The sequence below is a fragment of the Macaca mulatta genome, chromosome 18, assembly GCF_049350105.2.
Source record: "Macaca mulatta isolate MMU2019108-1 chromosome 18, T2T-MMU8v2.0, whole genome shotgun sequence".
Taxonomy (NCBI): Eukaryota; Metazoa; Chordata; class Mammalia; order Primates; family Cercopithecidae; genus Macaca; species Macaca mulatta.
Genome location: NC_133423.1, coordinates 22,225,920 through 22,354,595, shown reverse-complemented (window position 1 = coordinate 22,354,595; position 128,676 = coordinate 22,225,920). Strand labels below are relative to the sequence as shown.

General features: G+C 41.6%; 1 protein-coding gene, 1 long non-coding RNA gene and 1 pseudogene across 3 annotated transcripts; 2 read left to right on the top strand and 1 right to left on the bottom strand.

Moving 5' to 3' along the window:
* Positions 1 to 21,659: 21,659 nt before the first annotated feature.
* On the top strand, positions 21,660 to 104,386 carry MALT1 (MALT1 paracaspase). 2 transcript variants are annotated; one of them, XM_001086151.5, is made up of 17 exons: positions 21,660 to 22,075; positions 31,266 to 31,432; positions 47,444 to 47,565; positions 51,526 to 51,676; positions 59,952 to 60,130; positions 60,549 to 60,645; positions 61,479 to 61,511; positions 64,642 to 64,668; positions 66,779 to 66,811; positions 75,048 to 75,251; positions 85,682 to 85,859; positions 86,581 to 86,655; positions 87,481 to 87,608; positions 95,048 to 95,197; positions 97,555 to 97,712; positions 98,887 to 99,012; positions 100,929 to 104,386. In XM_001086151.5, the coding sequence occupies exons 1-17, from the start codon at positions 21,867 to 21,869 to the stop codon at positions 101,364 to 101,366; spliced, it is 2,475 nt and encodes an 824-aa protein (XP_001086151.2). In that variant the 5' UTR covers positions 21,660 to 21,866; the 3' UTR covers positions 101,367 to 104,386. The 2 variants fall into 2 exon arrangements, with proteins under 2 accessions (XP_001086151.2, XP_002800997.2); XM_002800951.4 differs by lacking the exon at positions 61,479 to 61,511.
* On the bottom strand, positions 40,129 to 43,206 carry LOC144336376 (uncharacterized). Its single transcript, XR_013408106.1, has 2 exons — positions 40,535 to 43,206; positions 40,129 to 40,215 (listed from the first exon to the last, which is right to left on the bottom strand). It is a non-coding gene; the product is annotated as an uncharacterized LOC144336376 (long non-coding RNA).
* Positions 41,497 to 43,429, top strand: LOC106994531 (large ribosomal subunit protein mL37-like; annotated as a pseudogene).
* Positions 104,387 to 128,676: the final 24,290 nt, after the last annotated feature.

The following is a 128,676-nucleotide window of genomic DNA, read 5'->3' as shown; positions in this document are numbered from 1 at the left end:
AAAAAAAGGACAAATATTATTTGTCTTCACTTCTATGAGCACCTAGAGTGGTCAAATTTATAGAGACAGAAAGTAGAATGGTGGCTACCAGGGACTAGATGGAGGGGGAAGAAGGAGTTATTGTTTAATGGGAATGGATAGCAGTGATGGTTGCACAACCTTGTGAACTTAATGCCATTGAATTATACACTTGAAAAATTGTTAAAATGGGCTGGGCACAATGGCTCACACTTGTAATCCCAGCACTTTGGGAAGCTAAAGAGAGTGAATCACTTGAGGTCACAGACCAGCCTGGCCAACATGGTGAAACCTCATCTCTACTAAAAATGCAAAAATTAGCCAGGCATGGTGGCGGATGCCTGTAATCCCAGCTACTTGGGAGACTGAGGCAGGAGAATCGCTTGAACCTGGGAGTCAGAGGTTGTAGTGAGCCAAGATTGTGCCACAGCACCCCAGCCTAGGCGACAGAGCGAGACTCCGTCTCAGAAAGAAAGAAAGAAAGAGAGAGAGAGAGAGAGAGAGAAAGAAAGAAAGAAAGAAAGAAAGAAAGAAAGAAAGAAAGAAAGAAAGAAAGAAAGAAAGAAAGAAGAAATGAAAATGGTTAAAATGGTAAATTTTATTTTATTTATATTTTACTACAATTAAAAAAAATTAAGTTTTTTCTTTCCTAGGAAAGAACTGGTCTTGGGAGAAGCACCTCCTCTCATCACTGGGACAAATTATGATAATGTGACCATGTTTATAAATCATATCTCTGCAGCCTAGGTATCACAGAGTAGGCAATGCACTTTCACACAAAATCATACAAAATATTTTGGGAAACAAACTGTAAAGCCTGCATCTCCGGAAATCCCCTCCCAAAGTGGCTAACCACAAAGGGAGGAAACATAACAGGGTGAAACCAAAAGTTTACAGTCAAAACTTAGAGTCCATGTTACTTCATTCTGTACTAGATAGATGTAGTGCAAATGTGCATTCAGGAATGATGGGATTGGAACATTTAAGCTCTCTTTGCTTTAGTCTTTGCTCCACATTCTAGAGATAGTCTTATCCCCAAATGTCTTTTGAAGCAAGTAAGTTTGAAGCATTTGGCTAAACAAAAGCTGTTTAACTCAATTTTCAAACAACCTGAATATGAAGTTACCAGAATTAGTATCCATTGAAAATACCAGAAGACAGCTAGGGACAAAACTGAGTTACTATCAGTCAATGTGGTATTACAAATGAACACTGAGCTAGGAGGCTGTCAAGCTGCCCATACTACTTCCATGACCCCCCCAAAAAATATTCCAGAGTGATATTCCTTAGTGATCTGTCACAAAATATGGGAACATATACATGCATACATGCATGAACAATCTATAGAATGAATACTAACATGGTATCCAAAAAAAGGAAAGCATAATTGATTAATACCATGCTCATTGGTGGCTATCAATTGCTTATAGTGATGAATATCTTTGGCCAAGTTCCGCACAAAAAACAAATTTTTCTGAACACATAGTCGACATAGGATTGAAAAATGTGCATCCGCTCAGCTGTTGGCTTTATGATAGGACATGAAGGGTAGGAATAAAGGCAAATGCGTCTCAAGGGAGGAAGGCAACAGTCCTCTCAAGAGTCACTGTTGGCCAGGCGCAGTGGCTCATACCTGGTATCCCAGCACTTTGGGAGGCTGAGATGGGCAGATCACCTGAGGTCAGGAGTTTGAGACCAACCTAGCCAACATGACGAAACCACGTCTCTACAAAAATACAAAAATTAGCCAGGTGTGGTGGCACATGCCTGTAATCCCAGCTATGTAGAAGGCTGAGGCAGGAGAATCAAGCCTCTCAGGAAGCTTGAACCCGGGAGGCAGAGGTTGCAGTGAGCGGAGATCGTGCCACTGCACTCGAGTTTCTAAATTTCTAAGGATTATTTTGTCTAATTCAGTGAAAAATGGCATTGGTAATTTAATAGGGATTGTGTTGAATCTATAAATTTCCCTGGAAAGTATGGTCATTTTAACAATATTGATCCTTCAATTCATGAGCATGAGATGTTGTTCCATTTGTTTGTGTCATCTATGATTTCTTTCATCAATGTTTTGTAGTTCTCCTTATAGAGATCTTTCACCTTCCTGGTTAAATATACTCCCAGGTAGCTGAGATCACGCCACTGCACTCCTGCCTGGGTGACAGAGCAAGACTCCATCTCAAAAAAAAAAAAAAAAAAAAAATTGTAGCTATTGTAAATGGGATTGCCTTCTTGATTTGGTCCTCAGCTAGATCATTATTGATGTATACAAATGCTACCAATTTCTGTACATTAATTTTGTATCCTGAAACTTTCCTGAATTCATTTATCAAATCTAATAGTTTTTTGGTGGAATCTTTGGGATTTCTAGATATAAGATCATATCATAGCAAATAGTCTAATTTGACTTCTTTTCCAATTTTGATGTGTTTCATTTTTTTTCTCTTGCCTGATTGCTCTGGTGAAAACTTTCAGTACCATGTTGAATAAGAGTGGTAAAAGTTTTCTTGTTCTAGTTCTTAGAGGGGATGCTTTTAACTTTTCCCCATGAAGTATAGTGTTGGCTGTGGGTTTGTTGTATATGGCCTTTATTCTGTTGAGGCACTTTCCTTCTATGCCTAGTTTGTTGAAGATTTTTACCATGCATGAAGGATGTCAAATGTTACTAAGCGTTTTTTCTGTGTCTATTGAGATGATCTGTTTTTGTTCTTAATTCTGTTTATGTGATGTATCATGTTTATTGATTTGCATACGTTGAACATTCCTTGCATCCCTGGGATAAATCCCATCTGATTACGTGTATTATGTTTTTGGTTTTTTTTTTTTTGAGATGGAGCCTCACCCTGTCACCTGGACTGGAGTGCAGTGGCATGATCTTGGCTCACTGTAACCTCCGCCTCCCAGGTTCAAGCAATTCTCCTGCCTCAGCCTCCTAAGTATTCGGGAGTACAGGCGTGCACCACCATGCCCGGCAAATTTTTTTTTTTTTTTTTTTTGGACTTTTAGTAGCGACCGGGTTTCACCATGTTGGGCAGGCTGGTCTGGAACTCCTGACATCGTTCACCATGTTGGTCAGGCTGGTCTCAAACTCCTGACCTCGTGATCCGCCTGCCTCGGCCTCCCAAGGTGCTGGGATTACAGGCGTGAGCCACTGTGCCCGGCCATGTATTATGTTTTTGATGTGCTACTGGATTCAATTTGCTCATATTTTGTTGAGGATTTTTGTGTCTATGTTCATCAGAGATACTGATTTGTGGTTTTGTTGTTGTTGTGTCCTTGTCTGGTTTGGGTATCAGGGTGATACACTGCCTTGATTTTTCAGAATAGTTTCCAGAGAATCAGTATTAGCTCTTCTTTGTATATATTTTTTGGCCATGAATCTGTCTGATCCTAGGCTTTTTTTTTCCCTTGGGGGATTTTTTTTATTACTAATTCAATTTTGCTGCCCATTATTGGTTCATCCATGTATTAGTCCATTTTCACGCTGCTGATAAAGACATACCTGATACTAGGCAATTTACAAAAGAAAGAGATGTAATAAAGTCACAGTTCCACGTAGCTGGGGAGGCCTCACAATTATGGTGGAAGGTGAAAGGCACTTCTCACATGCCAGCAGACAAGAGAAGAGAACTTGTGCAGGGAAACTCCCCTTTATAAAACCATCAGATCTCGTGAGACTTATTCAATATCATGAGAACAGCTTGGGAAAGGCCTGCCCTCGTGATTCAATTATCTCCCACTGGGTCCTTCCCACAACACATGGGAACTGTGGAAGCTACAGTTCAAGATGAGTTTTGGGTGAGGACACTGCCAAACTATATCAATCCAGGTGTTCTATTTCTTCCTGGTTCAATCTTGGCATGTTATGTGTTTCCAGGAATCTATCCATTTCCTCCAGATTTTCTAGTTGGTGAGTGTACAGCTACCCATAATAGTCTGTAATGATATTTTGTATTTCTGTGGTTTCAGTTGTAATGTCTCCTTTTTCATTTCTGGTTGTGTTTGGATCTTCTCTTTTCTTTGTTAGTCTACCTAGTGGTTTATCATTTTTGTTTATCTTTTCAAAGAACCACTTTTCATTTCAACAATCCTTTGTATTTTTAAATCTCTATTTCATTTAGTTCTGCTCTAATCTTTGCTATTTCTTTTCTACTGCTAACTTTGGGGTTTGGTTTGTTCTGGTTTTTCTAGCTCCTTGAGGTGTAACATTAGATTGTTAATTTGTGATCTTTCTACTTTTTTGATGTAACTTCTCACCTAGCACTGCTTTTGCTGTATCTCACGTGTTTTGTTATGATGTGTTTTCATTTTCATTCTTTTCAAAGAAAAATTTTAACTTCTGTCTTCATTTATTCATTGACCCAGCGATTGTTCAGGATCATGTTGTTTAATTTGTATAGATTCCAAAGTTCCTCTTGATATTGATTTCTAGCTTTATTCCATTGTGGTCTGAGAAAATACTTGATATAATTTTGATTTTTTAAACTGTGTTAAGACTTGTTTTGTGGCCTAACATGTGGTTTATCTTGGAGAACATCCCATGCACTGATGAAAAGAATGTACGTTGTAGTTGTTTGTGGTTTTGGGGCAGAATGTTCTGTAAATGTCTGTTAAGTCTATTTGGTCTAAAGTCCAATTTAATTCCAATGTTTCTTTGTTAATGTTCTGTCTCTATGATTTCTCTAGTGCTGTGAGTGGGGTATTAAAGCCCCCTGCTATTATTGTATTGCTGTCTATCTTTCTTTAGGTCAAGTAATATTTGTTTTGTGAATTTGGGCGCTCTGATGTTGGGTGCATATATGTTTAGAATTGTTATATCCTCTTGCTGAATTGATCCCTTGATTATTATATAATGGCCTTCATTTTTTAAATTATATTACTGTTTTTGGTTTAAAGTTTGTGTTATCTTATATAAGCATAGCTATTCCTGCTCACTTTTGATTTCCATTTACTTGGAATCTCATTTTCCACCTCTTTATTTTTAGTCTATGTGTTTTTATGGGTAAGGTGAGCTTCTTGTAGGCAACATATAGTTGGATCATGTTTTTTAAATCCTTTTTGTCAAACTCTACCTTTTAAGTGGCACATTTAATCCATTTATATTAAAGGTTAATATCAACACAGGAGGCTTTGTTCCTATCATATTGCTGATTGTTTTCAAGTTGTTTTTATAAAATCTTTGTTTCTTTTTTTTCCCTTGTCTGTCTTTGTGGTTCAATGAAATTCTGTTGTGTTGCCATTTGATTATTTTCTTTTCCTCCTTTGTGTGGCTGTTTTATATGAACTGTGAATTTTCTAGATTTTCTAGTTGGTGAGTGTACAGCTACTCATAATAGTCTCTAATGATCTTTTGTATTTCTGTGGTTTCAGTTGTAATGCCTCCTTTTTCATTTCTGATTGTGTTTATTTGGATCTTCTCTGTTCTTTGTTAGTCTAGCTAGTGGTTTATCATTTTTATTTACCTTTTCAAAGAACCACTTTTCATTTCAACAATCCTTTGTATTTTTAAATCTCTATTTCATTTAGTTCTGTGTGTCTTTTATATTTCTGTGTGTTTTCATAATGGTGAAAATTCACATTTCATTTCCATGTTTAAGACCCCTTTGAGCATTTCCTGTTCAGCTGATCTGGTGGTGACAAATTCCCTCAGTGTTTGCTTGTTTGGGAAGGAGTTTATTTCTCCTTGATTTATGAAGTAAGCTTCTGGCAGGACACAAAACTCTTGGCTGACAGGTTCTGCTTAAGTTTAATGTTTTTCTGTGGCTGCTAATTGTTCAGATGCTTTCATTACAGAGTAATTTTAATGCCACTTTGGTGGGCTGTTAATCCCTTTGGGGGCCTCATACAAGTGACAGCCAGCACAAAGGATCAATTTTGGTCTTGTCCTGGGGGTTACCTAGAGGGGCAGCAAAACCTCAGTAGAGTAAGCCATAAATAATCCGAAGTTTCTAAGGGCTGAAGAAGAAGGAAATGGCCATCCAAAATAGAGCTGTACTTGCCCCAACTAGGGAAATTAGTAATGAGAGATACCCAGTCATGAGGGTTGGGTCTTTGAAGAACAGTCTATTAACATGGCCACCAGAGAGCTCTAAACATCTGCCAAGTTTCTAGAGCCCCCTGTTAGCTCAACATAACAGTACCAGCCAAGTAAGCATTCCTTGTACCCCATACCTCTTCTCCCATCCTCAGTTTATGCTTGCAGAGTCAGAAAACACACTTGACAAACTGCAGAAGAAAAGGTAAAAGCTGTTCGTGCATGATGGCTCATGCCTGTGATCCCAGTACTTTGGGAGGCCAAGGTGGGCGGATCACGAGGTCAAGAGATCAAGACCATCCTGGCCAACATGGTGAAACCCTGTCTCCACTAAAAATACAAAATATTAGCTGGGCGTGGTGGTAGGCGCCTGTAATCCCAGCTACTTGGGAGGCTAAGGCAGGAGAATCACTTGAACCTGGGAGGTGGGGGTTGCAGTGAGCCGAGATTGTGCCTTTGCACTCCAGCCTGGGCAAAAAGAGTGAAACTCTGTCTCAAAAAGGAAAAAGGAAAAAAAAAAAAAAAAAAGTAAAAGCATTAGATGGAATCATATGGAAACAGCTTACCTCATTCCTTCCTCACTACAGGCTTCTCATCTGAGCTTGGGAGAGGAGGAGCCTCCTGAATTTGATTGTGTTATGATTACCCAAGATTGGACATTTTAATTACTAATTGCAAGACTTTTTTATTACACATGAATAAATGGCATAGTCATATTGCTCTAAATTTAATCGAGGGTGGGACAAAGACTAATTCCACAGACTACATTTAAAGCAGTAGTGGGAGTTAAAAGTAAAATTGTATTATAATTAGACCCTCCAAGTCCTGCCCGTTCAACTTAAGGTTACTCACACTACTGAGGTGAGATAGAAAAGTAGTTGGTGAATTTCAATTGGAAAAGTGTAGCCATGTGAAGGAACCTAGGAGTCTCATCTCTGTCCTGAAGTTAACCTGCCCAATGTCTCAAAGGCCTCAAGAATTGTTCTCAGGGAAGTATTAGAATGCAAATAAAACCACCATTCTACTTTTGACTAGAAATCCTCTGGTGGTTGCCTGAGATGGGGAGGTATTATTTAATGGGTATAAGAGTTTCAGTTGGGGAAGATGAAGAAGTTCTGGAGATGAATGGTGATGTCACAACAATGTGAATGTTCTTAATGCCACTAAATTGCACACTAAAAAATGTTAAAATGGCAAATCTTATGTATTGTATATTTCACCACAATAAAAAATATAGCATAAGGATGATTTTTTTATCCACTGGGAAAATAAAATAAAATAATCATTATTACTTCTAAAACCAAAATAAAACCCTGATGGCTGCTTTGCCAGTTAAAGCAGCTTCAGAAAGATGACAAGAAGTTAGACACTATATCCAGAGGAACAATTTGGCTTAGGCAGAAAAGGGAGATTTGTAGGCTCACCCAACTGAACTGCAGGAAGGGTGGGTATGAGCTGGACCTCAGGAATGACCACAGCTGGGACTGGAACACCTCCCACCCTTTCTCTGTCTCTTGTTTCTACTTCTTTCAGTGTACCAGCCACTTTCTCCCACCACAGACTGGCTTCTTCTGCACAGCCTGTGGGACATGGCCACCAAACAGCTCAGACTCATACCTCACAGTTTTGCCACCTGAGCAAACCCAAGATCTTCCATCTGGCTGAAGGTCAGAAGTATCAAGACTGAACTTGGGGAACATGCCTACCTGTAGCCAATCACTGAGTTAGGGAAGCACATCAGTCAGAAACTGAGAGATCCCATTAAATCACACTGTGGAAAGCAATATTTCTGAGAACAGAGTGCTACCGCACTCTAGTCAGACAAAACAGTAGCCACCATCCATCTGCACAGTCCTTCCCTCCTCTGGAACAGATCCCAAACAGCGCTAGGAAGACCTCAGCAGCACAGTTGAACCACCTATGTGCTCCTTCCGCCCTCATTACTTGGGCATCCTGGATCACTGGATTTCTCAGCTAATGCTGGGTTGGCAGAAATGATGGGGAGGGGAGCAGTAGAATCCTGCCCTAAGTTGCAGCCAGTCATCTGAGGCTATTTTTTCCTTGTCAGTGCTATATCCCCAGAGGGTTGGACTTTTCTCTATTCTGTCATACTTTATTCAGACAATTTCTAGAACAATGTTGGCCAGTAGAGATGATTCCCATCATCTTATCTCTATATCTAGCTCCAAAGATTCCCTGCCCCTAAACTTGTGAATCTCTGACTCAGTGTTATCAGTCTTAAAAACCCAGGTCCTGAACCAGACTATGCTGTGCTCCTCTTTGGAGCGAATCTTGGATTATCAAATAATCAAATAATGGCTAAAATCAGCCCTTGTTTCCCCATGTCCCTGCTAAGCGTCAGCTCTGTCTTCATCCCCTCCCAGACTTGGCCCCCCTTCTGCTGAGATGCACCCTAGCCTGTTGCCCATAAAGGAATGTGAGAAAAGTATCTACACTTCTGAAGATAGTGTGCTCCACCCTTCAAAGCTTTAGGAAGATAAATTTAGACATAAAACAGGAAGTATTTCTCTGTGTGACTGACAGTGATCTAAGAGAAGTTATTGCCTCAAGATATTTTGAAGCTGTAGTGTGGGGAAGCAGTTCTCAAAGCCCAGGATGGATCAGGATCACCTGGAGGGCTTATTAAGCTACATATTGTTGGGTCCACCCCAGAGTTTCGATTCAGTCGATCAGGGGATCAGAGGTGGGGCCTAAGAATTTGCATTTTTTTAACTCTTTTTTTTTTTGAGATGAAGTCTCGCTCTGTCGCCCAGGCCGGAGTGCAGTGGCAAGATCTCGGCTCACTGCAACCTCTGCCTCCCAGGTTCAAGCAATTCTCCTGGCTCAGCCTCCCGAGTAGCTGGGATTACAGGTGCGTGCCGCCATATCTGGCTAATTTTTATAGTTTTGGTAGAGACGGGGTTTTGTCATGTTGGCCAGGCTGCTCTCAAACTCCTGACCTCAAGTGATCCGCCCGCCTCGGCCTCCCAAAGTGCTGGGATTACAGTCGTTGAGCCACCACGCCCAGCCAGAATTTGCATTTTTAAAAAGGTCCCTGATGATGCTGATGCAGGACCACACTTTGAGAACCACTATGGTAGAGGTTTAGGAAGAGACAGAGAAAAATCTCTCTAGGCTACAAGACTGTCTGATGCCGAAGGTCTTGGCCTAAGTCAGCTAAGGTGCTCTTTAGGGCTGACATTCTGTGATTGTTAAACAGGTGACTAAATATGTATCTGTGTCAAGCTACTCTTATTATCATTAAACAATTCTTGACTGCTTACTTTATTAAAATATAAGAATTCCCAGCAGCTTCAGACCTCTGATCTATATATAACAGAACTTCATTAAATATCACTCACTAAGTAACTTAGTGAAAACTTGAACTATAGAATAGTCTAACTAATTGCCCTTTCAAATAGGCATTTAACAATAATTTCAACTAGCCTCCTACAAAAATGCTTCACAGCAAAGCTTTCACTGATGTTTTTGCAAAATGAATTTAATTACTAATTGTAAGGATTAGCATATAGCTGATATGTAAATGTCTTAGATAGGATTTAAACTGTTGAGTCAACTGAACATGTACCTTCCTCTCCCACTTCCTCCAACAAATAAATCTTATTGTATTTTAATTTAATACTGTGTCCATTCTTCTGAAATAGCTGTTTATTCTCAACATCTAATTTTAGACATATAACTAATATGTTATAATTTTCAACTGCCAGTTATTTAAATGCGGCCCCCTCCCTGACACAAATAAATCTTATTTACATATTATTTGCTTCATAAGTATTCCACCATCCTGCAGTCACTGTGATCATTGTCCCCAGCTAGTCTTTGATCTGTGATAATTGTCCACAGTTAGTCTTTGATCATATGTTCTCCCGTCTGGAGGAACTAATGTCCTTCCAACTCTGCCCAGCCTTCAGGGTACAATTTCGGTCCCTACTTTTCTCTTAGGCTTTCTTCAGCCACTGTAACTTTTTTAAGTTTCTCCCTTATCCAAAATCCCTTGCCACTTAGAACCTCAGGAGTAAAGGAACCTCAGAGAACATGTAGGCCACACTGCCCTCTGATTAAATGTGTCTACAGTGTACCACACCCAAGAACTCCCACACTCCGAATGAACAGCCTAGTGATCAGGAGCTTTCAAGAAATTCTTGGCACCTAACATTTTGTGAAGAGTCTGCTAAACTCCCTCTATCACAAATCCCAGAAGACTGAGAACAGGTTATCCTTGGAGGCATGTAATACAGTATTTAACCACCTTTCTACCCGAGTGTGCATACCTGCAAAGGGTAATGTCGATATTAACCAGGAATGATCATGGCTGTCATATTTAAGCTAATAATAATAAAGTACACAATGTATTATGTAGAAAGAATCATGCCTTCATAATCAGTCTTCACAAAGATTCCTTTAACTCTCTGTTATTCCTAATCCTAGAAAATTATTTCTCTTTGCTTTTTGCTCATCCATAGGTCCTTTGACAAACGTCTCTGGAAAACTACTGAACTACATACATCAACAATACAGAAGTCCTAATGTCCAAAACCTTGCTTGTCACTTTTTTGCGTGTATAATTTATCTCCTCAACTAGATCATATTAGGTTTCTAGAAAACATGAGTTCTGTTTACATTTTGTGCCCCTTGACAGCTGTATCTGAATGGAGTTAGGATCTGGAAGCCCAAGTCTCCTTGTCAATGTCCGCTTGGTTCCCAAGGACATATGCAAATGAAAGAGGGGCATGGTACACAGAAGACATTGCTGGAAAGTGTGCTCTTTTTACTATTGGATGAGTCATCCGCTGAAATCTTTATAATAGACTTCTACCTTGATGGAATGGGTTGGACTAACAAGGAACCACCGTTACTCCAAGGCCCAGAGCAGAGCTGGCTTCATCAACTGTCTCCACACTTCCTGTCTTCTAGGTGTCACCCTGATCCCTCATTGCCTTTCAGCTGCATGTCTAAATCCCCACCCCACCCTTCATCTAGTTGGCTTTGATTCCAAGGACCTAGGGCTGGAGTAGGACTTTCACAAATAAGACGGCAGGAATGTAATGCAACCTAATAAGCAGACTAAGAAAGCATCTATACAGAAGAACAGACGTACAAATACCAAGGCAGATAAGAGTGACAAACGACAAAAAAAAAAAAAAAAAAAAAGAGAGAGAAAGCTGAAGCGGGTCAGAATTCATCAGGGGATGGTATATGTCTACCACCTCAGTGGTCCTTTAAAGGTAAACGGGCTTATTTTTCATGCACCAGCCTATGGTCCCTTCACTGGGACACTCTCAACAGCCCCGGCTTTTTATAACTCTGGCTGGAAAGGTCAGCTCTGAACTGTTTCTGGGCAGGGAGAGGGGTTCAAATGGGGTTTGGGGATGGAGTAGGGGAGCAGGGGAGCAGTGCTTATGTTAGAAATCGGTAGGAAGGCCAGGCGCAGTGGCTCGCGCCTGTAATCCCAGCACTTTGAGAGGCTGAGGTGGCTGGATCAACTGAGGTCAGGAGTTTGAGACCAGCCTGACCAATATAGTGAAACCCCATCTCTACTAAAAATACAAAAATTAGCTGGGCGTGGTGGCATGTGCCTATAGTCCCAGCAGCTGGGCAGGAGAATTGCTTGAACCCAAGAGGTGGAGGCTGTTGTGAGGCAAGATCGTGCCTCTGCACTCCAGCCTGGGTGACAGAGGAAAACTCCAGTTTCAGAAAAAAAAAAAAAAAAAAAAAAAAGCAGCAGCAGCTGGTAGGAGCTGGAGGCCTGGAAGAATAAAGAGCCTTTCTCCCTTAGGAGTGAGCCTAATAGATGGATCTTTACTCCCTTTCTCCTGGGCCCTCTACTGGTCTTTGCTTCTCCCATTTTTCACATTCTGACTGTATATACATACACGGCAATATATAGAAAATTTGGCCCCTTGACTGTCACCGGCAGCACCCTCCAGCCCCATGACTCTGATTTCTTCAATGACATATGTTAAGTACTTTCTCTCCAAAGGTGAAATGATCCTGGGCTTTCTCAAGAGCAATGATTCTGAGCCTTACCCACATTTTAGAATCAGCGGAGGAATCACAAAGAATCTCAATGACCAGGCAGCACCCCCAAGCCAATTAAGTAAGAATCTTGGGCATAAGACCCAGACATGAGTGTATTTTTTTAATTGTTTATTTTTATGGGTACCTAGCAGGTATCCATATTTATGGGACACAGGAGCTATTTGGATACAGGCAGACAATATATAATAATCACATTGGAGGAAATGGGGTGTCCATCACCTCATGCATTTCTCATGTCTTTGTATTACAAACATTCCAATTATGCTTTTAGTTATTTTTAAGTGTACAATGAATTATTTTTTTACTTTAGCCACAGATCTCGGTACATTTTTAAACTCCCCAAATGATTCTAATATGCAGTCAAGGCTGAGCCAGCTGCCCTGGAGATTGTCCATCCCTTTTCAGGCCTGGCTGCATGTCAGACTCATCTCAGGAACTTTTAAAACCACGGTTGCCTGTGCCGCACCCAGACCAATTAAAATCACTGTCTCTGGGGGCTGCAGCCAAGATATCAGTATGATTCTTTTTGTGTGTGTGGTAAACTATACATAACACAAAATTTACCTTAGAACTATTTTTGAGTGTGCAAATCAGTGGCCTTAAGTCCGTTCACAGGGTGCACAGCCATTTCCAGAACTGCTTCATCGTCTCAAACAGAAACTCTGTTCACATTAAACAATACCTCCCCATTCCCTTCTCCCGCTAGCCCCTGGCAATCACTTTTCTACTTCCTGTCTCTATGAATTTGACCATGCGAAGTATCTCCTATAAGCAAAGTTGTACAATAGTTGTCCTTTTGTGTCTTATTTCACTTAGCACAATACTTTCTAGGTTTATCCATGCTGAGCATGTGTCAGAATATCATTCCTTTTTTATGGGCCAGACATAGTGGCTCATGCCTGTCATCCCAGGTGTGGGAGGGATCATACACCATTGGGAGACCGACGTGGGAGGATGGTTTGGGCACAGGAGGGGTTCAAGACCAGCTTGGGCAACAAAGGGAGACCCTCTCTCCAAAAATAAAAAAGAGGCCGGGTGCGGTGGTTCACGCCTATAATCCCAGCACTTTGGAAGGCAGAGGTGGGCTGACACTTGAGGCCACAAGTTTGAGACCAGCCTGGCCAACATGGCAAAACCCCATCTCTACTAAAATGTACAAAAATCATCTGGGTGTGGCGGTGCACGTCTGTAATTCCAGCTACTCCAGAGGCTGAGGCACGAGAATTGCTTGAACCCGGGAGGCAGAGGGTGCAGTCAGTCGAGGTGGCGCCACTGCACTCCAGCCTGGGAGACAGAATGAGACCCTGTCTCAAAACAAAAACAAAACAAAAAATAAAAACAACAAACAAACAGACACTTATTTTTAAAAAAAGAAAAAAGAATGTCATTTTTTACGGCTGAATATCATTCCATTGTATGGATATACTATAATTTTTAAAAGAATTTTCAATTCTTTGGGGTACGTACCTAGCAGTGGCATTGTTGGATCAAATAGTAATTCTATGTTTAGCTTTTTGAGGAATTCTTTTTCCCTCATGTAACTCTTAGGTGCAGACAAGGGAGAGGAAGGAGCACTAATATGGCCAGCATTCCTCTTAAAACCTAAGAGTGGCCAGGTGTGGTGGCTCATACCTGTAATCCCAGCACTTCAGGAGGCCAAGGCGGGGAATCATGAGGTCAAGGAACTGAGACCATCCTGGTCAACCAACATGGTGAAACCCCATCTCTACTAAAAATTAGCTGGGCGTAGTGGCGCACGCCTGTAGTCCCAGCTACTCTCAGGAGGCTGAGGCAGGAGAATTGCTTGAACCCGGGAGGCGGAGGTTGCAGTGCACCGAGATTACGCCACTGCACTCCAGCCCGGGCAACAGAGCAAGACTCCGTCTCAAAAAAAAAAAAAAAAACCTAAGAGTATACTGATTGGTAGTTGGTAAATATTATTGAATGAATTTCTTCATAAATTATACGATAGTCCAATGCATTTGTTATTATCCCACATTCAAAAAACTATTCCGTGGATTAATGTAGTTATTAACCTGTTGAAAATCCCATTTTCCATTTGAAATAAAATCCCAATTGAAGTTTCCACCCATAGTTGAAATGTGTCCCCTGTGATAATTTAAGTATCAGAGTTTCTTAATGATTTGCTTTGTAGATAATAAATTAGGCCCGATTCAACACTTTTCCTATCACAATGCCATTTTTGTAATAATGCCTGGTGTTATTCCTGTTGTAATACTAATGCTCAGATAGCTTCTCTTGAAAAGAAAGGAGAAGCTGTCTATATCCATAGGAACAAGCACATATAAATGTCTTCCATCTCATAAAGCATTGCCAAACTATCCTTTTCTATCAGGCCCCAACATTTCTACCTGAAAATTAACTGCAAGGATGCTTTCCTACATGATAATATACCCTTCCTACCCAAGTGGTGTCTGCTCTAAGATGTCAACCACCTTTTGCAATGCACGATTGCCCTTTCTGCAAATTGGACAGTTTCTTCAGAATCTACAACTTCTGTTTCAATGTAGGAGTCAGGTGGGATGCTCTATGCAGAGACAGGGATGGGTACAGAGAGAGGGAAACACATGCAGTCTCCCTGTAAAGGTTCTTCAATCCCACACCTCAGGGTATACAAATCTGTAAAAATGTATACATGGATAAACATGTATCAAATACAGAAATCCCAAAGTGAACTTTGGGAGGAAAAAAAAAAGAAAAAGTTGCCAACCAGTCTGAGCAATAGTGAAAACTGCTGTTGTCTCAAATAATTGATCAACCTCTTACCTTTTTCTTGTTGCTTTACCATTTTAAAAAAATGTGTCTGAAGTTCTACAACCATTCCTGGATGTAAAGGAATGATAGTGGTTTGGGGCATCAGCTGGGGTAGGTCAGGGGGACAGGAAGAGCAGAGGGGAGTCAGTGCCACCTGGAGAGTTGATTGAGCTGAGAGGAGAAGTGCCAACACCTGTGAGTTTTGAGCTCTACTAGGTACATTCTAAGATAGCACCTTCTACAGGAAAATCCATAGAACACTAGTTCTGGGACACACTTAGCAAAAACAGGCCCAGTAAGTAAAGAAGTTTGGAGACACTCTATATACTGGTGAAGCCACAACATGTTGCAGTTTCTTAATGGCTCTGAGACATACAGAAAAGAAACCTGAAAAACTTTAACACAGGGTTTACCAAATTAGTTTTGCCATGGAGCTATTTTTGTAAGTAATGCATTAATAATGTGTTTCAAGGAACTGGTGTTCCCTAGGACACAACTTGGGGAATTTTGCTCTAGAGCAACTGGATACTCTTGCAACCATTGTTCTTATATCCCTGGACCTTCAAACCCTATTATTATTATTTTGAGACAGAGTTTTGCCCTTGTCACCCAGGCTGGAGTGTAATGGCACAATCTGGGTCACTGCAACCTCTGCCTCCCAGGTTTGAGCGATTCTCCTGCCTCAGCCTCCCAAGTAGCTGGGATTACAAGCATGTACCACCACGCCTGGCTAATTTTTTGTATTTTTAGTAGAGATGGGGCTTCACCATGTTGGCCAGGCTGGTCTCAAACTCCTGGCCTCAAGTTATTCGTCCACCTCGGACTCCCAAATTGCTGGGATTACAGGCATGAGCCACCACACCTGGCCCTTCAAACCCTATTCATTCCTCCTAGCGTTCTAAGACCTTATTCAACCACAGCTTCTCACAACTCTCGTTTCCTTTTATTAGCCACTTTTCTTTCCAAGACAATGTGTCTCCCATCCCCTTGAATGCCACCTATTAAAATCCACCTCCTGCACCTTTGCCTCTTCTCATTTCTTCCACTTGAAACATATCCATCCCTTCCTTCAAGATCCAGCCCTAAACTCTGACTATAGGAAGACTTTTCTGAAGAAGTCCACTTACATGGAACGTTCAGTTATTTAAATTATCCTTTATTTAATGCTAGTGTATCACAGAGAACCTGCTGATGATACAGTTACATGAATCTTCTCTTGGGAATAATTTGTCATCTCTACCTTTCACACTTACTCATTTAACAACAAGGCTAAATCTAATACCATTGCCCTCTCTACTGCACATTTACTATATTCCATATACCAGAAATGTTTGTTTCATTTCCTTCTGACTAAACCAAGTAGAATGTAGAATAACACATTTGAAAGTTGGCTGAGGCAGGTAGATCACCTGAGGTCAGGAGTTCAAGCCCAGCCTGACCAACATGGTGAAACCCTGTCTCTACTAAAAATACAAAAATTAGCCAGGCGTGGTGGCACACGACTGTAATCCCAGCTACTCAGGAAGCTGAGGCAGGAGAATTGCTTGAACCCGGGAGGCGGAGATTGCAGTGAGCTGAGATCGCGCCATTGCACTCCAGCCTGGGCAACAAGAGTAAAACTCTGTCTCAAAAAAAAAAAAAAAAAAAAAAAAAAAAGTTTAAACATTCTTTAAAGTATAGTGATTCATGCAACTGGACACGACCACAGACTAGTAAAAAATAATCCCAAATATGTGTTCAGTTTGCCCCTCCTTTCCATGCCCAGTGTTGTGGCTCTTGGTGGAGGCCTTTGTTTCCCATCTACATTATTGGAATACTTCTTGGACTTCCACTCTTTCCCCTCCCCACACTGCTGCCCAAGAGATGTTTCAAAAACCCAAAAGTGAAATCACTATCCTGCTGGAAATATTTCAATTACTCTCCACCACTTAAAGCAGTGTTTCTCGAACTGTAAACATTTAGCAGCTTTAGGGGTTTTGACATATCCACATACCACCTGTACTCTTGGGCATTTAATATACTTCCTTAAACAAAATCAAATTTTTACAAGTAAATTTGATATAGTCCTAATCAATACTATTAGTTGAAATAGCAATTTTGATTGGCAGCTATTTTTCTTTTCTGTATTAATGTACAACTACTAAGAGAAAAGTGTTCATCCATGTATAACTTAAAAGCATCTTGTATAACACCAGTGGGGCATAGATGGCTCTGTGGTAGGTACATTTATACAGAATAAAATCTCAGGATTTTGGCATGACATAATCCGGTCTTCACGGCCTTTTATATTTTGGTCTCTGTCCTTTTTCTATCAGTATCCCCAGCTCTCCTGGAGCAACTGCAGTTCTCCAACCTTGCTGTGATATTTTCCGGCTCTGTGCTTTTATAGTATGGTTTTTTTGTTTTGTTTTTTTTTGAGACAGAGTCTCGCTCTGTTGCCCAGGCTGGAGTGCAGTGGCACGACCTCAGCTCACTGCAACCTCCACCTCCCGGGTTCAAGCAATTCTCTGCCTCGGTCTCCCGAGTAGCTGGGATTACAGCCACCTGCCACTATGCCCGGCTAATTTTTGTACTTTTAGTAGAGACAGGGTTTCACCATCTTGGCCAGGCTGGTCTTGATCTCCTAACCTCGTGATCCACCCTCCTCGGCCTCCCAAAGTGCTGGTATTACAGGTGTGAGCCACTGCGGCTGGCCTACAGTATGGTATTCTTTCTACCCTGTTTCCCAAGCCATCCCTCTCATCTTTCCACATGGACCAAAGGGATCTCCCCTGGATTTGTATACTTCTTTGCTATCAAAAGAGCACTCACTCCTACCATTCCTTGTCTTAAGCAGATATCGGGTTTGGTCAACATTGTATTCTGCAAACTCTAAGGGGAAACTGGTGAAGACTGAACTGTGGTGTGGGAATCCCACCTAGTTCATCTGCCTGGGTTGTCTTCGTCTTTGTCTCGTGACTAGGCTATTTTACAACTCTGAGGTCAAAGCGAACTTGCAGAAAACTGATAGTGATGCAAGTGAATCTTGTTTACAATTAAATAAATTCTGTCAGGTGGAGGTTCAATTGCATTCCCTCCTCCACTGTGGAAGAAGCGAGTTTTGCATCTAGGAAGCAACTTCATTTCAATAGGCTGACATATTTATCTGGTCTTTGGGTTCTCCTCTGAAGTAATTGTAACACCTTTCTGATTCCCTTGTTAGTTAATGAGTTAAAATCTCTGATATGTATTCATTGCATATTTGTTGCATCATGATTTAAACTTTCTTTTAGAAACTACTCTTAAGGCCGGGCACGGTGGCTCATGCCTGTAATCCCAGCGCTTTGGGAGGGCCGACGTGGGTGAATCACCTGAGGTCAGGAGTTCAAGAGCAGCCTGGGCAACATGGTGAAACCTCATCTCTACTAAAAATACAAAATATTAGCTGGGCATGGTGGTGTGCACCTGTAATCTCAGCTACTCAGGAGGCTGAGGCAGGAGTATCACTTGAACCTGGGAGGCGGAGGGTTTCAGTGAGCCGAGATCGCACCATTGCACTCCGGCCTGGGCAACAAGAGCATAACTCCATCTCAAAATAAATAAATTAATCAAATGAAAACTATTCTTTAACAGTTTGTATTTGATTCAGAGTCTGGTGCCCCATGAGTGTGTGTTCATGATGGAATGATTGAGTGAATGAATAAATTTAGACAAGTAGGTGTAGATTTCCCATGGTCAGGATCAAATATTTAGGTCTGGATGATTCATCATGAAGGAAGAGTGTGGAATACTAGTATGACGCTTAGCTACTATTACAAAGTTGAAATCGAAATGAGAAAATTTCCCTAATCCTTTGGAAGATGGTGGCAAGAATGGGCTGCAAGGGATGTGCTGAGCCTGTGTCTGTGGGTCACCTGAGTGGCCTCTACAAAGACTGAGTCAGAGAAGTCACAAAGCGGGCTGAGCATGGAATAAGGGATGGGAGACAATGAATGACTTTTTTTTTTTTTTTTTTTTTAGACAGTCTCGCCCTGTCGCCCACGCTGGACTACAGTGGCATGATCTCAGCTCACTGCAACCTCTGCCTCCCGGGTTCAAGCGATTCTCCTGCCTCAGCCTCCCAAGTAGCTGGGATTACAGGCGCGCACAACCACACCCAGCTAATTTTTTTGTGTGTATAGTAGAGATGGGGTTTCACCATGTTGGCCACGCTGGTCCCGAACTCCTGACCTCGTTGTCTGCCTGCCTCGGCCTCCCAAAGTGTTGGGATTACAGGCGTGAGCCACCGTGCCTGGCCATGAATGCCATTTAAGCCACATAAGTCCTGCTTCCTTTTCCTCCATTGTATACAGATTCAAGGACCAGCAGGGTTTCTCCTGCACTAAGTCTTTTAAACTCTGTCCAACTGTGAAATAATATATCATTCTGGCATTTTTTTTTTTTTACTTGGAGTACCATCTATAGTTAAATTATATAAAGGAAAAAAATCCTATGAGTCAGTTTCCAGATCTATGAGTGCTTTGAAGATTACATCAATGGAGTTCCATATATTGAAACCACAAGCTTCCTGCCAATTGTCTGGATTTACAAAGATCTATTTCACTTTGAACTAATGAGGAAGAACTCCCAAGGCTATTATCTATAGACATGCATGAACTTTTAAGGGACATTTAAAAGCCAGATCTTTAGCCCCAATTTTTTTCCTATCTTCATATAAACATAACGATTAATATAGAAAAGGAAGCTGAATTACTTATGTTGTTCCCAAAATTGATGTAGCAACTTTAAGAGTACTAATATACAATGCACATACTTCTCCCTGACACTATGTAATACTGTTAGGTACTATTATTTTCCACTTTTTACAGGTGTGGAAACTGAAGCTCAGAGAGGTTAAGCAGCTCACCTAACGTCCACCACTAGTAAGTGGCAGCAGCATCAAGTCCCCAACTCAGGACTAACTTTAAAGGTCACATTCTACTACACCATTATGCCCGTAAGAGAACCACAGGAGTAAAATTATGTCATAGAAATATTAACATTTGGTTGAGGGAAGAAAAAGACCAGTCAAAAAATGTAATGTCAGTTTGGGTAGAGGATGGAGGGTGGCGGGTGGAGTGACTGGATAGGTTATAAAATTGCTAGGTGGAAAAAAAGGTTGGGAGTAGGGTAAAACGAGTGAGGCAGTCACTTGGGAAGCAGGGGGAGGAGGGTACAACTCGAGGTCAAAACAGTGCCCAGCTGAGCTATATTGGAGAAGAGTAAATAACACTGGCACCCATTTAACTCATGAGAGGTTGCATAAGCAACACTTTGTACACGGCAGACTTTTCTAAGTCTAAATTTAGAAGACCTTTGTTGAATTTAAATTAAAAGGCAGGATTCCAGTAAAGACTAGATTTGATTTGCATAATTGGCAGATGCAGGTAATAGATCCTCAGAAAATATTTGTTCAATGATTGAGGACAAAACGGGAAGGCACCTGAAGTGGTTGGGAAAGGCTTGCCAAGTCAAACTGAGTATGTATGTGTAAGGGTAATAGCATTTATTATCTACGATGTGCCAGTTACCGAGTTAAGTGCATCACATAGGCAACAACTCTATATAAACTATTTTCAGTCCTGTGTTAATAGATAAGGCAGAGAAATTAAGTAACTCATTCAAGCTTCTAACCCTTGAATCCAGCAGATCTTTCCGGGTCCAAAGGTCATGCTCTTAGCCATCGCACTGCAGTCTGAATTCTGAACTTATGCTAGAGTGAAGTTTAAGGACTGCTTCTGCTAGAAAGAGGTGGAGACTGTATGGCGCACCTACCTCGCCAACATGTATAAGAATATAGGTATCCAAATTATTGATCAGAAAATCCTGCTGCCTTGGGTGATGAAAAGCTAATGGCAACAGAAATTGGGCCAGGAAGCCTTGTGTAGGGAACTATCTGGTCACATTTCGTAAGTTACTTCCTTTTTTGTCCCAAACGAAGCCATAGTTTTCAAAGGAATAATGGCCTTGGATGTTGCTAAGAGTGGCAGAGAGAGCTCAGGTGTCATCCATTCCGGATCATTCCAGGGAAGGGCATCCTCTACAGGGTTGTCTGCTTCGACGAGGAAGATTGCGGGCGGCAGTCTGACCCGGGAAAACCAGATGATTCCTGCTAAATACAATCATTTCCCAGATCTGATTAGCCTTAAATATGCCACAGCTCAGTTTGCAAAGTAGTAATTTTTTAAAAGTCTAGTCAAAAATTTTGGCCAATTCCAACTCAAGTATCCGGATCTCTAGCACTACTTCCCTCTAGCAATGCCATACACATCTAACCCTAAAACGAGGAAGCGTCCACTGAGGTTGCCCATTGCAGGATTCTGGTGTGTCGCTGGGCACATGCAAGTTCCTGAGTCAGGGGAGAGCGCCCACCGGAGACTGCGGGCGGGAGCCGGCGACGGAGAACCGCATGCCCAGCTCTCTGGCGTGAGTACGCAGGCCTCCTCCCACGGTCTCGGGAAGCCCAGACGCCGCAGGCTTCCTCGCAGTAGAGGAGCTGCCGGGGCGTAGTTCCTCCACCGCTTCCTCCTCCAGCTGCACCCAACCCGTCCTTTCCTGCTCTGTAGGGCCTCCCCACCTCCCGGGTTTGAAGCGCGCGCCACTGCCAGCCCGGGACCGCAGGGGTGGGCAAGGGAGGCGCACAGCCGCACGCCAGCCCGCAGTAGGCGACCCTGCCCCGCCCCTCGAGGCCCAAGGTCCCGCCCCTCGAGGCTCCGCGCCTCGCCCCCCGGGTGCCCCGCCCCTCTGCGTGGCTGGCGTGGCCGGTAGGCCCGGCTCCCCCCGGCAAACCTGTCTGGTTGGGGCGGGGAGCGGAGCTTCCTCCTCCGAGGGCCGTGCTGCGCTGCCAGATTTGTGCTTCCGCCCCTGCCTCCGCGGCTCGGAGGCGAGCGGAAGGTACCCCGGGGCCGAGGCCCGTGACGGCGCGGGCAGGAGCCCCGGCAGTCCGGGGTCGCCGGCGCGGGCCATGTCGCTGTTGGGGGACCCGCTGCAGGCCCTGCCGCCCTCGGCTGCCCTCACGGGGCCGCTGCTCGCCCCTCCGGCCGGCGCGACCCTCAACCGCCTGCGGGAGCCGCTGCTGCGGAGGCTCAGCGAGCACCTGGACCAGGCGCCCGAGGGCCGGGGCTGGAGGAGGCTGGCGGAGCTGGCGGGGAGTCGCGGGCGCCTCCGCCTCAGGTGAGCTCGGGGCCGCGGCAGGCCGGGCGAGCGGGCCGAGCGAGGTGGGCTCCCGTGGGGAAGTGGGGGCGCCGTCGGCGGGGCTGAGCGCGGCAGGGGCCGCCGGCGTGAGTGAGCGGAGGTGGGGAGGACTTCGGTCATTGAGACGGAGCGGAACCCAGCAGCGCCCCGGAACGCCTGGGATTTGAGAGCGGAGCCCGGGGCTCCGGAGGGAGGAGGCAAAAGTGGCCCAGCGGCTGCTTAGCTCCCTGTTCCCACCCCCGCCCCTGGGTGAGAGGGAGAAGTCGAGGTTGACTCCGGAGGATAGTGAGAGAAGGAAAGCTGTCAGGAGACCCCTGGGATGGGGCAGTCATCCAGAGGACTTAAAATGCAAAAGAAAGGGATGTGGACACTGCCCTGGGAGACCTAAGGAAGGCTGGGAAGAAGCGCAGGCGAGGTGATGAATGCAGAGGGCGGGGTGCAGGAATTCATGAACATTTTGCAGGGTATTGGAAAAGACTGACGCCGAACTCATCATCTTCCTCCATCAAACCAGGTTACCACGTTCCCTTCTTGACTTCACCATGAACATGAAACTCGAATTAAAACTATTTTTCCTTATTAGGTTTGGAATGGCTGTATTAGAGTTCCTGAAGTTTTGGTCTCGAGACTCCTTTACCCTCTTAAGAATTATTAAGGACCCCAGAGAGCTCTTATGTGGGTTAGAGATAAATACATACATGTAATATATACTGATATTTACCGCCATTGAAATTAAAGCTAAGACATTTTAAAAATATTATTTAAAAAGAATAACCCATTACATGGTAGCAGAAATAATACTTTCGTGGAAAAACAAATTTTCCAAAACAAAAAAGTCAATTAGAGAAGTGGCATTGGTTTTCGTTTTGAAGATCTCTTTAATGTCTTGGCTTAATCACAGAGCTGGATTCGTTTATGTGCTTCTGCATTCAGTCTTTTGCACTATTACAGGTCACAGGACACTGGAAACTGCAGTGTCCACTCCTGAAAGAATGAATGAAAAAGCTAAATAAAATCTTAATATTATTATGAAACATCTTTTTGACCTTGTGGACCGCGCGAAAGGGTCTCAGGAACTACACTAGGGGTTCCCAGACCCCACTTAGAACCATTACTTTATACCATTGTTGTAATTTTGGCCTGCCTTTGAACCCCTTAGCAGTTTTTTAAACTTCTCAAATGACTATGATTTGTCTTATAGTATAATTATTTGTACACATCTGTATAAATGCCTTAAGAACAGAAACCGTCTCTTAATATTGTTATGTGTAGAAGTTAGTAAATACTTGATGAAAGGGAAGTCATTTATTCAAAATGGTATTAAGTGCTTACTATTTGCTAGAAATTTTAGAAGATAAAAAACTAACAAATATTAAATTACTAATCATAAGGGGTTATCCAGTAATGGACTATTATTTGGGGACCTTTACAATGACATTAAAGGCTGTGTTGGATATGAATGATAGTGGATTTTTGTCATTTATTGAGGACATGGTATGTACCATAAAATGTACTAAATATTGACATGGTGCTGCTGCTGTTTCATTCTTCTTTGTTCTTCTTATTTTTGCATTATCTTTTTTTTTCCCCCAAGATGGAGTCTTGCTCTGTCGCCCAGGCTGGAGTGCAATGGTGTGATCTTGGCTCACTGCAGCCTCTGCCTCCCAGGTTCAAGCAATTCTTCTGCCTCAGCCTCCCGAGTAGCTGGGATTACAAGCATGCGCCACCACGGCCCGCTAATTGTTTTTATTTTTAGTAGAGAGGGGATTTTGCTGTGTTAGCCAGGCTGGTGATCACCTCAGGTGATCCATCCGCCTTAGTCTTCCAAAGTTCTGGGATTACAGGCGTGAGCTACCCTGCCTGGCCACATTATTTTCTTCAACCCTCCTGTCAACTCTCAGTTTCAGAGTTTGGGATTGAGGCAAAGGGTAATAGTGATTTGGAATTATTGCTTGTGCAAAGGAGTAATGATGTAAGGAGGGAATAACTAGCAAGACCTAACAGAGAGGTGGCATATTTTTTTTCTGTTCTGGGAAAAACATGTTGGGCTTTTGGATACACACACACAAAAAAAAAAAGTCCAAAATACTGTTATGCTAGGTCCATAAATTTCTGAATTTCTGGACTTACCATAATGTAAAAAATTGTCTTTGGGGGCAGATCTCCAGAGTATTACAGTGTTAAGAGTACTCTAGTTAGGGAAGGTTCTGGGCTTCCTGAAGAAAGCCGGGTGTGGAGGACTCCTACATGGCCATGAAGGAGGGAGAAGAAAGTCAGCAAGGCCCTGCCAGGGCAGAAGCATGGCTGCTGGAATCCAAAAGCAGTGGATACTTGATGTTGGGTGTTGTGTTTTCTTTGCCTGCCTTCGATCAGTTTTTGTTGAAGACCACAGAATGGTCTTAGCTTTGTTTGGGGGAACTAAAGGAAAGATTTGCGGCCACTTTTCTGTGGAGTCACACAGAGAAGGGGACCGTTGCCTAACAAGAGGTGGCAAGCACAAAGGGCATGCAGTTGTGGAATCTGAGAATTTGGGGTGGGAAGTCTGACGAGAGGCAGATAAATTTCACCTGTCTTTCAGGATGGTAAAGGTTAGTTTTGAGAAGGTTGGTTGCAGTGAGAAGTGTTGGAGAATTTGGGAATGTTAAGCTCATCGTTATTGAAATCAGAAGAATTAAACTGACTTTTTTCAAAACGCAGCACTGGGAACTTGGGGGCTGGACAGTGAAGCAAGGTCAGCTGAGGATGCTTACTCTATTTAAGACAAAAAAGTTACTGTAAAGTGATTTCATACTGATGGGAGAGGATCTGTGATACTAGAAGGTCCTAAAGGTATTTTTTCCCTGGTGCCAGAGACAGGAATTACAGTGTGAGCGTCTAGTCCACGTGGATGACAAGTCCCACGAGGCTGTGAAGTGCTTTCTTCAGTCACTGGATCTGCAGCCCTAAAATCTCGAAATGTTGCCCATTCTGTTTCTTTTTCTTCTCTTCACTTTTTTTTCTGACACTTTACATCTTTCCTCAAACTGGGTGAAAATTTAATAATACAAATAAGTAAACCACAAGAAAAGAGCCTGTTCAAACTGTCTACAATAGATTAGGAATAATTGTAAATGTTTTCATTGCTGATGACTCACAGTAAATCCTTGTTTATAGCTTAGTTCCCCACAGCCATGTACATTTGGGAATGCACTATAGTCAAACTCAGCCCTAATTCCATTCAAGACTGACCTGGACACCCTTTGCTGTTAGTGTGGATAGGCACAGACTCTGAGGGTCTTGCCCAAGCTATATAAATTCTTTAGTGGCATGGAACATCTGAGCCCTAAGGATGGCAGACCTTACAGGAGGCATCACATGCTGCCTAAAATTCTGTTAAGTAGGGAGCTTAGAAATGAGGCTATGGAACCTGGACCAAGGAAAAACAGTCATTGCATACCTGCTAAATAGAAGGTGCACTTTTAGCTGCAGAAATCCTGCTCTCATGCAGTTTATTATAGGAATGAGAACATATAAAAGGCTCTAACAAAAGGTTTCCTCCCAGCCTGGGAAACATACTGAGACCCTGTTTCTACAAAAAATAAAAAATTAGCTAGGCATAGTGGCACACACCTATAGTCCCAGCTACTCTGCAGGTTGAGGTGGGATTGCTTGAGCCCAGGAGTTCGAGGCTGCAGTGAGCCTCAACAATTATGATTGAAATTCATTCAGTAATCATTCATTTATGAATAATTAGTATGGACAAGACAGAATTTTAGGTATTGATTTAGGTATTGTCAGCCTTCAGCATGGTCGACAGAGTAAGACCTTGTCTCTAAAACAAATAAACTAAAAAAGGTTTCCTTCTCGCCCTCTTGGTCTTACCCTTCAGTCCCATGGCTTTACATTTATTTGGGTTGATTACTCCTGATTTCTATTTCCAGCCCGTTTCTCTGCTTTGAACTCCTAGATTCATGTATGTAAACACTTGTTTGCCATCTTCTCTTGAATGACTAAGAGACGTCTTAAATGTAACATGTCCAAAATTTAACCTGTCTTTCCTTATAAACCTCTTTCTTTCACAGTTTCCATACCTTCTGGTTGTTCAGGCCAAAAACTTCGAAGTCATTCCTGACTCCACTTTTACACACACATCATTTTTGTCAGTACATCCTGCCTGCTGTACCTTCACTATATGTATGTAGAATCCAACCTCCACTGCTGGCACACTGGACCAAGCCACGTTGTCTCTCAACTGGATTATTCCAGTAGCCATTTAACTTCTCTTTCTTTCACTTTGCTCCCACCCCAGTCTGTTATCAATATAGCAGTAAGAATGATTCTTTTAAAACATCATATCAAGTCTTATTCCTCCTTTGCTCAAAACTCTCCACTTGTGGCCAGGCGTGGTAGCCTCACACCTGTAATCCCAGCACTTTGGGAGGCCAGGGTGAGAGGATTACTTAAGCCTAGGACTTCAAAACCAGTCTGAGCAACATAGAGAGACCCCATTTAAAAAAAAAAAAATGCCAACTCTCCTATTGCTTTTCCATCTCAGAGTGAAAACACCATTAGCTACCAGTTCAGTCTTCATCCTGATATCTTCTTATCTCCATCCCTCTCTACTCTGGTCACATGTGCCTTCTTGCCTTCCTTTGGACACAGTAGTCTTTGTACTTGCTGCTTACTCGGGCTGAGATGGTCTCCGTAAGTAACCACATGACTTGTTCACCTCACTGAGCTCTTGTCTGATCATAATATTTAAAATTACCCCCTACATCTGCTCAGTGTTACCTGTCTACTTGCGTGCGTTATCTTAGTTTCCTCCAAAACACTTATGACCATTGGCTGCTTGGATACATACACAAAGAGAGAGCTCTGTGTATATTTAAATTTATGTCTATACTTCTCTAGAGTGAAAGATCCAGGAAGACGCAGAATTTTGTTTCCTGCTGTATCCTCAACACCTAGAAAAACCGGTAGCCTATTTTAGGTGATTGTTAAATAGATCAAATTAATGAATAAAGATTCCAAACAGTAAATGTACCAAGAGGAGAAGCAGAAGAACCTAAAAACAGCATCATAGTTTGTCCCCTAAAGGGTGTATAATACGTTCTATTTGATTATGTATTTTTAAAGTGAAAAATAGAGATGTTTTTAAAAAGCAAAATACATTTGTTTCAGTAATAAAGCAGTTTTTAAATTAAATCAAAAATTCTAAATTAGGACTTTCAGAAACTACTTCAAAGCACACTCTTACAGGAATGTAACTTAAAAAGGAAAGAAAGAAAAGTTAGGTCTGTGTAAGCATCATCTTAGCTGAAAGCCGGTGCCCATGTGGAAAATCAGTAAAACCAAAGGAGATACAGAATCTTCTTTTTCTCCTGTGCCTCTTGTAATGGAAGATAAATCATCTGTAGTTCAATTTGATCTTTGTTCTTTTGGCGGGAAGGAAAGCCAAGTGTTTTTAATTGTCTCTGTATCAATATGACATTAATTAAAGCATCACTTGGTTGCATTTGATGAGATGGCTTCTTAATTTCATTTGTCAGATCCTGGCAAACTTCTGAATCATAAAAATTATATTTAGCATACAGCATCCTTATTTTTACAAATCTCATTCTAATTATTTACAAAATTGGTAATCCTTGTATTGTTTCTAACACAGGTTCTTTCACTTGGGCATTTCAGAAACTAGTAAAATAAAATTTCACAAAATAAGAGCACTAACAGGCAGCTTCAACTTTTTATGTATTCTGTCATCATAGTCAGCATTGTTTCTTAAAAGAAAGAACACTTTTAACACCTAAAAATAGAAAAGATAATTTTAGAATAAAAGACAGCTTTGTTGTCCTTATTTGTATCATTTTACCTTGGACTGCAGATTGTGCTGCCACTGGTCTACAGTCCGGAATTTGGGACTGGTTGACCTGTGATATGATTCACATTTAACAAGAATGGCATATTGAATATAATAAAATTGAACGAGATTGCTTAGAAAAGAATACCTAGTAAAGATAGTGATCACAGAAGGCCTTCGAGGACATTTTCAGGTTACCAAAATAATAGTTACTCAAAAAAATTTTTCCGGAAAAGCTAAAATTGTTTCAGAAATAAGCATAGTTAAGAAATTAGCTTTAATATTATTTTAATATCCCCATATTCTTATTGCATAGTAAGAGCTAACCTTTATTGAATGTCTGTTACCTGTCAAGCACTGTATTAAACACTTCTTACATGGATTAGCTATTTAATTCTAACAACTCTATGAGGTAGATAATGTTACTAATGAAATTAATTTGATCGTATACATTTTTTCCATATGAAATAATTAACATCGTTGAATTATAAATCTTGGATGACAGTATAAATGGTATGGTAGCATCTTAATAAGACTACTCAAAATGAATGAGGATTAATATTTCAAGCAATAAAATAGCTTGCTAACCTTGATTCTGTCACACCCCAGGACTATTATGTTTCACCCCTTGCATCTATTCAGGCTTTCAGCCTTGACAGTTATGATTGAAATTCATTCAGTAATCTTTCATTTATGCATAATTAATATGGACAAGACAGAATTTTAGGTATTGAGGGATTTTATGTCTGTGTGTGTGTGTATACACACACATGTATGTTTAATATGCTGGGGTTTCTGTTTTCAAGGAGTTTACTATAATCTAGTTGGATAAAGAAGCTTTTCTTCATGAGCATGAAGAAAAGCTCACAGTTCTGAGGTTAAATTATGTGAGATAAAACATGAAACAAGTCTGCACAAGACTGCTTAAGGCCCAAATCCAGGCTGCTACTTGTTTCATATAACCCATGATTTAAGACTGGTTTTTGTGTTTTACGAATTGTAAAACAAAACAAACAACAACAAAGAAGAATGTGTGATAGAGACTTTATGGCCCAGAATATCTAAAGTATGTACTCACTGGCCATTTAGAAAAACAGTTGTCTATAGAATTAGTGCAATTAGAAGACTGTGTGTATAAAGTGTGTTTGGTGGACTGGTGTGGTCTAGGAGGACCTTATAGAGAAGCTAGAGTTAATATGGGACTGTAATTGAAATTGGCAGGAAAAGGAGCAGGATCTGCAAAGATGGATGAGGTATGAATTCTATAGTATATCACGCAGATTATCTGAACACTTTGGTTGGCTGCTGTTGGTTATGTTTCTTTGGGAAAGTTTTTGTGTCATTGATTGCTTGGTTTTTACTTTATTCTTTTGTCTCCCCTTGCATGTTTCATACTTGTATTTTCCCCTTCTATAACATGATTACAATTCATATATTGTTCCATTCTTTGTGGCCTTCTATGATCTGATCTTAACCTATCTTTCTAATCTCGTATACCACTGCGGCACACGATAACATGGAAAAGGAAATTGTATATGTATGTTAAATACTGGTATTTTTAAAAGAATAGTTTTAACAAAAGGACAGTAAGACACTCTTTAAAGGAAGGGTTAGCAAACTATTTCCATAGAGGACCCAGTGGTAAATATTTTTGGCTTTGCAGCCAGGTATTCAGCTCTGCTGTTGTATCAGGAGAGCTGCCATAGACATTTGTAAATATGTGAATGAATGAGTGTAGCTGTGCTCCAATAAAACTTTATTTACGGATATCAGGTAGCTGAACACATTTGGCCCACAGGCCATGGTCCCTGCAGTAGGATATTTCTAGGTACTTAGAAGTACTTTGGTTTCTTTTTTCTTTTTTTTTAAGAGAGTCTCGATCTGTCGCCCAGGCTGGAGTGCAGTGGCACGATCTCAGCTCACTGCAATCTCCACCTCCTGGGTTCAAGCGATTCTTGTGCCTCCTGAGTAGCTGGGACTACAGGCGTGCGCCACCAGACACCAGCTAACTTTTGTATTTTTAGTAGAGACGGGATTTCACCATGTTGGCCAGGCTGATCTCAAACTCCTGGCTTGATGAGATCCGCCTGCCTTGGCCTCCCAAAGTGCTGGGATTACAGGTGTGAGCCACCATGCCCAGCCTAAGTACTTTGAATGTCAATAGTACTGGTTCTCTTTCTAAATCTACTTTTTAAAAATTATCAAAAGAGCCAGGAGTGGTGGCTCCAGCACTTTGGGAGGCAGAGGCAGTATTATCGCTTGAGCCCAGGAGTTCGAAACAAGCCTGGGCAACATAGCAAGACACCATCTCTATTAAAAAAAAAAAAAACTATCAAAAAATAAATACACATAAAAAATCAACCGTACAAAAGGGATTATAGTGAAAAGTAGATCATCCAGCCATGAGCTCTACTCTCTTACCCTCTCTGAGGCAACCATGGCTATGAGTTTCTTAGATACCTTTTCAAAGTTTACTCTCCATGTATAAGAACACACACAAAGGATCTTGGTAATAGCAAACACTGTTCTGTATCTTCCTTTTTTTGTATGAATATACACACAGACATACTATCTTGTTAACGCAAATAGTGTAAAATATACAGTTGTTTATGTTAATTCCTTCATTTCTCAGTATGTCTTGAAGACCTATGCCTTTACCTCAGGCTCAGTTTTTTTTTACTGAATTAACAGTATTTCATTTGATATGCATGCCCTACTGTATTTGAACTAGTAATTAAGGATATTTTAAATGTTTTTCCATTGCTAACCTTGTAACATTGATTGTTCTGTTTAGTGTCATTTTTGAGACATTAGCCTGTCTTCCTTTCAATTCAGAGTACTACCAACACCATTTGTATACATGCATGTGCCTATGATTTAAGATATTTTGGCTCCCTAATGGAATGAGTGCATATTTCTTTCACTCAGGAGGCAGCAAAATGTAGCCTACTGGGGCTTCATTTGGGGTCACTTTGTATTTCACCATCTTTGAAGAAGGAGTAAGGAAATTTTTCTGGCCTTCCTATTCCCCATTCCTAAATTAAAGGCAAAAATCCTTTAAGTATCAGGGCTCAATTTCTCTCACATCCTGTTTCTAGGTTTCTCATTCTCCTGATTTAATAATCATGGGAGCTGAGTGGGAGAAGGGAATAAAGAGGGATTCCCCATGAGGAAAGAGGAGGAAAGGATACTTGCATTCATTATGTGAAAGTTTGTCACCACCCACCCACTCCCTTGTGATTTATTCCGTACAGCACCACCGCGGTCCAGATGTATAGCAGGTGTAGCATGTGGAAGAAAGCTGTTGACTTGAATTCTTTCTGTTGCTTTCAGTTGCCTAGACCTGGAGCAGTGTTCTCTTAAGGTGCTGGAGCCTGAAGGAAGCCCCAGCTTGTGTCTGCTGAAGTTAATGGGTGAAAAAGGTTGCACAGTCACAGAATTGAGTGATTTCCTGCAGGCTATGGAGCACACTGAAGTTCTTCAGCTTCTCAGCCCCCCAGGTAGGTTTGGTTCTTAGGAGTTCGTGGAGCCAAACTTAGAAGAAAATCTCTCTTTTTGACCAGGTGAATGGTGTGAAGTATTTTTGGAAAATGTAAATGTGTAGGGCCTTGTTTGCTTTCCCAGGTTGAGACTAAAGAGCGCATAAAAAGCAAATGCAGCGCATGAATATTGGTTGGGTTGTGGTTGAAGAAACCAGCTACATGAGACATTTTTGAGATAGTTGGAAAAATCTGAATGTAACTACATATTTGACATATTAAGTAATTATCATATGATAATGATGCTATAGGAGAATGTCCTTTTTTTTTTTTTTTTTTTTGAGACGGAGTCTCGCTCTGTCGCCCAGGCTGGAGTGCAGTGGCGCAATCTCGGCTCACTGCAAGCTCCGCCTCCCGGGTTCACGCCATTCTCCTGCCTCAGCCTCCCGAGTAGCTGGGACTACAGGCGCCCGCCCCTGCGCCCGGCTAATTTTTTTTCTATTTTTAGTAGAGACGGGGTTTCACCATGGTCTCGATCTCCTGACCTTGTGATCCGCCCACCTCGGCCTCCCAAAGTGCTGGGATTACAGGCGTGAGCCACCACGCCCGGCCGAATGTCCTTTTTTTTTAAAAGGAGATGCATTTTAAAGTATTTAGGGAGAAGATTCCTATAATGTGCATTGGAATAGTGCAGCCAAAAAAATGAACATATATTTAATCCTATATATCTGTATAGATGAGGTAAAGCAAGTATGACAAATGTTTAAGTTTTTTTTGCTGCAGTGAGGCTTTTGAATGTTGAAATGGTATACATCAAAACCACGTAGAACTCAACCTTATCACCTTATGAGTTTTTCCTGAATTACCGACACTGGGTGAGGCTTTGCACTTCCCACATCAGGTGAGGCTTAGGAAACAGTCCTTCTTCTCCATTCAGCTCCTCTCTTCTCAGCTGCAGATAGAGTTGGTCTACAGCAGTGGTGGGAGGCAGGAGGGACATGCCATCGAAGCTGCCTGGTTGTGGCAGCACTGCAGGCCCCCTTCCTTACCCGGGGGTCCAGTGGCCATTATTTGTCCCACCGGAAGCAGAGAGGCTGGTTGAACTTGGAAGGGCAGTGGACAAAGGACCTGATGCACTCTATTTTACGTGGTTTTGATGTATACCATTTCATTATATAACCAGCTTGGTTATGATGTATTTTTAAGTTAACATGAGGAACTTAAAACTATAATTGAGATGTTATTTTTTATTGTTAGTTGTGGGATAGGGAATTAGGAACACATGGTATAGTGGTATGCTGTCAGTTACATGTACCAGAAACCCCAACTCAAATAGACCTAATAAAGAGAATACATTTCTCCTTCTGACTGAAAAGCTTAGAGCTGGTTTGGCTTCAAGAGAATCAAGGAACAATCCTGTTCTCAAGGAGTTGGTTGGTTTTTGTCTTTGCTCTTCCTTTCTTGGCATTGGCTTCCTTCCACGACTGACTTTCCACATAGCCCAAGATGTTTGCTGGCTGTTTCTGGGCTCTTCATTCTCGTCCCAGCAAAACCCAGAGAGTTCATCTGGTTAACTAGCTTCGGTCACATGCCTAACTCTAAACCTGTCACTGTGCCAAGGAGATGGAATGTGCTGACTCGCCTGGCTTGAAGCCAGGAGTGGAGTTGGGTTGAGTCAGCTTTCCTGGAACCACATGGATCACCAAACAAAACTGGAACTATTAGAAGGGAAAAGGAAGCAGCAGATGCTGGGGAGGTAACTAGTTTTCTATTTGTAGTTTACTGCAAATGGAAAGGGCCCTGGATTATAAATAAGGAGACTTGGACTCCCAGTCATCCCTGCTTTACAAGGCCCGCTGTAGGTGGTAAAATAGGCCTCTGATAAATGCCCTATGAATGTGATACACACTGTATTGGATGCTTGCCTTCTGTTTCCCAGCGCCTCTTCGTACCAACAGGGCTGGGGTGGGAATAAGTAGCTGCTAATGCCACCCTCCCAAATGCAACCGTTGACTGGCACCAAACAGTAAACTTTCTTTTTTAAACCTGGCCCATTACTGATAGAAACAGTAGACTTCCTAAAGTGGTATTTATTAATTATTATATTGCTGGTACCTGAAGCAGCACCCAGGAGTTGTGACATTTGAAATCTACCAGTCTAGGTTTCATGCTGATAAAGTCCAAGTTCTCATACTTAGTAAAGTCTCATACTTAGTAAAGTCTACTTTTACTTACTTTAGTAAGTTCTCATACTTTATGGAATACTAGGGCCTCTGAAAGCTTAGGAAACCTTTCTGGGAAGTAAATATAACATGTATTTCATTCTCTTTTTCAATAATTATGCTTAATTACTCTAACCATTGTTTGCCAAGTCTATAAAATGAACATAAGTATTCTCTGCCTCGCAGAGTTATAGGAGCTACATGAGATGATGCTGTGTTGAATTTCATCTATACAATGACAGGGGCCTCATATCTCTTTTGATTTGTGTTGTGATCACTGGCCTGAGATCTAGGGTTTCGGAATTTTTTTAAGGTTCCCATATGTGAAAGCGGGCTTGACTGAAATTGAGTCGTATATTTATTTAGGTATAACAATTTGCCTGAATTTTTTAAATAACATTATATTTTTATTTTTGACAGGCCAGCGACTAATAAAGTGCTACCCTAATAAACATTAGTAATCTTCCTTTGAAAAATCCATTTTTGCTCATTGTGTTTTTTTCCAAATAGGATTAGCACTTTTCTATCAATTTTTCCCAGTGCAGATTATCCTGATATTTGGCTTACAGGCTTTCTCAAGATTATCTTATAGGGCTTTTTTGCATTTGAGGAGAGAATGGAAAAAGGAAAGCAGTTTCTTTTTCTCTTTCTGTTTTTAATTTTCTCTTCAGTCCATTTGTGAGCTGTGGGGAAATATTGTTTGTTTTGTTTTTTAAATATTTTGTGAGAAATGGTCTTGCTCTGTCTCCCAGGCTGGAATGCAGCGATATGATCTTGACTCACTGCAGCCTCTACCTCCCGAGGCTCAAGCAGTCCTCCCACCTCAGCCTCCTGAGTAGCTGGGACTACAAGCACGCACCACCCAGCTGATTTTTTTTTATTTTTGGTAGATACGGAGTTTCGCTATGTTGCCCAGGCTGGTCTTGAACTCCTGGGCTCAAGCAATCCACCTGCCCTGGCCTCCCAAAGTGCTGGGATTACAGGCAGGAGCCACCGCCCTGTTTCTATGTTACCACTTGTGCACTTTTTCTGTGAGATTTTATGTCATGTTAGCCATGTAATATCCTTAGGAATTGGTTGTTGCCTGAATGTTAGTTATTGATTTAACAGTAAATATTTTGGGATCTAATAAAGCTCAGTAATTTTAGGAAGAAGTAATTAATTTGTTAGCTTATTATCTAGCATCTAGTATGAACAATCTAAGATTTACTCTTTTTTTTTTTTTTTTTTTTGAGGTGGAGTTTCACTCTTCTTGCCCAGGCTGGAGTGCAGTGGCGTGATTTTGACTCACCGCAACCTCCGCCTCCCGGGTTCAAGCAATTCTCCTGCCTCAGCCTCCTGAGTAGCTGGGATTACAGGCATATGCCACCACGCCTGGCTAATTTTGTAGTTTTAGTAGAGATGGGGTTTCTCCATGTTGATCAGGCTGGTCTCGAACTTCTGACCTCAGGTGATCCACCCGCCTCGGCCTCCCAAAGTGCTGGGATTACAGGTGTGAGCCATTGCACCCAGCCGACTTATTCTATTTATACATAGTAGAATAAAGAAATATAAGAATTATAGAGAAGAATTTTAATATTTTAATAAAGATATTGAGAATAAAAGCTACTGTAATTATATTAAGAAGATAAGCTCTGATAGAATCAACTTAATTGGTGGTTTGCCTCATGCATTCAGTAAAGTTTACTGCGTTGCAGTGCCTTTGCTGTGCTAGGCATTATGCTAGGCACTGTGAGTTTAGAGATGAATAAAGCAATAGTTTCCACCTGCTGATAGGTCATAGTTTAGTAGGGGAGACAAATATGTAAAAGATCATATCCAAGACAGTTGTAAAAAATATATATATAGTAAGTTTATCTGATCTCCAGTTTTCCCTCTTTGCTATATTCTTGAGTCTTAGTGAAAATACAAAATAGAAATATTCTAATGTTTTCTCTTTTTTGCGTTAATACTATTTCATAGAAGGACATTACTTCTTATTCCGCAGGAATTCTGATGATTTTTCTCTGTCCTTACAGAGAGAAGCCTGGTTTGGGTTGTCCTGTGAACTGGCCTTTGAGGTCTAAATGCAGGGAGAAGGGGAAACTTTAGATTTCTTTTGATTAAATGAGAAACTATAGTCTTACGTTGCCATATTCTGTTCCAAGTGATGGTTCCAACTACAGTCAGAGGTAGCTCTGAGAGGTAACTATCATGTGGAGTTTCTCTGTCTTTTGAGAAACTGACCAAGTTTCTTTTCTGAATTTGTTTTGGTGCCCAGAAATAGCTAGGGCAGTATCCACGCATCTCTAAGTAGAACAGTTTCTGTGATGAGGAGCCAGCTTCAGCAGTCACTCAGCATGAAGTCTGAGTGTAAACTCCCTCTGGAATTATAATTTTATCTATTTTCTGAAGGAGCCTCAGAGGATCGAGGTTTACTCTCTGTTGCTTTCTCTCTGGTCAAGCATTTCCACTGCACATGGGTTGGCCAACTTGCCCCTCAGTCTGCTCTTACTTGAATTATATGATAGAGAAATTGCTTCTAGTTTTTAACGAGTGGATGGTGTTCATCCCATTTTCCAGCGCTAGTAAATTGTTTCCCTACTTTTATTCCTTTGCTCATCTCAGTGGGAACTGGAGAACGGGGTTAAATGAATGTGTTGAAATGGTTTTGAACCAAAGGTCTGTAATGATTTTTTTTTAGATCTTATTTAAGTTTCAAAGACTGATTCCAAAGCGACCAATATTGACATCTGTGTTATTGGCAAATGCAGATAGACTCAGATGTGTAGTTCAAGGTGCTTTTGTTTCTTTTGTTGTTGTTGTTTGCTTGCTTTTTGAGTCTCACTCTGTTACCCAGGCTGGAGTGCAGTGGCGTGATCTTGGCTCACTGCAGCCTCATCTCCCAGGTTCAAGTGATTCTTCTGCCTCAGCCTCCTGAGTAGCTGGGATTACAAGTGCGCGCCCCCACACCCAGCTAATTTTTGTCTTTTTAGTAGCGACGAGGTTTTGCCTTGTTGGCCAGGCTAGTCTCAAACTCCTGACCTCAGGTAATCTGTCCACCTCGGCCTCCCAAAGTGCTGGGATTGCAGGCATGAGCCACCACACCCAGCGTATTTGTTTCTTTTGATTTTTTTTTTTTTTTTTTTTTTTTGAGACGGAGTCTTGCTGTGTCGCCCAGGCTGGAGTGCAGTGGCCGGATCTCAGCTCACTACAAGCTCCGCCTCCCGGGTCTACGCCATTCTCCTGCCTCAGCCTCCCGAGTAGCTGGGACTACAGGCGCCCGCCACCTCGCCCGGCTAGTGTTTTGTATTTTTTTAGTAGAGACGGGGTTTCACCGTGTTAGCCAGGCTGGTCTCAATCTCCTGACCTCGTGATCCGCCCGTCTGGGCCTCCCAAAGTGCTGGGATTACAGGCTTGAGCCACCGCGCCCGGCCCGTTTCTTTTGTTTTAAGTGAAAACATTGTGAGTGTAGAATTATAGGCTTCATCAGTCCTAGTTACATATATCACGAAATGGTTACCTGGAGAAGTGATGCCCTTAACCTTGAATGGGCAGACCAGAGGCTGAACAATGGGAGCTGTTCAGAGAGAACTAGCATTCTTGATGTGGGTCTCATTAAGATGAATCCCAAGTTGCTTTTCAGCTCAAGTGTTGCGATATTGCTATTTTATATCACTCTTCTTATGAAAGGTGCCTCACTGAGGGTACCTATGAGATGTCTGTGGCAGGGTCATGTGCCATCTTTTCAGTAACATCCTTTCCGTTTGCCTCTACTCCTTTTTTATTTCGTATCATTTTTTCTTAGATCCATTGTAACACATGCATTGTTATGTTTTGGCTATTAATTTTTAATTTCTAAAATAAGTGCAAAGATTGTTTAATATTATTCTTTAGTTTCTAAAATACCTTCACATTTTCTCTTCACAATTCTGTGAAGCGACAGAACAGTACTATTGTGAACATTTAAATTTTAACCAACAAACATTTATATGGAAAATGAGATCTCCAAAAGTTATCATTTGGCCAAAGTCACAGTTATTAACAAAGGTGGGGATTAAAAACCAGATCTGCTGCCCCTGACCTGAACTCCATGCCATTGCCATTATGCTAGGAAATTTCTGAATTAAGAAACTTAGTTTTGTATTATTCCCTCAGTTGCCTCTTTGACCCATGGACTTCAATTTTTTTCTTCTTGGCAACTGAAAAAGTGCTCAGAGACTGGATCTTGTTTGTAAGGGACTTTTCTTATTTCATGACCATCAGGAAATTGGCAATTATTCCTCAAAGAAAAATATCAAGAAGTGAAGAGAGAAAAAGATGGTATGGATGGGCATGAATATAAGGAAGAAGTAGAGGGAGAGAAAGGGCTGGTGAACAGGGCTGAAGGAGTATCTTTCTGGGTGTGGAGTGTTGAGGGGAGTCTCAGGCAATGTAACAGGATAAGGAATGTGATGTGGGAGACTAGATTTAGCTACAATCTATACAAATTTCAGTTGACATGTAAGAGAAGCATGTGGACGTACTTTGTATAATGCGGTGGGAGGGACACACATGGACCTACTTTGGTTATATAGTGGGGGAAATTGTTAGAGGAAGAGGAATGATATTTATTTGGGCACGCTGTGGGGCATGTAGGTACTCTCTGTGATAGCGTAGAAGATTGCAGAGTAACTTTGAGGATGAGTTTTAGATGGAAGTTGATGAAAATTTTTGTTTGTTTGTTTCATGGCCTCTGAAAGTAGATGAACTTCAGTGTACGGAATAGATCTGTTTCTGGAAAAAGTATTTATTGATAAACTGCATCAACATTTAAATGTGTTGTGAGAGAGAATAACTTCAAGGGAAGCTATGATGTGTCCTTTTGTCAAAAATTATCCTATCTTTCTTATTCCAGCAGAGTTTTAAATTTTTGTTTTATTGCTTAGTAGCATGTACTTGTTTATCAGCATATGTGTGTGTAGTTGAAAGCACGATCCTTGGTTCCATCGTACCTAGTCACATTCTCCCAGGGTTACAGGAAATCAAGTAACTTCTCTGACTTCTTTGTAGATGTTATCTGAAAAATATGCTTGTTTGCCAGGAAGCTGTGTGTTCACCGTTTAAAATAGAACTTTCATTTGTGTGCCTTCATACAGCCTACGTAGCACTATACCATATTCTTTTTTTTACCTTTGTTCAGCACCTTCTCACTAGTGGGTGCTGCATTGGGGTGGCTAAGGGTTGACCATGGGTCCCTGTCGCACAAGGCTTTGTGGGAGGAAGGAAATTTGTGTGGTTAAAACATGGGAGGTATTGCAACTAATTTTCTTGACTATTCACCAGGGGTGGTTTCCAAATCACATTTTGCCTTTCAATTCTCAGTCTTTGAAGCAATAAATTGTGTATATATTTTATACACATACACACCCCCTTGCTTATTAATAAAGTTGTTGGTGCAGGACAGGCTTATAAACTGTGAATTTAGATGTACATTAAAAGCCACTTTGTATGGCCGGGCGCGGTGGCTCAAGCCTGTAATCCCAGCACTTTGGGAGGCCGAGACGGGCGGATCACGAGGTCAGGAGATCGAGACCATCCTGGCTAACATGGTGAAACCCCGTCTCTACTAAAAAATACAAAAAAAAAAAAACTAGCCGGGCGAAGTGGCGGGCGCCTGTAGTCCCAGCTACTCGGGAGGCCGAGGCAGGAGAATGGCATAAACCCGGGAGACGGAGCTTGCAGTGAGCTGAGATCCGGCCACTGCACTCCAGCCTGGGCGACACAGCGAGACTCCGTCTCAAAAAAAAAAAAAAAAAGCCACTTTGTCTTGGCCCAGCATGGTGGCTCACACCTGTAATCCCAACACTTTGGGAGGCTGAGGTAGGAGGATCCCTTGAGGCCAGGAGTTCTGGGCAACATATGAGGCCAACCTGGACAATGTAGTGAGACCCTGTTTCTACAAAAAAATAAAAATAGTACTAATTTTAAAAATCACTTAGTCTTGTGTCCCACACAAAGGAAGGATAACTTTTAGAACCTGGCCATGTGGTCCCTTTCCAGTAGTCACCTACTTCTTTGTAAAATACTCGAGAGGAAAAACCCTTTCCATCATTCTTGTCTCTTATCTCCTTGTATAGTGGCAGAGAATATTTGCCATGGTATATATTCATGAGCAGTGTCCTGGTGTGGGATTGCTCTTTGTGTGATATACTTTCTCAGTAAGATAGGCTCACTGTGGCAGAAAGCAGATTACCATGGGAGATATATTGAGAATCACCAAGAGGCCAGGCATGGTGGTTCACTCCAATAATCCCAGTGCTTTGGGAGGCTGAAATGGGGTGGATTGCTTGAGCCTAGGAGTTCAAGACGAGCCTGGGCAACATGGCCAAACCCTGCCTCTACAAAAAATGCAAAAAGTAGCCAGGCATGGTGATACACACGCTTAGACCCAGCTACTGGGGGGCTGAGGTAGGAGGATAGCTTGAGCCCAGGAGGTTGAGGCTGCAGTGAACCCTGATCATGCCACTGCACTCCAGCCTGGGTGACAGAGCAAGACCCTATCTCAAAAAAACAAAAAAAGAATCAGAATCACTGAGAAAGCAAAGCATAAGGGTTTAAAACCTTTATTTATTTATTTATTTATTTTTTTGAGACGGAGTCTCGCTGTGTCGCCCAGGCTGGAGTGCAGTGGCCGGATCTCAGCTCACTGCAAGCTCTGCCTCCCGGGTTTTTACGCCATTCTCCTGCCTCAGCCTCCCGAGTAGCCGGGACTACAGGCGCCCGCCACCTCGCCCGGCTAGTTTTTTGTATTTTTTAGTAGAGACGGGGTTTCACCGTGTTAGCCAGGATGGTCTCGAACTCCTGACCTCATCATCCGCCCGTCTCGGCCTCCCAAAGTGCTGGGATTACAGGCTTGAGCCACCGCGCCCGGCCTTAAAACCTTTAAAAGGCAGGAAAACCTAGGTTTGCATCCTGGTTCTGCCATTTTACAATGTAAAAAAAAAAAAAAAAAAAAAGTCTCAGTTTAATTTAGCCCAGGTAATCTGGGTGACCTTCTGCAAATTATGTACCTTATTTTCATCGTAACATATATGTAAGTAGTATCTACCTTATGTGGTTATTTCAAAGGTTAGTGATAAAAATGCCTGGTACATGTAAAGCAGTAACTTGCTGCTGTAGTAATTTCTAGTATTATTATATATATTCAACAAACACATGTTGAACACCCACTAACACCCACTGCACTGGCATGTGCTGGGCACAATTCTAGGTGCTGAATGAACTGGTGACTAAGACCGTCAAGGTCCTTGCTCTCATGGAGCTTCTATTTTAGTACCTAAGATGAACAGTAAGAAACAAGGATTTTAGAAAGTGAAGGACACTGAACTGGGTGAATGTAATAGATAACTGTAGGGGTGGGAAGGTACCTAATTTAGAGACATTTCCCAGAGAAGCTGGTGATAATTTAGTAAGAAACCTGGATGATGAGGAAAGGGCCTGCCATGAAACAGTAGAACAGTGGGAGCCAGTGGGGTGGTGGTTGTGGGGGATGGCAGAGCAGAGCTTGTCGGGGGGAACCCAGCAGAGGACTGGTAAGTGGAAGGCAGAAAAGAGCTTGGCTTGTGGAAGGAAGGAGGCCCAGTACGGCTGGAGCTTGGTGAGCCTGGAGGAGAGCGGGAGGGGCCAAAGGAGGGAGCAGTTCGTGGAGGACTTTGTAGCCCTGGTAAGGAATTTGGATTTTTTATTCTAAGTACAGGCACACTTTGTTTTATTATGCTTCACTTTATTGCACTTTGCAGGTACTTCATTTTTTACAAGTCGACAGCTTGCGGCAACCCTGTGTCTAGCAACTGTCAGTGCCATTTTTCCAACAGCATGTGCTTACTTCATATCTCTGTGTCACGCTTTGGTAATTCTTACAATATTTTGAACTTTTTCATTATATCTGTCATGGTGATCTGTGATCGGTGATCTTTGATGTTACTACTGTGATTGTTGGTGCGTGGAAAGATGGCGGCATCCAGGTGGCGGTCTTAAGAAGACCAGATCAGTATGGTGTTGGCATTGGGGACTGCTAGGCAGGCACTGGCTAGCTCCAGGCAGCTCAACCTTGGGGGCTTCGGGGCCCCGAGACGTGGAGTGGGGCCCCTGTAAGTGGGGCATGCACTCCATGTGGAAGCCAGAGCCTTCTCCCCTGGATGGAGTGTATGAGATCCCTGGACTGGAGCCCATCCCCTCCGTGGGAAAGATGTACTTCACGCCCGGGCTGCCACCGCTGATCTTCCTGCCCTGGGACCCTGGCTACAAACACCCAAACTTCTGCTCACCCCCTGTTCATGACCCTGGGACCCTGACTCGAAGCCTCCAAAGTTTTGCTCAAGCTCCATTCACAAGCAGCCACTATACAAAGATGGGGCGTGCTATGTCTTTCACCAGCCTTGCCGCCTTCTCAGGGGTGTCAAGCAGGCCCTCTGGCTTACCAAGGCCAAGTTAATAGAATGTCTTCCTGAGAAAGTACTTAGCCTTGTTGATGATACAGGGAACCACATAGAGAACCAAGATGAGTGTCTTCTGAATTTGATCTCTCATGCCTGTCTCTGGCACTGTACTGAGGACATCCTCAGGAGATTGGCCTGCTGTCCGGTCATTGTAGACAGTCTGATACGGTTGTGTAAGTCTCCGATTCTCAGGCATCCTTCTCTGGCCAGGCATATTTGTGCCCAAAACTCCACGTTATCCACCACCTGGAATTGAGTCTCTTCTTCAGGGTCATGGTTCTAGTGGAGACCACTGAGTGCCAAGGATCCTCTGTCCCCCTCATCTCCTCCAGAGAAGAGGTTGAAGCTACTAAAAATTATGTTCTTGAGACCTTCTATCCCCAACCCCCCTCCCCACTGATCTTCAGGAATGCAATGTTTATGATGTGGAAGATGGCACAGGATTCTGGGAGGGCTATCCTTACCCCTATCTCCATATCCTGTACTTCCTGGAGAAAGCCAGTTTACAACCACATAGCCTTCAACCAGATCAGCTGTGAGCCAAGATGATCCTGTTTGCTTTTGGCATTGCCCTGGCTCAGGCCCAGCTCCTCTATGGGAACGACACCAAGATCTTGGAGCAGTCCGTGGTTGTGCAGAGTATATGCACAGACAGACGTGCATTCCATTTCCTGGTGTTACAGTTGAACACCACAGACCTGGCCTCTGACAAGTGTGGCAAGAGTTTGGTCTGGATGGAATCATACCAGCTACTCTCAGCATTTTTGGTGTCTCCCAGTGATCAAAAAGAAGGTGGGGCCGGGCCCAGTGGCTCCCGCCTGTAATCCCAGCACTTTGGGAGGCTGAGGCAGGTGGATCACAAGGTCAGGAGATTGAAACCAGCCTGGCTAACAGTAAAACCCCATCTCCAGTAAAAAAAAAAAAAAAAAAAAAAAAATTAGCCGAGTGTGGTGGCACGTGCCTGTAATCCGAGCTACTCAGGAGACTGAGGCGGGAGAATTGCTTGAACCCGGGAGGCAGAGGTTGCAGTGAGCCAAGATCACGCCACTGCACTCCAGTCTGGGCGACAGAGTGAGACTCTGTCTCAAAAAAAAAAAAAAAAAAAAAAAAAAAGGTGGTTGTGGAATGTGTTGGACTGACTGGTTTCCAGTAGGAGACATCCAGGAAGTTTTTAGCTCTGTATTTACATGGTGTTGTGTGAGCCAAGGACCACTCTGAGGCCTGAAACCCGCCTTTGCCTTCTCCTACTGAAGAGGGTCTGGGGTCCCCCTGGAGCCTCAGTGCTCATCTAGCCTGGTGGTCTCACTGACAATAAAGAGCCCTTGCATTGCAAAGGAAAAAAAAAAAACTATAATTGTTTTGGGGTGCCACAAATTATGCCCCTATAAGAAGGTGAGCTTAATTGATAAATGTCACGTGTATTCCGACTGCTCCGCCAACTGGCCATTCCCCTCTCTCGCGTGCTCTCTCTTTCTTCCTCTCCTTCTCCCTCCCGGTCCCTCTTCCTCTCCCACTTCCCCCCTCCCTCTTTGGGCTTCCCTATTCCCTGAGACACAACAATATTGAAGTTAGGCTGATTAATAACCCTACAGTGATCTCTAAGTGTTCAGGTGAAAGGAAGAGTCACGTGTCTCTCACTTTACATCAAAAGCTAGAATTGATTAGACTTAATGAGGAAAGCGTATCAAAAGCTGAGATAGGCTGAAAGCTAGGCCTCTTGTGCCCGTTAACCAAGTTGCGAATGCAAAAGAAAAGTTCTTGAAGGTAACTAAAAATGCTACTCAGTGAACACACGAATGATAAGAAGGCAAAACAGCCTTATTGCTGAGATGGAGAAAGTTGTAGTAGTCTGGATAGATCAAACCAGCCACAGCATGCCCCTAAACCAAAGCCTAATCCAGAGTGAGGCCCTAACTCTCCTCATTTCTGTGAAGGCTGAGAGAGATGAGGAAGCTGCGGAAGAAAAGTTGGTTCATGAGGTTTAAGGAAATAAGCTGTCTCCGTAACATAAAAGTGCAAAGTGAAGCAGCAGGTACTGGTGGAGAAGCTGCAGCAAGTCATCCAGAAGACCTAGCTAATGCCAGGCATGGTGGCTCACAATTGATCATGGTATCTGTAGTACTAGCACTCTGGGAGGCCAAGGCAGGAGGATTGCTTGAGCTTAGGAGTTCAATACCAGCCCCGGCAACATGGTGAAACCCCATCTTTGCAAAAAATACAAAAAATTAGCCAGGCACGGTGGTACCTCCCTGTGGTCCCAGCCACTCAGGAGGCTGAGGTGGGAGAATTGCTTACACCTGGAAGGCAGAGGTTGCAGTGAGCGAGATCATGCCACTGCACTCCAGCCTAGGTGACAGAGTGAGACCTTGTCTCAAAACAAAAAAGCAAAAAAAGATCCAGCTCATTAAAGAAAATGGCTATAATAAACAGATTTTTCAGCGTAGATGAAACAGCCTTCTGTTGGAAGAAGGTGCCATCTAGAACTTTGATAGCTAGAGAGAAGTCAGTGCCTGGCTGACTCTCTTGTTAGGGGCTAATGCAGCTGACAACTTTAAAGTTGAAGCCAGTGCTCATTTACTATTCTGAAAATCCTAGGGCCCTTAAGAATGATGTTAAAAACTGCAAAGTTTTTGTCCTGAATAACCGGATGGATGGTGGTAGGCCATAAGACTGGTTTACCATCTTTGAGATGGGGAAACTGTGGGGACTGGCAGAGGAGTAGATTTTGTGTCAGAAGGGATTTGGGTATGTGAAATTTGTAGTGGCTATAGGACATTCAAATTTAAAGCTGGGGTAGCCAAAACTCCTATATTTTTTAGGTTTATTACTTGTTCTCTTTTGTCATTGTTGCAACTTTTTTTCCTGTCACATGGAAACTTGGGAAATCAGAATCTTTGTATTTCAAAGTTGTGATGTAAAACTCTCCTGGCAGATGAATGGTAAATATGGGGACATTTGAATACAGTGTTATGAATTTGCTGGCTTCAGCAAGAGTGCTTATCCCATTTTCCACCTTTCCTACCAACATGTATCACAGATTTCAGAAAGATTTTGAACTTCTCTCCTGTACTAACTTGGCCTCTACATAAAGGATTAGTGAATCAATGTCCTCCCTTGGCAAGAGTCTAAAATTCTGAGAGGCTCTGCTATATTTACTAAAGATTTTCTAGGGTTTCTTGAGACTCTCCAATGTACTAGATATACAATAAATATTTACTCGTTTTTAATTTTGGTTTTATTTAGTGTCTTTGTGCTATGACTTTCGTGAACATTTTTTTTTCCTAGAAAGTTTGGCACCTTTGATGTATTAAGCTTACTGTTATTTACACTGTTTCCTTTTTACTGGTAGTCTTGTTTTGTTTCTTTGCATTGGTGGGTGGTAGAAGAAAGACACTGTTATGAGGTCACATTCAGTATACACAAGGAAAGAAAATAAAAGTAGGTGCAGGAAATTAAGTTTTATAAATTTTAATTATCTTTTTCTTCCCTTCCTAAAAGCCAGCTAACCCAGTTTTATTTATTAAAACTTTTGCAAATGTAAACTTTTCTAGCATTGGTTTCTTTTATGTCAGTTATCTATTGCTGCATAATCAATTATACCCAAGTCAGAAATGAAAAACAACAACGGTGTATTATCTCACACAGTTTCTGAGGATAGCAGTCCAGGAGTGGCTTAGCTGGGCAGTCCTGGCTGAGGGTCTCTCGTGAGGCATCAGTCAGACTCTGAGCCAGGTCTGCAGTCGTCCGAAGGTTTCCCCAGGGTTGGCGGATCCTCTTCTCAGATGGCTCGCTCGCAGGTGTTGTCAGGAGACCTCATTTCCTCACTGGCTGTGGCGGGAGGTCTGTTTCTTTCCACAGTGATATGGTTTGCCTGTATTCCCACCCAAATCTCATCTTGAATTCCCATGTGTTGTGGGAGGGATTCAGTGGGAGGTAATGGAATCATGGGGGCAGGTCTTTCCCTGCTGTTCTTGTGATAGTGAATAAGTCTCATGAGAGCCGATGGTTTTATAAGGGGGGGGTTTCCCTGCACAAACTTTGTTCTCTTCTCTTGTCTGCCGCCGCGTGAGACATGCCTTTCACCTTCCACCATGATTGTGAGGCCTCCCTAGCCACGTAGAACTGTATGTCTATTAAACTTCTTTCTTTTGTAAATTGCCCAGTTGTGGATATGCCTTTATCAGCAGCGTGAAAATGAACTAATACTCTTACCACTTGGGCCTCTCTGCAGGGCTACCTGAATGGCCTCCTGCCATAGTCATGTGCTTCCTTGGGGCTAGTGAGTGAGAGAGAGACAAGAGAAGGAGTGGGGGTGTTCCATTATTGACTAGGATTTTCTTCCAAATTCCTGTCAAAAGTCTTCCAAGCTTCGATGTTGGCAGTTATTCCTCAAGTGAGGAATGTTTGTGTCACAGGTATATCAAATATATATCCCACTGCTCTGTTTCTGTGTCCTTCTCTTCCAAAATCGTTTCTTTTCAATGCTAAATAATAATGCAGTAATTTGAAGACATTTTCAATGGTGTTATCTTTGTCCATTGCATGCTTCCATAGTACAGTACCACAGTCTGTAATTTTTAAAGAACAGACATGTATTTTGCACAGTTACAGAGCCTGGGAAGTCCCTGATCAAGGAATCAGCTTCTGATGAAGGCTTCCTTGCTGTGTCCTCACACGGCACAAGGCAGAAGGGCAAGCAAGGAAGAACAGTTTGTCCTCACATGGCAGAAAAGAGAGAGAACCCACTCCTGCAAACCCCCTTATTACAGCGGCATTAATTCATTCGTGAGGGTACAGCCTCCCGCTAGGCTCTACCTCCCAACATTGTTACATTCGGGATTCAGTTTCCAGCTCATGAATTTGGGGGCATACATTCAGACCGTAGCAGACACTGCAACTTAACACTTGTGTTACTAGCAGTGCATGTGACTCGACTGAAGTGGCAGCTATATGAGCATTTGTGACCAAACATTTCCATGAGCTGACACTGAGAACTACGCTATGGCTGTGCCTGACAGGCATCTGTTATAAGGTGCACCCTGATTTCAGAAGTGTTAGAATACGGGGAAAAAAGCTTCTAAAAATTGAAGAAATATGGTAAATAATTTTCTCCCCCACCCAATCATGGGGAAGTACAATAGATCAAAGTCTTTTGCAAGTAAGTTTCTTTCCTCTGATTTTACAAAGCCTGCAACTCACAAAGTGTAAATTGATTGAGAAGGCGATGTGAATGAGTGATTTATGAGAAAGATAAATATGCAGGTTATTTCTAAAATGTTTCAATTTTTGGTTTCAGATGTATAAACAAGGAAAATCCCTCTTTTGTGACTTTAATTTTTTTTTTTCTTTAGGAATAAAGATTACTGTAAACCCAGAGTCAAAGGCAGTCTTGGCTGGACAGTTTGTGAAACTGTGTTGCCGGGCAACTGGACATCCTTTTGTTCAATATCAGTGGTTCAAAATGAATAAAGAGGTAATTTTTAAAAATATATCTTTTAATGCTTCTGTTATAAGGAGAGAGAATGATAGAGAATTAATTAACATTATTGTCCTAAATGTAGTTTTAACAGTTTGGTAAAAGTCTGACAGACATTGCTAGGTTATTACTGAAGTAGTCAATAATCATTATTTTGGTAAGACAGTTCCAGAATCGTCGTATAGAAACATTGTAAACAATAATGAAATCGGTTCTCTACTCTAAAAATTGTGGAAAATAGGGATTACTTAGGGCAACAGTGTTAGCAAGTATAAAACATCACCAGTACATTCTTGTATATACAAAACTCTTTACTACAGATTATGTTCCAACCAAAATCTTTAGAAGATTTTCAAGGCTATATGGAAAGTTAATGTGCTATTCTTTTTAAGAATTCCACATCACTGTTTTATCTGTATGAGAAGATTTAGAACCTTGTGGTAGATTCTGAAGTAAAATTCAGATTGGCAGAATGGGCCATTTATTCCTTTTGTGAAATGATTGGATCCCTGCAGCCCCCAACAAATAATTTTAAATCACATCTTAGAATTCTCTTTTCTTCAGAGTTCCTTGAGCCATCCTGCACTGGGGATTTCTCAGTGGTCTGGCTGCCTGCATTGTGTCCCACTTCTGTGGGGTTTTCTCTTTTCTCTTCCATTCCTTCATCCCTCTCTACTCTGCTCCCACTTTCACAGTGCCCAGAAAGTCCATATTCTTTTCACTCTGTTAGTCCCAGTCATTCAGCTTTCTTCCAAACTTGATGCCATGTCTCCCTTTGCAAATCTGAAACTAAATAAAGCTGTTCTGAGAATGACTTTTCCTTTAATTGGATTGCCTCATACTGTAGGAGAATTCTGTGGTTTTATACAATCTTTTATTTCCGTCTGTTACACAGAAGTAAGACAGAGCAACTGTGGAATGTAGTAAAAAGATTGCATGTAGCTTTGGCACTAGATAGGTCTGTGTTGGAACCCTGACTGCCATTATTAGCCATGTGAATTCCTATCATCAGAGGTTGTGAGAATTAAGTAGACAGGATGTTTTACATGCCTAGGCTTTTGAAAGATGGTACCTAAAGGTATTTTTTAAATCATATTTTCTCAATTGCAAAGTTACTTTCATTTTAATAAATGCCCTTTGAGGAGAAATAGTGGAAAAAGCCTACTACATTAAGTGTATCATTTGTAAACTCTGTCCTGATTGGAGAAAGGTAGAAATGTAGGGGATGGAAAATGCATCTTAGAGTTGAAGAGTTGTAATGGATTTTAAAACTCTTAACAAGTCAAGTTTTGTGAAACCACTCTTATGATCATAGGTGTATTGTAGGAGATGTTTACTTAACAAGTGCTTGTCGAGCACCTGTTTTGTGCCAGGCCATGTTCTAGGCTTGATGATACAGCTGTGACCAGAAGGTCTCTGCCCTCAAAGAGCTTACACACCAATGGGGACAGAGCAAGCACTGTTAATTCCTATGAGTTAAGAGCTATGAGGAATATCAACAGAGTGGCAACATAATGTGAGAAGCTACTAAAGGTTTTAAGGAAGGGAAGTAACATGGTAGGATTCATGTTTTTTGTTTTTTGTTTGTTTGTTTGTTTGTTTGAGATGGAGGCTTGCTCTGTCACCATGCTGGAGTGCAGTGGCACGATCTTGGCTCACTGCAACCTCTGCCTTCCCAGTTCAAGCGATTCTCATGCCTCAGCCTTCTGAGTAGCTGGGACTACAGGCGTGCATCACCACGCCCAGCTAATTTTTTGTATTTTAGTAGAGACAGGGTTTCACCATGTTGGCCAGGATGGTCTCAATCTCCTGATCTCTTGATCTGCCTGCCTCAGCCTCCCAAAGTGCTAGGATTACAGGCGTGAGCTACCGCGCGCAACCAGGATTCATGCTTTTAAAACATGAACTTGCTGCTTAAAGGAAGCAGAGAACAGCAAGATGAGTAGTTGTCTAATATCTGTGCTTGACTGGAAGTAGCAGTAGTGTGGAGCAGAGAAGGTGGATCACAGTGCATTATTCAATGTGTATTTTAGAGACAGTCAACTAAGCTGACAGACTAGATATAGAGTATGGGGAGAAGGAAGAGAAATCAAGGATGACCCCTAGGCTTTCCATATGAGCCTCTGAGATGTGTTACATACTGAGGTGTTGAAGATTGGAAAATTAACTGACAGAAGACAGATTAATGGAGAAAAAGCTTATTTGTGTGCATGCAAGAGCTTTCAGAAGGAGTAGCTTGCTAACTGGTTATGTAACTAATTTAGTAGGGAAAGGCAGGGGCCCTGTGAGCATAATGGATGGGTTTGTTCAGGAAAGACAAAGGGGAGAAGAGCAAGGGAAGATAGCAAAGTTTGTGGTAATGTTTGTTCATGCAGGCACCAGTGATATCTCCTCTTCATTGTGACCATAAAGTCCCCAAAGAGAGATTTATGGTAGTTTTACTCTTGGTCTACCAAGGGGAGTAAAAGTTGCCCCAAGAGGGAATTTATGGCACCCTCATTTCCCAGAAGTTTTTGCTTTGGGTCAGATAAAGGAAGCCTGAGAAGACTTCTTTCTGCATCTGTTGAATCCCAGATGTCTTCAGTTTAATAAAATCTTCGTACCAACTCTGGGGTTCTGAGTCTCCACAGATCTTCAGCCCAAGTAGCGTTTGTTCAGAAGACGCATCTTCCATTTTAACAGGAGGGAACAGAGGAGTTGTAAATAGGTACAGACATGGATAGGTTTGTGATTTGTTGGCAGAAAAAGGCGATAATTTCTATCTGAAGTCAGTACCTGAGAGAACTAGGATTACAGGAGGTTTGAGGAGAGAGTATACATCAATAGTCTAGAAGGAGAACACACTTAGGACCATATAGTAGGATTGTCAGGCAGTTCAAAGTGCAGCCTGTTGTCCCAGTTGTCACATTCTCAGCAAAATACTCTTGCTTTGGTATAGGTACTGAAAGGGGAGAGAGTAGAGTTCAGTTACTTGGGGTTTGGAGAGGGAGGAAGTGAGCTTGTTAAAGTACAGGTTGAATATCCCTTGTCTGAAATGCTTGGGACCAGAAGTATTTCAGATTTTGGATTTTTTTTAGGTGCTGAAATATTTGCATTGTATACTTAAAAGTTCAGCATCCCAAATCTGAAATGTTCCAGTGAGCATCATGGAGGTGCTGAAAGAGTCTTGAATTTGGGACTATTTCAGATTTTAAATCGTCAGATTAACCTGTTCTTTGCAAGGGAATTGTTGTAATGAGGCACTTGAATAAGCCCCTTGGCAATGTGCCAAAGTTGGGTGTAGCTGATCAATCACTGGGAGCAGAAAAAGCATTAATAAAAGAAATGTTACTATTGGAGGTGGGGCCTGTGGATGGCCACCCCCTCTCACTGTCTCATTGATACGCTTTCCATAGCCCTTCTCTGTCTAGACCTTGAAGGAGATTGGATATTGTTTGGTTGAGGAGTTTATCCTCTTATAGAATTTTGCAGATCAGAAGGTGGGGTCTCAACGTCAAATAACTTGCCAATGTCTTCCCAGCTAATGTGGGCAGAGCTGAAAACAATAGCCAAGCCTAATTCTCTGTGTTTTCTCTATGCTGCCGTGGTGTTTGTATGGCTGCTAAACTGTATGGCTGCTAAACTCTTAAGTGTTGCAGTTGTAGATTCTTTCAGAACTCAGTGATTGATCTCTTAAATGACAGAGCAAATAGTTTTCTGTTAGTGAGCCTTTGGAAGATATTTGGGACCGGCTTAACTCTCTAGTTAATGGATTTGTAAAAGACTGGATTTTTAATACTTGAGTCCTAAATAACTCAAAGTGTTACTGTTTTTAACTCAGAAATGTTTTAGTACTTGGGGGAAAAATGTTGCACTTCCAAAGCTCCATAGTGAAATCATAGATTTTGTACAGCATATTTTATAGGATGTGTTTTTGATGAGTCATCCACTTCTATTCTCTTATTGATTCTTCCACAGATTCCAAATGGAAATACATCAGAGCTTATTTTTAATGCAGTGCATGTAAAAGATGCAGGCTTTTATGTCTGTCGAGTTAATAACAATGTCACCTTTGAATTCAGCCAGTGGTCACAGCTGGATGTTTGCGATGTCCCAGAGAGCTTCCGGAGTAAGTAATGAAAGAAACTGAATGTTGGCATGGGGATTCCCCATATTTTATTTTATTTTAAATGTTTACTTTTAAATAATTTTAAAGTATCAAAAATCATAGCAAAATTTCACATAGGTACTTCATCCATTATAATGTCAACCATTGTTAAGATTTGATCCATGTGCTTTGTCTGTCTTTCTTTTTTTTTTTTTTGTAATTTAGTTTTTGGTTTTGTTTGTTTGTTTGTTTGTTTTTTAAGACAAAGTCTTACTTTGTTGCCCAGGCTAGTGCAGTGGTGCCATGTAATCTCAGCTCACTGCAACCTCTGCCTTCCAGGTTTAAGCGATTCCTCCTGCCTCAGCCTCCGGAGTAGCTGGGATTACAGGCGCGTGCTATCACACCTGGGTAATTTTTGTACTTTTAGTAGAAGTGGGATTTCACCATGTTGGCCAGGCTGGTCTCAAACTCCTGACCTCAGGTGATCCACCTGCCTCGGCCTCCCAAAGTGCTGGGATTACAGGTGTGAGCCAACATGCCCAGCCTGCTTTGTCTTTCTCTGTGTGTGTGCGTGCGTGCACACACACACACATATACGTGTGTGCAGATACCTTAGGATGACATAGACATAAACAGGCCTTAGTCTGGCCCCTGCCATGGACCTCTTCAAGTTTGCCTTCCTTCATGGTCCATTACTCTGCCCTCACACACGGCACCTATACTCAACTTAGTTTCTCCCTGCTGCTTCCATTGTCTTGAAAATGCCTTGCGTATTCACACTCCACATCTTTGCATCAGTGTTTCCTTCCATCTTGCATACCTTTTCTGCCTGGCATACTCTTATGACTCTTTCAAGCCTCGGCTCCCTCTGTTCCCTTGGCATTCTGATTTTACCTCTATTATAGAACTCATTGCATTGCTTTTGAAATTATTTGTTTGCTAGCTGTCTGAGCAGTATAGGGATAAGGAGTTCCCTTTTCTCTTTCTAGTTCTTAGAACAAAGCCTGGCAGGTAGTAGTCGCTCATCAGTTATGCAGTTCAGTGACCACCCTCATGAGGCACAGCCTTGGGCTTCGGTGTTACACCTGTTTTAAACTAAGCATAAGAGAGAGCCCCTGACCCCAGATTACTTACACAACTATCAGAAAAGATTATCTGTTGCAATAGAAAGCAGGAAGACTTTCTTGCTACCACTTCTTTCTCCCAAAAATTAGTCTTTTGAACATATTTCTATATTTTGGTTGTTTATATTGTCAGGCTTGTCTCCCTATTTAATGGAACTCCTGAAGGGAAAGTCTGGTTCTTAATGATCTTTTGTAAAACCAAACACTGAATAACCAATAGCGCTCGGTAGGTGTTTATTGACAGAATGAAGAACCAGGGTGAATTCTGTTTCACAAAGCAGAGACAGATATATTTCCGTCAATAACACCTAATATTCTTACAAATTCAAAGCTATCTAAAAATCTCTGAAGGATTCTTGATATCTAAAACTTACTTTTCCTTATTTAAGAAACAGATCGTGAACCTGGCATGGTAGCTCACACCTGTAATCCCAGTACTTTGGGAGGCTGGGGTTCTGGGGCGGGTGAATCACTTGAGGCCAGGGGTTCAAGACCACACTGGCCAACATGGCAAACCCCTATCTCTGCAAAAAAAAAATTAGTCAGGCCTGACGGTGCACACCTGTAGTCCCAGCTACTCAGGAGGCTGAGGTTCGAGGATCACTCAAGCCCAGGAGGCAGAGGTTGCAGTGAGCTGAGATCACACCAGTGCACTCCAGCCTGGGTGGCATAGCAAGACCCTGTCTCAAAAAATACGAAAAAGAAACACATTGTGAAACTAACATCATGGAAAAATGCTATTTCCTGAAGTTACTCACGAATACTAAATGTGATCATTATAAAAAGTAGATCAGTAGATAAATACATAGCATTTAAGACCTGACGGTCTTGAGTTCTACAATTAGAATGTGAATCAAAAAGAGGTCAGTTTGTTATGGATTTGAATGTTGTGGTCTCCAGTTTTGTAGGAGAAAAAACTCATGTAGTAGTCTTGCTGCTCACTTTTCAATTGTTTTCCGTAATGCATATTGTTCTCCCAAACTATTGTATTGTTCCTAAAAAATTATGTCGTGGAAAAAAAAAACTCTAGCATTGATGTCAGCACTAAAGGCCGTGTAGTGTATCATTCACTGCAAGGAAACATTCATCAGACTGCTTTGCTACTCCCTCTGCTTCATCTTTTTCGTTCAATAACTCGCATTGATCAAGGCAAAAAAACAGTATACTCTTTAAAGAGTAGTTGTCAGGTATTATTTTATTCGGTGCACAATCAAGAACCATGTTCTTTGTTGTATTTGCTGGACAAAAAGAAGAATAGGGAGGGAAACACACTTTTTGTTAAAAGAGTTAAAATGCTGCTTTCATTCTTTCACTTTAGCCTTTCTTAAACTCAAATAGCAATAAAGTTGTTGAGAAATAAAATATCGGCTGGGCGCAGTGGCTTACACCTGTAATCCCAGCACTTTGGGAGGCCGAGGCGGGCGGATCACAAGGTCAGGAGTTTGAGACCAACCTGACCAACATGGTGAAACCCCATCTCTACTATAAAAAACAAAAAAGTCAGCCGGCCATGGTGGTGGGTGCCTGTAATCCCAGCTACTCAGGATGCTGAGGCTGTAGAATTGCTTGAACCCAGGGGGCAGAAGTTGCGGTGAGCCAAGATCGCGTCATGGCACTCCAGCTTGGGTAACAGAGCGAGACTTCATCTCAAAAAACAAAAAGAAAAAATATCACCATATTCTTTAAAGAAAAAATATCTCATGCACCTCTGTATTAGCCCATTCTCACACTGCTATAGAGATACTACCTGCGACTGGGTAATTTATAAACAGAAGAGTTTTAATTGACTCACAGTTCCGCATGGCTGGGGAGGCCTCAGGAAACTTACAATCATGGTGGAAGGGGAAAGGAAAGCAAGGCATGTCTTACATGGTGGCAGGAGGGAGAGAGAGCAAACAGGGGAAATGCCAGACATGTAAATAACCAGATCTGTGAGAACTCACCGTCAGGAGAACAGCATGGGAGAAACTGCTGCCATGATCCAGTCGCTTCCCACCTGGCCCCTCCCTCAACATGTGGGGATTACAGTTCGAGGTGAAATTTGGTTGGGGACACAGTCAACCCATATCAACATTTCTCAATTTTATTTAACTTTTTTATCCCATTTTTATTAAGGGGTAATTTATATACAGTACAATGTATAGATACTACATGTACAGTCCAGTGAGTTTTAACATGTATATATAACATCGGTATATGTATCTATTTAACATATGTATAGTCATTGACCAGTCTCGATATTTTATATTCAGCTTCTTCCACTTAGCATAATGTTTTTAAAATTTACTCATGTTGTTCAGTGTATCATTAGGCAGTCTTGTCTTTTTGCTGAGTCATATTCCATTGTATGAATTGACTAGGTTTGTTTATTCATTCTCCTGTTGGTAGACATTTAGTTTGTGTCCAGTTTTGGAATATTATGAATAAAGCTACGATGAACATTCTCATACAAGGCCTTTTCTGGACATACGTTTTATTTCTCCTGGATAGTTACATAGAAGTGGAATCATAGAGTAGATATATGTTTAATTTTTCTTAACTGCCAAAGCTTCCAAAATAGTTTACTGTTTTGCATTACCACCAACAGGGTATGAGAATTCAGGTTACTCGCCCCATATCTTGGCCAACATTGGTTGTTAGCTCTTATTGATGAATTAAGCTTTTGGTCATTATGAAATGCTCCTTTATCTTTGGTAATTCTCTTTGTCTTGAAGTTTACTTTGTGTGATACTAATATAGCCATGGAAGCTTTCTTTTTTGTTTTGTTTTGAGAGGGGGTCTCACTCTGTCACCGAGGTTGGAGTGCAGTGGCATGATCTTGGCTCACTGCAACCTCTGCCTCCCAGGCTCAAATGATCCTCCTAACTCAGTCTCCTGAGTAACTGGGACCACACACATGTACCACCACACCTGGCTAATTGTTTGTATTTTTGGTAGAGATGGGATTTCATCATGTTGCCCAGGCTGGTCTCAACCTTTGAGCTCAAGTGATCTTCCTGCCTCGGCCTCCCAAAGTGCTGGGATTACTGGCATGAGCCACCATGCCTGGCCAGCACTATGGTAGCTTTCTTAAGCTTTTTTGTATGGTATATATTTTTCATTATTTTAATTTGGAATGTCTTTGTTTAAAGTTTCATTTTAGATGACAGAATACAGATAAGTGTTGCTTTTTGCTCTAGTCTAGAAAAAAAGTCGCTTTTAAGGTGTTTAGACCATTTACATATAATGTGATTATGTTTAAGTCTGACGTTTTGGTGTTTGTTTTCAGTTAGTCTCATTTGTTCTCTTTTGATCCTCCTTTCCTGCCCTCTTTTGGACTGGGATTACAGGTGTGAGCCACCACGCCCGGCTAAAAGAGCACTTTTTAATATTCCATTTTATCTCCTTTATTGACTTTAGCTATGCCTTAGTGTTATTTTTAGTGGCTGTGTGACAGATTACAGTATGCCTCTTTAGCTTATTGTGGTAAACCTTTACATATTCAACCTTAAAATATAAGAACCTTATATAGCATACTTTCATTGTGCCCCCCATTGTACATTTGTTGTCATATGTTTTACTTCTACATTTACTTTTAAGCAATCTTGTAAAGATACATATGTGTATATAATTTTTTGTTGTTGTTTTTGAGACAGAGTCTCACTCTATCACCCAGGCTGAAGTGCAGTGGTGCGATCTTGGCTCACTGCAACCTCTGCCGCCCAGGTTCAACTGATTCTCCTGCCTCAGCCTCCCAAGGAGCTGGGATAAAAGGTGCCTGCCACCGCGCCCGGGTACATTTTTGTATTTTTAGTAGAAATGAGGTTTCACCATCTTGGCCGGACTGGTCTTGAACTCCTGACCTCATGATCCATTGGCCTCGGCCTCCCAGGCTGCTGGGATTTCAGGCATGAGCCACCACGCCCAGCGCACGTGTGTGTAATTTTTAAAGATTTTGTTTAAAATATTCACTGACATAGTTACCTGTTGTGGCACTCTTGAGTCTTGCCTTCTGACCCAGGTTGCTATCAAGTAAAATTTCCCTTCTGGCTGAAAAATTCCTTTTAACAGTTCTTATGGTTCAGGTCTGCTGTTTTTCTGTAATAATTTGTAAAAATTATTTGTGAAATAATTTGTAGACAAATTAGCTCAGCATTTGAATTCTGTTAATCTCTTTGTCTTCATTTTTGAACGATATTTTTGTTGTGTATAGAATTTTAGAGGTGTGTTGGTTTGTTTTCACCACTTTAAAGATACTACTCCATTGTCTTTTGGCCTCAGCCTCCATTGTTTATCATGGAAATTTATTTATTCCTTTTATAATTGCTCCCTTGAATTTTTTCTGCTTGGAGTTCTCTGATTCTTGGACCTGTAAGTTGTTATCTTTCGTCAATTTTGAATCATTTTTAGCCATAATCTCCAAATATTTTTCTTCTGCTTTCTTTCTGGGACCCTATATGTATGTTAGACTATTTGATGTTGTCCCACAGGTCTTATAAGCCCTGTCTTTTTTTTCTTTCTTTCCTTCACTTTATCTCTTTATTTCCAGTTGGATTTCTTTTAACCTGTTTTCAAGATTACTGATCCTTTTCTCTGGTGTGACTAGTGTGCTCGTAAGCCCATCAAATGCACTGATGAGTGAAAATCTTGATATTTTAAATTTCTGTTATTTCCATTTGGCTCTTTTTTTTTCTTCAATTTCTCACTGCTGAAATTGTAAGTCGGCCACCATTTTCTGTGCAAGTTGATTAACTGCCTTTCTCACCAGATCCTTTAAGATGTTTGTCTTTGAGTTAATGTGAGTTAATCTGATAATTCCAGAATGTAGACCAGCTGTGCTTTTCTTTCTTTTTCTTTTCTTTTTCTTCTTTTTTTTTTTTTTTTTTTTTTTTGAGACGGAGTCTCGCTCTGTCGCCCAGGCTGGAGTGCAGTGGCCGGATCTCAGCTCACTGCAAGCTCCACCTCCCGAGTTTACGCCATTCTCTGCCTCAGCCTCCCGAGTAGCTGGGACTACAGGCGCCTGCCACCTCGCCCAGCTAGTTTTTTTTGTATTTTTTAGTAGAGACAGGGTTTCACCGTGTTAGCCAGGATAGTCTCGATCTCCTGACCTCATGATCCGCCCATCTCGGCCTCCCAAAGTGCTGGGATTATAGGCTTGAGCCACTGCGCCCGGCCTTTTTTTTTTTTTGACAAGTAAACATGGTTTATTTTAGAAATGTGAGACTCTTTCAACATTAGGAAAATTTTTTAAATTATACTTTTAAGTTCTGGGATACATGTACAGAACATGCAGGTTTATTACATAGGTATACACATGCCATGGTGGTTTGCTGCACTCATCAACCTGCCATCTACATTAGGTATTTCTCCTAATGCTATCCCTCCCCTAGCTTCCCACCCCCCGACAGGGTTACATTTTCTTTCTTCTTCGTAAGTCTCATAATTATTCAATGCTGAACATTGAGTATAAAAGAAAAAGAGCATTAACATATGAGATTAACATATTACACATTAACATATAACAGAGATTGAAATTAATATTTTTATGTCCAGGAACTAGGGACACCCCTTGTAATGGCTACTAGAATAGGGGTATGAGTCCATCCAATTTGTAGTTGTTATGTCTGGGCTTTAGATATATTCAATTTACTACTGATGGAATTGAGGGTAGAATGAGGATTTCCCTTTGGCAGGACTGAGATTGACATATCGAGAAGACTTCAAGAATCTGTTTTACAGCTCTAGTGCCAAACTGCAAGAGATCTCTCTTCACTTTACATCCAGAGTCTCAGCTTATTGAACCACTGAAGCATTTTTGTTCTCCAACTCCACCCTTGTCTCTTCTATGTCTCAGGGGGTCTGAGACCCCCTGCCTAGCTGCCCTACCCCCAGCCAGCCTTGGAAAGCAAAGGCATTGCACTCACTGAGGGCCTCATGGACCTCCAAGGGTTTCCCTCAGCCTTAAACAGGCCCTGTGGACCTGCACTTCACAGGTGATCTTTTACCTCTCCTCTCCTCTTTAGCCTTCTGCAAGAGCACTTGAGAAGGGCCCAAGAGAGGGAGTTGGTGAGGAAGGCAGAATCTCTTTGCAGGTGGGGTTCCATGAGGATCTAATTGGTCATGCCTGCAAGGGGTGACCCGCCATCTGGTTTGCCCAGGACTTTCCTAGTCTTCACACTTTTAAGTGCTGCATTCTGGGAAACCTTTCTGTCCTAGGCAAACTGAGACCACTGGTTACCCTAATGCCAGCTCACACACTGCTTTTAAAATTTTGTAAAACATTCAGCTGGCTTACCCTTCCTTGTCAACTCAGTTCTAAAGGCATTAGGTGGGGCCAAACATGGTAGACATTTGTGTGGGGTGGGAGGGGGTGGGAGGAACTGGGATGCACTGGGATGACCCAGAGCAGGATATCAAAGCCCAGGTAAGGTGTCCGTGTGGGAGTGGAGCAGTCTCCAGAAATAATCCTGATGAATTAAGAGAGCAACGTATGTCTTTCTACACTATTTCTGTGCATGTAATAATATATTTATAAATGGAATCATATTCATTCAATGAATATTACTGATCACCTGTAATGTGTTAGACACTGAGTTTCATAATGGAGACTTGTTACATAAAGTTGACAAGCTCTTTGCCTTCTGGGAACTTAAAGAGTATTAAATGAGTGTTAAGTAAATGATTTCTAATATCTGCCTGGGGTAGAAATGTTAGTGATAACTCATCTGTATTTATTCAGTGCGGGTTACAAAACTTATTTCAGTATGTCAAAGAACGGAACATAGAGCTTTCCATGTTGAATGCCAATATCATTCAAGATGTTAATAAGTTGTTTGCCTCCATCAAAAAGATTCTGCAGCCAAACACATTTGGAAGGCACTTGAACTATATTCCTCTCCTTAACTAACAATGCATACTAGCACTTTGAAAACTTTGAGAAGTCCTGCAATTGAGAAATGTGTTAACCTTATGTAACCCAGAATTTTGTAAAGTTATTTGTCCACAGCATTCTTTTGGCCACAGAATATCTCTTAACATTTCTATGAGTGCTATAGTTTTTTGAAACAGTTTGGGAAATGTTATTAAAGATTGTAACAAATGAAGGGGGAATTTGACGCATCTTTTTTTTTAATTATAGGAAAATTTGATTTTGATTTTTAACCTAGAGATTTTATTTTTTCTTTTAATTTAAGGAAGTGTTGATGGCGTCTCTGAATCCAAGTTGCAAATCTGTGTTGAACCAACTTCCCAAAAGCTGATGCCAGGCAGCACATTGGTTTTACAGTGTGTTGCTGTTGGAAGCCCTATTCCTCACTACCAGTGGTTCAAAAATGAATTACCGTTAACACATGAGACCAAAAAGCTATACATGGTAGGAAGTTGATTTTGGGGGCATTTGGGGAAGTTAACATGTAAAACAAATGGTACAATTGAAATATAAAGTAAACATTAAAACTCATATCCTTTCAGATGTTTTAATGTTTTCAATATTTGTATTTAAAGTCCCTTATGATTTCATATTAACTAACTCTTATATTTGCTAAAGTGCTAGAATTCAATTCAGGCTTATATGTAAAGCGTCAAATAGTATTGCATGAAACTCAGCACTGTTAGAATCATTACAACATTTACTTGCTGGTATTTAACCTGATGAATGGAGCTAATGTAACATTGTCTAAAGCCTTCTGAGATGTTATGTTTTGCAGGGTATTTTTAAAACACAAAATGACTTTTTCTCCAAGCCATTAAAATTGAAGAGGAAGTATTTACATGTTCTAATATTGATATAGGTGCCTTATGTGGATTTGGAACACCAAGGAACCTACTGGTGTCATGTATATAATGATCGAGACAGTCAAGATAGCAAGAAGGCAGAAATCATCATAGGTAAGAAATATTTCTCCAGTGTTCTGACAAGTGGACTATAATATAAGCTATATAAACTGCAACGTTTAAGCAAAGGAAATTATACTTTTTACCCCATACTATTTAATGATGTGTTAAGTATTAGAAGTTATATTATTTATATTGAAATTTGAAAGAATGCACACTAAAATCATAATCTAGGTTCACAGAAAGGAAAAAGAATCAGGAAAAAAGGCCATTTTATTTAGATTATTTTAGTTATAGTTTATTTTCAACATTTATGATAAAATATGTATTCTTTAAAGCTTTAGCTACAAAAAATTTGATTCAGTGGAAAAAGATTTTTGGCCAGGTGCAGTAGCTCACACCTGTAAAATCCCATCACTTTTGGAGGCCAAAGGTTGGTGGTTCATTTGAGCCCGGGAGTTTGAGACCAGCCTGGGCAACATAGTGCAACTCCATCCCTAATACCAATAAATAAATAAATTAGCTAGGCATGGTAGCATGCACCTGGTGCCAGCTGTTTGGGAGGCTAAAGTGGGAGGATTGCTTCAGGCTGGGAGGTTGAATTAAAAATAATAAAAAGATTTTTAATAAAACATTTTTAAAAACAAACATACACATATAAAGGAAAGAAAGGTTATTAATCAACAATCCCATTATTAACTGCATAATTTGGGAATTTATTATATTTCAGCTTAATATATTTGAAGTTATATTGTTCATAGTAGGAGGTATTTGCATGTGTTGGTTTGCCAACATATCTCTATGATATTTATCTCTATTTGCTTGACGGCCGCCCTTCTTAAGATCATGAATTACAATATATTCAAATTTGTTTTTTCTGAAACAAGGAAGAACAGATGAGGCAGTGGAGTGCACTGAAGGTAGTGTAAGTCTTTGGTTTGAAACCAAATCTCCTGCATGCTAGTTACTCTTGGGATTGGTGGAGTGCTCTTAGCTTACTGAGTGCAGTGATGGAAAAAATACTAGCTGTAAGAAATGATTTTGATTGAAGAATATTGTATTTTAATCTTTGAAGTTTTATCAATGGACAGACACGATTAAATTGACACACTATTACAATAACTAATCTTCAGTTGACTTTCTATTAATATTACATATAAGAACAACGTTCCTGCATTGTATCTTTTGAGTAGTGAACATTTGCAATTAATTTTTAATGTTAAGTTTTATCTACATAAAATTTATTAAAAAGATAAGTGGCTATATGATCATGGATATTTGTTTTAGATTATTTTGTCTGTCCTTTAGCCATGATTAGATGCTGTCAAATGAAATTTAGTTTTTATAAAAGTTTCAGGAGAGGAAATTTATTTAACATATGTTTTATGAAATATTAAATATTCTGTATTAATATAAAATTGATCAGGATTTTTTGAAGCTACAAGACTTTAGATAATCTACCATGTCACCTTTACCATAATATGTAAAGGGAACTGAAAATCTGTTTCAACATAAACTTCTAATTTTTTTTAATTAGCCAAAGCATCGTACTTAAATTGTAATGAGTAAATATTAAAACTTGGATCATCTTTCCTTAGTGTGATGTCATATTGTTTTGCAAAATGAGATTTGTGGATGGCAAAGTATTTTTTTCAATTTCTGCCTCTTTATTACATAAGCTTAGGCTCTACTTGGGTAAAGTAAGGAAATAATGTTAAATTTTACATTTTCTGATTTTCCTGTCCTGCATGTCTCTATAGCATCACTTTGAAATACTATAATTACTGTTTTCATCCTAATACATAGTTGCGAACAAGAATTCTGTCTTGTAAGGGAGTTATAATTCGATGATCTGTTAACCCTGTTTGAGGGAAGCCATGTGAAGAAATCCTAATCGAACTCCTCTTCCTGTCTTAATCCTTTTTGCCTAATTGCATGGTTTTTAAGACTTCCCAAAGTTGGAAACCTCTAAGAATAAATATAAGCTAGCACTGCTGTTTGGCTCCAGGGTGATGCGTGTGAATTATCACCTTGCTGTGCTGCTTCTATACCTGCAATATTCTCTGTAATTTTTGCAGTAGCAAGCACACTATTAAATAATAATTTTCACGTAACTCTATTTAGAACACATAAAGATGAAAATCCAGTTATGAAGTTTCTCCAGAAGTCTCAGATGAAAAAATTAGATCCAAATTTTTTTTCAGTGAAAGTTCACAAAGTTGAGAATTGCATATGAACAGTGTCCTTTATTTTATATATATTTTTTACCTATAGAGCATGGTGTCCTCTATTGCATTTTGTGTATTTTGTTCAAGATACTTGATCAGACTATTCAGCCATAAAAAAGGAATGAAATTATGTCATTTGCAGCCACATGGTTGGAACAGTCATTATGTTGAGTGAAATAAGCCAGGCACAGAAAGACAAATATCATACGTTCTTACTTATATATGGGAGCTAAAAAAGTCGATCTCATGAAGGTAGAGAGTAGATTAAGACTGGGAAGAGGCTTGGGGGTGGATGAAGAGAGGTTGGTTAATAGGTACAGACCTGCAGTTAGAGGGAATAAGTTCTAGTGTTTGATAGCAGAGTAGGGTGACAATAGGTAACAACTCTTTACCATGTATTTCAAAATAGCTAGAAGTGAAATATTCCCCACACAAAGAAATAAGTGTCTGAGATGATGGATATCCTAAATACCCTGATTTGATCATTATACATTATATGCATGTGTCAAAATATCATATGTATCCCATAAATATGTACAATTATTATGTTTAAATGAGAAGAAGATACTTGATCAGGATGAGGGGTGCGGGTTGAATAGGTGGATTTTTTTAGGGCAGTGCAACTATTCTATATGATTAATGATGAATACATGTATACAAATTTTAATCATTTAGGAGGTCAGAGGAGGGGAGTCCCAAGATGGAATGGAGACTATTAGAAAAGAACCTAACTGTATTGCAAATGTATGATACAGCCTCATTGAAGAGGGGTGAAAGAGTATGGTGCTGCCTACTAAGTAACTGGGAATAAGTTGAGCCTAATACTGAAGGCAAAAGAAATTGTGCTGACTCAGACCCTTGTGCTGACTCAGACCTTCTTCAATTGATTTTATGTAACATATAAGAATAAAGTTTCTACATAAAAAAAGTATGAATAGTATATAACATTTGTAATTTATTGTTAATGTTAATTTTTATCTTCATAAAACTTGAAAGAAAAAGATGGCTATAATGTCATTGCTTATTTTACCTATCCATTGGCCATGATAAGATGTCCCATGGGGGTACAGGTTACTTCTGAAACCACTGTTTCTCCCCAAAAACACCTTACACCTTGAGAAACTATGAATCTAACCATGAGAAAAACATCAAATCTCAGTTGAGTGACATTCTGCAAAATACCTGACAGTTACTCCTCAAAACTGCACTGTCATCACAAACAAGGAACACCTGAGCAATTGTCACAACCAAGAAGATACAAGCCTAAGGAGACACAAGCAGTTGTAATGTGAGATCCTGAATGGAGTCCCTGAGTAAAAAAGACCATTAATGATTCATTAGTTGTGACAAATATACTATTCTAGCATAAGACGTGACAAATACACTATGCTAACGTAAGATGTTAATAATAGAGAAATTAGGTATGGGGTATATAGGAACTCTCTCTGCACTACCTTCACAGTAGTTCTGTAAACCTTAAAATGTTCTAAAATTAAAAGTTGACTTAAAAAAAAGATCATTTGAGATTACTGGTTTTAATTGGCCAGAATATCTAAAACTATGAATAAATTATGAAAGAGCCTAGTTTTTGTCACTTAATGAAAACAGTGATAGCTTAGAAGTCCTAAATGATAAGCACAGCAATATTCACTATTCTTTGCAATTTGGTATTTGCATGGCTTCTTCATTTAATTTGAAAAGTTGTAAACTGATAAAACACTATAGCATAATTCACTGGCTCAAAGCTACTTTGATTAGTCTTACTATTTATGCTAAATTGGCATTTCAATTACTTAGTCTGTTTTCTCTTATTTTGTTTTAGATGAATTAAATAATCTTGGTCATCCTGGTGAGTAATATAAACATAAAACTTTAGTTTTAGGTTTTTAAGTTGTTGAATGCAGTAAAGATACCATAGGTATTCTTTTGCTATAGTAATACTAGTAACTTTTTTCTATATGTTTAATAATATAATTTAAGGTTGAAATTAACTACATGAAGTACAATTTTATGCAAGTGATACAAAAAATATTTTAGGTTATAAAACTGTAAGGGTAGAAAAAAAGTGTTTGAGGTAACCTAAAACCTCAATGTATTTTTTATCATTGTGTGTTACTCCGTATATCATAACAAGGAAGTTAATGGGGGAAGTACATGATCTTTAATCTGAAAGCAGGAAGCAGCGTTTGACAGAGTGATAGGGGTAACATTTCTGAACTGATCAGACCCTTGGGACCTTTTTCTTGGTTCCTTAGTCATACAGTGTATTTGAACTAGTTGGGTGGGTGCCTATATCTGGAGTAAGAAGTGTGTTTATGGGGATCATTGGCACCGTACAGGTGGGTTGGTCAGTGACCATTTCTTAATGAGTGACAGTTGTCAAGAATATGCAGAACTCTGTAGGCTAATTTTAATTAGAACAGATTTCTAACAAGCTAAGCCTTCAACTGAGATAAAAGGCATATCAACAGTGAGAACTACATGAAGACACAGGATATCAACACAGTGTAGGCTTCCTGAAAGACAATGATGGAACCTGTGAATAGATCTGAAAATAAAACCTTTCAGGAGTAGATTAAGAAGGTGGTTATGTCATTTAATATTTGTAGAAAGCCCTATTACTTCTCTACTTATTTCTTATTATTTTAGCATCATTACTAGTTTGCTTAGTGTCATATTCATATTGCATTAGCAAACATCTATTATTGTGAATGCCGTTGGACTGTGCTGACTGAATATAAGCAAATTATACACAGCAGAAAGTCCCCATTATGTGTGCATCATTCTCCTTGCTGTAGTAACCTTAAATTCACACAAAGCCTCAGTGAGACCTGCTTCAAGTAGGTCTTGAACTGTCAAAAACCTTCCTAGTAATTGTTTCTCTTGGTCTGAATAGAATCCCCTTTCCTAAATTAGTCTGTTAATTCTTGCTTTTCTTTAATGACCATTATGAAAAACTATTTCAGAAAAACTTTTGTAAATAGCCACGACTAAGATTCTAAAATTTTCCTGGCCCTTTGAGTTTTTTCTTACTTCCCACAATTCAGGGACTACCCAAAATTTAGGTTTAAAAGAAGAATGTTGTACAGGGAAAGCTTTTAATAGGCTTCAGTGGCATTTATTTTACCAATAGTACAAAGTTACCTCTCGACAGTAGTGGACATACAATTGATCAACTACATGTTTCCCTACATGGTGCTCCAGGTGCAGGGAGGGATTTAGTTTCTGTATAGTAGAGATTGAAAGCATAGAATCCAGAAGGAGACTCCCTCAGTTAGTATCCAGATTTGCTACTTACTAGCTTAATCACTTTGGATGAGTGACTTTAATCTCTCTCTGCCTTAATTTCCTTGTCTATATAATGGAGTTAATATAGATGGGGTAGAGTAAGGTTTCATTAGATCTATTATATATAAAGCATGTAGAACGGTGCCAGCTGTGGCATCAGGAAATGGTAACTACTGCTACTTCTTATTGTGAACACCACCATCAGTTTTTTCCATTCAAGAGTGTTTTTATTAAAAATCTGAAGATTAGGCCGGGCGCGGTGGCTCACGCCTGTAATCCCAGCACTTTGGGAGGCCGAGACGGGCGGATCACGAGGTCAGGAGATCGAGACCATCCTGGCTAACACAGTGAAACCCTGTCTCTACTAAAAAATACAAAAAACTAGCCGGGCGAGGTGGCGGGCGCCTGTAGTCCCAGCCACTCGGGAGGCTGAGGCAGGAGAATGGCGTAAACCCGGGAGGCGGAGCTTGCAGTGAGCTGAGATCCGGCCACTGCACTCCAGCCTGGGCAACAGAGCAAGACTCCGTCTCAAAAAAAAAAAAAAATCTGAAGATTAGAAACTATATTCTGTAAATGATGCTGCTGTTTTATACTTTTCCTATATCTTTAACTCTGGAAATATACCATGGACAACAGCATCTTATATGTTTTGCTTTTTTATCTTTATATAGATAATAAAGAACAAACAACTGACCAGCCTTTGGGTGAGTAGAGCTTTAAAATGCGTGATCAAAGTATAATTATTGTGTATAACTCCAGAAGGAATTTAAGACATTTTAATTTGCTTTTTTAAAGAAATATTTGAATAACATTGGGATTATAAATAAAAATGTTTTTTGTATCTGTAAAAGAAGGTTTAGAAGAGGAGGCTTAAAAATGATTACAAATTCAGTTTCTAGGGTCAAGTCACCTTCTGTGGAGTGATTTGTGTGTTTCTCACAACATGCAAACAGACGTGCATACAAAAAGAAACATGTACATGCTGCATAATTAGCACAGGGGAGGAAGTGGTTAGTGCTGTCTCTTGGTGAGGGATAGAAATCACAAGGGCTGCAGTAGCTTTAGCGTTTGCCCCTCTATCTTCTCCAATGGGAAGAGAAAATAATTTAGAATAAAATGTAAATGAACAGTTGCATTTAAAGCATGCCTGGGACAGGAAAATGTAAGGGAGAAAAGTTTAGCAGAATAACATTTAAAGATGATAATAATAGGTAACATCTTGATTCTGGCAGAAGCCAGATAAAATATGTCTAAAATTTGTCCATTAGATCAGCTACTGAAGATATGATTGGTGACTTTGAGTGGAATGTTGAAAGTGCCTAATATGTGTCAGTTACTGAGTTATGCTGGGAATTTAAACGTGGATACAATGTAGAAAATAGTGGGAAAAGATTCAGAAGTGTACAAATGAAGACAGTACATATTAATTTGTTGGAAAGAAAGGGTGATTTGAAATTAACTAGATAGGGCACATATTCAAAGTGTTTTGGTAGGAGGGGAAAATGTGAGGATATTTACATTTGGAAAGGAAGTATCTATTGAGACTGTGTAGATTGACTGTGTAGATTAGAGTGATCCATCAAAGAGAGGACAACTTATAGAGCAAGTTCCTAGAAGAGATGATAGGGATTTGGGCCCAGGTGAAAACAAGAGAAATTGGCTTTAATCAGAATGTTGAAACTTCTTTTGAGACTAAAAAGAAGGAGAGATTGGTGAATAGATAGATTTATTGGGAAGTTGAGGACATTTTTAGTTTGTTTTTTGTTTCTAGGTAATTAGGCATAGTCATATGCTTAAAAGGTTGAGGAAAAGGCCGGGCATGGTGGCCCACGCCTGTAGTCCCAGCACTGTGGGAGGCCAAGGCAGCAGGATCACCTGAGGGTCAGGAGATCGAGATCAGCCTAACCAACATGGAGAAACCCTATCTCCATTAAAAATACAAAAATTAGCTGGGCGTGGTGGTGCATGCCTGTAATCCCAGCTATGTGGGAGGCTGAGGCAGGAGAATCTCTTGAACCTAGGAGGCAGAGGTTGTGATGAGCTGAGATCGCGCAATTGCACTCCAGCCTGGGCAACAAGAGTGAAACTGTCTCAAAGAAAAAGATTGAGGGAAAAAGAATAAAGTAAGGCTGAATATAGATCTTACGCTGTGGCAGAGGCTTAGAGGCTAAAGAATATGGAAGCAAGGTCTGATAAGTCTGATCTACAAGTGAATGTGTATTGAGAGTCCAACTAAGACTTTTAAAAATTAAGAATTTATAATGGTTCAGATCAGTTGTGTGATTTTTCAGTAGCAGAACTCAGCTTTAAAATAGAGAAGGTGATCTGGGTGTGGTGATACATACCTGTAATCCCAGCTACTCGGGAGGCTGAGTCATGAGAATCACTTGAACCCAGGAGGCGGAGGTTGCAGTGAGCCGAAATCACGCCACTGCACTCCAGCCTGGGTGACAGAGTGAGACTCTGTCTCAAAAAAAAAAAAAAAAACACCTTCAAAAAGTTACTAAACTGGGAGAAAATGAAGGAATCAGGAGATTTTTAAAGTTCACCAAGTTAGAAGAGAAGTAGAATAAGTAGTAGATGGCAAAACTGTTAAAAGAATAGGAAGTCCGGCCGGGTGCGGTGGCTCAAGCCTGTAATCCCAGCACTTTGGGAGGCCGAGACGGGCGGATCACGAGGTCAGGAGATCGAGACCATCCTGGCTAACACCGTGAAACCCCGTCTCTACTAAAAATACAAAAACTTAGCCGGGCGAGGTGGCGGGCGCCTGTAGTCCCAGCTACTCCGGAGGCTGAGGCGGGAGAATGGCGTGAACCCGGGAGGCGGAGTTTGCAGTGAGCTGAGATCCGGCCACTGCACTCCAGCCTGAGTGACAGAGCGAGACTCCGTCTCAAAAAAAAAAAAAAAAAAAAAAAAAAGAATAGGAAGTTGTTTTGATTACAAAGAGGAAATAGATTATTTTAGATTTCAGAGGTGGAGCAGCTTAGGTTGACGCAAAGTCCAAGCCATGATCATGGAATCAGGAGGCAGTGAAGGTGAAGGTGTTTGATGTTGATAAGGATAAGGGACTGTGAATTACCACCTTAAGAAAACCTGCTATGAAGGCCAGTCGCAGTGACTCACGCCTGTAATCCCAGCATTTTGGGAGGCCGAGGCAGGGGGACCACCTGAGGTCAGGAGTTCCAGACCAGCCTGACCAACATGGTGAAACCCCGACTTTACTAAAAATAGAAAAAAAATTAGCCAGATGTGGTGGCACATGCCCGTAGTTTCAGCTACTTGGGAAACTGAGGCAGGAGAATCGCTTGAACCTGGGAGGCAGAGGTTGCAGTGAGTGGAGATCATGCCACTGCACGCCAGTCTGGGCGACAGAGTGAGACTGTCTCAAAAAAAAAAAAAAAAAAACCTGCAGGCCGGGCGCGGTGGCTCAAGCCTGTAATCCCAGCACTTTGGGAGGCCGAGATGGGTGGATCACGAGGTCAGGAGATCGAGACCATCCTGGCTAACACGGTGAAACCCCGTCTCTACTAAAAAAATACAAAAAAACTAGCCGGGCGAGGTGGCGGGTGCCTGTAGTCCCAGCTACTCGGGAGGCTGAGGCAGGAGAATGGCGGAAACCCGGGAGGCAGAGCTTGCAGTGAGCTGAGATCCGGCCACTGCACTCTGGCCTGGGCGACAGAGCGAGACTGTCTCAAAAAAAAAAAAAAAAAAAAAAAAAAACAACCTGCTATGTTTCATTCATAGTGGTAAGTTTTCATGTATTCCAGCTCTATGGTCTTTTCTTTAGATCTCCAGACAGACTTTGCTGATTAAGAAATACCTATTAAAATAGTGTTCTGAACAAAGGCATAGCCATCATATTCCATAGTGAGGAGCATACATATGTCTTAGGTACACAAAATGACAAGATCCAAATGTAACTGGGTTAGTTGTTGAAGATAGTTTAATCACAAGTATGCATTTAATAGTAATGTTAATAAACTAAGTGTTTTCACCTAGTGAAATGTATAATTTAACCCTGAGATGTACATAGTTTTCCTCATTTTTAGTAGATGAAAATTTAAAACTGTGTTTAGTAAAACTTGCTCGGGATTATACAATTTAGTGGTTGAGACAGGATTGAAACCCAGCTGTCTCTCATTCCATAGCCTCTGTTAGCTCCATTATGCCAGGTATTCTTTCTCAAACATGTCCCAATTGAAAGAATAAGATAAATGGAATATCAAGTCAACTTCTATCATGGAAGTTCACCAAACATTTATCTAATGTTTCATCTGTGCTTTATGACAGGCGTCCCCCACCCCCAGGCTGTGGACCAGAACCAGTCCGTGGCCTGTTAGGAACTGAGACACACAACAGGAGGCAAGTGAGCGAGCATTCCCATCTGAGCTCTGCCTCCTGTCAGATCAGCAGCGGCATTTGATTCTCATAGGAGTGTGAACTCTATTGCACACTCCTTAGGAGGATCTAATGCCTGATGATCTGAGATGGAACAATTTCATCTCAAAACCACCCCTCCCCTGGCACTGTCCATGGAAAAATTGTCTTCCACAGAACTGGTCCCTGGTGCAGAAAGGGTGGGAACTGCTGCTTAATGAAACAAGAGAACAAGCCTTGGTTTGTGAATTCAAGGCTTTGGGATACTAATAGGAGACAGACATTAAATGAATAATATAGTACATGATACATGCCTAGTAGAAATATGTAAAGAATCTAGAAATTGTTTATAGAAGATGGTGATCAGATTAGTTTAGGAGAGTTAGAGAAGGCTTTATCCTAAGAGGCAAAGCCAAGGTGACAATTTTCAAGGATGAATTGGGAGCTCTCAAGGGGATAAAATGAAAATGTATGGGATGAGAGTTCATTCAGAAATGAAGGAGAGGGAAAAAAGGGTGAAGACATGGTGAGGATGGAGGCATGAAGTAGATGGTGTGGGTGAGGAACAAGTACTTCAGTATTGTTGGAAGGTAGGAAACCAGGGAAGGAGTGACTGGTAATGTAGTTATTCAGTGCTGAATAACATTGCAAAATTTACTAGCTTAAGAACTGCATGAGTTTTATTATCTCTCATGGTTCTCGGGGTTGGACTGGGTTTAGCAGGTGGTTCTGCTGGTCTTTCTTGGGGTCTCTCATGCAGTTGCAGTCAGATGAGGCTGGGACTGCAACATTCAAGATGACTTCGCTTACATACCTGGCACCTTAATGGGGGTTGCGGAAAGACTGTGAAGCCTGAAAAATCTCCCTCCCTCTCTCTCTCTCTTTCTCTTCCTCTCACTCTGTCTCTCCCTCTCCTTGCCTGTCTCTCTCTATCATCCCCTCCTCTTCCCGCCCCCCAACTTCCTTCTCTTCCTTTCCCTCTCCCTCTTTCCCTCGGTTCCTTGTCCCTCCCTGAGTGGTCTCTCCATGTAGCTGTTTTCTTTATGTCATGGCTGGATCTCCAAAGTGGAAACTGTCAGAGCTTCTTAAGGCTTAGACCCTCAACTGGCAGAGTCACATATTATGTTGCGCAAAGAAAGTCACGATACAGCCCAGATTCACAGGTAGGGTGACTGTACTCACAAGGGCAAGGATACTGTGGTTTGCTGGGGGCCGCCTGCTACCACAGCTGGAAAGATAGGCATGGACTAGGATGCAGATGGCCTTGAATGCCAAACTACATCACCAGTCTAGCCCCCAGCCACGCCTTCCCTAGTCCTCCACCTTCCAGCAATACTGAGCTGCCTGTTCCTCACCCACACCATCAAACTGGGACTTTATTTTGTAGGATGTGAAGAGTCACTAAAAGATTTAATACATGAGATTTTTAAACAAATACTTAATAGCATTTACTATATGCCAGCTCCTTTTCTAGGTGCTTCTGAATATTAACTCATTTTAGATAAGTAAGATAATAAAATTATTAGACATGGGACTAACGATATAACACCAGTTTTTGAAGAATATATTACATTAAACTTTGGAAGCTGTTTAGAATCACGAGTTAAAATGTCTTTCTGAAGTGGCTTCATTATTCTTTTGCTGAATCCGGTGGCATTTTTGTTTCACTTTTCCAATAAATGGTTTGTGTTCAAGAAGTTGTGGATAGCTCTTACAGCAAATGTTTTTCTACAGAAAAATTCCCTTCATTTATGTTATCACTTGAAGACCATTGTAAATTGCTTTATATTTGCCATCTTGAAGTTTTCTTTATTCCTCAGTCTTACCTCCTCAAATTCAAGTTTTATTGTTCGTTTCTCTGTCGTGTCTTTTTTCGTCTCCCTTTCTACTGCTTCTCCATCTTCCGATCACCCCAGTTCACCTGTCACCCAGGAACTGTTTTACAAGTAGATTGGACAGGTAAGACTTACTTACCCCTCCATCTTTTTCACCATTAAAGTCAAGGAAATGCTCTAAGACATCTTAGAAACTAGCTATTAAAAATTATCATTGGGGAAAAATTTTAGAAGTGTTATAGACAATTATCAATACATACATTTTAAGACCTGTAGTTCTCACACTATTGAGCCTGTGCATTCTGTAAACTGTACCAAGTGTTTCTTTCCCAAAGAGATAACAAAACCAGTGAATAAAGATTTGATAGCAGCAAAAACATCCCATGATGCTTAGTTTGACAGTTAATTGTATTTCCCTAAAGACCCAGTGATTTCTTTTTATTATATACTTATAATTGTTTTCTACCAATAAAAATCTATGATGTGTATAATTAAATGATGGTATTCCATGGAAAAATGGAATGATTTACAAGCATTTTACTACCCCAGTAACTTTTTAACCTCTTCTGTAAACCTATGATTTGGGCTATAATGATGTAAACCAGAGACAATGCATTCTCGCATTTCCCCTCACTTTAGAAGAAGATTGATCTGAGTCTGTCACTCTGTTGAGGTTGGATCTGGATTCTAATAGCATTGATGGACTCACAAAAAATGTGCTGTGGATTAGCCAGCTAACAGTCTTGCTATAGTGGGTACTTTAGTGTAAGAATACTAGCTTATTTTAAAATAAATTTTGAAAAGGAAATACAAGGCCAGGCGTGGTGGCTCACACCTGGAATCCCAGCACTTTGGAAGGCCGAGGTGGGCAGATCACCTGAGGTCCGGAGTTTGAGACCACCCTGACCAACGTGGAGAAACCCCATCTCTACTAAAAATACAAAATTAGCCAGGCATGGTGGCACATGCCTATAATCCCAGCTACTCGGGAGGCTGAGGCGGGAGAATTGCTTGAACCCGGGCGGCAGAAGGTTGCAGTGAGCCGAGGTTGTGCCATTGCACTCCAGCCTGGGCAACAGGAGCGAAACTCCATCTCAAAAACAAAAGGAAATACAAGTGATGTTAAGTTTTATGCTGCCTCCTATTGAAATCCATGCTGAGTATTCTTAGCTTTTTCATTGAATTAATGATGTGGCTTAAGTATCATTTCACTGTTATATATATTGATAAGACTGGGCAGTTTGCTGGAAATCTCTGAACATGTACATACAGAATAAAGATGACATGATGTAAAATTACTGAGGCTTTTCACAAAGTAGAGTTTTTTATCCTTTGAGAAAGTCACAGTATTTTAAGTTGATGCCAGTTTTAACACTAGGTTTAAGTGTTCTATGGAAAGAAAAGCAAGTTCAGCAGATTTTTGGTGAAATAATCATCTCAATGATTTGAAACATCTGAAATTACATATTGTAGCCGTCAAGTCAGCAATGTGATTATTCATGCCTGTTTCAACTTCGTAAGAGTAGTATTCATAACTTACAAATAAACAGGATTGGTTACCAAGTCCTGGCCTGTGTCAGAGGTGGGTGGCCTGCAGTTCTGGCCAGGCGGCTCTTCAGCCAGTTGGCTGGTGCTGCAGGTACTCTTGTCACCTTGTCTCTCTGCTCCCTGGCATTTCTATCACTGCTGCTACCATGACAGCTGCTGCACACGCCCCACTGTCAGCCCTCAAGAAAGAGCCATCACAGGCTCTTATTGTCACGGAATAGTCTTGAGGTTTTGGTGTGTTATTTTTTTTAATTTTAATTTTTTTCCTCCCTTTGATACCAGTGGGTCTTGAGTTTTTAACCACTGACCCCATTCCAGGCTATCAAAGAAAGGTACCGTGTTGAAGACCTCATAAGCACTGTCCAGCCTTCCACACTGTTAGATGGGCTGCACACCTGGTTAAGCTAGCTGCTACTTATAGGCATAGATACACATCTTTTTTTCTTTTACGAACAAAAAAACTGTTTCTATCAGAATATATTATTTTTGAGCAAAGTCTCAGTGCACTAAGTTCAAAAAATGAACTTTTAAGGTACTCATACACAAAATCTTCACATACCCCTGAAATAGCCTCATTTGAGTCAAATGAGGAGTATTTTTAAAAGATGCTAAGAAGAGGCAATAGTACATCTACATGGCTACTGCAGAAACCGAGAATATAGTACTCAATGAAGTTCTCTCTCTCTTTGGTATTTCCCTTCATTCACTCTAATGTGAATTCTTTCTGTCCCTTTTTTAGTTATTTATCTTGATTTTAGCCTCTTCCATTCTCAGCAAAACAGAACCTAATTTGATGGGAACCCAATTTCAGATACTCCTTGTTTAAATTTGCTCCAAAAGTCTAGTTGAATATTACATCCCTTTTGTTATAATTTATTAAAAGTAAACTTTAATATTAATTACTATTATGCTTCATATGCAGCTAGTAAATATCCTTTGCCTGGCTCTCAGAAGTGTGAATATGTTTAATTTCAGTTTGATGTTGTTAGCATCTGTGTTCCTCAGAGAATATTGATCTGCTACATAAATAGTTCTAATATGAAATTAAATAATAATGAAATCTTATTTGAAATGAAATAATGCAGTCTTAAAGCATACTTCTTTATTATAATACCATTTCCATAGGTTTTGTTCTAATCTTTATATCTTCTTTAAACACCCCCTCTTTTTTTTTTCAAAGCAAAGGACAAGGTTGCCCTTTTGATAGGAAATATGAATTACCGTGAGCACCCCAAGCTCAAAGCTCCTTTGGTGGACGTGTACGAATTGACTAACTTACTGAGACAGCTGGACTTCAAAGTCGTTTCACTGTTGGATCTTACTGAATATGAGATGCGTAATGCTGTGGATGAGTTTTTACTCCTTTTAGACAAGGGAGTATATGGTAAGATATTTATAATGTTTGTTTTTACAATTATCCATTATTCTTTTCATTATACCAGTTAGGTTAAGAGTTGAAAATCAGATAAGGTAAGCATGTTGTTGAATGGAAGAGTTTTATTTTTCTTATTAAGATGATACATTTGATCTTCATTCCATCTGAATAACTAATTAGCTTCATGTCTTTACTTTTATATTTCTTGTTTTGTCAAAACATACTGTTCTTATTAGAATTCTTGCCTATCTTTTGTGATTTTTTTTTATTGATAGAGCCACAGTATAGTAAAACTTGATGACCACACAGCAAAATTCACATTCATATGTGGAAAATACTACAGTATGTGGGGTTTTCTTTGGGGGGATAGCATAAAAGGTTCTAGTAGAATGTATGTTTTGTATGTTTCCTTTTCCTAACTATTGCATGGTATTTTCTAGTCTTTTAGTGGGAACTAGATTTTAACAAGGAAATGTTGGTGGATGGGGCCTATAAAAGCAATTTGTAAATTGAAATTCTATACAGATATGCTTAGAAATGTACCTCTACGAAAATTCTAACAGTAAATGTTTAAATTTTTTTTCCCATTCTTTCACCTAAATATGTTAACACTGCATATATAGTAAAGAATTTCAAAAGAGACAGAATGTGCTATCAGTAGCAAATCATTTATTTGGTGATTTATTTCTTTCAATATGGGAAGGCCAGCTGTTGAGCTCATCTGAACCGTGTTTTGCAGGATTGTGCTTCTGTGACATTGTGCAATAACATCAGATTGCCAGGGAAGTGACATTTCCAGGCCTGTTGTTAGGCATACAATGATAAACAAAAAGTACTGGTTTGGCTCCTGTATCTTTCCAGTTATTTTATTTTAATAATTTCTAAATTTACTCTTATTATTTGTAATTAGATTGATAAGGCAAGTTTGGTTAGAATTTTTAATGGTTCTCAAAGTAGATTTTTTAATGAAACAAAAGCTTCCCCCCCCCCCAAGATTTACCACACTGTTGTATAAGGGATGGGGAAAGTCTTAAAATCTTACTTAAATGAGTTTCCTTCTCTAAATAATGAGGATTTAGAGAAAGACAAATGAAGTTAACAAGGTAAACACCTCAAATGTGAGATTTCAGCTATTATGCTGATGTGTTAATACAACTTTGCTTATAAGTCTTATGGAGTGATGACTAATGGGCGTGTCCATCCATTTTTTCTCATGAAAATCTGAAAGAATATACAGTGCAAATATGCCACCTTGGTAATTGGCTTATACAGGTTGAGCATTCCTCATCTGAAAATCCAAAGTCTAAAACTTTTTGAGTGCCAACATGATGCCACAAGTGGAAAATTTTACACCTTAAGTCATGAGGTGTCAAAGTTAAAACTTTGTATCATGCACAAAATTATTAAAATATTATATAAAATTACCTCCAGGCTATGTCTTTAAGATGTATATGAAATATAAATGAGGCCAGGCGAGGTGGCTCATGCCTGTAATCTCAGCACTTTGGGAGGCTGAGGTGGGTGGATCACTTGAGCCCAGGAGTTGGAGACCAGCCTGGGCAACATGGCAAAACCCCGTCTCTACTAAAACACAAAAATTGGGCCGGATACAATGGCTTACGCCTGTAATCCCAGCACTTTGGGAGGCCGAGGTGGGCAGATCACCTAGGTCAGGAGTTCGAGAGCAGCCTATCTAACATGGTGAAACCCAGTCTCTACTAAAAATGTATGGTGGCAATCACCTGTAATCCCAGCTACTCGGGAGGTTGAGGCAGGAGAATGGTTTAAACCCGGGAGGTGGAGGTTGTAGTAAGCCAAGATCATACCACTGCACTTCAGCCTGGCTGACAGAGCGAGACTCCATCTCAAAAAAATAAAATAAAAACACAAAAATTAGCTGGGCATGGTGGTGCATGCCTGTAATCCCAGCCACTCAAGAGGCTGAGACACAAGAATTGCTTGAACCCAGGAGGCCGAGGTTGCAGTGAACCAAGATCACACCACTGTACTCCAGCCTAGGCGACAGAATGAGACTTGGAATATTGGTCTCAAAAAATAAAAGAAAAGAAAAACATAAATGAGTTTCGTGTTTAGACTTGGGTGGCATCCCCAAGATAACCTCATTATGTGTATGTAAACATTCCAAAATCTGAAACACTTCTGGTCCCAAGTCTTTCAGATAAAGGATACTCAACCTGTATTTTCAATCTGGCATCAGGGGTGTTGTTTGTTTTTATATTATACAATTGATCTCAGCTTTTAAGGTGCCTACGTGGCGTAAAAAGGAAAAGGCTTCCAAAACTTCACTAGAAGTGATGAGGTGTAAGGAAAAAAAATTGATCAGTTTAGGTTTCTGTATCGGTGAAGTATTTAAAGATTGAGGGAATTATATGAAGAATTACTACCTAGGTTGTTTATTCTCATATCTTATTGATATTTTCACCTTGGCTTTTAAGCCCTTTTTTTGACTTGTAAAAACAAATCCTGTGGCCAGGGCATGGTGGCTCACACCTGTAATCTCAGCACTTTGGAAGGCCAAGGTGGGCAGCAGATCACCTGAGGTCAGGAGTTCGAGACCAGCCTGACCAACGTGGTGAAACCCCATCTCTACTAAAAGTACAAAAATTAGCCCAGCATGATGGTGGGCACCTGTAATCCCAGCTACTTGGGAAACTGAGGCAGGAGAATCACTTGAACCTGGTAGGGGGAGGTTGCACTGAGCCAAGATCATGCCACTGCACTCCAGCTTGGGCAACAAAGCGAGACTCCATCTCAAAATAACAAAAACAAATCCTTTAGTTGCCCCTGTGAAGTAGAGAATCAGAAATATTAAAAATTGTGACAAGATTGCAGTTTAGGCTGAAGCTTTGCCCCAATATAAAAACATCGTCTTGGAGTACAAAATAAAGAGGCATGTTAAAGCAGAATGTCAGCTTAAGAAAGCTAGAAAACTTTTGAATCCTACTGATTCGTGTCTTAACAGGGTGGCTGCATTATATTTTGAAGTATTGTGAATATTCCAAACATCAGACACATCTACACTAAATGTAAGTGTGGTACAGGCTTGAGGGTTTAGGGCATATCATAAAGAAACGTTTAGTTTTTCTTTTGGACTGTGCCTTTACTGCTAGTTGATATTACCAGGGGACTCAGTGCTCTAGGGCTGTGGGGGAAGATGGAAGGCAGAGTCACCGGAATTTCAGCATGAACAGCTAGATTCGGAGAACAGAGGAACTCGAGTTCATGCCCTTTTATATTATATTGCATGCAGGTTTGTAGAAGAAATAAAAGTTGCAACAGAACAGACAATAATTCAGTTTTAAACATATATAAACATAAAAAACAGGAACCCAAATCAGAAATAACTGACTTACACTACATGTCTTTAAATATAAATAAGGAGAAGGATTTCTAGTTATGTTGTATAGATGGCCAGGATAAAAAGTAACCCTTTGGCCTGAGATCTGTCCCCACATAGCCTTTCTGTGTTCATTGCTTGCTGCAGCTTTGCTGTGCATTCGTGTAGAAGAACAGTAAAGGAGTCTGGTCGGAATATGGCAAAAGTGTTATTTGACCTGCAGCAGAGCAGCTGTTGAGTTCACGTAGCTCAGTGGTTAAGCAGTGGGCCTTAGTGTAGTTAGCCTGGGTTCGAAGCTTTGACTTTCTGCTAACTAGCTGTGTGACTGTGGTTCTTTAACTTTTCTAAGCCAAAAGGAATCTACAAAATGGATAGAACTAAATTAATGAGGTTAACAGGATAAGACAAAATAATTATCCCTGTGCCTGGCACACTAAAAGTGCTCAAAATATTGTACCCATTATTATTGTCATTTCCTGTCAATTGATTAAAGACATTCAAGCACTTTTTCATCTTTAGATTGGTGATTTGGACTAGGTAGCATTCTACTTCAGGCTTCAATGAGAGAAACCCAGCTTTAATCAGTTTCTGTGTGTTAAGGGTCTTCCAAAGGTTTTTTGAGGGGTTCTTTTTTTTTAGGTTTTTAAGGTTTTTTGTGGGGTTTTTTGTTTAGTTTTTTGATACGGAGTCTCGCTCTGTCGCCCAGGCTGGAGTGCAGTGGCGTGATCTTGGCTCACTGCAAGCTCTGCCTCCTGGGTTCAAGCGATTCTCCTGCCTCAGCCCCCCAAGCGGCTGTGATTACAGGCACGTGCCACCAACACCTGGCTAATTTTTTGTATTTGTAGTAGAGACGGGCTTTCACTGTGTTAGCCAGGATGGTCTTGCTCCATCTCCTGACCTCAGGATCCACCCACCTTGGCCTCCCAAAATGCTGGGATTACAGGCGTGAGCCACCGTGCCCCGGCCTGCCTAAGGTTTTTATTTTGAGAAAAAAAAGTTGGGGAGTTTGAAGCTATATTGTAGTAAAACAGTGAAAAACCAGTGCACTGACATTTTACATTGTCTGAGAGTCAAGTTCCCTAAAAAGCCAGCAGTAGATTATAGACAGTATTATATAGCACAGTAGCAAGGCTGGCCAGCATCCGTATTTCGGTTCTGTCACTTACTAGGCATTTCAGTTTGGATGAGCTTTTAAACCTCTTCATGTCTCAGTTTTCCCATCTGTGAAAGAGGGTTGTTAATATTACCTACCTTGTTATGAGGATTGTGTGAGGCAATATAACTAGTGACCTTTCTTGGAACAGTGCCTGGCACATAGTAAGTGCTGTGTAAGCCTGCTGGGGTGGTGGTGGTTGTGCTTATCGGCCCCTCACGTGCTACGTGGAGTGCATATTCAGTTGAGTGGAAAAGTTTTTCATTTAAACGATTATTTTCTCTGTAGGCAAAAATAAATATCCATGACTATGTTCTTGAATCATCCTCCCAAGAAATAAAATTCCCTAAAGATCTAATTTGCAGAACTATATTTCTAAGTATAGTAAGTTTTTTGACATTTGTAAAAAAACACATATTTTCTTCTCTATCCTTGAGTAATAGGATAGTTAAATAAATAAGCAGTACTAGAGATGGAATTTAAAACAACAACAACAACAGTGATTTGGGCCATGCACAGTGGCTCACATCTATAATCCTAACACTCTGGGAAGCGAAGGTGGGAGGGTTGTTTGAGCCCAGGAGTTCAAGACCAGCCTGAACAATATAGTGAGACCTCATCTCTACAAAAAATTTAAAAATTAGCCAGGCATGGTGGCACACGCCTGTGGTCCCAGCTACTTGGGAGGCTGAGGTGGGAGGATAGCTTGAGCCTGTGAGGTCGAAGCTACAGTGAGCTGTGATTGCACTGCTGCACTCCAGTATGGGCAATGGGCAACGGGGCAAGACCCTGTCTCAAATAAATAAATACATAAAATTTTTTTTAAAATGATTTGGACTAGTTCATTTTACACAAAAGTACTTAGTTCCCCTCAATATAATTTGGTTGCAGACTTTGATACAGAATAGTTACCCTTTTCATAAGACATTTTGGGAAAGAAAAAACATATGTTGGTGTTAAGTGCCTTAATTTCATTCAGCAGTTGCAGGGCTGGGCATGTGGCATTAATGTAACAGAAAAACATTCAGCTTTTCCCTGTATGAATGGAAGCTAAGCCTTCCCTCAGAGTTGTGTCTTCACCCCAGTCAAGTCTTGCTGGAGCCAAACATATTACCTGACATGAGGGAGGCAGCACCTAGGCCTGCTGTCAGTTGTCTCTAAGTAATACCAGTTGTTGAAATGGTACCATTTCTACTAAAAGACCCTTGAAAAGAGAACTCCAGATCTGAGACTGTCTTGATTGGTTTGCATTGTTAATTTAATGCAATTCAGTAAGTATTTGCTGAGTTATTTTCGTTACATCGACAGTCCAGAGGAAGGAGTATGCTGTGTGCTGAGGGAAATAATAGTGAATACAGATCATGATCTGTCCTTTTAAGAAAGTTTTAGTCCCAGGCCGGGCACAGTGGCTCACGCCTGTAATCCCAACACTTTGAGAGGCCGAGGCAGGCAGATCACCTGAGGTCTGGAATTTGAGACCAGCCTGACCAACATGGAGAAACCCTGTCTCTACTAAAAATATAAAATTAGCGAGGCGTGGTGGTGTATGCCTGTAATCCCAGCTACTCAGGAGGCTGAGGCAGGAGAATCACTTGAACCCGGGAGGTTGCAGTGAGCTGAAATCGCACCATTGCACTCCAGCCTGAGCAACAAGAGTGAAACTCCATCTCAAAAAAAGAAAATTATTGTCCTTTAATACAATGAGAAAAAACACTATCTATGGAGTCAAAACATACATCAACTCTGTGATTTTAAGCAAATCACTTAATCTTTGTAATTTAATTTTCTCATCTATAAAATAAGGATAGAAATCATTTAAAGTTATTATATAGATTAAAATTAAATTGTGTGTATGAAAGTCCTTTGAAAACCAAGAAAATATACAGGTTGAGTATCTCTAATCTGAAAACCCCAAATCCAAAACACTCCTGGTCCCAAACATTTCAGATAAGAGCTACTCAGAGTGTGCAAATGTAAAAGATTAGTGTCATTATGATTTCTTATCAGAAAAACTAAGTAGACATAGGACTATACAATATCAGGAAAAGCCTGTATGTGATTGTCAGAAAGTGCTGCTACAGCATTTCAAGGTAGGGAGAATTTGAAGTGTGTTAGAAAGCCACAAACCAGTTACCAGGTAGTGGTTACCAGGTAGTAACTTGCTAAGGATTCTGACCTTTGGAAATAACCCTTGAGGAGAGTAGATAGAAAGGAGATAGAGTAACTTGAGCAAAGTTGTGGAGGTTAAAAATAAGTTTGTCTTGCTCTTGAAGCAGTAAAGAGACTGATGGAAAATAGAGTTATGTTTTGAATACTTGATAGAGGAGTATAAGTTGTACTCTATTTTCTAAGTGTATAATTCAGTGATTTCAGTATCTTCACAAAGGTGGGGCATCAGTCACCACTACCTAACTTCAGAACATTTCCATCATCCCAAAAAGAAACCCTGTATCCATCAACAGTCACTCCCATTCCTCCTTACACCAGCCCCTGGCAACCACAAATCTATATTCTGTTTCTCTGGATTTGCCTCTTCTGGACATTTCATATAAATGGAATCACCCAATATGTGGCCTTTTATGTCTGCCTTCTTTCACTTCGCATAATGTTTTCAAAGTTCGTTCATATTGCAGCATGTACTAGAACTTCATTATTTTAGGAGTAGATAATATTCAATTATATGCTGTATTTTGTTTATCATTTATCATCTCATGGACATTTTTGGACGTTATGAATAATACTGCTGTGAGCATTTGTGTACACATTCTTATGTGAACATAGTCTCCATTTCTCTTCGGTATGTACCTGGGAGTGAAATTCCTGGGTCATATGGTAATCTGTATTTAACTTTTTGAGGAACTGCGAAACTCTTTCCAAAGTTCTTACACCATTTTACATTTGTGCCGCCAGAAATGAATGAGGGTTCCAATTTCTCTGCATCCTTGCCAACACTTGTTCTTGTCTGTCTTTTTATTGTAGCCATCCTGGTGAGTGTGAAATGACTTGGATTTGCATTTCACTACTGGCTAATGATGTTGAGCATCTTTTCATGTGCATATTTGCCACTCATACATCCTCTTTGGAGAAGCATCAGATCTTTGCCTATTTTTAAATCAAGTCATTAGTCTTTTTTTTTTTTTTTTTTTTTTTTTCGAGATAGAGTCTTGCTCTGTTGCCCAGGCTGGAGTACAGTGGCGGGATCTTGGCTCAGTGCATCCTCCGCCTCCTGGGTTCAAGCGATTCTCCTGTTTTAGCCTCCTGAGTAGCTGGGATTACAGGCTCCCACCACCACACTTGGCTGGGTTTTTGTATTTTTAGTAGAAATGGGGTTTCACCATGTTGGCCAGGCTGGTCTTGAACTCATGACCTCAGGTGATCCACCCGCCTTGGCCTCCCAAAGTGCTGGGATTACAGGTGTGAGCCACCACGCCCGGCCGTCATTAGTCTTTTTACTGATGAGTGGAAGAGTTCTTTATTCTGGATACAAGCTGTCCTTATCAGATAAATGATTTGCAAATATTTTCTCCTGTTGTGTGGGTTGTCTTTTCAGTTACCTGATCTTTGTCGTTTATTGAATTAAATCCATTCTTTTGGTCATTATTTTTAAAACCTATCTGTGCACTCCTTTTTAAAATTCCCCGGCCGGGCGCGGTGGCTCAAGCCTGTAATCCCAGCACTTTGGGAGGCCGAGGCGGGCGGATCACAAGGTCAGGAGATCGAGACCACAGTGAAACCCCGTCTCTACTAAAAATACAAAAAATTAGCCGGGCGCGGTGGCGGGCACCTGTAGTCCCAGCTACTCAGGAGGCTGAGGCAGGAGAATGGCGGGAACCCGGGAGGCGGAGCTTGCAGTGAGCCTGGAGCTTGCAGTGAGCCGAGATCGCGCCACTGCACTCCAGCCTGGGCAACAGCGTGAGACTCCGTCTCAAAAAATAAATAAATAAATAAATAAATAAATAAATAAATAAAATAAAATTCCCTATGTGTGCTGTCTTATTTTCATTCACAACAGTAATTTAGTTTTTTGCTAAGCTAGTCTCTTTTCTGTTAGCTTTCATTCCAGGTCCTATCTGTTTATTTCTGTTCTCCTGCCCATAATCTACCTTGCTCTCTCTCTGCCTTTCCAGATTTCTAGCCTTTCCCTCTCTTAAGACCATCCCCTGTTGTTTCACTTCATACTGATATTCCTCTCTGTACTTTATTCATTTCATACATACACGGTGGTTGTTCCACTAACATGACTTATGGCATTTAATTATATGATGGCTTTCATTGTTGCTTGATAACATAAACATGTGTGAATCTCCATACATGAATCTCCCGGTCTCCTGCTTAGAGGTTAGGAACTTTGTCTTCGTCCTTCTTTTTCATCTCTCAGTGCCTATGTGATAACTTCCAGAGCACACATGAGCTGGAACCCACACTTGATAAATGGCTGTATCTATTTTCTCATTTTAGCTGAAATGTTGTATTTGAAAGAACCATTTTTCTCATTTTAATAGAAATTCAAAAAAAACAGACGACGTGGATTTTGTCCTGTAGGACCACATGCAGCAAATTGTCTTTAATTCTCAAAGCCACAGTCTCTGCTAGGAGTCGGGGCCATAATTACAATGGATTAGCTATTTCGGATTCCCTATCTAAATGGCTTTTACTGTTTGCTTTAAAATACCGTGTAAAGAAATAATTAAATCCAGAATATTGAGAGAGCAAAATTAGTGGGCTCCAGAAATTGCAAGCAGAGGGGAGGATATCTTCAAAAGTGTTTTGTCCAGTATTTTTATGAAGAAGTTCAGACTGATATTTTTGTTGTTTTTTACAGCCAAAACAAAATTATTTTCAAGAAAACATTGAGTTGTGTTAGTTTTTATAGTATCATTTCTCAGTAAGGAAATATGATTCATCTATTGAGTCCTAAAAATATCGCAAATTTTAGATTATTAATTCAAAAGACTCTAGATGGAAGATTGGTATTCATACCTCATAGCAAAAAGAAAAAAACAGTAATCTGTGAAATCAGATTTCCCATCTCTGATTATAAAACTACCTTTATATTTTAATAACCCTTAACTAATGTTTATGGTAATACCTGTGGAGTTTCTTAACTTCATATTGCAGGTGCTGTTCATCTGAATTGTGTGTGTTTGTTCATCTGTTAAATACTTCCTAAGCTCCTGCTGTATGCCAGGAATACACAAATAAATAAATGTAAGACTGTCTCTGCCCTAACAGAACTCCTAGCTTCATGGAGGAGACAAATGAGTCAGGAGAGAAATCCTAGCTGCATTCTTTTTTATATATCATAAAATAAAATTGTATTTTAGATTATACTATTGGTTACAAATATATTACTTTTATAAATTAGGATATACTTCAGACAGCATTTTGTTACTGTCTTAAAATGCAAATTTTAAGTACAGATTGTTGGTAATACTTTTTTTATTTATTATTTTTCTGAGACGGAGTTTTGCTCTGTCGCCCAGGCTGGAGTGCAGCGGCATGATCTCAGCTCATAGCAACCTCCACCTCCCAGGTTCAAGTGATTCTTCTGCCTCAGCCTCCCAAGTAGCTGGGATTACAGGTGCCCACCACAACGCCAAGCCAATTTCTGTATTTTTAGGAGAGATGGGGTTTCACCACATTGGCCAGGCTGGTTTCAAACCCCTGACCTCAAGTGATCTCCCTGCCTTGGCCTCCCAAAGTGCTGGGATTATAGGTGTGAGCCATCATGCCTGACCTGTTACAATAATTTTAAATGCAAATTAACATTGTCTATATTTGTAATTGGGTATTTCTTACATATGCTCACATCACCTTGAAGAAAATTAAAGTCATGGTTTTTTTTTTTACAAAAAGTTATGCAGTCTGTATGTTCACAGTGCATTTAGAATTGAAATCTACCTCTCTTTTATTTTCCTCTTTTCAAAGGGTTATTGTATTATGCAGGACATGGTTATGAAAATTTTGGGAACAGCTTCATGGTCCCTGTTGATGCTCCAAATCCATATAGGTCTGAAAATTGTCTGTGTGTACAAAATATACTGAAATTGATGCAAGAAAAAGAAACTGGACTTAATGTATTCTTATTGGATATGTGTAGGAAAAGGTAAATTTTCTAATCTTTATTAAACAATTGTTGGAGTTAAATATCAACCTTGACAAACTAGAGAAACATGCGAAATGCTAACAGCCATTTGCGTGTGTGAATTTTAGTTTATACATCGAAACTGGAAGAACAAAACTAGAGAAAAATATATTTACTCCATGTATATCTAATTATTTTAACTCTTCATATTTGCTATAGAACATAAAGAACTAAAGGGCATGGGCATTTACTCATACTACAGGGGATTCAACTCTCCAGAATGCCTTTAGATGACTTTAATAATCATTGTAGTTATTCCCTCAGGAATTAACAAAACCAGCACCCATGGAGTTGGGATTTCTGGTCACTAGTCAGTCCTGGTCTTCCAGATACAGAATGAGTAGCCGAAGCAGATGTTTGGAGGTTTGGATCCCATTTATCTGCCATTGCCTTTCTAAGAAATAGAACCAGTGCCTCTAGACTTACTATTTTTTGCTTGCTCAGCATTTACGAATCAAAATCCAATGCCAGAGTTCAAATGCAACTCCGGTTTTAAAGCTAACAAGGAGTTAGTGGGTTATTTTGGGTAGATATGTAGCTACCTAGATGAAAGATTTTGAATCTATAATTTTAAATTATGTATTCTAAAATACTGTTGTATTATCTCATTATTTATACTCTTTTAAGGATGATCTTTAACTTTTCATATTTCTGTCTGCTCTTCTCTGCCTCCGTTGAATAGAAATGACTACGATGATACCATTCCAATCTTGGATGCACTAAAAGTCACCGCCAATATTGTGTTTGGATATGCCACGTAAGAAAATTTTATGTTTACGTTGAAGTTTCCTTTATTCTTTGATATCTTTTTGTTTGCTTTTGCTTTTTAGGAGCAGGGGTCTTAACTCTGTCGCCCAGGCTGGAGTGCAGAGGCGCCATCATAGCTCACTGCTCCTGGGCTCAAGCAATCCTCCTGCCTCAGTCTTCTGAGTCGCTGGGATTACAGGCATGTGCCACTGTGCCTGGCTCCTGAGGTCTTTTTGATTCTAGATTAGAGGCCTAGAAAATACCTATAGACATGTAGGCATAAATTTACCTCCTTGATGTTCTTGGTAGAAAATTTTAAATCGTCAACTTTAGCATTCCATATCGTGGTATCTTATTATTAAGCCCAAATTGGGCATGTAGTTCCTGCTTAAAGATTAACTCTTTAATTATTGATGTCATGTGAGAGGCAGAAGAGAAAATGAGGCTCATCAGTGTACACAGAAGTCCCATGTGGCAAGTGTTTGTTTTTCTAACATTTTCTTTTTAAAAAATTATTTTTATTGGATATTGACAAGTTATAATTGTAGGTATTTATGGGATACAAAGATATGCTATGATGTACGTATTCAATGTGGAATGATTGAATCAAGTTAATTCACATATCACCTCAAATACTTACCATTTTTTTCCTCCTAACTGAAACATTGTACCCTGTGACTAACAGTCCCTGTGCCGTGCCCACCTCCCAGCCTCTGGTAATCACCATTCTGCTGGCTGCTTCTCTGAGTTCATTTTTATTAGCATCCACATATAAGTGAGAACATACAGTATTTGCCTTTCTGTGCCTGGTTTAACTTCTTTTTCTATTTTTAAGGTGTCAAGGAGCAGAAGCTTTTGAAATCCAGCATTCTGGATTAGCAAATGGAATCTTTATGAAATTTTTGAAAGATAGATTATTAGAAGATAAGAAAATCACTGTGTTACTGGATGAAGTTGCAGAAGGTAAAAAATAAAGAGGAACTACTCAGAAAAAAGAGCAGGGGGGACACACCTATTCAGGATTCCCTCTCTGGTGATTGTTTAATTCTTATTATGTGGGTTTGGAATTAGTATCTACTTTATAAAACAATTTTTATATTAATATAACATTCAGCAACACTTCTGCTATTTAATGTCATCTTTCTTTCCCTTTTGACGTAGCTCTCCACCATCTGTGCAGCATTACTTAGACTACAAGGCTAAGCCTAGGCACAGTCATTAAAAGTTGAATCCTCAGATCTCTGCTTTGCTTCTGTGCCCAGTGCCTTGGTGCTGGCGAATCTCCCTATTTGGGGGTGGGTGGGGGGCGTGGAGGGGTGGTGGGGAGGTGTCCAGTGAGCAGTCTCTCCCAGGATGGGAGTGAGAAAACTTTACAGAAATGTTTAGATACTGCTGGAAAAAGCTGAGTTCATTTTTTTTCCTTAATGAACTTAGTAGTTTTAAAATCCTGATTTAAGGATGTGATCCTAGGGGTTCTAATGCCACATCTTCCATTTCTATCTGTTCTTTCCCTGCCTGCTGGTATAATGTTATGCATATGTCAGATGCTGAATAAGTACCTATTATTTTGGTAGATTGCACTGTGGTTTTTGAAAAAAACATTTTATAAGCCATAGCAGAAAGAAGGTAACTTGGTCAGGCATGGTGGCTCAAACCTGTAATCCCAGCACTTAGGAAGCTGAGGCAGGAGGATCACTTAAGGCCGGGAGTTCAAGACCAGCCTGAGCAACATAGCGAGACCCTGTCTTCAAAATAAAAAATACAAATAAAAAGGAAGAAAGTAATTCTTTTACAAACTAGCACCACTAGAAAATGGAGTTTCATGGATGTTCCAGTGATGGCAGTTTGGGTATAAGGTGTTTGGCCAACTGTCAGCCATATTTATTTTCATGTTTTTATCTGTGTAGCTATGTTAGTTAGATCACTTGACTTAGCCACTTTTCCATTTAACATAACCAGCCAGGGCTTTGGACTTCCTGCCACCCTCCCACTTCAACCAGAGAAATTCCACTTTTATTTGTTTTCTACATTAGGCTTCTTCTGAAGCTCACATTTGAAGGAAAGTCTCTGCTTTTTAAAAAAAAAAAAAAAAAAAAAAAACCTTTGGATTACATCAGTTATATTCCAACTGAGATCCAGTAAGGTGCTCCAGAAACTCTACAGTGTTTTATTTCAATTTCATTTTTAAGTACATTTTAACTGTTTTAAAACTTAATAAAAAGCACCATGCTCACCCATATATGATATGTACCAAATTGTCATAGCAGTGAATAGCATCCCAGTATGTGCTGTGAGGATATTTGAACTTTTTATAAATGTCTTAGAAAGTTTTGCTTTTCACTGGTCTTTTTCAGTCCTACCATGTCTGCTTACCTAGAAGTGCCCAGGCAGGAAGAGCCTGCAGTGTACGTGGAGCACACTCAGCTCAGTGCCATGTACATTGTGCCCTTCATGGGTAACAGCCCACTCATTGTACAAAATAAGTAAAGGTCTAATAGTATCATGATAAATAATACAGTTAAATCTAGCCCTTATTTTGAGTTTTGGGTGCTTTGTGTCTGACCCCTGTCTTAGTACTGAAAAGCAAAAGCAGTTGTATGAAATTTTTCACAAATCATCCAATTTTGAAACAGAACTTTGCTGCTTCTCCCTTTGGATCTTCCGGATTACTTAATTAAAAATTATTCCATGGCTGGGCATGGTGGCTCACACCTGTAATCCTAGCACTTTGGGAGGCTGAGGTAGGAGGATTCTTGAGCCCAGGAATTCAAGACCAGCCTGGGCAACACAGCAAGATTCCATCTCAATTAAAAAATATATATATATTCGGGGCCAGGTACAGTGGCTCGTGCCTGTAATCCCAGCATTTGGGGAGGCTGAGGCAGGAGAATCACTTGAGCACAGAAGTTTGAGACCAACCTAGGCAACATTGTCAGACCCCCATCTCTATAAAAATTTTAAAAATTAGCCAGGCATTATGGTGTGCACCTCTATTGCCAGCTACTCGCGAGGCTTAGGTGGGAGGACGGCTTGAGCCTGGGAGTTTGAGACTGTAGTAAGTGTGATCACATCACCACTCTCCAGCGTATGTGACAGAGCGAGCCCTGTCTCAAAAAAAAAAACATTCCAGAGGGGGAAAAGTATTCAGAGATTATAAGCCAAGCAGTTGAAGGGGAAAATAAACATGTTACCAATTTCTTTTTTCAGTTTTTGGTTTCTTTGTGTGAGACAGTCTCTGTTGCGCAGGCTAGAGTGCGGTGGCATGATCTTGGCTCACTGCAACCTCCACCTTCCACGTTCAAGTGATTCTCTCGCCACAGCCTCCCGAGTAGCTAAGACTACAGGCACGCACCACCATGTCCGGCTAATTTTTGTATTTTTGGTAGAGATAGGGTTTCACCATATTGGCCAGGCCCATCTTGAACTCGTGGCCTCAAGTGAGCCACCGGCCTCTGCCTACCAAAGTGCTGGGATTAAGGTGTGAGCCACCGTGCCCGGCCCACCTTACGAATTTCAACTGTGTGCAAGGAAAACATAATATGAGGTAAATTGGTTGTTATAAAGCTACAGCCATCAGTCTGTAACCCGACTTTTATTTTTGTACTATTCAGGACAGCATTATTATCAGAAGTGTTGAACATACTACTGAGGGTTTTTATTGTGAGTAGATGTTCGATATGAATATAGGACCTTGACAGTAACCTACATCTAATTATAGGACCTCTCTTTTCCCTTCCCCCGCTCCATGATAACTACCATTCTAAACTTACTCCTTTTTCTTTTTACATAGTTTTATTGAGTTTATATATACCCAAAAAAGTATGCATAGTTTTGTTTTTAACTTAATGAAAAGATATGGTCTGTGTAGTCTTTTGGGACTAGAATTTTTTTATTTAATATTATATTGCTAAGATTGAGCCATATTGTTGCATGACCGTAGTTTTTCATTTTAACTGCTATGTAATATTCTATTATGCAAAATACTACAGTTTTTTTCAGCTACTCTCCTGTGTTGGTGAGCATTCGAGTTAGTTGTGGTTAACAGTCTTGTATATGTCTCCTGGAATATATATGCATGAATCTCTTTGCAGTGTGATTCTAGGGCTTGGAATTGCTGTCGTAGGGTGTGACAGTATTCCATTTTACGAGAGAATGCCAGACAGTTTTGTAAAGTGGTTGCCAAGTCTACACTTACCCTGCTCCCCGCAGCCAGCAAGGGATAATGTGAATCTGTACTCTCTCCATCACTTGATAGTCAGACTTTTTTATTTTTGCCAATCAGATGTTAAATAGTATCTCATGTGGTCTTGATTTGATTTTCCCTAACCATTAGTGATATTGAACATTGTTCATATTTTTAATAGCTATATGTGTATCTTGTGTGAAACATCTGTTCATGTCATTTGTCCATTTTTCTACTGTGTTTGTGGGTTTTTTTTTTTTTCGGTTTGATTTAGAGAAATGTTGTATGTGTTCTTGATATAATACTAGCAAGGACCGCTAAGACACTATTGAATAGAATAGGTAGTTGTGGGCATCCTTGTCTCGTTTCTGACTTTAAAGGGAATATTGCTAATGTTTTCACATTTAGAATAATATTGTAAGTTTTTCGTTAACACTCCTTATCAGGTTAAGGAAGTTCTCTTTACATTGTTTTTTTGAAAATTTTTATTATGAATAAATGTTGAACAAGATTAAATGGTTTTTCTGCAGCTATGAAGAAGATAATAGGATGTTTCTTTTCTTTCAATTTCTTAATATGGTGAGTTAAATTTATAGTCTAACATTAAACCAACTTGAGATAAATCATTTTCATTGGGATGTATTATATTTTTAATATACTACTAGATTTAATTTGCTATCATTTTGTTTAGAATTTTCATATCTATATTCATATGGGAAATGGTCCTGTAATTTTACTTTCTTATAGTATTTGGTTTAATTTTATGAGAAAATAAAATTAGTATTTAGTGGTATCAGTGTTATGCTGATAGAATGTAGCGTAGGCCTTGTAGAATGAGATGGAGGTTGTGACGGCTGATTTTACGTCAACTTTCGCCAGGCCTCAGTGCCAAGATATTTAGTCCAGCATTATTCAAGATGCCTCTAGGTGATGGATCGAGCGTTATTCTGGATGAGATTAAAGTTTAAACTGATGGACTTTCAGTAAAGCAGATTGCTCTCCATGGTGTGAATGGGCCTCATCCAGTTAGCCGAAGGCCTTAATGGAGCAAAGACTGACCTCCCACAAGCAGTGAGTTTGCCAGCAGCCTGCCTTTGGGGCTCAAACTACAGCTGTCCTCTGCATCCCCAGCCGGCCTGCCTGCCTGCAGATTTCAGACTTGCACCGCCACAATTCATAAACCAATACCTTAAGTCAATCCCTTCTTCTCACTCTATCTCTGGGTACACACACACATACACACGTGTACGCGTACGCATGTGCACATCTTGTTTGTACTGCTTCTCTGGAGAACTCTGATACAGAAGAAGTACACCCTGTTGTTTACTGGGGAATTCTGTATAAATTGTGATCTATTTATGGTAGAACTTGCCTATAAACCAACCTGGGATTGGTGTTTTTTTGGTAGAAATACTACTGCTTCAATATCGTGAATATTTATTGTACCATGTAGGCTTTTCATTTCTTGAGTCCATTTTGATAAGTAATATTGTAATATTTTTGTCGGAATTTAGGCAGTTTTCAAATTTGTTGGCATTTAGTTGCTCATGTTCATTTTTTTTTTTTTTCTTTTTTTTTTTTTGAGGCAGAGTCTTGCTCTGTCTCCCAGGCTGGAGCGCAGTGGTGCGATCTTGGCTCACCGCAACCTCCGCCTCCCGGGTTCACGCCATTCTCCTGCCTCGGCCTCCACAGTAGCTGGGACTACAGGTGCCTGCCACCATGCCCGGCTTTTTATATATATATATATATATATATTTTTTTTTTTTTTTTTTTGAGACGGAGTCTCGCTCTGTCGCCCAGGCTGGAGTGCAGTGGCCGCATCTCAGCTCACTGCAAGCTCCGCCTCCCGGGTCTACGCCATTCTCCTGCCTCAGCCTCCCGAGTAGCTGGGACTACAGGCAGCCGCCACCTCACCCGGCTAGTTTTTTTTTTTGTATTTTTTAGTAGAGACGGGGTTTCACCGTATTAGCCAGGCTGGTCTCGATCTCCTGACCTTGTGATCCGCCCGTCTCGGCCTCCCAAAGTGCTGGGATTACAGGCTTGAGCCACCGCGCCCGGCCCTTTTTATATTTTTAGTAGAGACGGGGTTTCACCATGTTAGCCAGGGTGGTCTTGATCTCCCGACCTTGTGATCTGCCCACCTCGGCCTCCAAAGTGCTGGGATTACAGGCATGAGCCACGGTGCCTGGCCTAGTTGCTCATATTTCTAATAGTATTCTTTAATCTCTGCTTTATCTGTAATTATGTATCCATTTTCATCAGTATTACTTACTTGTACCTACTTTCCTCTTTTCTTTATTGCCAGCTTTTGCCAGTTGTGCTATTTCGTTTTGAAGAACCAATCTTTGGCTCCATTGGTTTCTTCTACTTTTTCATTGTTTTCTACATCACTAACTTCTGCTGTTTGTTTATGTCTTGCCTTGCATTTGATTTATTCTTTCTTTTTCTATCATCATAGTTCATTCACTTTTAGCCTATTTTTTCCAATTTAAGTTTCTAAGGCTTTACATTTGTCTTAAAACATCACTTTCGTCACATCCTACAAGTTTAGGGACTTTTTTAGTTTTTTCTTCTTTGACCTTTAAGTTATATAATATTATCTTTAATTTTCAAATATGGCAGGAATTTTCACTTTTTATTTCTACCTTAATTGCTTTGTGATCAAATATAGTCTGTCTAGTTGCTATGCTTTGAAATTTGTGGAGGTTTTCATTATGGCCAAGTAAAAGATGAAATTTTGTAAATTTTGCATGTGTACTTGAGAAAAAATGGATATTTTTATAGTAACTGGTTGCAGAACTCTATGTGTGCCCATTAGGTTTGGCCTATTAATTTTTATTGTTTTTTTTCAGTTCTATATTTCTGCTGATAGTCTCTTTGATCAATAATTGAGATGTTGAACTCTCTCAGGTTACCAAATTTCTTGTAATTCTAGCACTTTTTACTTCCTAGTGACTATTTTTGTTTTAAATGTTTATATTTTCTTATTGAATTGAACCTTTATCATTTTGTAGTGATGCCTCCATTTCAAATGCTTTTTTGTCTTTCTGTATCATATTAATAGAGCCACACTAGCTTCCTTTTTGTTGACCTAATATGCTATTTTTTACACTTTTACTTTCCTACTTTTAACCCCTAGGCTAGCCTGCTTCTCTACACTTTTACTTTCAACCATTTCATGTCATTCTGCTTTGCTGTAGCTTTTGGAGGCACCGTATAACAGATTGTTTAAAATCCAATCTAGGCCGGGCGCGGTGGTTCAAGCCTGTAATCCCAGCACTTTGGGAGGCCCAGACGGGCGGATCACGAGGTCAGGAGATTGAGACCATCCTGGCTAACACGGTGAAACCCCGTCTCTACTAAAAAAAAAAAAAAAAAATACAAAAAACTAGCCGGGCGAGATGGTGGGCGCCTGTAGTCCCAGCTACTCGGGAGGCTGAGGCAGGAGAATGGCGGAAACCCGGGAGGCGGAGCTTGCAGTGAGCCGAGATCGCACCACTGCACTCCAGCCTGGGCCACAGAGCGAGACTCCGTCTCAAAAAAAAAAAAAAAAATTAAATCCAATCTAATAATCTTGGTCTTTTAATGAGAAAATTTAGTTAATTTACATTTGTTATTTTTTGTACTTATTTTAACCATCTAATTTTTTGATTTGGCTCATTTTCTCCTTTTTTAAAAAAATTGTATATCTTTTCTTCTCTAACAAATAATAATTTTAATGTACTCCTACAATACTAGGTGTCTCCTTTTAACCCCCAACATGTTGATTTAACTTAGACTTAGTTCTGGATCACATATATTTTTGTCTCTTTTTTTAAAAAAAAGAACCTTTACTATTGTTAATTTATAATGTAGTAGACAGAAGTATGATAAACTATAACTTAAAGAATATACTTCTAATTTTAAATTGATGTGTATCCATATACATTAGTCTGTATCTAAAACATGTTGAATGAAAATGGCACATTACAAATACATAATATAACATTTTTGTTGAATTCGAAAACCTAAAACATTGGCATATACCATTTATGAATACCATGAGTAAAAATTAAAACATGCTTGCTGTGTCTGGCACATAATAGGTGCTCTGGAAATACTAGTTGAGTGAATAAATGATGCTGAGAATATAACCTGATAATGTAGGATAGTTCTTATCCTAAATATTTAAAACATAAGAATTGGTGGTCTGAAAAATATTTATTTTCATATCTTTTAGATATGGGTAAGTGTCACCTTACCAAAGGCAAACAGGCTCTAGAGATTCGAAGTAGTTTATCTGAGAAGAGAGCACTTACCGATCCAATACAGGGAACAGAGTATTCTGCAGAATCTCTTGTGCGGAATCTACAGTGGGCCAAGGCTCATGGTATGGTAAAGCCCTTTTTTTAGATCTATAATATACTTATGTTAAATCATAAAGTTTCTTCTGAATAAATAACTTTCCTGCCAATTTTACAGTGAAAATATTTTGGCCTTCTAGGCAAATCTCAAACCAAACCAATATTTCAATTATGGATATTACACTGGTGTATTTGATGTTAGAGATATCAAATTATTTAGCCCATTATTGTCACTATTGGTGAAATTAAAATGACCATTTAAAAATTTTTCTGTTTTTACGATAGGTTAATTTTCCATTCATCTAATACACAATCCTTAGATTCTCCTATATTGTGACCTGTTAAAGTGTGCAGCTGTCGAAAATCATGGATTGGGTTCTGATCCAGTCTCTACCACTGTATGAACATGTTATCTATAACACGTAAATAAGAAATAGTACCTGCTTCAGGCCAGTTGTGGTGGCTCACACCTGTAATCCTAGCACTTTGGGAGGCCGAGGCAGGTGGATCACCTGAGGTCAGGAGTTAGAGACCCGCCTGGGCAACATGGGAAAATCTCATCTCTACTGAAAATACAGAAAGTTAGCAGAGTGTGGTGGCGCATGCCTATAATCCCAACTACTAGGGTGGCTGAGGCGAGAGAATCTCTTGAACCTGAGAGTTGGAGGTCACAGTGCAGTGAGCAGAGATTGTCCCACTGCACTCCAGTCTGGGCGACAGAGCGAGACTCTGTCTCGAAAAGAAGAAGAAAACAGTACCTGCCTCATAGGTTATTGGGATTGAATGAGTGCGCAGGTAGAAATGAGCAGGTACAGAGCACTCAGCAAGTCCTCTGTACTTGTGATTATTCATATATAACTGAGCATCCTCTCTTGGACACTTGATCAGTAAGCTGAGTGATCAGCAGAGATGACGAGGTGAAAATCAATCTGTACCTTAATTACCTTTTGCTAATTATGTATGGTTTAATGAAAAAAGTTTACCGATTGAAATAATTTTGGATTTTCTGAGTCCAAGTATCTATTCTGTGAGTCTCTTACAGATAATTGAAAAATAATTGTATTTATTGAACTTCTGTAAAATATCTTTATTTTCATACATAAGTTTTGTTCTTGGCCAGGTACGGTGGCTCACACCTGTAATCCCAGCACTTTGGGAGGCCGAGATGGGTGAATCACCTAGGGTCAGGAGTTGAAGACCAGCCTGGCCAACATGGTGAAACTCCATCTCTACTAAAAATACAAAAAATTAGCTGGTCATGGTGGCAGGCGCCTGTAATCTCAGCTACTTTGGAGGCTGAGCCAGGAGAATCACTTGAACCCGGGAGTCGGAGGTTGCAGTGAGCCGAGGTCACGCCATTGTACTCCAGCCTGGGCAACAAGAGCAAAACTCGGTCTCAAAAAAAATTTGTTCTCTAATGTGTATTTTTAGTAAATTAACATACTAAAGCACATTAAAATGTAAAATGCTATAAATATCTCACCATTCCAGATAACTGGATAAGTAATTGAAATTGAATGTCTTTTCTCTAAAAAAGATCTAAACAAACAAAAAAATTACAGTGGTAAAGGTCAACAATAAATGAAACAATAAAACAAAACTAAAAGGTCATATAGAAAATATTTGTAACAAATTTAATAAGTAGGTAGTTTTTTAATAATAAAGAGCTCATACAAAAAGGTAAGAGAAAAAAACATTTAGATCCTCAGTAAACAAGCAAATGATGCAAATTCAATAATCCACACTGCTGGAAGTATAGAGAAATTTTTTAAATGGCTAATTTAAGTAATTAAAGAATAGTTAAAACTATGATGGTATCTTTCTACTTTTTAATACCATCAAGTAGATGAATGTTTTAAAAATACTCTGTTTTGGACATGTTATGCTGAAACTTTATATTCCATGTAAACTGAAAATAATTTGTCCCATATGTAAAGGAACAATCACATAGCTATATCTGACAATCTTAAAGCATTATGAACTATGATAGAAAAGCAATAAAACCCAGAAGTATTATATTCAAGAGTTAACAGAATGGTTAAAGGTAACAAACTATAGTGTGGCCATTCAGTGACACTGTGCTTTATTAAAAATTCTGGTCATATAAATTGAGGCAACAGTGAGAATTTATCTACAGTTGTATGCATATTTTTTATTGCCACAATAAAAATTATATATACAGTCGGATAAGAACTATAAGCAAATGGTAAATGAAAGATTTTGTTTGGCCAGCAGAATATTGAGCTTTATTTTTTAAATTGTATGTGTTTAAACAATATAAATCATGTTTTTAAGCAAAAGAAATACTAACTATATTCTCCTCCATAAATATTTGCCTTTTATCAGGAAACCTACCAAAGTTATTCTTATTGTTCTTTTTCAGAACTTCCGGAAAGTATGTGTCTTAAGTTTGACTGTGGTGTTCAGATTCAATTAGGATTTGCAGCTGAGTTTTCCAATGTCATGATAATCTATACAAGTATAGTTTACAAACCACCTGAGATAATAATGTGTGATGCCTACGTTACCGATTTTCCACTTGTGAGTTTCTCTTTTATTTAAAATAGTGATATATTCTCACTTATTAAAGACTCAATTTTTTAACTTACAGTTGATGGTAAATATAAAGGAAATATATATATTTATATATGTGTATATATTTATAGTTTAGTAACACTGGTCATAATATTTACTAACTTCCAAAATACCTTAAGTTTATGAGATTTAGAAATGTCTAAAGTTCACTCAGGAAGGATGCCTTTGATTTCTTGTATCCTAAACAGGAGAGCCAATGTGAAGGAATAAAATGTGCTACAAATATGTCAAGAATAATTTCCTTTTAAACAGTTATAACTTATATTGGAAACAGTAGTTTTTAAGTCTTGTTAAGGTATGGTCATATCCTGGAATAATAGAAATCTAGTTCTGCTCTTTTCAAACATTCAGGTATGATAGTTATTTTATGTTGGTCTGAAGAAGCCAGTAAAGAGTACCCCTCTTTCCTACATGAGTGTGACAAAATTGAGAAGCAAGCAAGGAGTAAGACAAGCAGAAACCCAAAATATCACTTTTATTACTGATAGAGGCTTTGTGGAGGATATTGCTTCATGTCAGAGTAAACGGTCTAGCACCAAACCCCAGAATTCAGTGGCCACCCCACACCTCCAGTTTCAGCACTATGGAGCCCGAATAGGCTTCCTGGGGTGCTGAGCAAGCCCGGGGCCTGTGGGCTTCTCACTGGAGGAGCAGAACCCTCTTACTCTTGGCCATTGGGTTGGCTCTAAAAGAAGAAAAAGGAAAAGGCTGTTTATTTATCCTTCTTAAATATTCTAATCATATAAATTTCCCTGCACCTTCCCAAAAGTGATCATTAAGAGAAGAGAATCCAGGAGTCAAACACTAATGGGGCTCTCTCTGCTTAAGAGGAAACTTGAGTAGCTCAAGAAGCATTTCTAGGAATCATTTGAAAGGAAACTCTTTCAGAGCTCACTTTACTTTTTAAATGGCTTAATACAGAATTGAGAATTCCTATTATAACCATAGATTGTTGTTTTCATTGTTTAGCCCTGGATAATTTTGGGATTATCAAAATTTGCAAAAGGCCAAAATTCACGAGAGAACAATATCAGTTAAGACCTCTTATGTACTAGATTATGTTGTGGCTTTCATTGATTTCATTATTAACAGTCACTTTTTTTTTTTTTTTTTTTTACAGGACCTAGATATTGATCCAAAAGATGCAAATAAAGGCACACCTGAAGAAACTGGCAGCTACTTGGTATCAAAGGATCTTCCCAAGCATTGCCTGTATACCAGACTCAGTTCACTGCAAAAATTAAAGGTTACTACCTTTTCTGTTTATAGCTACTAATGGAAAACTTTGGCATAGACCATAGATATGCTGCCTTATTATTAAATAGAGATAACCAGTCTACAGAAGGTCCTATCAGTGACCCTTCTTATATTCTGTTTCCGCTGGTGGCCACAGGACTTTGTGTGCTTACCTTCCATAATGCTGAAAAATTAGTAACATAGAACATATTCTTTTTTCTTTTTGTAGAGACAGAGTCTTAACTCTGTCGCCCAGGCTGCAGTGCAGTGGTATGAACATAGCTTACTATAACCTCAAACTCCTGAGTGCAAATGATCCTGCCACCTCAGCTTCCCAAGTAGCTGAGTCTACAGGCACATGCCACCACACCCAGCTAATTTTTTAAAACATTTTGTAGAGAAGGGAGTTCACTATATTGCCCAGGCCAATCTCGAACTCCTGGCCTCAAGAATCCTCCCTTCTTGGCCTCCCAAAGCACTCAGATTACAGGTGTGAGCTACCACTCCCAGCTCCATATTCTACTTTTAAATATGTTCAGATTTTCAAGTAATCATTTCCTAGTTCTGTAACTAAACATATAGCAAATTAGAATTGGAATTTCTTTTCCATTTTTTATTTCTAGTTGACTTACAAATGAGAAGCTAGTTCTGCATGTTGAGTGTTCTAATGAAAGCTTTCTTTTTTTTTTTTTTTTGAGACGGAGTCTCGCTCTGTCCCCCAGGCTGGAGTGCAGTGGCCGGATCTCAGCTCACTGCAAGCTCCACCTCCCGGGTTCACGCCATTCTCCTGCCTCAGCCTCCCGAGTAGCTGGGACTACAGGCGCCCGCCACCGCTCCCAGCTAATTTTTGTATTTTTTTAGTAGAGACGGGGTTTCACGTGTTAGCCAGGATGGTCTCGATCTCCTGACCTCGTGATCCACCCACCTCGGCCTCCCAAAGTGCTGGGATTACAGGCTTGAGCCACCGCGCCCGGCCCTAATGAAAGCTTTCTTTGCAAAAATTGAGATTTTAATTTGTTCACAAGTACATGCCCATAGAATGTATCAGCTAAAACTCAGGGAATGGAATGGGCACAATTGAGAATTACACACGTAAACCTGTTGTCATCCTGTTCGGAGCTCATCTACTTAAAAGTCCTTTCTTCTCTTAAAAAGTTAGCCCATTATCTGATTCAGTTATATTTTCCATCTACGATTATGGATTACTATATTTTAAAAACAACTTTAGCTTTTTTTATAAAACTGGTACAAAACTGGTTTTTGGTTTTTGTTTTTTTTTTTTTTTTGAGGTGGTGTCTCTCTGTCACCTAGGCTGGAGTGCAATGGCACAATCTCAGCTAACTGCAACCTCCACGTCCTGGACTCAAGTGATTCTTGTGCCTCAGCCTCCTGAGTAGCCAGGACTACAGGCACACGCCACCATGCCCAGTTAATTTTTTGTATTTTTAGTAGAGACGGGTTTCACCACATTGGCCAGGCTGGTCTTGAACTCCTAACTTCAAGTAATCCATCTGCCTCATCCTCCCAAAGTGCTGGGATAGGCATGAGCCACCATGCCCGGCCCAGATCATTCCCCATCTCTAGTAATAAGGAAGGATAAGTTTCCTAAGCTGCACTGCTTGGAAAATATGTTTTCCCTGTTCATCTAGAATATAAGATCTCTGACTTTGACTACTAACAGTACTAAGAACTAGAAATTCTAAATGTGTTGTAAGTATCGCATGAAGGAAAAGGAAGATGATGATAGCTGGCATTTCTCAGTTTTGGGGAGATATAAAGGATGCCTTGAGGATTTGGAATCTGGAAAAGGAGAGTTAGTGGATTTTTGGTGGTGAGGGGGTGGGGTGTGTATGTGTGAATATATTTTCAGATTGCTATATATTCACTGTTGATGCCAATAATAAACCAGATTTTTTTCCTTTCCAGGAACATCTAGTCTTCACAGTATGTTTATCATATCAGTACTCAGGATTGGAAGATACTGTAGAGGACAAGCAGGAAGTGAATGTTGGGAAACCTCTCATTGCTAAATTAGACATGCATCGAGGTTTGGGAAGGAAGACTTGCTTTCAAACTTGTCTTATGTCTAATGGTCCTTACCAGAGTTCTGCAGCCACCTCAGGAGCAGCAGGGCATTATCACTCATTGCAAGACCCATTCCATGGTGTTTACCATTCACATCCTGGTAATCCAAGTAATGTTACACCAGCAGATAGCTGTCATTGCAGCCGGACTCCAGATGCATTTATTTCAAGTTTCGCTCACCATTCTTCATGTCATTTTAGTCGAAGTAATGTGCCAGTAGAGACAACTGATGAAATACCGTTTAGTTTCTCTGACAGGCTCAGAATTTCTGAAAAATGACCGCCTTGTTTTTGAAAGTTAGCATAATTATAGATGCCTCATGTGAGATAGTACTACACTTACATAAAGTGAAAAGGCAAATTTGTATATGTAGAGAAAGAATAGTAGTAACTGTTTCATAGCAAACTTCAGGACTTTGAGATGTTGGAATTACATTATTTAATCACAGACTTCCTCTTTCTAAGATTTTGTGAATTGGTTGATTAGTTCTGTACAAATGAAGTATGGAGGTGTGTATGTTTATATGTATATAACAAAATATTTTCATCGTGACCATCTGAAGTAAGAGCAATGAGAATGGCATTATTGCAGAATAAGTCATTGTATTTTTAACACCAGAAAGAACCTTGCTGATCACCAGGCATAACCTCATTTTATCAATGGAAGAAACACATAGAGGCATCTAAGTTAGAGCTGGCACCAGAACTGAGACCTCCAGAAATCTATTCCAGTATTTTTTCCACTACACACTGCCTTCCTGACAGGTTCTGAGCTAAGTGTTATTTTTGTAGATAGAGTGAAATATATTTATATGTATAAATATATAGAGATACATAGCTGTGTATTGTCTAAAGGAATGTACAGACTTTAGTTTTTGATAAGGACTTTGCTGCAAGTTTTAGTTAAGAGGTTTGTATATAAATCTGATGTAGAACAGGCTGAAATTTCTTGTTCATAAGATTATAAAACCACATGAGAAGTGATCAAATGTTTGTTAAAGCTAGATAGAGGTTAAGAATCAAGATATAATGGATAATTTTCATAGCTGCCTATCTGAATTTTCCAAATATTTAGCATCTTCCTTGATAATATGTATTTTCTTCTTGAATTTCACTGGCCTAATGAGATAATATTCTTATCTTTGGTTCTACCTAAAAGTTGGTTAAAAATGCAATTGGCACTAACAAGGAAAAATACTGAATTAATAATTTTAAAAGTCTCACAAAGAAAATCCCAGGGCTAGATGGCTTCACTGCTGAATTCTACCAAACATTAAAATTAGCACTAATTTTTTGCAAACTGTTTCTAAAAGTAGGAGAGAATAGAATACTTCCCAACGTATTCTAGGAGGTATTACCCTGATACTAGACTAGATATCACGAGAAAACTATAAGCCAATATTCCTTATTAATACACAAAAATCATTAACAAAAATATTAGCAAACTGAATCCAGCAACGTATAAAAAGGATTCTACATCATGACCAAGTGGAATTTATCCCAGGAATTCAAGGTTGGTTCAACATCTAAAAATCAAATAAACTAATATACAGTCAGTTCTCATTATTGACAGTAATTATGTTCTACAAAATATTCTCCCACAAACACTGAATTAAATATGGAACAACTGCTTTTAGGAGAATGTGTTTGTGTATATGTGTGTATACATATGTTTATCTCATGCACATTATGAGCTTGAATTCTTAATTCATCCTAGCAAATTCTACTTTATTTTACAGAAGTGAAAGTGAGGTATCAAGTGTTAAGTGACATGCCCACTAACAGGTGTCAGAGCTGAAATTCAAACCCCATCCACCTGGCCCTGGAGCCAGAGCTTCTTGTACTACACTGAATTTCCCCTGCCATTTCCATCCTCCAGTCATTTCTCTATGAGGCTGAAACAGGAAGGCAGAGGCTGAAACAGGAAGGCAGAGCATCATCATGTTCAGCCTCAGCTGGGACCATGTGTATTGGGTGACTCAAATTTTTCATCCATTTACACATATCCACAAATGACCACAAAAGTGCCACAGATATCAATTTGAGGGTTATAAATTTTAGCAAGTTGGTAAATTCACAAATACATAATTGTGAATAATGAGGATCAACTGTACCATATTTAATAAAGCACAAAACCCACATAGATTGTCTTAATAGAGACAGAAATAGCATTTGATAAAATCCAAAACTTTTCATGATAAAAACACTCAACAAACTTAGGAATGAAAGGAATCTTCCTACACATGATAAATATAACATCTATGAAAAACCCACATATGACATTATACTTCATGGTGATAGACTGAAGGCTGAATGTTTTCCTCTTAAGATTGGGAAGGACAAGGATGTTCACTCACACTACTTCTATTCAGCATTGTACTTGAAGTTCTAGCCAGAGCAGTTAGGTTAGGAATTCAAGGTTTGTTCAACATCTAAAAAATAAAATAAGCTAATAAAAGCCATTTATACTGCAAAAAAAGTGAAATTATATGTATTCACAGTTGATATATACTTGTATATAGAAAATGCTAAGGAATCCCTAAAAAGTAATGAGTTCAACAGGTTGCAGGATACAAGATCAAATATTATACAAAAATCAGTTTTAATTCTATACTAACAAAACATTCTGAAAATGAGAAGAAATCCTACATACAGTAGCATCAAGAATAAAACTACAACATATTGTTTAAAGAAATTAAGATCCAGATAAATGGAAAGACATCCATGTTCATGGATTAGAAGACTTAATATTGGTAAGATGGCAATGTTGCCCAAATTAGTCTACCTATTCAACACAATTCCTATCAAAAACTTAGCTGTATTTTTTGCAGAAATTGACAAACTGATGATAAAATTGATACGGAAATGCAGGGGACCCAGAATAGCCAAAAAATCTTGGAAAAGAACAAAGTTGGAAGACACTTTTACCAATTTCAAAATGTGCTATGAAGCTACAATAAGATAGTGTAGGCATATAGATAGACATATTGATCAGAGGAATGGAACTGAACATCTAGAAATAAACCCATACATTTCTGATCAACTTATTTTCAACAAGGATGCTAATACCATTCAATAGAGAAGGAGTGGTCTTTTCAACAAACGGTGCTGGGACAACTGATAGCTACATGCCCAGCAAAAGGATCCCTACTTCCTACCACATTACAAATTCTAACTCAAAATGGATCATAGACCTAAATATAAGAGTTTAAACTCTTAGAAGAAAACAGAAGTAAATCTTTGTGGTGTTGGGCTTAGGAATGGTTTCTTAGATACAACACCAAAAGCACAAGCAACAAAGGAAAACAATACATAAATGGGACTTCATCAAAATTAATTTGTCTTAAAGGACACCATTAAAGTGAAAACCCTCAGAATGGGAGAAAAAAATTTTTGAAAAATCATGTATGTAATAATTAAAAAAAAAAATACATGCAGGTGCCCAGCTGTGGTTACCACAGAGCAGCACTGTCCCAGTGAACTTGCTGTGATGATAGGATGCTTGGTGTCCGCACTCCCAGTGTGATAGCTTTTAGCCTCATGGGGTTGTTGAGCAATTGAAATAATAGCTAGTGTGAGGAACTGAATTTAAAATTTTAGTTTTAGGCCAGGTGTGGTAGCTCACACCTATAATCTCAGTACATTGGGAGGCCAAGGTAGGTGGATCTCTTGAGCCCAGGAGTTTGAGACCAGCTTGGCCAAGATGGCAAAACCCTGTCTCTACTAAAAATACAAAAAAAAAAATTAGCTGGGCATGGTGGCACACGCCTGTAATCCCAGCTACTAGGGAGGCTGAGGCAGGAGAATCGCGCTTCCCCTTTATACTGTGTGTGTGTGTGTGTGTGTGTGTGTGTGTATATATATATATATATATATATATTTTTTTTTAAGACAGAGTCCTGCTCTGTTGCCCAGGCTGGAGTGCAGTGTGACATAGTCTTGGCTCACTGTAGCCTCCACGGGGGCTGAGACAGGAGAATCGCATGAATTTTTTTAAAAATTCTAAACATGTATTTGTAATTTTAAAACTGGCTAAAAAAAGAATGATACAGTTTTGGTCTTTTTTTTTAATCAACCATGTTTTTATTTTACTTGAATCTCTCGTGGCAATTGCTTTGTAATATTGAAGTAGGGGCCGGGCGCGGTGGCTCAAGCCTGTAATCCCAGCACTTTGGGAGGCCGAGACAGGCGGATCACGAGGTCGGGAGATCGAGACCATCCTGGCTAACACGGTGAAACCCCGTCTCTACTAAAAAAAAAAATAAAACTAGCCGGGCGAGGTGGTGGGCGCCTGTAGTCCCAGCTACTCGGGAGGCTGAGGCAGGAGAATGGCGTGAACCCGGGAGGCGGAGCTTGCAGTGAGCTGAGATCCGGCCACTGCACTCCAGCCTGGGCGACAGAGCGAGACTCCGTCTCAAAAAAAAAAAAAAAAAAAAAAAAATTGAAGTAGGATTTACACAAGTGGAATTTAGAAAAGATTATCACATCTATCAATACCAATTAGAATGTAATAAAGAAATTAGGATAGTGGAGGTTTGAGCAATTCAAGGCTCACGCAAATTCAAAGCTAGTACTTGATGCTGACGGGATATTTTCTGGAAGGTAATTTTTAAAAATTAAAGTCACAATTACAAATTATATATTTTCTAATAAAAGAAATCTCAACTCATGGGATAATTTGAATATAAAACACTGGATTGTTCCTCATTCAGAGATGAACAAGTCAACACATTTCAGAAAAGAAAGTCTTTAAAGAAGAATCCTGGCACAGAAAAGGTCCATTTAGACATTTCCTTCTTCCTGCGTCTCTAATACCTCTTACTTTTCAAATCTCTGACTTGCACATGAAGTAACAGTGAGATGGCCTGTTCAGTAATTGCAATTTTTTGACTTGTCAAATTCAAGAAATTCAATTATGTAGCCAAAGCTTAGATCATTGACATGTATATTGGCATAAGCTTTTTTAGTTTGCTTTTAATTTTATTAGAAGTGGGGTCTCAATTTTGTTGCCCATTCTGGTCTCAAACACCCATCCTTCAAGTGATCCTCCTGCCTCAGCAGCATCAGTTTAATATCTGGATAAAATCTGATGTATGTAATTTTACTTTTAAGGGTTTTTTTTTCCTAACAGACATCCTAACAAAGTTGTTTCCTATTCCTTGAACATTCACCTGATACTTATATACTGTCATTACTTTAACTGTCAACTGATGTCAGCTACTCAGTTTACACACTACTTTTGTGCATTCCATCCTGTTTCTCAGTTTGACATTCACATTCAAATTCAGAGTTTGACACTGAAACCCTGGGCATGGTGGCTCACACCTGTAATCCCAGCACTTTGGGAGGCTTCAGTAAGCAGATGATTTGAACCCAGGAGTTCAAGACTAGCCTGGGCAACATGGTGAAACCCCATCTCTACCAAAAAAAAGAAAAAACAAAAATTAACTGGTCATAGTTGCAGACACCTGTTAGTCCCAGTGACTCAGGAGGCTGAAGTGGGAAGATCGCTCGAGCCCAGAAGGCGGAGGTTACAGTGAGTGGAGATTGTGCCACTGCACTCCAGCCCCGACAACAGAGCAAGACACTATCTCAAAAATAAAATATTAGTAAAGAGTACACTCAGTGTGAAAATATGTAAGTGTCCATGTTCTCTTTTTTCTAATTTGGTAGCATTAAAAATATTGAGCATCAAAGTTTGGCTTTATGACGGAGGAGTCATCTGAGACACCTCAGGTTTCAGCCCTTACTAATAGCGTGGCTCAGTGTGTTACTTGCCTGTGCTTCTGTTTCCTTATCTGTAAAATGGGGATGGTGCTGTATCATCAGAGGGCTTATAATACTTTACAGAGCTGGCAGTACTAAATAAGACCGTTCCTCTAAAGTGCTGGCGTTTTTGGAAAGCATCAACCCATCAACCTTGTGCTTTAAATGTGCTTTAAATTCTTAAAGCTATACCTGTAGGCAGTATAGAGTGTATTCATTGTTCAGGTACTTCCTACAAAGTACTTTCATATATTGGCAGTGCATCTCTCTCTTTTTTTTTTTTTTTTTTTTTTTTTTTTTTTTTTGAGTCTCTGTCTCCCAGGCTGTAGTGCAGTGCATGTCTTGGTTTGCTGCAACCTCCACCTCCTGGGTTCAAGCAATTCTCGTGCCTCAGCCCCCTGAGTAGCTGGCATTACAGGCGCACACCACCACGCCCAGCTAATTTTTGTATTTTTAGTAGATATGGGGTTTCACCATGTTGGCCAGGCTGGTCTCGAACTCATGAACTCAAGTGATCCACCCACCTTGGCCTCCCAAAGTGCTGGGATTACAGGCAGGAGCCACCGCGCCCAGCTGGCAGTGCTTATCTTCTAAAGTTGCAATTGAGTTTTATTCCACTGCAGAATTTATTCTGGATTCCACTCCAGAATTGCTTTTCAAAAATCATGCAGATTTAATGCCACCAGTTGTTTGTGTTAGGTATCTACCCTGCAAAACAGCTCTAAAGGTGATTTACCAAAAGATTAACAGCATTTATCTCTGGTGGGATAATTTTTCTTTGCTTGCTTACCTGTATCTTGCAGATTTTACACAGTGAACGATTGTATAATTTTAAAATACAGATATGCACAATTGTATAATGTAAATATGCTCAGCTTCAATAAATTTGTTTTAAGAACACATTTTTAACTTTTCATAAGGAGTCTTCAGTTTAAAAGTACAATGTCATATTACAGAGTGTTATTCTGTTACAAAATTAGTAAAGCTCATTCTACCTCAAAATCTGAAGTAATTCCAACTTTTTTTTCATCGTGCTTGAGTTTAGTTGATAAATAGCATTTTAAGTACTAAAAATGATTGGATGAGTATTTCTCCATTAATAAGTTGCTGAGCACCAGGGTAGCAGATGGAAGCCCTTTCTGTGTGCTAGGTTAAAACATTTTACATGAGGTCTTATTTAACCCTCAACAGCCTTGCAGTTCCTAGATGAACTGATTGTTAGGCTAACCAGAGATATTAATATACCCTCCAGGATAACCCAGCTAGTAAGGGCAGAGCCAGGATGATTCAGACGCAGACCAGAGCCGGGTATTTTGTCCACAGTACTGCTGCTGCTTATACCGTAACAGGAGAAGTACACAACAGTGTCTTAATGTTTCATTCTTACATGAAAAACACTTTTAAAATATTGAAACATTATAGAAGCAAAAGTGCATCTCTAAATGTGATGTACTTTTAGGTCACATTATGTCCAAAGGATTTGACCTAAAATTAATGTTGCTGTATTATGCTCCACACAGTAGGCTGCTCTGCTAGGGAAATTTTTAATATTTTTAAAAATATTTTCATAAGCTTTGGTTTTACCACTTCCAAGTCTGTACAGACTGGTTATTTCTACATTACAAAGACAGTGTCTCCCTCAAAGGCTGACAGTTTTTTTATAGTCTGTGTTTGTAACATATACATCTATTCTTGCCAGATGTGGGTCACATTGCCATCTGACCTCAGCATCCTTTATGTTATGCTCCAACTTGGGTAAGCGGCTTTGTTTCCTTCCCAATCTCCTGGTCAGACAGTTGACCTCACGTCTATGTCTAGTGGTTTTCAAACATCAGAGTAGCCCCTTGTTGGAGGGGCAGGGTTGGGGTTCCCCACTGTTTTTCACATTGCCTTTCCAGGTAAGTTTTGGTCTGCGCTAAACCCTGCTTTTGCTTTGAGATTCTCCCCCAACACAGCCATACCCCACACCAGCTTGGCGCCTCTGGGAGACCGCAGCCCTTAGAGAAAAGGGGAAGAAAAGCTTCCTGACTACACAGTGAGGGCTGGAGGCGTCTGGCCTGGAGGGAGTCCTGTCAGCCAGTGTGAGCTGCTGGTGACAGGGAAAGACCATGTGAAAAGGTCCTGACCTGCGGTTCAGGCCCTCGAGCAAATGACACCAAATTTGTCCCCCAAATCAGCTTTGTTATTCAAGATGTGGCTTGCTAGCAGGTACTACTAACAAGGCGCAGCACCGTCTGGTATCTTCCCATTGGAATCAGTTGTTACTGCTAACTAGGTATTAGGTGTCTGAAAACCTGATTTTACACTTAGACGCCCAGTTATATAGCTTTGGGAGGGATACAGTTTTGAGGTGTGCAGTGACACTCTCACCTGCGAGGCAGAAGTGTGCTTGTTGGGGGAAGGCCAGATAGGGGGTACACAGGGGTTGGCATGCTGGGACACGCTTTTCCTGGAAGTGTACGTGCAGAAGGCCACATCATAGCCCAAGGCTCTATGAGCACGAAAGGAACATGGCGCGGGGCTGGGTGGGGGTCATCTAGATGAACCTGACAGTTAATGACAGCAGGCTAAGATGAGCCAAATGTCCCTCTCATTGGCCAACCTTGCCAGTGAGGCTGAATGCTTCCAAGCTAAGAGTCTCCCCGTCCTGGACAGCACCTACATGGACCCTGCCAGTGTCTGCCACCCGGGGTGCTTTCTGACCAGTTTGCTTGAGCTACAGTAATTCATTGGTTCAGCTTGCAGACTTGCCTTGGAGCCCTTCTAGCCATGTAAGCTGACTTCACATCTCAGACCTGACCCATGGTATGACTCACAAATTACCTTTTCCGACATTTTCGTGTCCTGGCCCCTTGTTGGCAGCATGTGACCAACACTGGCCACCAAGGCCCAAGCTAGACTGGCCAACAGAGTGGGGAGGGCGGAGGGCTGAGGGCTGTGGAAACCACAACCGTTACTAGGTAGGATTCATTCTGCCAGTAGACTGAAAAGAATGTCACCGAACAGTGTCGAGAAGGAGGATAAGGAAGACCATTGCGTGATGCGCTGCTCAGCTGAGCAGACCTGGAGGCAGGCCCCTGCTGAGGACAAGCAGGAGAAGGGATAGCTTCAGGTGGGCCAATGGGAGCAGCTGGCTTTCAAAATGCCACTTAAAAGGGAGGCTGGCTATTGGCCTACACTGCACAGGAACTTCCTGGCCAGATGCTACAGGGCCTGGGGTCGCCAGCAAGCCTAGAGCTGAGGCTCCCTGAGCCCATCTCCAAATACATAATCCGAGTGGGGCTGTGAGAGGCCAGAGGGGCAGTGCGGGACCTACTCCTAGAGGACTCACCCGCTCCCCAAAGGGCATGTGATCCATGCCCCAGGCCAGTGCTGCTGGCTGAGTGTGAGGAAGCTTGGACTCCATTCCTCAGGAGCCCAGGCACTTCAGCAGGAAGGCTGGGGACCTCTGGGGCCAGCACTGGGGGCAGAGCAATAGACAAGACTAGAGGGCAGAGGGCAGAGGGCACGTGGGAGCTAAGCCTGGGGAGATAGGCAGGGGAGCTGCCACACAGCTGGGTCCAACCCAAAGACTTCAGGGGCAAATCTGCCACCCCAGCCAGCATTGGGTTTCTCCAAGTCCCTCTCCTTTTGGGGTTGTGTTATTTACCAATTCCTAAAGGGGACCTCAGAGACTAGCTCAAAGGCCATCTCTCTTACTGCATCCTCCCTGGTCCCCTCAACAGGAAGCCATGCAGAGACAGAGAGTAGTGCTTTCTGTGTGCATTTCACCCAAAAACGCACACAGAATGGAAACTAAACCATCTCTTGGCATGAATGACTCCTGACAATGACCCCAGATTGCACCAGCCAGGCTGGGCTCATCACCTTCCCCAGATGGGAAGGCCCACCTGTGACCTGGCTATTCTAGGACATCACAGGACATCACAGGCCATCACGGGCCAATCTGGTTCCCGCCCACCCCATTCCACTGGAAGATCAGGTCCATTAATTCACGAGAACAACTGAGAACTCAGAGAAGCTGTAACACTCATGGTCATGGTTTATCACAGTGAAAGGATATAGATTCCAATCAATCAGCAAGGGAAGAGCCACGTGGACAGAGGCCAGGAGAGACCAGGCCCCCTCCATCATCCTCCTCTGCTGGAGTTGCACGGTCAGTGCTTACTCCTCCCAACAACGATGTGCTGAAACACACAAAGCGCTGCCAGCTAGGGCCGCTCACCTGAGCCTTGGTGTCCAAGATTTCTACTGGGGGCTGGTCACCCAGACATGGCTGATCCTGTTGGCTGATGCTGGTTTCCAGCCCCTGCAGAGGTGGAGCTGACACCACTTGGCCCGAGGGACCCCCATAGGTCACATTGTTAGCAGAGACTATCTCTTGGGGCTCAAGGCCCCCAGGTAAATAAATGCACTCTTATCAGGGAGGCAATTCCAAGGGCTTAGAGGTGGCCTCCTGGGTGCCGGGGATAAGGGCCAAACCTTTCCTTGGTCAAGGTTAATCATGACCGCACCCCAGGACACTTGAGGCTGTCTCATTCTGGAATATTGTGCCTGCTGCTGACGGCCTGGAATGCCTTCCTAACTTTGTCTGAGGGATTTGAATGAGTGACTCGATCTTGAATAGGGGCTGCATTCAGGAGGTTAGGCATTCTCAGTCACAGGATGAGATAGGAGGTTGGCAGGACTGATATCACAAGATACAGGTCACAAAGACCGTGCCGATAAAACAGGATGCAGTAAAGAAGCCAGCCAAAACCCACCAAGACCAAGATGGTGATGAAAGTGACCTCTGATCATCCTCATTGCTACTTATTTGCTAATTGACCATTTACAAATGCCATGCAATGTCCAGAAGTTACCCTATGTAGTCTAAAAAGGGGAGGGACCCTCAGTTCCAGGAAATCACTTTCTCAGAAAACTCATGAACAACCCACCCCTGGTTTTGCATAGAATCCATAAGTAACCATGAATATACTCCATCCAGCAGCCCATGCCACTCCTGTCTATGGAATAACTACTCTCATTCCTTTACTTTCTTAATAAACTTGTTTGATAAACTTTATGGACTCACCCTGAATTATTTTGTGCACAAGATCCAAGAACACTGTCTTGGGGTCTGGATCAAGACCTCTTTCCAGTAACAGTTTTGCCAAGCTCACCCCTCTTCTTTCTTCAAATCGTACCTTAATTAAGTGACACATCCCTCAGAAAACCTTACTGCTCAGCCTCCAAGTTGGATAAAATTCCCCTTTGCACATTCTCAGGGAGCCTCGGCTTACCCCATCAGAGCCTCTATCCCTCAGCACTGCACTTCCTTCCTCTCCTTGTCCTCCTTTTCCAGCACCAGGCAGACTCTGCAGGGCATGCCCAAGAGCTGGAGCTTAAGCTCTCTCCTTGGAGCCCCCGTCTCTTTCCCACCATGCTGATCTCAGCAGACGACCACTCAGCCCACTCCATGGAGACACAGAGGCCATAGGGCCCACGCCCCCATTCCCGTCCCCAGCCTCCATGCTCTCTCATGCCCACCCCGCTCTGCACCCCCACCGAGCTCAGAGTTCCAGATACTTCTCCAGGCTGAGCTTCATGTGAGATCCCATCTCCTCTCTCCACCTCTGGGTTTTTGCCCATCTGTTGCCAAATTTGCCCAGGATGCCAAATTCATAGAAGCACTCCCTCAGGACCTGCCCCTGCTCACTCATCCGTGGGGCTCATATTGTCCTCCCTTTCTGATATGCGCAGCCTCTCCCTGGACACTGGCTTCTTGACCAGAGGCTGCAGCATCACCCCTCAAGACATTTCTCAATCCCAGATGCCCTCTTCAACTCTCCCTCATTCTCTCCCACACTACTCAATAACACCATCCACACCCACATCTCCATTCCTTCACATCCTGTTCATGCCTCAGTCGCCCAATCCAAACTCAATTATGAGACGAATGGAGAATGGTTTTTGTTTTGTTTGAGACGGAGTCTCGTTCTGTCGCCAGGCTGGAGTGCAGTGGCGTGACCTTCGCTCCCTGCAACCTCTACCTTCCGGGTTCAAGTGATTCTCCTGTCTCAGCCTCCCAAGTAGCTGGGATTATAGGGATGTGCTACCACGCCCAGCTAATTTTTGTATTTTTAGTAGAGACGGGGTTTCATCACATTGGCCAGGCTGATCTCAAACTCCTGGGTTCAGGTGATCCACCTGCCTTGGCCTCCCAAAGTGCTGGGATTACAGGCGTGAGCCACCATGCCCAACTGAAGAATGCTTTTTTTGTTTGTTCAGTGTATGGTGGCTACAATCTACTTTGAGATACTTCAGACCTTTTTAAAGAATGAAACCCTGGTGGGGCACAGTGGCTCATGCCTGTAATCCCAGCACTTTGGGAGGCCAAGGCAGGTGGATCACCTGATGTCACGGGTTCGAGACCAGCCTGGCCAATGTGGTGAAACCCTATTTCTACTAAAAATACAAAAATTAGCCGGGCACGGTGGCAGGTGCCTGTAATCCCAGCTACTTGGGAGGCTGAAGCAGGAGAATCACTTGAACCTGGGAGGCAGAGGTTGCAGTGAGCAGAGATCATACCATCGCACTCCAGCCTGGGTGACAGAGTGAGACTGTCTCCCCCCGCCAAAAAGAAAAAAAAAAAAAAGAATAAATTACTGATGAAACCTTAGTGAGGGAGACACACATGCATTCTAACCTAAGCAGGCGGTCCAGGGAGAGGGCACTGGCCCTCGCTTCAGTCAACCTTCTGAAGCCAACCTGAGATTCCCCATCCCTGGAAAAATGCCTCCTTTAAGATCTCCCAGATAATCTGTACATGGCTGTGCTGTCAGTGAGCATTTTTGAATGTTCTCATTTGCTTTCAGAATCCTTCCTGGGCATTATCTGATCCCCTCAGATCTCACAGATGCCACGTGCCCAAAAAACCTCACTGCCTTTTATTGCTTCCTGAGATGGAGCCTTCCATTCAGTAGAAACAGCCCATGGTCGCTGCCACCCCTTCTGCTGGGACACCCTGGGGACTTGATGTCAGTACTGCAAATCCCCAGAATTTACTGCAGTTCTTTTTGCTCTGGGGAAGAGACGGGATGAGTGGAAGTGCAAAACGATGCCTGCTTGCCACCTAGTTTCCAGTCACTGCCTTCCTCTCCAGAACGATCCCTCCACTCATCCACTCTAAAGTCCCAACTCCTCAGCTTTCAGGCAGAAAGCCCACTACTATGCCACTCTTTTTTTTTTTTTTTTTTTTTTTGAGACGGAGTCTCACGCTGTTGCCCAGGCTGGAGTGCAGTGGCGCGATCTCGGCTCACTGCAAGCTCCGCCTCCCGGGTTCCCGCCATTCTCCTGCCTCAGCCTCCTGAGTAGCTGGGACTACAGGCGCCCGCCACCGCGCCCGGCTAATTTTTTGTATTTTTTTTTTAGTAGAGACGGGGTTTCACTGTGGTCTCGATCTCCTGACCTTGTGATCCGCCCGCCTCGGCCTCCCAAAGTGCTGGGATTACAGGCTTGAGCCACCGCGCCCAGCCTATGCCACTCTTAAGTTGTGAATGACTAGCCCTCCCAGGAACACTGGAAAATTTTGAGGGAGAGAAAGAAAAAAGGAAGAGAATGGATGAGACAGAAATCTCTCCTAGAAACAGTCACACATGGCTGGGTGTGGCGGTTTATGCCTATAATCCCAGTACTTTGGGATGCCGAGGCGGGCGGATCATGAGGTCAGGAGAGCAAGACAATCCTGGCCAACATGATGAAACCCGGTCTCTACTAAAATACAAAAAAATTAGCTGGGCATGATGGCGCGCACCTGTAGTCCCAGCTACTCCGGAGGCTGAGGCAGGGGGATCACTCGAACCTAGGAGGTGGAGGTTGCAGTGAGCCAAGATCACGCCAGCCTGGTTACAGAGTGAGACTCCATCTCAAAAATAAATAAAATTAAATTAAATAAATAGAAAAAGAAACAGCCCCCCGTGGACCAGAAGGCTGAGCCTCTGGTGATTTGACTTCAGGTTCTGCGGCAGGCGGGTGGCCCAGGGAGTAACTGGGTGGTGGAAATGAGAACGGAGCACGTGGACCAACTCCTGCTGAGCCTCTGGGCAAAAGCCAGGTCTGTCCAGCAGAGCATTTTCCAACTGTTGCAAAAATTACCCTATGAACACCTCTCTCTCCAGGGCTCAACCTCGCACCTTTGATGATACGGCTTCCTGCTGCCATTGCCGATTCTGATGTCAGAGCAGTCATCCCCGTGGAAAATGGAACAGAGAGCTACATGGGAGAGTGACTAGGGGCTAAGACTTCTCTGAAATACCGTGGCTGCCAGGCAGTTTCATTAAGGAGAAAGAGAGACGGACAATGCCATAAACATTCTCCAGCCATCGGAAGAAATCACCTGCAGGACAAGTAACTTCTGAGGTTGTAAACACTCACACCAAGGGCCAGGCCACTGGCAGAGAGCAGTGGTTGAGGTGCAAGTCACCCTGGGGTCCAGGTCTCAAACTTACCCTGGCTAGACTGAACCAGAACGTTTTTCCATTTCTTTTCCGTAAATTAATGTTTAAAAGTTCCCCTCCCCACATAATCCCAATCCCACTTTCAAGAGATAATGCTACCTCTTTAGTGTATATTTCTTCCGGTTGTATTATGTATATAAATCTCCAGACCACCTGGACACATACACACACACACGTATGAGTATTATACACATACATGTGTACAGATCTTTTAGACATGTATACACACAGGTGTACACATGTGTGCATGTGTGAGATCATGCTGAGTGCACCGTTTTCCAGTTCCTACTTTCACTTCACAATAGCTCTTGGCCATCTTCCACCGCAGTGTATTTAGAGTGACTCTAGAAATAGAACGATTTCTAATGCACCTTTCAGATTTCAACTCTTTAAATAAATGCGACAAGGGCACATCTCGGGGCCCAAAGTCGTGACTGCTGAGGCCCAGAGAACACAACAAAGTTGCTGGCTTCAGCTGTGCTGACCTGCTAGAAGGTGGGTACAGGCGCCTAAGTGGAGGCTACCATTCATGTGCCCCCCCAGCCACGCACCCCACCCTCATACACACACTCTCCCTCGAGGAGCATTTACCTTCCTTCCCGCCCCAGGTGTTTGTGACTCAGTGGGTAGTGGGTGACAGAGACACACCCGTGTCTTCAGAACACAGGCCACTGAAGGACAGCAGGCCCAGGGCTGGAGGGGGCCTGAGCATGCCCTCCCTCACCAGGCTGACCAGGCTCGCATGCAGTGGGGCAGAGGCAGTGGAACTATCCAGAAAACGAGCCCATCCCCCCGCCCAAGCCATCACAGTGGGAGCTGAATACAGGGTCACTAGGACAAAGAGTGAACGGAACCATCTTGAAAACAGCGGCAATGTTTCCTGTGTCCACTGGCACAGGCCTCCGTGGAGCCCATTTCACAAAGAGTTCAAGTTGCTCAAAGAAATAAGGAGAGGCCACTTGTGAGCAGTGGTTCTCCAGGTAAAACCCAGAGGGCGTCGGGATGCCCACAGATTCCTCAGGAAACTCTTGCAGGGAGACATGGGGGTGCCAGGGACACGCCTCCACCCCACCATGGCTGCCCACAGCAGGGTCCATAGCAAAGGGACCAAGTGGCCTATGGGCTGGTGGGAGCAGAAACCCGACTACCTCCTCCAGGCCCCACTGCCCCCTTGGGCCACCGCAGAGACTTCCAACGTCTCCATCTTCTCTGTCTCTCCCTCTCTCCCCACTTGCTGTCTTCCTCAGGAGCCCCTTCCCTGTCAACTACCACTGGCACCCGGCTGGAAGAACAAGACAGGTTTGCCTGTTAGTACCTGTGGCAACCCATCCCCCAGCCCCTAACTCTGGGGGGATCCCATTTTCCTCCTGCTATTCCCTGAGCTTGACACGGCTGAATGTGGAAGACCCCCAGGGAAACAAGAGGCTTGGGAAGGAAGGTCACACTGGAGTCGCAGGGGAAGGGTCACCCAGGCACAGGTACTCGGCATAGAGTGCAGATGCTGGCCGGCCAGTCCCACACCCAGCTTCCTGCAGAGGCGCAACCACACTTCTGCTCCAAGGCTGGGGGAACTCCGTGGTCTTGGTGAGGAAGAGGACGAGGACGAGGACGAGGTGGTGAGCAAGCCAGGAACAGCCCCGCATGTCTCTTACCATGCCTTCATTCCTCTCTCCCCACAGCGCTGAGTTTGGATGTTTCCTTTCCCCCAAGACTGTTCCCTCGGCTGGTGGTGGCAAAGGAGAGGGCTGCGGGGGAAGGAGAGAGAAAAGGGGGGACCCCAGAGATCTTCCTCCTATTCCCTAAGCCGTCAAAGGCTTCAGATGTCTACAGCTTTGCTGCTTTAACCACTCATTGTGAAAAGAATGAGTCTTATACTTGAATACAACCCTAAAATCAAAAGAATGACATCTAACCCGCTGTTCATAACATTTTCTCTCTTTTTTTTTTTTTTGAGACAGAATCTCACTCTGTCGCCCAGGCTGGAGTACAGTAGCATGATCTTGGCTCACTGCAACTTCTGCATCCTGGGTTCAATTGATTCTCCTGCGTCAGCCTCCTGAGTAGCTGGGATTACAGGTGTGCACCACCATGCCCAACTGATTTTTGCATTTTTAGTAGCGACAGGATTTCACCATATTGGCCGGACTGGTCTCAAACTCCTAACCTCAAGTGATCTGCCCACCTTGGCCTCCTAAAGTGCTGGGATTACAGGAGTGAGCCACAGCACCCAGCTCAGCCCATCAGTAACTTAAAAGACTGCATTTCTACTGTCTGACTCCATTTCTGTAAAGAGTCCAGGAAAGGCAAATCTCCAGTGATAGGGTAGGCTACCAGGGACTGGGTGCCAGGGAACTTGGGAGAAACGGGAACTGCCAATGGGTATGGGGACTCTTTTGGGGTGATAAAAATGTTTTCAAATTGATTGTGATGAACAATGATCTGGAAATATACCAAACTGGTGAATATCTGGCATGTGAATTATTTCTCCATAAAGCTGGTTTCTTTTAGAAAAAGTAGTTCAAAATTTCTGAGGCTGTTTTTTTTTTAAAAAAAAGCATATCATGGGCCCCAGTGTGGTGGCTCACACCTGTAATCCCAGCACTTTGGGAGGCTGAGGTGGGCAGATCACTTGAGGTCAGGAGTTCGAGACCAGCCTGGCTAACATGGTGAAACCCCATCTCCGCTAAAAATACAAAAATTAGCCAGGTGCAGTGGCACACACCTGTAGTCCCAGCTACTTGGGAGGCTAAAGCAGGAGAATTGCTTGAACCCAGGAGGCGGAGCCAAGATTACACCACTGCACTCCAGCTGTGAGAGGATAAATGTTCACTATTGTAAGGCCCAAGCTAGTGGTAATTTATTAGAACAACCCTAGGAAACTAATGCAGGAAGGCCAGGGGGGACCACAAGCTCTTTTGTGATCCACCCCTTTGTTTTCCAAATGGCTTCATTTAGATTCAGAACCTTCTGTTGCAGTCTCTTGCTCCCTCTCCTGGCTCAAAGCAAGAACTGTGCCCCCTTCAGTCCCACAGAGATTTGATCTCTCTGATGAAGTGGAAGAAGAGAGGAGTTCGCAAAACTTAGAACTGCTGTTGTTAGAAAAAAAAATTTTTTTTGAGACAGGGTGTCTGTCACCCAGACTGAAGTGCAGTGGCTTGATCATGGCTCACTGCAGCCTCGACCTCCAGGGCTCAAGTGATCCTCCACTAAGCCCTGCTAGTTTTGTTTGTAGAGATGGGTCTTGCTATATTGCCCAGGCTGGTCTTAAACTCCTGGGCTCAAACAATTCTCCCACCCGGCCTCTCAAAGTGCTGGGATTATAGGTGTAAGCCACCATGCCTAGAAGAAAAATAATTTTAATGGTACATTATTTTCCCATCTTGAGAGAAGAGTAAAGACTTAGCACTTGTCCTGAAGGCTTAGCTCCATCCTATGCCCTCATCATTCCTGGTAATTTCACCTCCATGTTGATGACCCACGCAATTCTTCTCTCGGCTCCTTGGCTTCCTCATCCAGACTTCTTGTAACCCAACCACACACCACCCAAGAGATATCCTGAACCTTGTCATCACAAAAATTACACTCTTCCAAAATCACGGATTTCAATTTTGTCCTCTCTGATTACAAAGCCCTATCTTCCAGCCCACCTTCTCGAGTGCCCCTTCAATATCACAAGTCACCAGAATCAATATGCTAACGCTTGGCCCCTCTTATTTCACTCAAATCTTGACTTTCTTGTCTAACAAAGAATCTGGATTCTTTGTTTCATCTCTTTGCTCTCACAAACACCAACTCCCCTATCCACTCTTCTACTTTCAGCTGGCGAAACTCCAACCCCACCATTCCACACACTTCTGTCTACTTCAGCCCCTCATTCCCCTTCTCCTCCTACCCTCCCCCACTCCTAGGAGCCTTGTTTCACCCGTCATTGAAAAACTGAAGCCATCACAGCGTGTTACTAACCCTCTTGCATCTACAGTTTTCTTTCTTCCTGTTACAGTGGAGGACTTGTCACTCCTGTCTAACCCCTCCACATAGACTCTGGGTTGCATCCCCTTTTATTTTCTTTTAGAGAAAGGTTCTCACTCTCCAGCCCAGGCTAGAGTGCAGTGGTATAATCATAGCTCACTGCAGCCTCAACCTCCTGGGCTCAAGCAATTCTCCCACCTCAGCCCCCCAAGTAGCTGGACTACAAGCACACGTCACCTATGCCCAGCTAATTTATTTTTATTTTTGTAGACAGGGTCTTGCTATGTCACCCAGGCTGGTCTCAACCTCCTGGGCTCAAGTGATCCTCCCATCTCAGTCTCCCAAAGTGCTCGGATTGCAAGCATAAGCCACCGTGCCCGGCCTCTCCATCTCCTTTTTGTCTTTCCTAAATTTCATTTATTCGGTTATGTCCCCTCTAATATGATCAATATGCCTCATTTTGACCACTTCTTCTCACTGGCACACAAGCATGCTGTCAGAGCCAGCTTCGTGGGCGTGAGACCTCTGCAGACACACAGGGCCCTGTGCCTGGTTTAGTGTTCTGCCGTCGCTGCTTAGAAATCCTTAATTTTTTAACAAGGAGCCAGTCCTGCCTGCTCTAGTATCTGCCATTTTCTCTGCTTCCCCCTCTAAACTGCCAAAACAGAGCCTGTGTGAACCATCTCTACTTCTACTTGTATCTCTACTTTGTCACTTTTACTAATGCTGGTTTTTTAGACAGGGTCTCATTTTGTCATCCAGACTGAAGTGCAGTGGTGCAATCACAGTGAGCTCAAGAGATCCTCCCACCTCAGCCTCCCAAGTAGCTGGGGCCCAAGCATGTGCCATTATGCCTGGCAAATTTTTAAATTTTTGTAGACATGGGGTCTCACTGTTTCTCAGGCTGGTCTCCAGCTCCTAGAATCAAGGGATCCACCCACCTTGGCCTCCCAAAGTGCTGCGATTACAGGCCTCAGCCACCGCACCCAGTCCGCTTTTATTAACTCTGAAATTATTTCAATCCCAACACTCTTCTCCTGAAAACAAACCAACAAAAAAACTGTCCTCGTCAATGTGTCCATATGGCCTCAATCTGGTGACATTCAAAGAATCTTTTCAGAAGCCATCCCTGAAGACTCTCCTCTTGCAGTTCTCCATTTTATTCTCCAACCTGGCAGCCTGTTGCTTTCATTCCCAGCATTTTTCTCATGCAAAATTGTATAACTGTGAATGTGTTTTTTGCCTTCTTCCACTCTAAGCTCTGCGGGCAGAGATCATGTGTGCTGGTCCCTGACACAGTCCCTGGATGTTCACTGAGTGAATACATGAGGGAATGGATGTGCAAGAAAGTTCAAGAACTTGGTAAGAGTTCAAGGGATCAGTAATGTATAAACTCAGTAGGAAAATTTTAAAAAGCTAGAAAGATCTGATAGTAAAAGGAGAGGCCAAAAATCTGGATAACCTGGAAGGAAAATGAGCAAATAAAAAATCATTTATATTAAGATAGCTGGAAGGATAGGTGGGTGCTGTCAGAAGGTGGAATACTGAAATGTAAGAGTTCAAAGACAGTTCTGTTAGTGTGAGTGCTGGCCAGTTCTGGGGTGGTCATGAGTGCGGGTGGATTGAGTAAATTGGAAGTGAAGGTCACTGGGGTTAAGATCAAGGAACTGATCTGAGGTTGCTGGATAGGTTGCTTGAATGGCTATTCAAGCCATCAGATGAACAGGAGAAGTTGAAGTCAAAGGGAAGACATTGCAGCCAGTACAGTGCCACGTGCCTATAGTCCCAGCTACTAGGGAGGCTGAGGCAGGAGGATCCCTTGAGGCCAGGAGTTCGAGGCTGCAGTGAGCCAGGACCACTCCTGTGAACAGCCACTGTACTCCAGCCTGGGCAACATAGTGAGATACCCCACATTTTCAATGAATAATGTTGACTAACACTTATAAAGTACCTACTATGCACCACATACTATTCTAAGTGCTTTGCATACATTTATATATTCTATATGCAAATAATATTAACGACAACCCTATGAAGCATATTACTGTTATCATCCCCAGTTTATAGATGAAAAATTGAGGCAAGAGAAGAAACTCCGGGGTTGGGCGAGGTGGGTCACCATCTGTAATCCCAGCACTTTGGGAGGCCAAGGCAGGCAGATCATCTGAGGTCAAGAGTTCAAGGCCGGGCGCGGTGGCTCAAGCCTGTAATCCCAGCACTTTGGGAGGCCGAGACGGGTGGATCACGAGGTCAGGAGATCGAGACCATCTTGGCTAACACGGTGAAACCCCGTCTCTACTAAAAAAATACAAAAAACTAGCCAGGCGAGGCGGCGGGCGCCTGTAGTCCCAGCTACTTGGGAGGCTGAGGCAGGAGAATCGCGTAAACCCAGGAGGTGGAGCTTGCAGTGAGCCGAGATCCGGCCACTGCACTCCAGCCTGGGCAACCGAGCAAGACTCCGTCTCAAAAAAAAAAAAAAAAAAGAGTTCAAGACCAGCCTGGCCAACATGGTGAAAACCCATCTCTACTAAAAATACAAAAACATTTGCTGGGCGTGGTGGCGGGCACCTGTAATCCCAGCTACTTGGGAGGCTGAAGCAGGAGAATTGCTTGAACCTGGGAGGCAGAGGTTGCAGTCAACCAAGATCGCACCACAGTACTCCAGCCTGGGCGACAGAGCAAGACTCCATCTTAAAAAAAAAAAAAAAAAAAAAAAAGGAGAGAGAGAGGAAACTCGGCCAAGGTCAGCCAGCCAGCAAATAGCAGAGCTGGGAGAGGACTCCGGCTGTGTGGCTCCAGAGCACAAGGCCTCTCGTCTCCACAGGAAGATGACGGACATAAGAGACCATAATGCTGGGGGTTAAAAGGTAGAAGAGAAGCAGGAACCAGATCTGAAGGCCTTAGTATTTCATGCTGAGTTTTGTAATGACCCTCTTGGCAATTGGCAGACTTTGAAGGAGGTCAGGCCAGGGCATGACAGAATCAGATTAGTGTTCTGGAAAGATCTGTCTGGCTGCAGAGTCAGACGGGAATGGATGGTCTGGAAGCAGGAGGGCCCTTCAGAGCCTCCGGCAACAAAGGGGGACTGATAGTGGGCAGGCGCCTACACCTCTGCTTTGGAAAGGAAATGGGGCAGATGGCAATGTTGGAAAAGGAGCCCAGGAAGGCACAGCCTGCAGGAGTCACAGCCGCCCCAGGGGGACAGTTCGAGCTCACCTGGCCCCTAGGCAAGACAGCAGAGTCCTGGCCACCTAGAATGGCTCAGTGCGTGCCAGCCTGAGCCCAGAGGGCGTGAAGGGCCCGGCGAGAAACCCTGAGGCCCCCGCGCGGGGACGGCTAAAAGTCTGCACGGGGGCCTTGGGAAATGGATGCACCCCTTAGAGGACCCCGGCTTTGTGGGCCCCAGCCTGGCCTTGGGTCTTCCTTAGCCTTCTGCGCTCGGGGCAGGTCAGGAGCTGGGTCCCCAGCAGAGGGCAGCACAGGCTTGCACTCGTCCCGGTCTGAGCGCCGTCTGCACCTGCCGGGGGCCCTGCAGCTGCGCAACACACAGAGGTAGTGGTGCGCTCTCACCCACCCGCGAGCTCCCACGCATAGCACACCCAGGCCCTCCCCGTCCAGCTCGTGGCTCAATACGATACCTGGAAGGCCTGGGGGCCCTCAGGAAGACCGAGGGACAGCAGCCAGGGCGGCTGGGATGACAGCCAGACTCGGGCATGCACGAACAGGCCAGGACAAGTGGCGGGTTCCCTCTCCCACACCCACGCCTGTGATGCTGCCAAAGGGCAGAGCAATAGCAAAAAAGCTCCACCAAATCTCCTGGGAGGGAGGCCCCTGCCTTGAGAACAGTCAACCAGATACGCCCCTGGGGCCCCTGGGGCAGGGGCAGGGCACGGAAGCAAAAGCGTTTAGATTCTAATGGAGTTTTGAAAACTACCCACCCAACAGGGAAAAAGAAAAAGGACCAGAATCCTGGCAGGGAGCTCCCCTGACTCTGGCCTCTCCAAATTGGATGTCAAATCATGAATAGACGTCCCTAGGTCCCTCCTACTCTAGTTTGTTTTTTATAATTGTGGCTTTTTTACTATTAGTTTTAATTCTTGTGAAACATAACATTTGCCATATTAACCATTTGTAAGTGTACAGTTCTATTTTGCATCGTTCCCACTCTGGATTTGTACTGGGATTTCTCATGTACAGAATGAGGCACTGAGAAACACTGTAAGGAAAAGACAGACCTGGAGACGGACTTCACTGAGGAAAGTGTATTGGGAATTCTAAGGTGGGTGTGAGGTTTTGCAGCCACTGCGCCTTATGAACTTTCCAGTGCACCTCTGTCCCAAGGGTTTCCACCCTGTACATCTCAGTCATGCCACCCTCCACGCCCTCCCCACACACAGCCCACACAGCGAGCACCCCAAAGGGATCCCTGGCCATATTCAGAAACGGGAAGTAGGCTATTCAAAAACATTTGCAATGTTATGGCAGAAATAATCTTTGCAGTATGTAAATGAAAAGTTCCAAGCAATTATGACAAATTTTTGAGCAATCAATGCACTGGGTCTTTAGCGTTCAATGAGCTAGAAAGCTGAGCAAAACAGAACTTGAACCCCTAATAATTATAACAGCTAATACTTATAGAGCGCTATGAGCCTGGCACAGTGCTAACCACTTTACTCATTCAGGTCTTTGCAGTGGAAATGCTGCTATTATGCCCATTTTACAGAGGAGAAAATAAAAGCCCTGAGGGCTAGCTGGCTTGTTCAAGGTCACAGGGGAGGTAAATGGTGGGGCCTGGATTTGGACCCAGGCAGACTGGCTCCAATAACACTACTCATGATGGCGCCCTTGCCTGATGCTGTGCTGGGAGCTGTATAGACTGAGCCAGTTCCCACTCTGGGAGGCTCAAAAGCTTGTGGAAGGGTGAGTCTGCTAACACTTCTTGGTTTTGGTTTGAGATGGGGTCTCGCACTGTTGCCCAGGCTGGAGTGCAGTGGCGCAATCATGGCTCACTGTGGCCTCAAACACCCAGGCTCAAGCGATCCTCCCACTGCAGCCTCCAGAGTAGCTGGGACTACAGGTGCATGAGACCATGCTCTAGCTAATTTTAAAAATTTCTGTAGGGACAGGATTTTGCCATGTTGCCCAGGCTGGTCTCAAAACCCTGGCTTCAAGCAGTCCTCCTGCCTCAGCCTCCCAAAGTGCTAGGATTACAGGTGTGAGTTACTGCACCTAGCCCAGTCCATCATCTTTGAATAATATCAGAGTCACTGGTCTTGGGGACCTAGAATTGCCCTAAATTCTCTCCATTTTGACTTGTAAATTTTCACATGAATACTTTAACAAGGCTTATCAATGCAACCACAGGCTGTCTACATGCACTCACCAACAATCCTCTTTCTACCAGTCCTTCTGTTTCAGCCTTAGTACACACACACACAAAATTTAATGTTGCCAAAGGACTTGAGAAAATCCAGAATGTTTTCATACCCACAACATGTCTTGGGAATGTGCTGCCTATGGCAGACCTTCCTCTGCCTGTCCCTTCTCCTTCATCCTCGACTTTGCTGTCCAGCTCTTTAAGGGACTTGAGCCTGAGAGCACGTGGCCAGAGGACAGCCCAGGGAGGTGGTGGTATCTCTTGATAACACCAGAAGAGCAGAGAGAAAAAGTAGAACTGGAAGTGTGGTCTGGTTTTCCATTTTCCTGTACTTGGATTTTAAAGATGCATATGAGCTCTTGTATTTTAAGCTAGTGGTAGGTAGAAAAGAAAAAGTTTTGAAAACAATGTTATTTCAGGTGCACCCAGCAGCTGTGCACACCATGACTTTAACCTCTCCTTTCTTTCACTCCATAGCTGACCTTCTCCCTCAACCTATACCCAGTGCATTGTCACTGGGGAGGAAGGGTGAGGAGGAAACCAGTAGCTATGCTAATTGGTGACGACTCACATCTATTTATTTATCATCACTTAGCTATACTTATAAGAGAACAAAAAATACAATCTTTCATGCCCAGCACTGGATCGATTTGCAGCTGAGGCATTTATGCTTATACACTTTCCTTTCTCCCTTTGTTATCCGTTATTTTCATTTGTACGTACAAGTGGGTGATATTTGATTGCACTTTGAGGCCGAAGCATTTCAACAGATGTCAGATAAAGGGGAAGAAAAGAAAGAACGCAGAGGCTGCCCTGCCTGCTGCCCAGGTGGGCTGTGTTTGCATCTGGTTCTTTCAGGATTTCATTTTGCAGAATATTGTCAGGGCTCATATTGCCCAATGCAGCTGCATTTGGTGGCTTTTAGAATTTTTGCAGTCCCAGCCGGGTGCGGTGGCTTACACCTGTAATCCCAACACTTTGGGAGGCTGAGGTAGGCAGATCACTGGAGGTCAGGAGTTCTGACATGGTGAAACCCCATCTCTACCCAAAATACAAAAAATTAGCTGGGCATGGTGGCATGCACCTGTAATCCTTGCTACTCGGGAGGCTCAGGGACAAAGAATCACTTGAACCCAGGAAGTGGAGGTTACAGTGAGCTGAGATCGCACCACTGCATTCCAACCTGGGTGACAGAGTGAGACTTCATCTCAAAAAACAAAACAAAACAAAATTGTTTCAGGGAGTAGGCCAGCGAGGAATCTTATCCCAGCACTCATCAGTTAAAACCAACTATTTTTGGCTTTCTCAGCATGGGGCCAGATTTTGCAGAGGAAATAGGATATGAATTCTATGTTTGGGGGAAGTGTCAATCTTCTGGGGGTTTTCTCCTTTCATCCTATTGGATCAACTTCAATGCCCACTTCCATTCCCTCAGACCCGGATTTTTCTACCTTGGCATGACTGGCCTTCAGAAGCCCAGTAATTGTTGCTGGGAGCTCTCCTGGGAATTGTGGGATATTTGAGCAGCATCCCTGCCCTCTGCCCACTAGCCACCAGTAATGCCAACTTCTACCCCTCGCCTCCAGTTGTGACAACCAAAAATGTCTCCAGACATTGCCAGATGCCCCCTGGGTGAACAAAATCGCCCCTGTTTGAGAATCACTAAGGTAATGGGTAGAAGCCAAGGATTCTGCAAAGCATCCTCCAATACACAGGACAGTGCCCCCACGACACAGAGCATCAACCCAAAAACAACAATAGCGCTGGGGTTGAGAAACCTTGCCCTGTTTAAGTTAGCAGTAGTCGAGTTTTTTGGATTTTGCAACCTAACAGATTCCTAATACATCCCTCAATATATTTTGCCCTGATACAATCAAGGAGATTGAAAGAATTCTGTAAAAGGTAAACACTTTGAAGAGGGAACGTGTGCTTATCCTAAACCTGGGGCTATCTGACACTTCGTAGAGATGTAGCAAACCCCTTCAAAGGGAAAGGTTAGTGGAAGTTCCCTTCACGGGAACTGACCAGTGGGATGCGGAGGTTGTGATGGGCGATGGGACAATCTCAGTGGTGACCCAAGAGGCCGCCTTTCCCCTTCCACGGTTTCTGTGAAGAGTCTTCCACTGGGGACTTCAAAGCCACAATATTAGGAGAGGGGGCAGCAATACATTCAACAATTCATGCTGTGAGGAGGAAGAATCCTGCTGCTCAGTGTCCTTGGGTCAGATCTGGTTCTAGAATCTACCACAAGAGCTGATAACAGGACAGAAGATGTGCAATCAGGACCATCTCAGAGGTTCTGGGACACGTGGATTCTACCTCCTCTCTCAGAAGGGCGAGACTCCACTCCTTTGAATGGTGCTGATTTTGGATGTTGGAAACTTGGAGGTATTCTGAAGCAGCTGCCTCTGCTGATAATTTTTTTTTTTGAGATAGTCTCTTGCTCTATCACCAGGCTGGAGTGCAGTGGCGCCATCTTGGCTCACTGCAACCTCCGACTCCCTGGTTCAAGCTATTCTCCTGCGTCAGCCTCCCGAGTAGCTGGGATTACAGGCATGTGCCACCACACCCAGCTAATTTTTGTATTTTTAGTAGAGACAGGGTTTCACCACATTGGCCAGGATGGTCTCGATCTCCTGACCTTGTGATCCACCCACCTCACCCTCCCACAGTGCTGGGATTACAGGCATAAGACACCAAGCCCAGCCCAAGAACTGTTATCTTGTCCTTGTTCTCACCTCACAAAACCCACTATTCTGCTCTTTCCCAGTGGGTTACGAGACCAAATAAGAACATTTAAGATGGTGAAAAGATACCAATGATGAAGGTTTTGGTCAATCTCTCAAAACCAAGAAGATGATCAAAAGTGGGGAATTGTTAAATCAAGATTAGCCTAAATCTGCCTCCTCACATATTTAAGTTCAGCCTGCAGGTTTCTCTGTACATAATGAACTATAACCTAAATGGAGGTGTCAACAGACTGTAGCCTACTCTTGTGCCAACCACCTAGTTTTGGTCAATCAAAGGGGGCTAACTGTTCAAACTATTCAAAAATGTAAACAACGAGCTATAACCAGTCCGGATCTTACCTCACTTCCGTTTCCTGTAAGTCCTTTTCCATTTTCTGTCTATAAATCATCTACCATGCAGCTGCGCCAAAGCCTCTCTGAACCTCCCCCAGCTCAAGAGGCTACCCGATTTGTGAACTGTTCTTTGCTCAATTAAACTCTGTTAAATTAAAAATAAAAAGGAAGGCTGGGCGCGGTGGCTCAAGCCTGTAATCCCAGCACTTTGGGAGGCCGAGATGGGCAGATCACGAGGTCAGGAGATCGAGACCATCCTGGCTAACACGGTGAAACCCCGTCTCTACTAAAAAATACAAAAAACTAGCCGGGCGCGGTGGTGGGTGCCTGTAGTCCCAGCTACTCGGGAGGCTGAGGCAGGAGAATGGCGTGAACCCGGGAGGCGGAGCTTGCAGTAAGCTGAGATCCGGCCACTGCACTCCAGCCTGGGCGACAGAGCGAGACTCCGTCTCAAAATAAAATTAATTAATTAATTAATTAATTAAAAGGAAGGCTGGGTGCAGTGGCTCATGCCTGTAATCCCAGCACTTTGGGAGGCCTAGCTGAGCAAATCACTTGGGGCCAGAAGTTCAAAACCAGCCTGGCCAACATGGTAAAACCCCATCTCCACTAAAAATACAAAAATTAACTAGGTGTGGTGGTGGGCAGCTGTAGGCCCAAACACTCAGAAGGCTGAGGCAGGAGAATAACTTGAATCCGGGAGGTGGAGTTTGCAGTGAGCCAAGATTGTGCCACTGCACTCCAGCCTGGACAACAGAGTGAGACTCTGTCTCAAAAAAAAAAAAAAAAAAAAAAAAAAAGAAAGCCAGGTGCGGCAGCTCACACCTGTAATCCCAGCACTTTGGGAGGCCGAGCCAGGTGGATCACAAGGTCAGGAGATGGAGACCATCCTGGCTA

Bases quoted from the DNA above. Each gene is read 5' to 3' on its own strand.
- MALT1 (XM_001086151.5), top strand. From the start codon at position 21,867: ATGTCGCTGTTGGGGGACCCGCTGCAGGCCCTGCCGCCCTCGGCTGCC. The intron at 31,433-47,443 runs GTAGGTTTGGTT...TTTTTTCTTTAG, and splicing joins TCAGCTTCTCAGCCCCCCAG to GAATAAAGATTACTGTAAAC. The intron at 51,677-59,951 runs GTAAGTAATGAA...TTTTAATTTAAG, and splicing joins TGTCCCAGAGAGCTTCCGGA to GAAGTGTTGATGGCGTCTCT.